The sequence below is a fragment of the Pseudopodoces humilis genome, chromosome 2 (assembly GCF_049639895.1).
Source record: "Pseudopodoces humilis isolate 2021_Gansu_Grassland_sample_001 chromosome 2, ASM4963989v1, whole genome shotgun sequence".
NCBI classification, from domain to species: Eukaryota; Metazoa; Chordata; class Aves; order Passeriformes; family Paridae; genus Pseudopodoces; species Pseudopodoces humilis.
In genome coordinates this window covers 26,221,921-26,366,099 of record NC_142201.1, presented here as the reverse complement: position 1 = coordinate 26,366,099, position 144,179 = coordinate 26,221,921, and the positions used below count along the sequence as shown (strand labels likewise).

The 144,179-nt window shown below is 41.9% G+C and overlaps 1 protein-coding gene across 1 annotated transcript; it reads left to right on the top strand.

The window, feature by feature from the left end:
* Positions 1–47,424: 47,424 nt before the first annotated feature.
* Positions 47,425–139,873, top strand: SH3RF3 (SH3 domain containing ring finger 3). The gene is made up of 10 exons (XM_088051279.1): positions 47,425–47,451; positions 47,566–47,841; positions 54,547–54,642; positions 77,272–77,640; positions 92,433–92,533; positions 96,582–96,752; positions 99,958–100,208; positions 104,294–104,598; positions 126,605–126,942; positions 136,626–139,873. Exons 1-10 carry the CDS (start codon positions 47,425–47,427, stop codon positions 136,792–136,794), a joined length of 2,103 nt encoding a protein of 700 aa, XP_087907405.1. The 3' UTR covers positions 136,795–139,873.
* The last annotated feature ends 4,306 nt before the right edge of the window (positions 139,874–144,179 follow it).

Genomic DNA, 144,179 nt, shown 5'->3' with positions numbered 1-144,179 from the left:
TTGAAGTACTGAGTACGCCCTCCTAATACTGAAAACATTTTGTAGAACACTGAATGCTGAATATGAAAAATGCCCACTGAACAGAGGATGGAGAACAACAGGCATTTCTGTTTCAGAGGGTCTGTGAGGAAAAAAGGATGGTTTCATGTCAGAGTGAGAGTGAATTAGATGAAAATTTCAGTGAATTGAGAGCTAATAACCACTGTACCCCACAGACTCCAAAATGCTTTGAGTTGAGTGAAACATTTTGTTTGACGTGGAATGAAAGATTTTATTTTGGTTTCAAACAAATTCAAATATTCTATGAAATAAGGAAAATTTGTATATGGAAGTAACTACAAATGAGAAAATCAAAACCTTTCATTTTCAAAATGTCAAAATGAAGCCTTTCCATTTTTCACTGATTTCTTTTGTCTGAAGCTAACAATTCAGCAAATTTGATATGAATTCATGAAATATTTATGTGATGATGAGTCTTCATTTTATTTCAATAAGTAGCTTACAGTTAAAAACTATGTGCAGCTTAAGCATTGCATCATGTTGTCCAGCCAACCCTTTAATAACACCAGGTTCTTCTCTCAGATATTTTAAAACCTGAATAGAGTCTGTTACAGAAACTAATAAAAATGACAAATACGTATCTTTCTTCATAAAAATATAGATTTGCTGTTAAAACGTAGAGTAAGATACCTTAACTCATTGTAAAAGATTAAAATTACAAAACTGGGTGAAATAAATAATTGGAATGATGGGGCATGTCACATTTTACTGATAACTGAGTATTTTTAAAATCTGCTTCTGAGAGTATTTCTTTACAGCTTTTTCTGCAGTTTCACTGTGTATGTCCTTTGATTTGCTCCTGCTATGCTAGAGTTCTTCCACCACAGTTTCACCAAAGGAGCCGGGTAAACACTGAGCACATAAATTGCAAATATATATGCATGACTTGCCCTCAATTTGCATGATTATTGCAGCAAATATAAACCTGGCATAAGGCAAAACAACAACCTATTGATAAGTCTGGTTGAGGCAGGCTTGGCTGCCTAACTCTTTTTGGACAGTGTCTTGATTTATGCTATAAATAATCAGGGTAGGGTTTTATGTTGAAGCCTTTGTGTGGGAGTTAAATGGGATGTTCTAACCTTTGAACTATCTTTGGGCTCCAGTTCAGAGGGATGGCACTGTGTTCAATGTCACAGAAAACATGAAAGGGACTCTAAGGGATAGGAAGAGTGATGCAGTACGTCCTTGTTGCTTTTGATTTTTCCTTGGGGATCCTCCTCACGTTTCTTTTTGCTGATAGGCTTCAACTTTTTTTGTGAAGCATTTTCAGAAAATGAATGGGAGAACATACACACATACAAAATTTGTAAGTAGCAAAGAATATTTTCAGGAGGGGGAGAAGAGGCACTGTTAACATATTACATGCTGGTTTTGTTTCTACATGCACAGTCATACACAGAAAGAGGAAATATTGTTTGTTCATAGCAGAGGTGGAATACTTAATTATGTGGAAACTTTAGGTTATGGTTGGAGGGCAGATTTAATACCTAATGTAATTAAAGAAGTAGAATCTGTAGAGAGTGCAAGATAGTATTGAAGTAATTGGAGCACTTTTTTCTCCATGCTAAAATGATTACACAAGAAGAGTGTCTGTGCCAAATCTAACATGTTCTTCATGAATGTAATGCTACTTGGTTTTGGGGACAGTTTGAAGGAGTCCCTGTGTATATGTCTGCTACATCGTTCTGTGTACTGAGGAGTAAACCTCAGTATGAAGCACATGCTTCTGTGGTTTCTAACAAATTGCATTGCAGCCATGGCTTTGGTCTTTTTGTTTTCACTTCTGGCTGCTTTAATACCCTGGGAATTCTGGCTTTACAGTATTAAAAATAAGCACAATACAGAAAACAGCTACAAGTCTCAGAGCATATTGTTCTTGGACTTTACAAGTGGCATCAAAATGGAGTCAGAGTTCACTCATCCCATAATTGGAGCAAGGCACACAAGTAACTCCTCTCCACTGATGGACAAAGTCTGAGCTGGGGGGAGGGATAGAAAAGCATGGAAATACATGGAGCAATGCCTTCTGGACTTGGCATGACTTTTGGTCCTCCTGTGGACTGATGACGTCTCTAAGACGTGGATGCAAATTTCCCATGTCATACCTTGCTATCCAGTGCAAGTTGAGTCTTATGTGAGGGTGGCTAAAATAAAGGGTGAGTAGATGTATTAAACAGTTTTTGGGTTCCACATCACATCTGTGGAAGACAGGCATACAAATGCTTTCTCTGGAATTAAAGCACATGCAGCTGATAGTCTTCGAAGTTTCATTTGTGTGGCTTGCTTTTTCTTTTTCCCTTAGAAATGTAAAGCTATAATCAGCTGGAGTAGTAGGTCACAGGGTTTCATTTTCATGGAGGAGGAGAAGGGTGATAAAGACATTTTTTATTCACAGAGAATGTTATCATGCTGCATGAATGGGGACTGGAGCTCTCGTAGCCTTTCTCTGCAGCCTCTCAGAGCTGTGCTTTACAGAAGAACAGTTAGAATTTATGAAAGTTTCATTACTAGATTTGTCATGCAACATTTGTCTGTTGTGAAAAAGACATACCTGCTTAAATTCTGGAGATTAAAAGGCATGTCTCCTTACTCTCAGGTGACAGACCTTTGTGTCTACAGCCTGCCCAAGGTGACAGACTCAGGCCTCACTTCTGAAATGAGGTATGGATTTCCAGCTGGCAGTGGGGAAACTGGGCTGAGCTCTCCTACATAGGGATGTATTGCCTAATGCATATTCCCTGTGTGGAGCTGCCTACCACTGAGTGCAGAACCCTGAGTTTTAGCCTTTCTTGTCTTTTTTTCACACTACCAGAGACGTTCCCTGTTGCAACAGTGTAAGAAATGCAGCAACTTGAGGTCTCAGCCCTGTAGCAGATGCTTCTTGCTCCCCTGGCTTTGGAGATGCCTCACTAACTAAACCCAGAGTATTAATTCTAAGGTGGCAGCCTCACTAGAAGTTTTGGGGTCTCAGTCAGAGGGCCTGGTACAGCAAAAGTGTCCAAGGCTTAGCCCCAGTGCTCAAATCTTAGCCCTCAAAGGCAAAGTGTGCCTAAATGTCAGTGGTACTTCAGGATGCCCCAGAGGGTTGACGGAACTCCAGTGGCTGAGGAAATAGGTTCTGAAGGGTCACCTGGTAAAGGAAGAACTCACCAATTTTTACCTTGCTTGAAAAATAATGCATGTCAAAAATAAGATAAAATCTTGCCTTTGCTCAGCAGCTGACATTTTGAAATTAGGTGTTTCATTCCCTTGGGGAAAAAAAGAGAGGTTTGCAAGAGGAGTTGTGGAGAGTTCTGCCTCTAAGTGACGGCTGTGGCAGAGTGCTGAGGCTGCTTGAACTCCTGAAGAAATTTAGGAGGCTACACTCAATGCAGGAGATATGAACACAACTTCCAGTAATTCGGCTCCTGTTGTGTCCTCTCTAGAAGTGATACTGCATTGGGGGGGGTCAAAGCAGGAAGGTAGGACACACTGAAAGACTGAGGAACAGGAAAGAGGCGCACGTTTTCCCCAGTTTCCCACACATCTAGTTCCAGATGTTTGACAAATTCTATCATGGTCCCCATAAAATTATGCCTCTACTCTCTGTGAGACATACGGTGTAGGATCCACAAAGTATTTGGGAACCTTCCACTTGTGCATCCTCCTAACATGATCACTGGGTTTGTATGCTCAAGCCATCAGTTAAATTTAAATGTGTCAGGAAAACTCTAGGAGTGTAGGATACAAGTGATGGCAAGCTTTATTTAAAAACATGTATGTTGGCTGTGGTTAGATCACTGGGGAAGCCCGTGGCTTGTCCATATTTAATGTTAAGTCAGGCTTAAAATCACATTAGTTAAAACAAGTTAGCTAACACATTTGCAGATGGAAGCACTTCCTGTTCTGATGTGTCTAGAGGAAACAGTTTCTTGTCTGCAACAGTGAATAATGCTTTGCATTTATTTGCTCATGCTACTTATTCTTACAAGGAGAATAAGCACATGGGTTACCACATGCCTGTGAGGCACTTGCACTCAGACATCCCTGTGATGATCAGGTTAATCATTGCAACAAAACAAAACTGAAAGGGGAAAAAGGGTTATGTTTTCAGTCCACCTAAGCCCTCGAATGGACTGATTGCACTTGTGTCCCCATATGGGACATTCACTTAAGAGTTGGACTCGATGATCCTTGTGGGTCCATTCCAACTCACAATATTTTGTGTGTGTGTGTGTGTGTGTGTGTGTGTATGAAAGAGACAAGGCTGGAGGAAAGAAAGAGGGTCCATCAGGAACTGGGGCCATCTCCTCTGGGAGCAGCACAGACATAGATGGCTTTTGGCGAGCATGAACCTGGGCAGGTGCACCAGGTCTGCCCAGCTGGCACCAGCCTCCTGTGCCTGGTCCTCTGCTCAGCCTGTGGGACCATTCCCAGGAGGCAGCAGGTGTGCAAAAAGATGGCTGCAATCCTCTGCAGTTTTACGGTGCACTTCGAGATGGCTGTTTCCAGGTTTGATTTCTTGGGTGGTCAGTGCAGCTTGGCAGCTCTGCAAAACCTGGAGGGGCAGCAATTGACAATGCAAGGGGGCAAGGGTGGTTGTGGGTCAGCAGAGTGAGCTTCTGCAGCCAGCACTGCCCCAAAGGGGCAGTATTCTATATTCTCCAGTGGCTCCTATCCCTTCTTCTGTCTCAGTACAATAAACAGTACAGACATCAGGGTTTTCCAATCAATTAAGCAAAGCATGTGTTAAATGACTTATCTGGAGGATTGAATTGCCTTTCTTAGCCTTTCTTTTTTAAAGGATTTGATATATGTCTAGCACAAGAAAAAGAAATGGCCTAGCAATATAAAGCAAAAAGGTATTGGGAAGCTGGAAGCCAATGAACATATATAAAAACTGTCACCAGTTTTAATTACCTTTATGCCATACTGATGAGAAACTTGGAGAAGCTTTCAGATTTTACCATAAAGTCCTGTCTGTTTCTTAGTGCACTGGCTGCCCAGACAGGGGCACCATTTTCTCTACTCTGATTTACACAGGCAGTGATTACGAGTACCTTCAGGTGGTATACTGAAAATCTGACTTCCCAGAGAGTAGTAAGATCTTTTCTTGCTATCATCTTACTTATACCACTGGTTGCCTGGCTTTTGTTCTCAGGAATATATTTCATGTGTTTTCTATTTCTTTGTTTTCCCCTTCCCAACTGTTTGACTTGTGTGTTGGTAGCAAATGATTCTTATTTTCAGGTTACACGATTTATTAAGTGGGGAAGCTTTGTGGTTTCAGAAGGCTAAGATGACATTAAAAAACAAGTACTGGAAATAAAAATGCATGTCATACCAACTTATATATACAACATCCAAAGCTAGAAAAGTAAACCAGTGCATGCACAGAGCCAACATTTGGGTCAGCTGTTTCAGGGCTGATGTCTGCTGGAGCAAAACTGAGCTGTTCTTGCGATAGGCATTGTCTAACCACATCTCCTTGAGGCCTCTGCCCCTCCAGCCAAGCTGTGATGAGAATGTAGCAAGGGATTCAAAAAAGTCCAGGCTCCTCTGTAAGCAGGGAGGTGGGACAGGGCTGTGGTGCTGCTGGTGCTGCAGGCCAGGAGGGAGGCTCCGTGACTGACGTGTGCAGAGTCCCAAGATCCTGCAAGTTTTTTTGTGTGCGACCCTTTTGGGCACTTGGCAGGGCACCAATAAACAACTCTTTTGTTTTATTTAAATATAAGTTAAACTGAGCTGCCTCTGAAGGTTCCCTCTTAACTGCAGGCATAGATTGTATGGTTGGAAGATGCTGTGGTGACTGCTTCAACTTTTAGATGAGGCTGCTTATAAACCATTCATAATTTTTTTGGTATTTGTTAAAAGTAGTTTGCAGCATCTCTGTAGCTCAGGGCAGTTGTGTTCCCATCTGCTCTGCCTGCTATAAGTTGTCAGTTCTGGGTTTGGCACTGTGGAGGAAAACTGGCATACGACAAAGAGGAAGCAGGACCCACGTTGATTGACAGAATATTTTCTCAGTGGGAAAGTGCAGTGTACTCAGGCATAAAAAGGGATAATCCAAAAGATATTTCTCTCTAGGGATCTAAATTATATTAGAAAGTATACAAACAAATATCTGTTTTCTGTCTAGATGCCATGAGCTCTACATATTCTTATACTATCCTTTAAGATAGATCATTGCTAAAGGAAAGAATAAGAGAAAAAGTCTTTGTTGATAAATTCCCTGGGAATTCATTATAATTCTGTTTTGAGCCTTTGCATTGCATTCCTGGAAGCATCACGTTACCCTTATGTGTAGTTGTGAAAATGTGGAATTTAAACACAATTTGTCCAAGGTAATTTTTTAGGCTGTTGGAACTGTACCATTGAACCAGTATGTGCTGGAAGATGCCCAGTCTTTACTCAGGAAGTTTTGGGTTTTTTTCTTCTGGTCCATAGCTTAGGTAAACAGTATATAAGGTAGGTGGGTTGGTGGGTAGGTGGAGAAACCTTTGGGATGAAGAAGCAGATGGTACAACAAGGCCATAAGGAAGTTTAATGGCTTAGTGCTTTACTGGGCTTCTGGAAGCTGTAATGCCTGAACATGGCAAAACAGATGGTGGCACTGTAAAAGTGACTGGCACTTCTGAATGCAAAGCTTGGGGTATGGCATTTTTGCCTCTAATTGTTGTCTTTGGATACACCGATGAACTTGCCATGGACTTACCAGGAGCATAAAGAAAATTATTCTGACTGGCAAATGGTGGTGTTATTGCTTGTGTCAATGCCATCCTGGCTCATGGAAAGCTCATTGAATTCCTGTTAGATTGCTTTGCAGCAAAATAACTTTCATAAGGCTGTGGGGGATTTTCTGAACCATTGTAGAAAGTGTAAATGTGAAAACTAAAATTACTGAGTCCATTCAATATCACTGAGAGGCCATACCCAGCAAATGCACTCTGAGCCAACACAGATGGCACACTGCTCTCGTCATGTCTTCATACATTGAGAAAAGAACTTCCTAGAAACAATCATTGTCTCTCCTTTCCCCCCACCCTCAGTGTTAGTTTTCTTCTGGAGTGTTTCATTGCTGTCACTGCGAGCACACTGGGAGCTCAGCACTACCAGTCCTGCTTAGCACTGCATCAATGTAGCTTCTGAGGGATTTGGAGAGTGGACGCAATCAGCCTCTGTCCTGTGTGATAAACAAGAGGGACCCAATTGGGAGGATGAACAGAAAGTTATGATGTCCAGGCTTGTCCTAGCCTTATCCTTTTTTGTGGTCATCTGCCACTGGTCACCCTTAAGGGGTTTTTGACAAGGTGTCTGGGATTTTATTTGGTGTTTTAGTTGACTGGCAGACCTTTATTTACCTCGCCTGATGGTCTTACACTGAATGTTCTTTTCTTGTCCTCTATCATATGGAAATGCTCCTCTCTGCTTGGTCATGTTGTCCGGGCTAGCAGGTTTTCCCGTGGGAAGAAGACAGTAAACTTGGTGTTGTTCTTTCTGTCCATCATCTTTTTCCTGAATCTCCTGGTGCTCAGGAGCTGTCTTCCCCTGCTCCTAGGAAGGACACAGGGCTTTGCAGCACCACTGACCTGGAGGGCTATCACCTAAGAGTGCCACTCTCCCTCCAGCTGGACCTTTCACTCTGCTGACGCCAGACTTGGTTTGCTGCTCCCTTTTGGGCTGTGCATACATGACACAGCTGAGCTAGTGCACTCAGCTGGAACACTCACCCAAAGCAAAGACAGATTTCCACTGGGATTCAAGCTCCCAGTTCCATGCTAAGGTGGGTACAGAGGAAGCAAGGGTTAAAGGAGAGGTAGAGAAGAGGAGGAAGGGGTCTGTGCCTGGCCACAACAGTGAGACATAGCCTGACCAGCAGTTTGAGGGGGGTGATTCTCCCCCTCTACTCCACCCTCATGAGACCACACCTGGACTGTTGCATCCAGCTCTGGGAGCCCTGGCATAAGAAGGATGGGGGCATGGACCTGTTGAAGTGAGTTCAGAGGAGGGCCATGAAGGTGATCAGAAGGATGGAGCACCTCTCCTATCAGGACAGGTTGAGAGACTTGAGGGTGTTGAGCCTGGAGAAGGCTCCAGAGAGACCTTATAGCACCTTCCTGTACCTGAAGGGAGCCCACAGGAAAGCTTGAGAGGGGCTTTTGACAAGGGCATGTAGCGACAGGACAAAGGGGTAATGGCTTTAAATTGAAAGAGGGCAAGTTTAGATTAGATGTTAGGAAGAAATTCTTTACTGTGAGGGTGGTGAGGCACTGGAGCAGGGTGCCCAGAGAAGCTGTGGATTCCCCATCCCTGGAAGTGTTCAAAGCCAGGCTGGATGGGGCTCTGAGCAACCTGGTCTAGTGGAAGGTGTTTTTTTAAAGGTCTGGGAATTAATTTCAGGGAATGGAAATATCCATATTCATAAATAAAGCACTGGCCTGAATTTGTGCCCAAATTTAATCAGAACCAAACCCATGTTTCTAAGATGAAATACCTTTACAGCAGAGGAGGAAATACCATAATGTCCCAGTATTCACTGACTCATGACATTCTAGCTCAGCTTTGTATACTGAAAAAATTTAAAGTGTTTGACATAGACTTAAATAAACATTTACCCTTTTGGTGCTCCATCCAAGTAGAGCCCAAGGCAGTACTTGAGACTTAACCACTCATAACTGAGAGTGAGCATGTGGGACCTTCCTTCAGAGTCATTCCAATTTCATCAGCTGTGGTTTGTAGTGCTAGGAATAAAAAAGGCGCTTTTTTTTTTTTTTAAACTTGCTTTCAGGTTTTTACCTCCCAAAATGTTTCTATCATTCTGGCTTCTTTTTTATTTTTTTTTCTCTCCATTTACAGGGGTTTTAAGATTAGTAATGTGAAAACCAAACTAATGTCTCAGCTAGACATGAACTTGTGCACGAGTTTTTCTGTCACAACACAAAGTGCAGCTTGGTCTTGATGATTTCAGATTCCTGAAGTATGAGAAATTCAGATTGAGCTACATGCTTGCATATATGCACTCATATTTTGCCAAGAGGAAAGGAGATTTCCCTCAACAATGTATAGCTGAATATCTGGGTTTCTTAGGCTAAACCTCTGTAATTTCTAAATTAGAAACTTTGGTGAGTCGAAGGAATTGGAGAGTGCAAGGCATACAGTGTGCTCCAGGGAAAATATTAGTGTTTTATCATGAGCTTTTGCTGCACTCTTAGAGAACAAAGCTGGGGAAAGAAAGAGGCTTGTTTATGGTTGCGCTGAGGAACACAGTTATCAGGGAACACTGTGTTACCTACACAGAAAGTGTTGCTGTGTATATTTAGGTTCCCTCATAATATTTGTTGATGCTTTCAGACTTTAATAAAGTTGTGATTTATTTCTGGAAACAGATCTCCCGTGTTTCTCACAGTTGTGCTAATTTCTTTATCTAATGTTTAAGACATCTCCCCCATTGATTTTTAGGGTATATATTACCTTCTTAAAATACTTTCCATGCATATTTGTGCAGAGAGTACTCTATCAATTTTTAATCTGAAATGATCAGATCCCTATTCTTTTCAAATTTTAAGAGGTCTTTATTTCTGCTAAGAAGTTTGAAAATGTAAAGGACTGAAGTTAACTTCAGCAGAACCTTCACCAGAAGCATGGTTTGTCTGTGAACCATAGAACACAGAAAGGTTAGAGAAAATGAGCTGCTGGAGTATAGATTTCCCTTGGATAAAAAAAGATTTTTTAAACATAAATCAACATAATATCTTTAAAGTGAGCAATTCAAATCCAGTTCAGTTCACGTATCTCCTGCAATTGCCTGTAAATCAGTATTAGAAGCAGAACAGAAAATGTTTTATTTTTATTTTTAAGAAATCCTAAAGAGGCCTTTAACATTGTATTACAGAGCATTGGCATATAGAACCCCATAACTTAAACACTGAGACATTAAATTAAGTTTATAATAGTTGGTTTTTTTCAGAAATCAGATGGTATTTAGAGTCCTACAGAACAGAAAAAAACATGTTTTTGCATTGAAAAGAAAGGTGAAGATGCCTTTTTTTTTTCTTTTTTTTTTTTTTTTTCTTGGCAGAGTGAACTAGATGAGTTCAATTTTTGGCTTGTGAAGTCAACTCTTTCCACTATTGTTTCATTTCTGTTTTAATTGTGGAAAATACATACTAAATTTGTAGTGTTCTACTCATTATATTTGCTTCTCAGGTTACGCTTTCCTACTAACCCTAGGTGCCCCCATATTCTTTTTCAAGCTGGATTAATTTTTCCCTCAGCGTACCATCGAGAGAGGTGCTGTCTCAGCTAATAAGCAAATCGCTCCATGAGCAGCCAGACTAACAATGCCTGCTTTCCAATGGATGCCTGTCTCTTGGTTGATTGACTTTTAACTGAATTAAGCTGCAGCTGCAATCTGTGTGCATCCCGTAGTAGGCTCTCCAGCCAAAGTTGTTCCCCTGCGAGGTTGCTCTGTTGTTTAGAAATACGTGGTCCAGCTGAAGCTTTTCCACTCCTCAAGAACTCAGTAAGACTCTTGCTCTCTTTTCCTTCTTCTTTCCGGCTCTCCTGGCTGGTGTGGGTTCATCACCATCTCCCCTGCTTGGCCGTCGTGTTACCTTGGAACTCTGTTCTGCTGCCTCAGGTTTGGCTGAAAGTGCCCAGCAATCTCCAGGTCCCTAGGGCAGCTAGAGATGCACACAATTTGTAGCATCACATAATCTTAGAAAACCAGGCTAAAAACTGGGAAAAAAACCACCAAATTGGGTTGGGCAAATATTTGGAATAGTTCATATTTGGATTTTAATTCCTGAGAGTGGGTGCTTTATGGGACTTAAGGACTGTTTGCCAGCCCAGTGGAGAACCAAGAGCCATGATAGCAGGAACAGGGAGACATCCATGTCTGCTCAATTCAAGGCAAGTTTACACACCAACTAGGGCTATGCTTTAAGCAGCACCATGGTTGCTCTCATCCAATAGTCCTTAAGGTGTTTTTTATGAAGTCCTAAATATACTCACCAGAGCAGAAAGAGTATTCATCCTGCCAGTAGTAGAGCTGGGAAGGGAGCAATGTGGATTCCTGCTCCAGCAAGCATGTGCTTCATGGAAAAGTGGAACTGTTTCAGTACCTAAGCAAATAAATAAATAAATAGCATCCACCTCCTGTGTGCTCACAGCTATCCAGAGACAGGGGAGATGTGAACTTGGGTCATCTGATTTTCGAACACATGTTCTGCTCCGAAGCAATTTAACCCTCCATCTCTTTTCATTCTGGAAGTGATGCCCAATTTCCCCCCTGAATATGGCCTTTTGCTTAAGTATGCCACAAATAAAATTACAAGCTACATATTTGAACCTAAAATGGTACTTGTACTTGCTGGAATTTCTCCACAGCCTCACTCTTAAAGAAGAATATTTTTTATGCACAAATATAAGCAAGCCAAAAAAGCCTACTTGATTGTGGTGGGTTTTCCTTCTTTTAAAATCCTTTTGAACCAAGTTCTTACATAGTTATTATATACCATTTCAGGACACATTTTCCCCTGCTGTTTTGAGAAGAAAGAAATTTTTAAATGTTAGCATTAATGGCATTCAAGTTTTATAATGGTGCATGGTTAATACATTGCTGAACACGCCCTGGATTTCAGAAGTGATTCACACGAGACTTTCAAAATAGGCACTTCCTACAGTTGAAAAAAAATTGAATGTAGGGGTGCAGCAAATATGTGGCTATTAGGGATAGAATCACAGAATCAAACAATGATTTGAATTGGAAGGGACTTTAGAGACCATCTAACTCATTGCTCTGCCATGGGCAGGGAGACCTTCCACCAGATCAGGTTGCTCAGAGCCTCATCCATCTTGGCCTTAAACCCTGAGAGGGTTGAGGCATCCACAGCTTTTCTAGGCAACCTGTTCCAGTACCTCACCACCCTTACAGTAAAGCATTTCTTCTTGATATCTATTCTAAACCTGCCCTCTTTCAGTCTAAAGCCATTACTCCCTTGTCCTGTCACTACATGGCCTTGTGAGAAGTTCCTCTCCAGATTTCCTGTAGCCCCCTTGTAGCTACTGGAAGGTATTATAAGCTGCCTATGGAGTCTTTTTCCTCCAATTCTTTCAGCCTGTGTTCAATAGGATATTACCAGTTGTGGTCCTACCCTTTTTGTGACAGTTCCTAACAGCGCAGTTAATTTTCAGCTCACTTGTTTGAACAGCTGCTGAATTTAGAAAGGGTGTTGCTGTTCTTTTTAACGTGCACTGCACTGGCAGAACTTCTCCTAGCCCATAAACTGGAATAATACCTTTAAGATCAGCAAACTTCTTTAGATCTACAATCAGGTAACTGAGATAAAAGTCTGGCCCAAATACTCAGTCCCCCAGGACTTTCCAAACCAGATAGTAAACATGCAGTGAACTACTTTAGGAAGAGGGAAAACATTGAGCATAGTTTGTTTTGAACTAAGGACTGTATGAGCACTATATATCTTCTTTTGGGACTCCTTTTTACCTATTTTGGTACACTACCATTTAATTTACTGTTTTTACATGCTGAGATATTACTGAATGGGACTGCTAAGGAAATTGTTTAAATCCTGGTTTACAGACAAAATGCTGTAGGAGAAAATGACACTTTGTAAATGCCATAAATTTTTAGACTGCCATGATAAAATTGCTGTTAGTAGGTTTGCTAGATTTTTTAAATTACATATTTTAAAGGAAGCATTTTAAATTACCAGTATCTCATAATTTCTTTGTCTAGTGTATAATTTGAACAATATAAAGGAATTAAATTCCTCTGAGGTTACAGGCAGACAAGGATTTGAAATATTGCCTGGAGATAGGTTGGGCTTTCCTGTTAATGGGACTCATTTTTATGCAGGGAATTGCCACATTCAAACAGACACCCTTTCATTTTAATGTTCCTTTTTGTTCTTCAGTCTCTGAGTGACAACATCCTAAAAGAGCAATGTGTGGCAGATGATTAAAAAGGACAAATATTCCAGACAGCATCCTGAATTACCTCCTGAGCAGCACTGATGATTGCTTGAGCCCTCTCTGCGGCTGGAGAGAATTCAATAAGCTGTAATTGAAACAAATATGTGAAAAAGAAAAAATATGCTTTGTTGATTATCTGTACTTAGAGCTAGATCCAAAACCTGGTTTCCTCTGGGCATTTCTGAATATATGTACTCACTGATGGCAGTTTAGTAGAGGCATTTCCTTGTGCTGTCAGGAATCAGCAGACACATGCAGGCAGAGTGAGTGGGTGGCAGCAGTGGGGATGCACCAAGACACATTGATCTAATGTGTTTCATTATCTAGATCACATTTTGAATGGCCATTACAAAGTAATTCTGTATGGTCTGTGTATTGTGGATAACAAAAAATGTCTACTAGTGGGATTCATTAAGCAGCAACTAAATTTCTTCCTTTGTGAAAAGCAGTTAAGAACAATTTTTAATAAAATATTTCCCCTAAAAATCTGGAAGAGATCTGCAGTGATCAGGAAAAGAAGATATGTACAAGAAGGAACTATGTTGCTTACATCTATTTTTTAGTGCTTGTTTTTATCTCATTTTTTTTACTTGCTCAAAAAATAGTTGTCCCCCATGAATTTCAGTGGGATCACCCCTGGAAAAAATTATTATGATGAATGACATCCAGCAGAATTCAACTGTCTCAGCATGAAGCTTTATCAGGCCTGTTATGTCTATACATCTTTCTTTCATATTACAGAAGGCATCAGGAAGTTGACCTGTGGTGCAGGTGTGGGGGCACCTTGGCCTGTTTTGACCACTGAGAAAATCTGTCCTTGAGAGCAAACTCACAGAAGAACAGTAATTTTTCATATGGTGCAAGCCCTGTGCCACCATCACTGTTGGTTTCTGAAAGCTGATAGAGGGTTCTGTATCCCTCTCATCTAAATGGATTTGTTTCAATTATTAGGTCTTCAATGTCTGTGTTATGTGAAAGAAAGGACAAACTTGTTTTGGGAGTCAACCTTGGTGTTGCTGCTTGTTCCTGTGCATTCTACATGTGTACATAGAACCATACAGTCCCCTGGAATTTCCCAAGAGATGCTTGGCAGGCCAGAGTGTTGCAGTAAAGGCTCAGGAAGCACATTCAGGTGGCACAGCATGCCCTGGTAGAGATGTTTTACATGCAGGAGAACAACTGTGTTTGGATGGGGCAGCACTGATTCTCTGCAGGCTTTTACCCTGACTTTGATGGGAAAATGCTTTAACATGCAGACGTAACAGTAATTTTATCTAGGCACTTAAATTAAAAAGGCACATGTACCCTGAAGCCTTTTGCAAATATTTGAGGCACCTGGGATATAATCTGAAAATACCCCATCAAAAGTGGTACTTAGGCGATTGAAGCGTGGGAGTGACCTTTGCAATAACTCAGCAAACGAGACAAATAGAAAGCTAAAACTCCTGTCTTGCCAGCAACTCACCTCTCTTTCCACAAATAATCTATTCATAAAATGCTGCTGGGAGGGTACATTCTGTGGCACATATTTCATTTCCTCTGTCTTCAGTATATCTTACCAGATGCCCTGTAGTTTCAAATAGACACATTTTTTTTCAGATTAAGCACTTCCTAAAAGTAATGGTCCTTGATAGCAAAAGTGGAGAATGATTTGCTGCTTGATTAGAGACCAAGTCCATGAAAATAACCCTTTTGATAGATGTACTGTATTACAGTGAGTGATCCTTCCCTGCCTGGTCTTTGCATGACTTGATTTGGCAAATAACACTGATTGTGGGTGGACTATGACAGTCCAACAAGTGGCACATCACTAGAATAAATCATAGCCCAGAAGTATCAGTTTAGCTTAAACACCCCATTGACTAGTTCTGATATTTTCAATCTTTCTTACATTTCTTTACATTAATTGCCTTGCCTGAAAAAATCCTTTTATTTTGTGAGGGGCTATAAGTAGGAAATGTTGATGTAGTTCTTCTTGGGTTATGTAAACCCTTGCCTTCAGCCTTAGTAGATTTCTGGTCTCTTCCAGACATTCAGTATATTGCTGGTCGTTGGTGGCATTCAAATTAAATGAGGCCTTTGCCCTTGAGAATTCAAAATATGGGCAATTTCAATAAATCACTTTATTAAACTCTGTTTCACTTTGAACTTAAGATGTGCACACTTCAAAGGGTCAGGCTGGATGTACAACTAGTAGTTCAGCAACCTATGCAATATTCTTTAAGGTGCCAAAGGCAGCTGGAAATATTGTGAGATCAAGCTTTCTTTTATGTAATTTCTATATTTTCCTTTTTTTTACCTTGCAGTAAGCTAAAGAAATTTATGTATTGGGGAATGTACTGGGGGAAAAGAGAAGGAAATACTTCTTTCAAAATTTCTGAAACTCATCATAAATTCAGATCTACCTTGAATCTAGCAGTGGCTGAAGGAATCTTTTTTTTTCCTAACCTTTGTGTAACATCCTTATTTACATCTTTCAAGTTTCTGGATCTCAAAAAATCTGAGGGAACTTGCTGAAAGGCAAGGCTGAAGGACTTTCAGACACCAATCCAAGACAATGTTCTTGGTGTCTCTAGGCTTCTCCCAGCAGAACCGGGACTTGGCAATGGCCAGGCATTAGATGCTGATTGAAATAGATAAGTCACTCAGCAGAAAAAAACCCAACTCTGCTTCAGTTGATAAGTCCTGAAATGGAACATTTTCCTTTGGGGGATGAGAAAGATTTAGTCTTTTGTGGTGTGGAACAATTCATGTGGTCTGGCACAAATCTATTCCACTATTCCCATACACAAAACACACCTTCTTTTCTCTCCACCCCAACCAAAGAGCTTTGCTCAGCTCTATTAAACAATTCTATATAAATTGCCATATTGACACACTTCTCATTTATCTTAGCTGGAGCTTTTATTTGGGACATGTTTTTGGAAGAACTCAGGTCTTCTCAAAATTATTGGTCACCCAGATTGAGTGATTCTTTGAGCATGTCTGGTGAGCAGTATAGTGAGTTAATTTTCATGCTGTCGGCTCACAGTGTTTGATAACCTAACCTGTGACAATTTCAGAAGCTTAATAAATAGTGCTTCAGTTTTATTTACTGATATTTCACTCAAATATGAATGGAATCTGACCATGGAAATATTAAATTAGCTCTATCATGCCCTTCTCTGTCAGAAGGAGGTGAATTATGAACAATAAATAAGTGCTGAATGAAATACTCTTGGAGCACTTTGCACTATGTCTATGGTTTATTAGAAATGAAGCAATTCCACTTCATCTGTCCTGTCCAGGCTTTCCAGGTCCCTGAGACTTTATTAAGGGAAAAATGGTCTTCAGTATCTCAAATGAATAACACACAAAACATGAGGCTTTTAAAAAAATGTGGATTTTTAAAGCTCAAGATCCCTCTCTTAGTTCCTTAGGACACAAGAAGCACATAAATATTTATTATATAAAAGACACCGATAAAACCAAAACATAATATTGGCAAAACTGGAAGATATAGATCTACATGAACTGGAGCAGTTTTTTTGGGAGAGAATCTGAGCAGGAGGAGGAAGGGCTGATGAAAAAGCACTGCTTTGAGTGGACTGCAGTTAATAGGAGAATGCAACTCAAGCAGCTGAAGGATAAACAAGCTAGAGGGTTGTGTATTCATTCATTCATTCACTCAGGATTTTGGGGCAGAGAGGTTGTTATGCTGGAGGCTATATATACAGCTATTATGCTGGAGATGAGGAAGCACATGGGAGGAAGATACCTGGTCTGAACAGACTCTATTGCAGTGCTTCTCCTGTTGCCTAGGCAGGAGGTGCTTCAGGAATTGCTGTCCTCCCCATTTTGCAACAGCTCTGCCTCCCACTGCAGAAAAAATCAGCTTGGCTTGGGGCTTCCCCTGAAGTGACCAAATGTCCACAGCTCTCCAGAACGGATCAGGTTCCTCATCTCTGTTTTTGTCAAAGGCAGTCAGATGAGTCAGTCCTCTGGTTCTTCTCTACATTGTACTGCATCAGGGTAATTATAACATTTCATGGGGCAGTATAAATGGTGAGGAAAGCGTGGTGAACTGTTGCTCATGTTACAAGGGCTGTGGGGGTAGCAGAATGAGTGCTGGTGGGGGAAATGCTGGACTTGCTATGGGGCAACCCCAGCCAACTCCAGAAGATCTCTCTCATCAATGGGGCACTGCTGCTGCTTGGGCTGGAGGCTCAAACACACCTCTTTCACACTGTTCCAAATCTACCAGTCCTAAGATTAGATTACACCTAAGTCCAGTGCAAGTTACCAGAATTTAAAGAGTATCACAGAGTTTTTTGTGAGTGGCTAGTTCTTTCACATAGTGGACCCATACTGCCTCTTTTTAAGCCAACTGATACAGAAGGATGAACATCAGGGAAAGGTGTGACAGCCTCCTTCAGCTACACGAGGGTAGGAGGTTGCAATAGGGCTGAAGAGAGATGGCACTTTGTTCTGTCACATTTTCTGGGGCAGAAGGAGATGCCTCTCATTGGCTTTGTCTGGTCACTGTCCATGTGTCCCCGTGGGTATTGTTTGGACCAGGAGTGTGTGTTTCAAGTGTTTCATCCAAGCATCCTGCTTGACTGTGCTTTGGCTCTGTCACAGGGTGGTCTTGAAGCGCACAAATTTGGTCCTTTTCAGAGGAAAATGAGTGGGAAGATGCAGCCTACCACACATCATGCCCCCCAGCTGGTAATGGACATCTTGTGCATGGCTGCAGAGTGGAGACTTGTGTGAGGTAAAGCTCAGAAAGCTCCTACAGCATGGTCCTTAGGTCCTCAGCACCAGCTCTTCCACTCTGACAATCTGTGACTCCAAGCCACGTGCTGATGTAGGCAGACATTCCCTCTTCCAAAGTGCCCCCATGAACTTTCAGAGCATGCAGCAGAGTTGGCTGCATCTCGCTTTTCAAAATTCATTCCTTCCAACTTCTTGAAGAGTCAGGGAATTATAAACCCAGGGATGGGGAAGTTGATCTGCATTTTTGAAAACCCTTTGGTTTCTCCTGTTGTTTTTTTTTTAATCACCCAAATTTATACATGTAACATTTGAGACTACAAAGTAGAATTGATGGGTACATAGCCCTTGTCTGTTATCAAAAGCTTGAGCTATATAGTTCTTCTTAAAATAAAAATAGAAATGGTAAATTTTACACTAGCTGACAGAGACTATTTTTTTCTGTCCAAGTCAAGTCAAGAACATAAATGTTAATTGCATTCATGTATGTTTCCCTGCTATGACGTTAAGTGAGGGCGGAATAAGAAGGGCTTCTCTGGCAGAAAGAGAATTTTCAGCCTGTGATTAACATAAATCAGGAATTCAAATCTGGGTGGCTCCCAAGTGAACCAATTAAAGGATCACAGAGCCCTAGATCACCCTGTCTTTCAGACTTCCAAGTAGAAATGCAAATAAAACTGCAATGTGGTTGTATGGGTTAAGGCACAGCTTTTAGGAGAGGACTGAGCGAGAGAGATTGGCTTTTTTGTCCAGCTGAAGAGCTAATTCTTGTCACTCTCACACTGAGCTCCACCTCACTTCCTCAGTAAAGCTCCCTCCAAATGCCTTGGCCTACTTCCATGGATGAGGACAGCCAACTCAACCCTGCTGAGATGAGCAGGTCAACACCTCTTTGCCAGGGGATTGCCCATCACTCTGAAAGTCTCTTTACTGTTTTGATTTTCCCTACCTCTCTCTAACTTTTGTGATCAGCTTCAAAACTTAGGTTGGAAATCCATCCTGTCCAAATGACTGGCTTTCTAAACCAAGTCTCATTCAGCACAGAAAATTAAGTAGAGTGTACTCTCAAAGAAACATTTTTAATTCAGCTGTGTTGGAAATGGATCATTGTGGAGGTCATCACCTTAAGGAGATTTTAAACCTCAAATTGGTTGAAAATATGTAGTAAATGTTTCCTTAAAGTGGAGAGATCTACTGCAGTGTGAGTGAAAACAACACTTAGAACCCTCGAGTCAGATTTCAAAATTAGGACAAATGTGTTTGCTGTATACCCAAATTAATGCTGTGTGGAAGAAAGAAGTAACTTTGAAACTGAAACAGAGCCAAGGCTGGCTTTGGAGTAATTTTATTCCACAGCTAGCTATAGGCCTTCCAGTTATTGAAAAACGAATGTGGCATGCTTACCACCTTTTATGTGACGGGGAAAGTGACCACCAGGAGGAATCCTGGAAATATTGCTAAAGCTGGAAGCACTCCAAGATGTGGAAATAATTACTGAAATAAAAAAAGAAAGGTTGGAATACTTTCAAGGAATTAACATAATCTTTCTCAACTACAACAACAACCAAAAGAACCAGGAACGAGGAAAATTTGGATCCTTTGTATCAAGAGACAGCCAAAGTCCTCAAAGCACATTGGCTGCCCTGAAAGCATATTTATTCAGCTTTCAGCAGATGATTAGCAGAAATGAGACTTAACAGGGCAAAGATCCTCAACGTAGGATCTGCCAGGAGAGTTTGGAATTTGATGTTAAACTGAAATAAAAGGAACTGTGCTTAGTTTAGTATGTCATTGAACCATTCAGAAGTTCATTCTTTGAGATATCTTGAAATTTTTCAGATTCTGAATCTGAAAAACATTTGCTATTATTTTAATATGACTCATAAAAACAAGTTGGATAAAGAGAAGTTGATTTCATATTAGTGTGTTGGTTTTGTGCACAAGTGTATTCAGTAGATTAAATTCTTGGAATGGATACAGTAACTCCATACCCTTTTTGTTTCAGGCTTGTACTGTTATCTTCAGAAAAACAAGATAATTTTATTCCCTGGGAAAATGTCTCTACTATAATTTTAGACTGGTACAAACAATATTTCTAGGGAAGGAACAAGGACTTGAGTTTCCTTTTGCTTGACTGCAGAGCGCTCCTTTGTTCAGCTATTCGTATTTTTTCTGCTGCATTTGGGGTAGTTTTCTTGCTGCTCCTCATGGGATGTGCTGTGCCTATGGCAGTGCAGGGCTGGCAGGACTGGGGAGTACCTGCTGCAGCCAAAGCAGAAGCCAGCCTGTTGTCCTCCTTGGGATGATCCTACTCTTTCAGCTTGCATGTAGCGGTGGCAAAGGTAAGCCAGAAAATCTCCATAGAGCAAAGTACCAGTTAAAAGTACTTATTGATGGCTGCTTTATTTATAAGTGCCTTCAATGCATCAGGTTAAATATTAAAATTAATTTTAGGAGAGGGAAAAGTCTGGACAAACTGGAATTTTAAAATTCTTTACATTCTAAATTTAAAGAATTTTGATGAGAGTGTTGTTTGCTGTAGTCATCTTAACTATTTTTCAGACAGTTCTATGTAATTTAGGGGCTCTAAAGTGATTAATTTGGTTTTGTGACATTCTCCACTCCGTACAAATACCAAATTCTTAAATTGTTCCTGCTTGTATCTCACAGCTCTTCCTTTTTGTCACCACTGCTGGTCTTGTGTTCAGGAGAAGTGGTGATGTGCGCTACAGGAAGCACAGCATCGTTGCCAGTGTTGTTAAAAAGCTCCTCAGCCTCTCCATGTCACATCTGGCATCTCACAAGGCTCTGGCTGGGCATTAGCACGTCCCCTCAGGTGCATTCTTCTGAGAGCCCTTGCAATGGACAATTCCAACATGGCTGGCCTCAGTGCTTCCCAGACCATGTTCATGGATGAGCCTTCACACTTGAATTTCTTGTCAAAATTCTTGAATTTCTTGTCAAAATTCTTGAATTTCTTGTGAGTGGTACAGGCAAACTGTTTTCTTTTCAGAGCAAGGATGTGTGGCTCTGAAATTATTATCATCCCAGCAGAGCCAGCTGCCTTGCAGATATCAGTAATGTGAAGTAGAAATGAGAAGACCATGGTAAACAAACATAAAAAGGAGCAAAAAAATGTATTTCCATCTGAAAATGTAGAGTGTGCTGTGGATAATACAGCTAGAAAAGGTCTGTCACAATATTCATAGTCCCTGGGCATATTTCATTCATGTGAATGGTGCTTACACAGCAGATAATTTGAGCTGGTTTTACCTTCACAGCGTTGACAGAGAAATATTTTCATCCCCTAAAACAGGTCTTAAACAATAGCCCTATCACATTGCTTGCACAGGGTGATCTGCTCAGGGGTCTGCAGGGTTTCTCAGGTTTCTTGCTGCCATACATATTTGTTATCACAGCAGACAACAGAGTCTGTAATCTAATAGGTACATGACTCCATTTCGTCTACAGACACATTTTTGAATTTGTACATTTTTCCTTTCCATCTCCCTGCTGGTAAAACAACCACAGATGAATAGTAAAACAGGGCATTCAGGATGTGGAAGCAGAAGGTGGATAACATTTCTTCACTTGGTACAAAATCTTGTTTTACTTTCAAGGAAATGCAGAGCCAAAACTGATAATTTTAGACCATTTTTACAGAATGAAGAGGCTTCCTGAAAAGCACCACTGATAGGAGGTGTTGATCTGTAAACCACAGACCCTGCCCTCAGTGTTCTCTCTGTGAAGTGCTGAAGCTCTGGTATCAAGTGCTCCATACATCCACCACATTTTTGCTCACTGCTGTTGTACTTTAAGTATTCCTTAAAAAAAACCAAACCAAAACACACACACACCAAATTAAAAAAAACAAAACAAAACAAAACAAAAAAACCCAAAACCCACCCAAAACAAACAAAAACCCATCACCACACACTAGTTAGATCAAAGGGGGAAAACATCTAAATTTTAAATTCATGTTACTAGAAAAACAGATTACAGAAGTGCCCCAGTTATTATTATCATCTGTCTTACAATGTGCTTTCTTTTGGATGTATTCTAAACCTCTCTTCCCACATAAGGGCTCTCTTCCTCATCCTCCTCTTTTGGCATTTAATTTAATAAATCATTGGAGCAAATGTGCCATGTTAATTGAAATGTGCAGGAGAGTCATATAGGGTGAGAAATTATTGGGGATTTTCACAAGAGAAGGAAATTCTATAAGGAAATACTGACCTCTCTAATTCTGACTGGTTTCGGTGAGTTTTGAAAAATCAGATTGTGCTTTTTTCTTTCAGTAAAGAGAATCTCTTGGACTAGAAATGAAAATTGTTTACTTCGTGGGATGAGACTTATTAACACTTATAAATAGTAAACAGCAATATTTATCTCCCAGGCGATTGTATGTTCTTGATTAGAGCATAAGAAGAGTAGCTGGGTTTTTTAACTATTTCTGTTAAACAAATTTTTACAATTAATGCATGCACTGTGAGATAATTTGTTTTTCAGCAAAATTTGTCTTCTCCTTTTTAGACAGGAAATCACCTGGTGGCATTTCACCACTAAAGCAGACAAGCAGATGTGAGTTAAAACCTTCTTGATTTATAAAACTACGTTTGTATTTTAAAAAATACACTTGCAACACCAAATTTGATTAAAGAGGGAATTTGCTTTTGCCTGTCCCTGTGGAGAGGAAATGGCTGATGGACATGCCTATGTCGTGGCCTCCAGTGGATTTTCCTCTTCACCAGAAGGCTGCACTGGCCTCCAAGAGCTTAGTCTTTTATGGAAGTTGAAAACCTGGAGACTCCTGATGGATTTATGAGTCTCGGCACTAGCTGGGAGGAGGGCAGCATTTATGTGAGGAATGGCTTGCACTATCAATCTCATCATTTATTAATCTTTTCAGATGTTTCTGAGCAAAATGCACACTGTGCTAATCTGTTTCTAAGTGGATAAGGAGGCATGGGGGCTTGGCATGTGGTCAAATCACATCATCTCAGCAAGTGATTGCCCTTCCTTGAGATGTCAAGTGGAGCCTTAACCCCATGACTGGGTGGGCTGGGAGCTAGCAGGGAGGACCAGCCTGGGGAGGCTTCACCGACCCCAGTAAACTCTTCAGCACCAGCCCCCAGCAGCACCTGGTTCAGTCCTGTAGCTGTACCTCAAGGAGCCAAGAACAGGAAATTTTCTGAAGTCAGAAAACTGGTTTCTAACCAGTCATGAAAGATGAAGCAAAATAGTCCTTCTTCCTTGGGGTGACAACTTAAGGAAACAATGGGGGATTAAAAGCACTTGTCCTCTGTGCATCTTCCCTTTTAAATAAAACTTGTGCTCAATGGCACACCCAAGGCATAAACAAAAGATAAAAATTTATGACCAAATCTTACGAACATTATTAAAAAATTATTGCTAGATACCGTGTACAAAGAACACTGAAAAGGAAATCTATTTTTATTAAAGTTTGGAATTTGAAAGTGGGAGATATTGCCAATAATTTTTCTAAAGTCTGATTTATAAATGAAGTGCTAATGAATAATTCCACAAGTGGAACTACATGGAGTAAACCAAGGAGGCAGATTTTCGCTGCTGCTGGTACAAGAATAAATCTGTGTGAGTAAATCTGCTGTGTATTGCCAAGTTTTGTCATACTTGGATGTGGAAATACAATTTTGTGCAATATTTAAAGAATGTAAAAAACTCTGTACAAGAGAGCCAGTGCTCTCCCAGTTGTAGGAGCATCCTTGACAGTGCCAGCCCTCCAGGCAGAGTCTCACAGGGCATGCAATGGTCTACACTGTGCTGCTGGAGAACCTTATTAGCATTCAGTATTAGCAGGGCATAGGAAAACTGTCCCTAAATTCCCTTTCCCAGTCCTATGGAAGAGCTGTTGTTTGCACAAGTACCTCTCCTTCTGGCTTTGCTCCTGGAGAAGGTGGGAGCTGCCTGGCCCTTGAAGGTAGCAGGTATGGGCAGTGCTGGCTGCCACAAAGGAACCAGGGCTGGAGGACAGCACCTTTCTGACACACAGAGGGGCCAGAGGGTATCTCTTAATGCCAATTAGAGCTACACAGTGTTTGCTGAGGGAGGAGTTTATTAACATTGGTTGGATTGTTCACTTAATGAGATTAGACAAGATCTAATGGAAGAAGACAAGTAGAAGACGAGAGTTTGTAGTAGTTAAACTGCTCTGCTCTGGGGTTTTCTGGGGCTGTGACATGTCATGCTCTAATAGCCTGTCACATTGTCCCCTTCCCACAGGTGCCTGACTGACAGCTGTCATATTGTCATATTGTCAGCACTGGTATTTCCCCTTGTTCTGAGCTGGCAACGGGTTGTCAATCTGATTTAACTGGCAGTCCTACATGTACCTGATCGGATGATGTCATCCTTTAATAAACCATGAACTGTGCAGCCAGTGATTCATTCCTAACAAATGGGGGTCAGCACAGCCCCACTATCCAGTTTACCCAGCTCTGCTGCCTCCCAGGGCTGCTTAGCCATGGAAGGGGCAGCAGCAAAGTGACAACTGCCTGTCACACAGATAGCAGGGGAAAAGCTCAGTGGAAACCTGTACAGCTGATGATGGTAGAAATGCTGACTGGGAGGGGTAGGCAAAGTTCTGCAGCTGAGATGAGGGATTGGTTGGGGAGTCCAAGGAGCAGCAAACGCCTCCTGCATAACTGAGCATTGGCCACAAAAACTTGCTTGTCCTCAGCATCTCCAATGCACTTTTCAAATTATCTTCCAGACTTGGCTTCCTTGGACATTTAAAAAAGAGGGAAGGTGAAACTGTAACTATAGAGATTGGGAATAATTTAGTAGCCATCAGGAATCCAGAGTAGGTTACCCTGAGTTACTGAATTTTTAGGGAGTTTGGTGTCAGAGGCACCTCTGGTTTATGACTAGATGATGACAAAATCACAGAATCATTCAGGTGGGAAAAGTCCTCTAAGATCATGAAATCCAACCATTTTTGTAGTACTACCGTGTTCACCCCTAAACCATATTCCCCCAGTGCCACATCCATTTACTTTTGAACACTTCCAGGTGTAGTCTTTCCCTGGGCAGCTAATTCCAATATTTGACCAACCTTTCAGTGAAGAAATTTTTCCTAATATCTAATCTAAACCTCCCTTGGCACAACTTGAGACCATTTCCCCTCATTCTGGAGGAATTCACGATAAATTAAAAAGAAATGCAGAGGGGAGTTTTAACATCGTTATGTATTTATTTTTTTTTTAGGAGGAAAAAATCATTACTGTGTTGGGCCAGCCAAAGAATTATAATTATTTTGAACCTTTTTTTAAAAAGGCTGGGGAACTGATAGGTGCCCCATGTGCTTAAAATCCCCTTGGGGAACTGCATTAAAATGGAGACAAGACATTGCAAGAAGGTATTTTCTGCTATGTCAAAGGGTCACCACAGCTTAATTAATTAGAGTTTCTCATTTCTCAAACACAGAGTATCCAGCTGTCTCATGCCCTCCCCTCTGCAGATGTCATATGTGTCATGTACTCAGAATTTATATCAACATTTGCCATCTCATTGAGTTGCCTCCATCCTTTAGCCATGTGACAGGCCATTGTTATTTGCTGCCTCCTATTACCAGTCATTCCCATTAGCACTATTAACACCAGAGAGGGGGAGCTTTTGTTTTGCATAAACACCTTGTGCTGACCTTCCTTGGAGAATTTTCCCATCAAGGGAAGACTCTTTGCAAATGTCACACTGCTGTAAGGATGTATGTTGAGGAAGAGGAGAGAGGATGTGAATCATCTAGGAATGATCAAAATCTTTCATTTTTCTTCTTTTCAATGTGCAGTCCTTTCTCTTTTTTCCTTAATGGTATTTTTGCTGGAATACTTTTTTCAGAATAGAAGACTGGAACTCTTCAAAGCTGCAGTGCCAAGTGTCTCCTCTCCCTCCTATTTCAAAATAAATCATTCTCCTGGTGGTAATGAGCAATACAGAAAAATGCAGGCAGTGAGGATTTTGCCAGGGAAAGAGATTTGTAGTGCTGTGCTTTGGCTTCTATGCAAAGTTCTATTTAATGACACTGCCACAGAAGGAGTATTATATTATCTGTCCCACTGCTCAAGCCTTCAGTCTCGGCATTGTATAAGCACACTACTTTTTTACATTTATAAGCAGCAAGTGGTTCCAGAGAAATTCCTGTTCCAGCTACACAACTCAACAGACCACAACTGTGTCATTACCTCACCCTGCTGGGGCAAGTCCTGCTTCTGCAGCTGCAGTGGGTATCTGCCAGCTGCCCTGGGAGGCTCCAGCTGCCCTCCCTGGGAGCCTGCACAGCCCACAGGACGAGGGAGCTGTTACTCAAACAGCAGCAAAGTCAGGGTCATGGGGGCAGCAGCAGGGCTACAGCCACTCTTCAGCACCTGTGGAAACCCTAGAGGGAGGGGGAGCCCTGGGGACACAGCTGGTCCTTGGCTCTCAGTGGGTTCATGGGGGGACCTGGGCCCATTAACCTGTCACTGCTGATGCAGTGAGACAACCTGCACCCAAAGCAGCCTGCTGATCCCTAATGTTTGGTGTGTTTTCCTGATATTTTTTTCTTGATTTTGGACTGAAAGTTAGGGGATTGCCTTTGCTTTTTCTGTTGGATGAACCAGGTTATTTTGACATTTAGACAGTATAAACAGGCTTTTACCTTGGAAATCTGGAGCTTAGAAGAGCTAAAATGTTGTTTGAACAAAATTAATTTTACTGTCAGAAAAAGTATTTCTGAAGATTTTTCTTCCTCAAGAACTGCTTGAAAATGCCAGCTTTCATTTGGGTAGAATACGCTGAACAAGCAATATTCATAAATAACCTCTACAGCCTTGCCTAGTTAGAAGAACCCTATGCCTGTCCCACCAGTATTCCTTGACCTCATTCTGGGGTACAGATGAGACCATTTGACTGCATTCCCAACAGCTTCTCCCTGGTAGGATAGCTAAGCTGTGCTGGGCTTTGATTCCATGGTGCAGAGGCACATCTGCTGGGAGCACAAGGAGAGCACATCACTGTGTCCCACTCTTGGCACAGCCATTCGTTCACAAAGGTCAGTGCAAACCAGGGCTCAACTGCAGCCAGGAGTGGGGATGGAAGTGCCCATATCCTGTTACCAAGCTCCTGAGCTGCTTAATCCCTCCAGCTGAAAGCTGACGTGCAGCAGATGCTGTCTCAGCAGCTTCCAGGAGTCAGAGATATCCAGGCATGGCATATTCAACACAGAGGGACACTTTCTCTGCTGGTGTGAGTTGTCCCAGCTCTTGTGACACCACCAGCATTACACCAAATCACGCCATAAATAAGATCAGGCCCTAATTATCTGAATTTGCCATGGCTCATATTTCGCATGACACAGAGGCAGATTTTTGAGTCAAGAGGCCCTTTGTTAACACAGTCCTGCACTTCTCAGTATCTGATGTGCCAAAAGTAAAGTGGCTCTTGACACTTATTTCCTCTGAGCTGCCTTTTCAGCAATGGCTTAACCTGGATTTACAGTACTGTCAGTGGATCACAAGGCCCATCTACCTGGGACTCTCAGGGCACTGTTATTTTTGGAGACACTTGCCAGCTCTGTTCTTGGTCAAGTGTCTGTGGTCGACACTGTAGTGACCAACGTGCTTATTCTGGGAACACTTGCCTGAGGCTCTGGCATGGCTGAAGGATTCTTTCTGTGACACCTTACTCACAGAAGATACTGGCCAACGTGGCCCCCCCAGCTCAGATGAATATTCACATTTCTCCCATCATTATTGTTTTGGGCTTTTTAGCAGGAGATGAATGCACCTTAATGCTCTAATAAATGCAGATACTATCCTTAGGATCTGGCAGGAGGGAGGACAGCTTTATACATGAGGAAAGTGGTATTTATATTAATGGTCTTCCAATTAGCAAAAAGCAATTGTAGTTTTCCTTGATTTTTACAATTCTTCATTTGGGGTTAAAGGCACTTCATTTTCCCAGCAGGAGACCTGGAAAGTGTGGCTTGCTTTGGCATTTCAGCAGCACTTTCTGGCACATGTGGGATTTACGGCTGGTTTGATAAAGTTAGAGCTGGCACAGCTTTTCTGCAGGTGGAACATTTGAGCAGACAGGTTTATACAACTATGAAGAACTGCATCAGACTGGAGCAGAACTTGATTTAGAGGAAATCTGGGGAAGGTGGAGTGTTATGAGAGAAGAGAGAAAAATAAATATAAAATAAATTCAAGCACTGGATTAGATGCCATCCTCTCTTTGCTGCTTGCTCACACTTTGGGAGTCCCTGGAATCCCCTAAATAGAAGGCAGGCACTCTAAATCAAAGCAAATGTTTTATCTGTCGTTTCTGACACGACTCAATGCTTTCTTGGGTGGGCTGGAAAATCAGGTGGGCTGTAACCATCTTTCTCACCCACAGTGCTGTACTTGAGGTTCCTGCTAGTGTGGTGATTGCCCATGTTTCAGAGGCGCTGCCAGAAGGTGGGGGCGGCGTGGGGGAGCCCTGTGTTCTCACCAGCATGAGAAGAAACATCGCTCTCACATCCACCTTCCATGTTGTCACTGTCCAGACCTTTCCTGAAAGCTGGAACAGTGCCATTGCATTACTTCCAATGTAAATGGGAGCTCTTTAATTGTTGGCTGCATGTCCTGGGGGCATGGTGAACATAAGCTGACTGGCGTTTGTTTATGAGTAACATCACGCTCCATCATGGCTTCTCTTCAATGAAGTTTTTATTCATAACCATTTCTTGGTTGTGGCAGGGAGAGTTTTCTGGTTTTCTGTGATTCATAGCAAGTGAACTTTATCTTTTTATTCATAAAATTCCCAAATGATCACACAGAAATGCCTCACTTCTGCCACTATCCCCCCCAAGAGGCTTGTGTGCCAAAAAAAGACTTGGAATTGGCTGACAAGTAATTTCCTGATTTGCAGTCGTTCCAGATTTACTCAGCTACCAGTCACCCCTACGATGAGAATTGTTCCTGTTGGAATGGCAGCAGAGTCATTCCTTTTGTGATTTTTTTTTTCTTTTGTTCTACAGGTTTAAACCTGCCAGGTGCTGAGCCTTAATCCCTGCAAAAGCTATCAATGAATTCTGACTTTTGTCATACAACTGGGTGATGATGTGACATCTGGATTTCCTATTTTCTGGAAGTGTTAACCCCTTTTGAACCTTAATCTGTAGCAGATGGCTATGGCACATGAATCAGGTTTATTTCTACTGGAGTATGTCAAGGAAAGGATCCAGAATGCTTTCTATCCCTTACTTAAATTATGTAGATATCACAGACCACAAAATAATGAAGAACACCATTTGTCCTTAAGTATCTAGATCTCCTGATGCACCTCAGTGTTTCGCCCCAAAGTTTCCAAGATCCATAAGTGCAGGAGCACACAGACAATCCTGCCTGCCTGGGCTCTGGGTGTATACACAGCACCCACACATGTGCTATTCTAATGCAGAGACAAGGCAAAGTCTGCTTTTCTCTTCCCAAATCCTGGGATGAACATTATGTTCAGAGCTCACAGATGTATTAGATAGAGGCCCAGAGAAAATAGATTGCCAAACTTGTTAAAAATATTATAGTGATTAAATACCCACCCACAGGTATCATCCGTGAAAGACCCAATCTGCTCTCCGGGGGGTTGTGCCACCAGTCTAGAGGACATCTATAAAATCTTGCCTGTGTCTCCTGTTGAATCTGAGGCACAGTCAGCTAGACTAGGGTCAAAAGAAGATTGACTGGAAGTAGTCTTAGGATAAGTGACTATTTTTGCCAAATCTGCCCACTGCAAAGAAATTCAAGCCTGAAATTCATAGTCAGTGTGACATAGCAGTGTTAGTGGTACTTGCAATGGGAAACATACTTTTTTTAATGGAGTTTTGTGAACATACAAGTTTCAGTTCTCATTTTGTGTAAATGAACCTTTGTAAGCATTGTGTTTGCAGATAAAGACCTAGCAATGCCAGCCCCGCAGAGTTCCATGTCAATAGGTAAACAAAAATTACTACTATGTTAATTATTTTTTACATCCTTTTTTCCCCCAGCTTTAATTATTATTTCTTGCGTACAGCAAGTGCTGACAAAGTATGCATAACTGATTAAAGTAACCTTGAATTATGTGCTGGGTTTGATAGCAGGGACATTGGTTGTGTTTCTTGGTGTATCTGCAGGTTCAGATCGCACCTGCATGGCTGTGCACTGGGCTGTGTCGGTACAGACAGTAAAATGGACAGGCTGAAAAACCTTCACGGTTCTCCTGACCTCCAGCAGAACTGCAAAAAGGAGGGGCTTGGTGCAGTGATGTGCGGGAGGCTGCATTGTGTCAGTCATCTGAGCAATTGGCCCCTGGTCTTATCCTTAGCACATACTTAACACATCTTGCCAAATTATGCGGTTGCTTAGAAATGCGAACAAATATCCCCTGGAGATTCAATAACCAAACTCATTATCACTTGTCATGTAGGCCAGGAACCGAATCCAGATCTCCAGGAGTGAATGACTGGTGTGTTAACCTAGTCTCCTACTGCTAAAATAGCAGAATGAATATGTGCAAAGTCAGCTCCACACAGTAGGTTAAAATATGCCCATGGTAGGAACACAGAGAAGGTCTATTAAAAATGATTCTCATTATGTAGATTCCATTATCTGAAATAAGTAGGGGGGAATTAAGCGTTTGTTAATGTTCTGAAGAGAGACATAAACGAAGACTGATTTTTTTTAATTATTTACTTTTATTTTTGCAAACTAAGCTATAGCTGTTCTGGTTAAGTGTTGCAAAGGGAGAGGTTGTTGCATGTGGCATCTTCTGCAGCTCAAGAGGCCACTAAATCCCTTTGAAAACAAGATCTTCATCCAGTGTCACTTGTGGATGCTGTTAGGTGGGTCCACAACACTCACCTCAGCTATGTGCAGAGGCCCCTGACCTTGCTCCAGACAGGTTAGTTTGCAACAATACGGCCACACCATCAGGGCTCATCAGAATGCTGCTGACACTTCCCCAGGATCCACACTCAGATCCCAGTCAGAAATGTGCTCTGCTGCAGGGACATACCCGCTCATCTGGGACTAGCTGGATCACACTGCACTGTGCACACTCTAAATCCATGATCTGAAATTTTTGCAAGTACTCTACCTCTCTTCAGCAAGCTCCTTCTGGTTCATCAGGAAAATGCAGCGAGTCAGCCAGTTTGCTTAACAATGATTTTTGGCAGTGAATCCAGTATTTGTAGATCTGCATACTGAATACATATGCTGTTGGCTATAAAGATACCACATTTTTTCACTCATAAGCAATCCCAGCTGCATATATGGTTTTTGGACTTTAAAAAAAAATAATTTCTGGAGTAAATTTCAGACCAGCTGCTCAGCGTACAAATGCAAATTGGTTTAATTCATGTAGATAATGTATGCACATCAGACATTGAGGGAGTGTGTGCACTCATTATGATGGAGGTTCAGAGGAGATGCAGACTGATAATTTGCTTGAGCAAGGTCGATACTGGCAAACGTGGAAGGGAAAATCTTAAACTTTTGTCGTCCTTTCATGTAGTATCTACTCAAAGGTAAAATGGGTGTGATCTCCCTTAAGCAGCATTTTCTGTCACTTCTGCTGGACATCGTTAGTGCAGATGAATTATTTTCTAGAATTCAGTCTACAGGATCTTTCCACTGGCATCAGCACTTTTCAAGTTCTACTGAAATAGCCCTGTGGGACAGCAAGTTTGCAAAGTTTTGTGCAATTTTTTGTGTTAAAATAGCCAGCAATTATTATAATAGAGACCAAATTGTGGGGATGACAGCTTCTCAGTACAATATTTTGGAACTGGGTTTGATTTTCCCCCCCTTTTCATTCTACGGAGAAATTAGTGTCTTTGAACTATTGAACACATAATTTCTCATTTTGTACCTGTGTGAGAAGACATTGATCTAGTAGCTACAGGATCTCACTGGCTGAACAGTCCTTCTATATGTCTGGGGATTTTTACATTTATCAGGTTCTTGCAGAAGTAATGGCATGTTTAGTGTTCTAGAAGTATGAATCACTAGGTATTTGCTACACTGATATGCCCAAAGGGCTTTTAAAGCTACTGTCACACTGCATCATGCTTACATTGCCTTCATCTCATGCTGCAGAGCTTTTGCAGGTTGTGTGAAAAAGCTTAATTGGGGTTGGCCATATCTGGAGCCAGGACGCAGGTCAGGGAGCACTGGGGCACAGAGTCATACCAAGTGTCTGCTCAGGCCTGCATCATTCTTTTCATGTGTTGTCAGAAAGAAGCTTTCTCTTCCACTCAGCTCACAAGATACCTAGGTGACGTGTTTTTCAATTCTTCTTGGTACTTATCATCTCATGGGGAACCAGCCCTCTTACCAAAATTCACTGAGCTCCCTTCTTTATCAGGAGCACAACATCAACATTGTTCCTGCTGTCTCCTGCTCTTTGTTTACCACGTGAAAGTTGCAGGTTCTGGTCGTTCCTGCTTGGTGTTAAGTTCATGAGAGGGATTTGAAGGTGTTTCAGTGCCTGTGGTGAAGTGCAGCATGTAGAAAAAAATAGCTGAGAACCAGAGAAATAAATCTGCTGCAACATTTCTTGTTGATTGCAGAGGACTAGACTCAGAGGCCATGCGGGAGTCCAGCAGTCTCAAAGGGGTCTCTGTCCATTATTTCTTGACTTGCTTAGACTCTGGATTTGCTCATACTTGCTTTGTTTCAGCCTGCACTGGTAGGCAATTACAGATGAATTATTGTTGTGCTGTAATGGACTTATGCATAATTTCTGAGCACAGATGTAATCTTTCAAGTTCTAAATCCGTAGAAACATTCAAACAAGGATATGGACAACTCCTTAGTTGAGATTCTGGCAGGCAGGGGGATAAGGTGGTGAAAAGAAAGCACCAGCATGATATGGAAATTAAATTCCTATCCTTTGAAATACAGCACGGTAATTCCCATCTACTCAGGTGAAAGATCCAGTTCACTTTCTCAGACTTGGAGCTATCACTTACTGTCATACTGAAACTGTCTTTAGGGAAGTGGTGATCCTATGGATCCCATTTGGGGACTGCTGCTCTAAAAGAAGGTTCTGGTTCCCTTCTGAGCCCTCCCATTACATGAAGTCCCATTCATTCTTGTGGAGCACATTATCCTCATCCCACACCCCGAGGGGGCAGCTCGGGGAGCTAAACCCACAGACACATTAACCAGCAGAGATTTGCATGAAGATGTGCTCACATATCATAAAATTGCACCCTTGGCCACTTCCTTCTCAAAGTCTTTCTTCTAGGTCCCACTGCTGACAGAGCCCATGGAGTTGCAGCTTTCTCCAGCAGCTCAGAGAGAGATGACCACTCATTGCTATTTCAGAAAATGCACTTGCAGACCCTTGGTCTTCAGACTTGCTGAGGTCACAGATGAATAGTTTTTTGAAGGAATAATTAAGCATAACGAGCAGAGAAACAAAGCTGAATTGGTTTTGATGTCATGGAAATACAAGATGTAGTCTTTTTCAGAGTATCTTTATATTTATTCCAAGCAACACTGAACTCCGTACTTTACCTGTGATTTGCAGATGTCTTGCTTCCATACCAAAGTCACTGTCCTGAAATAGGGACCTAATCCCAGTGAGTGAGAAGAGGTAGGGCAGGCTGGGAGCCTGGGGTGCTAGCTGACGGAGGGGAGAGGTAAAGCTAGTTTGCTGATTTAGCTGCTAGGGAAGTGTTGAGGATTGTGTCTTACTTCTGCCCCTCTCAGGGGCCAAAGTCTCTTCTTCCTTTTGTGAGATATGTCCTAATCCTTTCCTAAAGCTGTGTCTAAAATCTGTCTTTGAAAAGCAAAATACTTTTCAATTTTGTAACATGGACAGAGAAAAAGCCTCTTTTACACAATATACCCATGATTGTAGCATTAACCCAAGGTAGAGGCACAAGGGTTCAATTCTATTCTGAAGGGATTTGAAACCATACAGAGATGAATAAGTAATGAAAATGTATACACCAGCACTATTTTGCTTTGTTGTTTAGTTAGTTAATTCTTTTTCTATTTCTAATATGCAGTGTGTTTAATTGAAAATCATTTCTTTATCAGCAGAGAAAACAATTTCAGTAAAAGCACTTTATTTCACCAAGCTAGACAGTTACCTTACACCTGAAAAAGAAATGCCCAGACATCCTGTTATTATAGTTTTAAATTATTTATAACCTGTAGTATTTCACAAGACATTGGAAAAGCAAATGGATCCCATATTTTAAGTATTACTTGGTGGTAAAAGATGCACGCAATGCAGTATAGGATTACTGTCATGGCATTTCCCCTGGTGTCATTTGCCACGGAACCTGAATGTGCTGCCACACAACAGTGACAATCAGGAATACTGTCATTATGGGCAGTGGGAGACCACTTGATTTATTTACATTCATGTAAGCAAAGTCACAAGTTAGCCTTGGAAAACGGTAAGGTCCTTGCATCTAGCAAGGTGTAGCTGCAGCTTTCAAAATGACTGCACTGCTTGGCAGGATAGGGTTTATGAGCTGACTTTGTATTAATATCACATCTATGTGAAATATTTTCCCTGCTGAGGTTTACAGCCCCATATTTTCTCACAGAAAAGCAGGGGTATTAGCTTTGTTGCGCAGCTCTGTTGATGTCAAATGCAGATGCTGATGATGCAGATGTCTAACTAACTGGGGTGAGATTTCAGTGCTAGGTGTTTTCCCCCCAGGCACTTGGGTCATGAGATTTTGTGTGGTAGGTAAAGGTGACCACCATCTCAAAAATTATACCTGAATTCAAGCATTTTTTTCCAGGAATCAAGTATTTATCACCAAGACACAGAGAGACCAGAAAACTGGGAGGGAGATGGTGGGCAGGGAAGTGTGAGAGTAGTGCTGACACTTACGTACCTGTGCCTTTTCCTCCAAAATCCCTGAGCTTCAGGCACCCCTGATTATGATGGGGGTTTTCTAGCTGGTTTTTCTTTTTTATTTATTGTACCTCATTAGCGCCAGTGCTTAACATTGGATACTATATACTCCAGGTTACCCAGAAATTCAAACGCTTCTGTCATTAATATCAATCTCTCTGCCAGAGGGCTGGTTACAGTACAAGCCTTTTCTTTTCCCTTTCCTGGAGACATTTTTCACCCAGATCAACGACTGGTGATTATCCAGTCTAAATCAGGATCCTATTATGTGAGGTAGAGGAGACTCTTTTGACTACTGCTGAAATGTATGTAATAATAATAGCCTTAGAGAGGAGTGAAATGTAGCACAAGCATCCTGTGTGTGTCTCTTTAATTAGAAACCATGCAGAGTTTGAAATCCAAGGTGCTTCCTAACATGTGCAGCATTCATTTTAATCATTCCACAGAGTGCAGGAGGAAGCATCAATTAAGTTCAGCATGAGAGAAACTCCTGGGAGTGGGTGCAGGAAATTAATATTTTTAGTAATATTATGAAATTGATGATGGTGATGATGCCCAGGGACAGCACTTTGAAAGCACTAACCTGAAAAGGCAGCGAAGAGCCCCATACTCTGTCAGCAAGCAGCCAAAGCACTGAAAGATCCTTAAGGCATAAATTTGACCCATATTCTGTAGATAATCAACTTTCCTCTCCCCAAAGGGGATTTGGGAGAATGATATAAAAGCATGATTTGCATTATGAAGCCTTGTATCTTCCTTGATGTTTTCCTTGTCTGCTCCAGCTACTATTGCTTCCGAACATCAAACCGCACGGAGGTTTGCTGCACGCAGGGAAGATGAACCATTCCTAACGGGAGCCCAGCACAGCCGTGGAGGGGCCTTTTCCACCCCAGAGGAGATGAGGACTGGCAGCACTGGAGTCCAAGATGCTCTCTGACCTCTTCAGCACAGTGGGGCACCCCTGTCCAGAGTGGCCAGCACACGTCAAAGTCAGAGTTGATTAAAGCCCTCCTGGCAGTCAGCTGACGTGCAGGAAGGTGCCAGCCTGTTCTGTCAGCGGGGCTGAGGCCTGAGAGCAATTCCTAATCACCTGCATGAAGAAAGCGTGTGTCAGTCAATTGCAGATAATGAATCATTTCGGGGCTCGGGATCTGGATAGGAGAACTAAGTGGAGGCAGGGTGTGGGATGACAGGGAGCCTGCAGTCCCACCAAGGAGTGGGCAGGGATTCTGAAAAATAAGGTCCTCTTTGAGGGAGAATAACAACCACAGGGATACTTCTGATAAACAGGGTTGAACTGCTGTGATTTAAAAAGCACAAACTTTTCATTTTTACTGGATAGCAGATATTTTAATGTTGCTAATCACAGCAAACAGAGGGGAAATAATCTCTCTAAATTCCTGGCAAGTGGGTCAGCACGTGCATTTTCTCAGACAGTGTGAGGATGGACACTCCAGATGGGCTCTCACTTGAGACAGTCTCCAACAGCAAAGGGACAAGGAGGCTGCTCACACAGCGATGATGTGGATGAGCTGGCCCCTCTCACACTGACATTTTGAGCCAAGAATATTTCAACATTAGCATCTCCTAGTGCAGTTACTTCTCACTGGCTGTAAAACCTGTCCTGGTACAAAAGAAACCTCTGTGATTTTCACGTAACTGAGAAAAGAGCCATAGCTGTTTTTGTATAACAGGATTTGTGTGGGCTGTTGGTAAGGGCACACTGCTGATAAATAAGGTTCAGTAGTAAATATTCTCTAGTGACATGGGAATTTATCCACCTATTGAAGTTTACAACTGAACTACCACGGAAACATGTTCTTTAGCTCCACTGTGTATGCAGTCCACGGTGCATTTATCAAACGCCCTGTCAGTTCAGGGAAGGCACAGTTCAGGCAATACAGTATTTATGAAACTGTGAATACCACCTCAGAAAGTCCTCTTAGAGTACATTTTTTAAAGCTGCCTTATGAAAACTTCGGAAAAGTGGAAAGCAAAGGATGTATCTGCAGTTTTATAGTGCAGGAATCTGCTCTGTGGTCACATGCAGTGAAAAAGATTCAACAGAAGCAGGTGCTTCCTAGGCACCACATTTCTTTCTCATAAAGCACAAAGTAAAAGCTGCATAAATAAATCAAATGTGATTTTTTTCAGAAGTTTGGGGTTTAAATAGGAATTTCAGATCCTCCCCTTCATCAGAAATAAAAATCAATGCTGGCTTCTCATCCTTCACCCATTTATCCATATCAATTTACAGGCCACCCTGACACCACAGGCAGGTTCTTTGGGTGGGCACATGTTCATCCCATTCCCATATCAAAGGGTTTTCATGATCCTTTGTCTTATACTGCCTCTGTCATACTCCTTGGAAGCCCTGGCAGTGACCCTGCTCAATCCCCCGTACAAAACATCCCTGTTTCACTCTTCAGACCTTGCAGTACTCAGCCTCAGAGACACCTCAGCTCCTCAGTAAATTCAGGCATCAGTATGGAGAAATGATTCCCACCTGTGTCACCTCAGAAAGACTAATTTTTAAAAATCCTTAATTTTTAAATTTTTCTAGATTGTTTTCTTTGGGTGCTGCAGTCTGTAAGCTGAGGCTGCCAAAGTTGCTTGTCTTGTTTCAGATGTCAATTTTCTTGATTCCCAATGATTGAAATGATGGAAGAAGCTTTTGTGTAACCTTTAAGATAACGTTTGTGTGAAGGGAGGGAGAAAGAGAGGAGAAAGATTTTCCTGGTGTGAATTTATTTATGTTAAAAAAAAAGAAAGGAAAAAAAATTAAAAGAAATAATGAAGTATCTTCTCTACTGGTAGCAATCCCAGCAAGATTCACCGGAGTGGAGCTCCCTCTGTTGAGCTCTATGGAGCTTTGCCAGATGGAAAATACAGCTGCCCACTCCATTTTTGGGGCAGCTTCATATCCAGGCCCTTCCTTACCCCCCTCCTCTCCCTATGGTCCAACTGAGAGAGAAAAAATGGCAATAGAAAAGTCAAAAAAAAGCAGGGTCTGGGAGTAGGACCTCTGAGCTGTGACCTGCTTGGTCTCTGTCAGGAGGAAACTGTGACAACAACAAACAACATCCAATGAGTTGTAGCAGGACTGGACCATAAAGTCCTTTCTGGGGTGGAATTGGGAGGGTTTCTGCTTAGGAAACACTTGAGTCACAAGGCAAGGAGCCAAAAAGAAAGATGTGGGAAGACTGGAAAGTAAACCAGAAGTATTGGGCTGGATAGCAGAGTTACAAAGACACTGCTGGAAAACGTAAGCTATCCCGTGCTTTGTCAGCTTCCACCAGGAAAGATCAAATGAAGCAGTCACAGCAGAGATTCATGTTATGGGCTTTTATACAATACTTTTGTATTTTCCCCAAAGTGTTCTTTTCTTTTCTTGCTGTGGCCTACAGCATAAGGAATTGTGGAAAATTCCAGAGCTGTAAATGCTGCCATTGTGGAAGTGAAGAAGCCTGAAAAAAGCTTAAGGCTCTCAAAATTGCACAGGGAACTGACTTTTAACTTATCCCTTTTAATAAAAGGCAAGCAAGGAGTGTTTCTGTCAGGTGTCTGGGAAAACTGGGTCATGGTTCTGACCAAAGTGGTGTCATCTGGGGAGTAATCAATGAGAGATTTCATGTTTATTTAAAGGTTTTAAGGCACTTTGAATTGAGAACACAAGGCAACCTTAAATATGTAATGTTATAGTGCCTTGAATATAAGGGGTTTTTTGTGTTTCTCTGCAGCTTCAAGGATGCTCCTATTTGATTTATCTCTATTGGTGGCTCTGGTAGGCTAAATTCAGCCAACTGTGCTGTCTTTCCACTTTGAACTGCTCAAATAGCACATGACCGTCACTTTGCTTAGTCGAGTTGCACTGGAAAATTTTTTTTCTGTTATTTGTGTTTTTTCCTGTGTTAACGCAACACCAGTTCCTGAAGCTCAGGAAGTGTTTGGTGGCTCTTGCCCTTGTGAGGCAGTCAGCTGAGGCACATTTTGTCTGATGGTTTCTCAGGAAGCCACACAGCATACTTGGGTTAGAAGTTGTCTCAGCTGTTGGTTGGGATGTTTCGTAGACCAGCTTCTGCTCTGAAGTGTCTGTGCACAGCAATCACTCCTTTCACTGAGATCCCTGCATAGGATTAGAAGACTCAAACTTGGTCCTTAGGATCCAGTGAGTGTTTTCTGCCTGAAAAGTGAAGGACAGATTCTTAGAATATACCTAGCTTTTGTAAAGGCTATGGCTAGCATAAGACATCACTAAATAGTCTCCTTGAGAGACTAAGAGGCTGCCAGACATCCAGCATTGTTTCAGAGAAGATAATTTGTAAGATAAAGCTTTATACCAGGTAGGAATTTTCTATACATCCACACCGCTTCATCAGGATCAATGGAATTAAAGTGGTTCAGCTGAAACCAGAAATTGACCTACAAGGCCAGTAGTGTGTTCACAGTACCACTTATTAAAGAGTAGAGAGTTTGGAAGCATTTGGGTTTAGCAGAATGTGAGGGACTTTGTGCTGACATGGTTAAACAGCTGGCTGGTGTTACCCACTGATTCTCTGGGCAGCCATAGCTGTGAATTCCGTGTTGGAAATCCAACCTGACCCTGAATATCATGTGTTGCTTAATAGGGGAGCATGTAGTTTGAAGATACTTCACTTAAACAATGGGTTACTAAGAAAGAGAGGTCTTTGAATGTGTGAATGTTGATAGGTAGTGAGTGAGGGCTGGAGGAATGTGAGATGTGCAGAGGATGTGAAGCTATTAGCAGCGATTATGAGATCAGATGCACTCTTGCATTCAAGTTGTGAATCTTTCTGAGCGAAATGGCGTTGGACTGTAAAACCAACTCAGCTCTGATATCAGTAAAGCAGAGAATCCTGGACAGACCTATGTGACAAGCTGTGCAGTCCAAAACCTGCTGGTTTTTTCTCAGATGTGCTGCATTCAGCAACTGCATTTGCTAAGAGAAATTTTGAAACATTCTTTAATCTTGCTGTGTACAAATATGGACCTTATAAGGTAAAATGCAAGTTGTGCCTGTTTGCCAGATAAACTACAAAATAACCTCGGCAGATGGTATTCTCTTTTTTGCTCCACTGGCCCATTTCTGAAGAGGATGAACACCATCCTGTGCTGTTCTGGGGTGGTGAGCACTGTTGTTCCCTGTTCACTGGAGAGCAATGTTGATGTGCTAGAATGATGCTGTACCTGCCGCCTTTGTGCTCCATCTGTTGAGATGATTCCCCTGGTATCTTCATGCTAATTGCAGAAGTCATTTCTGGAAATGGCAGATAGGCTCCTAATCTGTTTGGACACTTCCTCTCCATGTATAAAGTCTACCTCTTGCAAATGTGTAGAGATGTTCCCAAGACCTTTTAGTTTTGGAAAAGCATTTTACCTTCTACTCCAGGTGGGAGCTATGCACACCTCAAGCGTGTTGTCTGCAAGCATCTTCAGATGTCACAAGGACTGCAGCCCATCTGCAGCACCATCAGCAAGGTCCAGGGCCTAAATATTAGTTAACCACTTAGTCAAATAAAACACTAAGGCTTTAGTTAAGAAGTTTTATTTTTACTGTGATTAATTAATACCTATATGGCACTATCAATAAACATGCCCCTTTCCAGAGTATATAGACAATTACATTCCGTTTTCATTCTCCACGGTGCTGTTTCTGTTGTCATCGTAAATACTTTTGTTCTTAAAGTTGATTTCCAAAAGGTTGTGCATACAAAGTATGATTTTTCAGGCTTTTACTGATCTATCATGCAGAGCTGACTAATAGCATATAACCAGGTTTTGTCTTTGCTTTTTTGTGCAAATTTAGATTCTCTTTGATTAATTTTCCTGTAATTAGTTTTCTATGAAAGCAAATGCTGCAGTGTCACTGTTGAGATATGTTGGACAGGTGACCTGTGCTTCTGAATCACTGCACGTAAGAGAAACCATCTTACATGGAAGACAAAGCACTTTTGAGAGTTTTTGCTGTGAGATATGATGATGATGATGATTTATGATCTGTCATCCTGAAAGTTCCTTTTGAGGACAAAATCCACTAAAAACTCTGCAGGTCACAGATCTGCTGGTAGTATACATTTTTTGTTTTACCTGCACTGGCTAAAGTTTGCCTCAACCCCTTGTTTCTTCAGCTTGCTGCAGGTACAAGTGCTCTCTCCTGCTTCCTAGGGCTGACTGAGCGATGTGTTTTAATTTAGGTGAAAGGTGTTGCTCAGGAAAGGTGTTAAGCTGAGAGTGAGTGCAGCAGGCAGGATGGCGAGGAGCAAGAGGAGCCCTGCTGCCCCTGCCAAGTGCAGCAGACATGGCTGTCATTGCCACCACAACGCAGTTACTTGTTGTGCCAGGCTGCCTTCCACTTTTCTGTCCTAAAGGGAGCCATGCAGGCTCATGATTTAAATTGCTCTCAGCTGATTTGAATGGGGGTTTTGGATGCCAAGATCCCAGTAATAGGGTAGTTATAGGGAGTAGCCCGTCTCCTCCTCAGCAGTCCTGCTGATGGATGCTCCATCACACAACCGCTGTCCTCTCCAGTGCAGCTGCTGGGATTTCTGCAGAGCTCTTATGGGTGTCAGGAAACCATATGCTGAAGTGCTACCCAGCCTGCTTGTGGGGAGTTTCCTACCAGTTGGAAAATGTAAATTCAGTCAAACCGTCACCACTGAATCTTTGCTTGTGTAGACTGGGAAATTCAGAGTAATGTGTGATGCTTCAGAGTAATGGAGCAAAAAATTATCAGTGTGTAGTTTAATTATTATTTATGCTCTATAGTAACAACTCATGTTTAACTGTATTTTACTACTGAGATGTGCATGCGTTTAATTACTTTTCATTACATTTTTCTTTTCTTCTCTATCAACTTTTAATTTATTTTGGATGTTTACACTTGATAGTGATTGATGAAAGAAATAAATGTACGTACATTCATGCAGAGGAACAGACTCTTCAGAAATATATTTGGAATATGGATGATATGGAGATAGATATTGGAGAATTTTGAAGGACTGCAACAAGCAACATGCCAGTGTGTTTTGCTAAAGTGACTTATTACAGGCTTTAAAAAATAAAAAATGTTTGTCCCTAGCAGTGTTCTTATTAGGCTGTTCCAGCAGTGCATTTTGAGGTTGTTTGACTTTATCCCCTCCTGCTTCGTGTCTAGCTCAGATGATAATCAAAGGGAAAGAGAAGTTAAATACTTCCCCACCTTTTGCATTTCTCCAATTCTTTGATTCTTTCATCCTCTTGACATAGGGGTCAGGTGACACTGCTGCCCCATGGGGCAGGCAGCATCACACCTGCCTCTTGGGGATTCCCATGTGCAAGGGAAGGCCTTGGAACAGACAGGTTGAGGTTTCTATTCTTTAGAGAGCTTGAGCTGCACAAGGCAAGATCTTGGGCAAGAGAAATTACCCTTCAGCATTAACATGGCTTTCACACTACAGAAAAACAATCCTCTGCTTTGCTATTGTAGAGAGGAGTTGTCGCTGTAGTCTTAGTTTGAGAGAAGGGTTGGATCATAGCATTTCTGTCTGGATGTAGCTAGATGCCTTGCCCTATTTATTTTATTTTTGATTTCTCGTTTTGTAGGCACCTGCATGGTACTTTGGGCAAGCATTAGATTTTTTCTTTTAAGTAGTGACCTCCTCCATCAAGTCCTGCATGCAGAAGTTGACAGGCTCTGACCCCTGTTGGAGCCTGCGTTGCTTTTAAGCACATTGGGAAAGTGTTTATTTTCTGTTACTTTTGAAAAACTGAAGACCTACTCTATCTGTGCTGGTCACATTCTACTAAGCTTTCTCCTGGGAGAATTTATTGGAAGCAAGCATGTTTGGGTTTTTTCCCATTCCTTTTGTTCTTCAGGATACATAATGAAGAATGCTCCAGCTTTGCCAGTTAATTGCTTCATGGCTGTTGTTTGTCAATTTGCCAGCAGGTTTCTGCTTAACTGCTGCCATTTGACATTGCTGAAACACAAATGCAGAATGATTGAGTTGCCAACATATCATTGAGTCTTCTGCAAGGGGGATTTTCAGCATATTAACGCTTCAGGCTTTCATGTCAGTATTGATTGCTGAAATAGAAAAGAAACCTTTGGCAGTATTCAGCATTGTGCCAGCATGGATTTAGTGGCAGGAAAAAGAAACTGGCTGTTGCCATTGATTGTGACTTCATTCTTTCTTTCTTCCTTTCTTAATTTTTTTTATTTCTATACACACCCACACAGAGTTTTGAAAATTAATACACATCATAGCCAAATGCCAGCTACCCTCACAATAAACCAGCAGGGCAAATCAACTACTTGATGCAGTCAGATGTCAAGGCTGCTTAATTTTGCAGCCACCTGCATTATGCCCAACCAGATTTCGTGGCAGCTGGGGAGGGGGGTGATGACAGGGGCTCCTCACAGTGAAGCACAGGTCAAGAGCTGACTTGGAGGAAGGCAGTGGGGTGGTGTTTTCTGCTGAGCTCCTCACGGGACAGCCAGGTTGCCACCACATTGGTCCCTGGATGCAGGAGTGGCCACTGTGAAGCTAGGTGGCATGGGGAGAGGAGCAGCATGATGCTGCTGGGGCCAGGCTTGGAAAGGGAGTGCCCCTCCCTGGACATAGTGAGGCAGAAAAAGCCAAGATGGATGAGCAGGGGCTTGGGTGGTGGAGCAGGGGGTGAAGTGCATGGCGAGGGTGTAGAGCAGTGGCTCAGTGTTGTCCACCAGCAGTTGCTGTGGCAGTGCTCATGCATGGAATGGGCACAGGAAGAGTAAGAAAGTTTTGCCCTGATGAAGCAGGGAGCAAGAGGAAGGTGTGAGCCTCCTGCAGCTGCTGGAGGAACACCTCTGTATGCTTTGCCTGGCCTGAACCTTGCCTGTCTCTGCTTTGGTTTAGTCCAATCTCTTAGATGATACTTTATATCCTGTTTCAGATTGGAAGGTTTTGTAGGAAGGACCACCTGAGCATTCTGAAGGTGATGATTTCTGACTGAAATGCTGTTGCGTGGAACAAAGACCTGAGGGGAAGTAGGACAGGGCGTGGGCCAGAATTTTGAACATAAAATGGGAAGGACGTGCTTACCAGCAGGGCTGGGGGAGTTTGCACGTCAGTCAGAGATCAGTCCAGACCGACTGCTTTTCCCCTGAGTTGGGGAAGTCAAGTGAAGAAGGGGAGGGTGGATAGGCCAGATTGCCGATGAGGAAGATAAACAGGATCAGATGAAGTGTCCTAAGAACCACACTACAAGTAGCAAACAGCAGCAGAGATTGTTTTTATTCTATTTCTGAAAGATGCTTAAAGCTCCCTCCTTTCAGATGTAGTTCAGAGGAACTTTCTGAATCTGATCTGCTTCTCACTTATGAATTAACCAAAAATAGGAATAATAAAGGGAGATTTCCAAAAATGTGCTTCTTAGGAACCATTAAAATAATGTGACCATGAGAAGTCCACTGCAAGCTAGATCTTTTGGCCAGGATATATCATCAGAGAAGCTTCAAGAGTTTATTTTGGGTGTTTGGGGTTGGTCGGTTGGTTTGGGTTTTTTGGGGTTTTTTGTGGGCTTCTTTTTTTGTAATTGTGATATTAAATTTCTCTCTCTGGTTGGTTTGAGCAGATACTTAAAGCTTTAGAGCAGAACAAGTAGCTTTATTTGCAAAGGATTAAAGGACACTGGTACCTGGGCCACAGTAAATGCAAGGTTTATGTGGGATGCTCAAATCAAAATGGGTACATAGAGCCTTACAGAAAGGCTGGGAAATGTCTCAATTTTTCAGTAGGATGGTATCTTTTCCACTAAATAACATGTTCACCTTAAAAAGTGTCTCTACAGAGTTTTTAATTGAAAAGCTGTGATTCAGAATTAGAAAAGCTGTAGCTTATAATTGGAACAGTTTGTTTTGGAAGTCCTTCCCACTCTCATTTGTCCAGACCTTCTCTGTGTAGGACAGTTCCTAGATGACACGGTCCACAAATAAGCCCATGAAAGAGAAGAGGAACACAAGCAGCTAAATTGCAAATTCTCACATTAAGGGGAATAAATCTTTGAATAAAATAATGCCAGATTTCAAATTTATGTCTGGCAGTTGGTTTGTTTTTCTTAAATGTCTTCATTTGCATCAGGTGAAGGTAAAAACAGGGACCTGAATCATCTTCTAGCCAGATCTATTCATTATCAATGAAAGCCCAGCATGTGTTGCATAAGAATTTCATTGATGAAGTGTGCAATGGAGTAAAATCCACTTTCTTCTCTGTAGCACTGGGGGCTTGCCTTTTTACGTAGTAAAAATAAGGCTTGGGAAGAGAAAGCAGCTAAAATGTAAAGAGTGGTCTGACCTTGAATTGCTACAAAGCTCTTGGGAATAGGAAGGTCCTGTCTTGGGTAAGTGATACAGGGTGTGTTTGCCAGGCATGTGTCTGGATCAGCAGTGTGCACCTGGCAGAAGTCTCACTTTGATAAATTGTCTTCTCTCAGCATGAATAAAAGTAATGATTCTTTTATTTCTAAATTACTACAAGGCTCTGTAGTCTTTCAGCTTATTGTGGGGTTGTTTTTTTTTTTTTCTAGTTTTGAATGAGTAATGCAATCTATGCTTTACCTAAGGAGTTTGATGGTATTGTATGCTTAATCTTTAAAATGCTGTGTAGGGAGGAAGAGCTTTGCTTTCAAGGGAAATAACCATCCTGGCAGAGAGAAAAATATCAGTAGGATACTGCCACTGATTTGGCAGAGACTGTTTGATGCTTTGTTAGCTGGCTGTTGATTTTATGCTTTTTTTAGTTATGTTTGAAGGAGCTTCCAAAATAATTGGTCTTTAAATGGGTAGCTCCATTCAGATACAGCAAAATCCAGAAGAATACAGAGCAAACAGAGGAACTGCAAATTGCTAATGAGAAAAATTAGAACTGGGGACACATCTGAATGAAATTAAATCCCCCTCCAGGCAACATGGTTAGTGCTCTGAAGAGCTGTGCCTGTTTGCCTCTCTCCTTCACTGCTGGCTGTAGGTAAAAAGATCTGTCAAACAGCTTTCCAAGACCTGCACTGGTAGTAAAGCCTTTCCTAATGAAAACGAGTAAGTTAGCGCCTGTGTGTGAAGGTGCATTGAAGAAAGTTACTCTTTGATCAGTGTGGTGTCCGCCGGCCGTAGTGGCCATCTGGCGCCCAGCAGCGGGCGAGGCGCTGGCCGGCAGCGCAGGCAGCGGGCTGTGCTTCTCCTCCTCCTGATGAAAGATACAGGTGTAAGAGCATAAAACCCACCCCACCAAAGCAGGTCTGTTTAATGCACCCATCGGAATTGAAAAATGCCTCTGCTTGTGGCTTTAACAAATACAGTGAAAAGTCATCCCAGCATCTCATTTTCTGGAAATGCAGTGTTTCTGTCAGGCCACTCCACCTTCCCCCTGGGGAAAGCATCTGAGTGTTATTTTAGGCACAGGAATTCATCCAGAAGTACAGGCATAAGAGACACTTAGGGGAATACCAGGGTGTTTTATTAAATATAGCTTTACTTTTTCATTGTCCCTATAGGACACCCCATTGACAAGCATGATGCACAGCAGGGAACAGAGTACTCAATTGCATGTGTATGCAAAGAAAACAGTGTCATTTTTGTAAATACAACTCTGAAAAAAATAGATGCTTACAGAAGGTTGATTTTACAGGACCCCTCTAACATCCCTTGTGTTCTGTGCTGCTATATATTTGCAAGCTGACTCATAGTTCAAATTAAATAAAATGAAAAATGGTACAGAATAATACAGAAATTCACCTTTTCTTCTCCAGTATGGGTTAAAGAACTGCTGTAGGGCCAAAGCAACAGGAAGCTGTATCCAGCACTGTTACCCCCTGCTAGGTGGGGCTCAGCAAGAAGAGGAGCAAGTAGACAGGGAGGACAGGGGCTTCATAAACTGGTACTTCCACCAAAATGTTGTCCATGCAGTCACAACCTGGGTGAAATAATCTATCTTTCACTGGGACAAGATGAGCTCTGGGAAGAATTCTTCACACTCAAGTGGCTTCCATCAAATAGGTTTCACTCTTTCATCATACCAAACAATGAACTTTTTAGGTTGTTTTTTTTTTAACGGGCCATGATTTTTTAGTAAGTTTGTTTAATTCTTTTAATGACAGTGAAAGCTTCAGAGCTCTTTTTAGTTCTAAAAGAAAGATTTGAGGCATTCTGCCTATTCCACTTTTCCACAAGGACATTAATTCATAAGCAACAAAGAATATTATAACTGTTTACAGTAGCCCTCAGTGAGTAGCAAGAGACTTGGGGATTTTGAAAGAAATAAGAGTATTTGGTTACAGAATCGAAAGCTAAACAAAAAGCTTCAGATTCAAAAATGTTTAGAGTTGCTCAAACAAATGCAATGAAAAATTACCAATTTGCCAGCTTTTGTAACCCTGTGAATCATCAAGCTTGTATTGTTTTGTTTCTCTTCTGAGCTTCAGAAACCAAAGCAACCCTGAAGGTCAAAGTGTCTAATATTTTACCTTTAGACATATCCAAGTTTAGTTGTTTAAACACATAGTTCTGCTTACATAGCATATTTTGCAAATTAAGGGATGCTGCTTGGTGGGGTAAGAGGTACTGCAATTTTCAGCTGAGCTACACGAGATGGACAGTGTCTTTTCTGATGTAACACACCTACCTTCTCAGGCTTACCATCATACACATCCTAGTTTTCCTGAGATCCAGAGTACAGCATTATGGGGCAGTCTGCTGCAGTCATTGGGGTAATTTGGTAAATGATCATGGCTGATCAGTTTGCTTCTAGCTAAATAATGACTTTAAGAAAGATATTGGTGCTGGCTGGAGATTGCTTAAAGGTGTTTGTTTTTTTTCCCCAGAGTGTTTCTCAGCTTCCCTATGGCAAAGCCCTTTACACATATGAGGGAAAAGAGCCTGGTGACCTCAGGTTTAACAAGGGGGACATCATCATCCTGCGGCGCAAGGTGGACGAGAATTGGTACCACGGGGAGCTCAATGGGAACCATGGCTTCTTCCCCGCCAGCTACATCCAGTGCATCAAGCCTCTCCCACAAGCTCCACCTCAGGGCAAAGCACTTTATGACTTTGAAATAAAGGATAAAGATCAAGACAAGGATTGTCTGACCTTCACCAAGGTAGGGGAATAGATTTTTAAAAATCGTTCAGAAGTCTGCTTTGGTAGGGAGTGATGGGGCACATGTGGTGCTGGCAGCTGGGTCGGGAGCACAGGGGTGCTGAGGTGGGTGGGACACCTTCCTGGTCTTCCTGGCCTCCCTGACCTACCCTGCACTCTGTGAGATAGCCTGTGCCATGAATAGCAAGGCTGATATAAAGCCAGGGAAGCTCAACAAGTAGAACTGGCTACACACTTTCTGAGAACATTTTTTTCCCTCTAAAGAGCATGCATTTCATCTGCATTGAAATGTTCCCCAAAAATAACTCAAATTTCAGGAAAAAAAAAATCTACTGGAAGTGTGTCTTTTAATATTCCTTATTGGATCAGATGTTCCAGTGTTTTAAAATTGCATTCAGCTTCAAAATGTATATTGCATCATACCATATACCAATTAGCAGTTGAAATACACTAGCATCATAATAGTATTTCCTATTTTAAGAATGTAAAAACAGTAAAAAGCAGACATTTAAAAAACATTCTTTGGGTTTTTTTAAACCAAAATGTTTAATAAATTCCCATTGGAATGAGAGAAAACTGAGATATTGTAATTTCCTTTGGATTTAAAATGTCACGTTTTCCCTTTCACTCCCACCTCCCCACCTGCTTTTTGCCTCCCACTCCCCTCCCTAGCAATTTGTGTTGACCTTAGATGGGTTTCATGGATATCAAGAAACCCACTGTAAAATAAATCATATCCCCTATTGTTAATTTATGGCAGTGAATGCCATGAAGAACCTGTTCATTGTCATTTTCTGTTTTATTTCAGCTGTCTGCGGCTGTTATAGTATCACATAAAGTAATAACAGTTATGCTGAAAATGAATATGAAATAGATGGTAAAAATATCCTTCACCAGGATTTTACTGACCTCCTCTTTTGAAGCTACTTATTATAGCTGAATGAATTATTTGCAGCATATAATTTTCTCACCGAATGTAACATCTTTTTCACTCATGCAGTGCTTCTCAGCAGAATGCAATTTCCTAGACTGTATACTTTCTCATATTTATTTAACAAAGGATTTGTAAGCACTTTTGTTCCATAGCAAGTGAAGTGTTTGATTGCAAACACTGCAAACCCTGCGACTAACCAGCCTCCCTGGAGCTGTGAATCTCTGTGAGAAAGTGGGCTGCTTAGTGAGAAGTAACAGCCATGCACTAACAGAAAGTTAGCCAGAAGTTACCTCTGAGACCTTATCAGTAAATATATATTTTCTGGTGTGTTGTTTTTCTCACTGCCTGCCCAGAGGTACACTGGTGACTTCTCTGAGATGCAGTCTTTCTTGTCTGCTTAAAGTATTCCTTGCTTTCCCTTACAGTCTTAAGAAATTTAATAGGTATGCCAGGCAGTTGTGGTCTTTTTTGTTAGAGCAGGTCCCTTCCTAGACACTTTTGTATTTGATATATTTGGTGCCATATATTAGAAAACCTCCTTTACAATAACTGCCTTTGTATAGTGATAGTTCTCATTTTCTCGGCTGTCCAATGTCATTCTCACATGGAGCATTTCTTCCTGCTGTATAGCTCTACTCTCAGTCTCTCAGTTCTCCTTGTTTTCACCCCTCGTGTTACTGTCGGCATCCTTTTATCCCTGATGACTGTGTTTTCCCCAGGGGGGTTTGGTTTCTTTTCTACTGCTGTTTTCTTCTTTAGCTCCTTCCACTACACACACTGTCACCTTGTAACAGTTTTTATGTCCTGCCTATTGTTCTCCCTGACAGTGAATAATCTATTTTTCATCTTGGGACTTCACCATCATGTTTTCATCAATTTTCTCAATGCTAATTTTAGCTGTCACCTGTGCTGATGAAGGTTCCTGTTTAGCCCAGATTATAGATCATCTGCTGATGCAGTCAGTTTCTTTGCACAGAGTCCTGAGCACTGCAGTGCTGTAGATGTGATTTGTCACTTTGAGCAACATGCATCACTTGAATGTCTCAGTTTGTATCTGAAGATGCTGGACCACATCTCAGTTTCATCTGCACTATTTTTCCTTCCTCTGGTGGAGGGGTTACATTGGCATAACAATTATACAAGTAATATAACCTATTTGTGTACTGCAACTCATTCAAAGCTACCAGACACTTGTGACTGGATTTTACTTATAAACACGTAATAAAGAAGAGTTCTCCTCTAAAGAGAAGCTATAAGAAGGAAACACAAACATAGGGATCTTCTATATCATGTTGTTTTGTTGTTCTTTTGCTGGACTTTGCTTTTTCCCATCCCCCTTGTTGCTACGCACTCAGAATATCTACTGGTACAGTAAAAGAAAACAAAGAAAGGATATTTGGTGTTTCCTCTTACTAATATGTTTTGCTACAGTTTTCAAAATGAAAATGTTCTATTGTTCCAGAGGTGTGTTGCAAGTAAATGAAGTCTACTTTACACAGATCTTCATGAAGAGTGCTGCAGGGTGCTTCTGCCATTTGCCTGTTTTCATCTCCTGTAGATAAAACACTCTCCAAATAAAAGGCCAAAGATGTAAATTTCAAAATTTTTATGTGTAAGAATAAAATCAGGAGCAGCAGACAAATAACTGTCATGAGTATCCAGTGCAAAAAAAAAAAGCTCCCACATGTCATTATTTTATACCATTTGGACTTCTCCCTCAAGTTCTCTTCCCAGAGAAGCCATACATACAGGCATAGGGCCTCACCTCTGTTCTCTCCTCTGCCCTGTCTGTAAGATGATAGAACAGCCTAGATTTCCTACTTAATATGTTTTCTCTCACTGTTTGGCAGTGGTTAGCCAAGCCAGGCAATTATTTTTCCTGTGTAACAACTGGTTCCAGCCTTGTGTCAACTTTGCACCAATTTAATGCCAGTAGTTTCAGAAGGTTTACTCCTGATGTTCCCTAGTGCAGTTGTGATCATGCTGTGGCCTACAGAGCCTAATTGCATGCTCTTGGGATATACTTCTTAGCTCAGCTTTCTAATCTCTCCGAACGTGGTACCACAGTATGGACATGGGATCCTGCTGTCTCTGTTTTAAAAAATAATCTGTCCTCCTCTGGGCTGTGGACACTGGTACAAACCATGTACAGGAGGATTCTGCTCTCAGGTATAGCAGTGCAAATCTGAAGTAGTTCCATGACTGTCCATGTAGTTGCTCCAGCCTTACACAGAATCCAGTTTCAGCCCACACATTTGTTTTGGTGTTCAACCACCCTTTACATGCATGGCCTTCACATGGCCATCAGAAGGCTGAGCAACGCTGGTAGATGAGTCTCAAACCTGTCATGGTAGCATCAACTGTTCGCCATGCTTCATTGCTCATCACATTTTTAATAACATCAACTGTTTCCGTCATTTTCCAACACTTTCATTCCCAGCCCGCAGTGGTATCTAACAAGAGCCATGCCAATCTTAGAACCATCACATCCCATACTTGTTCCTGGCTCTGGAGCAGCCCCTTAGCATTCAGTTCCAGCAGCATTTGCTGTTCACAGAGGGACCATCCCAGCAATAGCTGGTGACAGGGTTTCTCGTGCCAGCTGGCAAGCGCTGTCACTGGCCTCACCAAGTGCCACGTGGTGCCATCCTGCCACTGCTGAGATCTCCCCAGTGCTCTAGATGGAGTAGTTATCTCTGTAGAATAGCAGGCACAGCTGCTCTGTATTGCTTCATTAATGGCCATTAATGACTAGAATAAAATCAGGCTGTGAATCATGACTGTTATTGGACACAATTTTGTGCTGTTTTCTCAGCAAAAGGATTCATTTCTCTGTCAATCAGATTGCTTTTTAAGTGATTTATCTTTGACTTTTTTTCTGATAATGATTATAAACTGTAACTGCAGGTCCCACATGCCTGTCACAAGGCTGATCCAGCCCTGATGAATAGAGGGAAACTCGAGCAAGAAGGAGAGAGCAAATAATTAAAGGCTCTAGCAACAAGCATAAAAGGAGCACGACATATCTTTGTCCAAACTACAGTGGATACCATTGGCTTTTGAAATAAGATTTGAGGCTTGGATTCCTTTATGCTGCCTGGAAATCAATTTAGTCAATGTGAAATAGTGAAGTTCAGAAAGCTGAAGTGGTATGCCAAGAGATCTGTGGCGTTTTGCTATTCATGATCCTTTTGGGAACCTTTCTAGGAATTTAGCTATCCAACTAATGTAAGGTTCTAAAATAGTTCATGCTGAAGCTTTCACCAGGTCACTGTATAGAATGATGTCGTTGGCTGCAAATTCAAAGAAACTTTCTAGAAATAAAAAAAAATCAAAATATTTTTTGGGATTTGCTGTAATTCTGGAGATTTTCAACACCCTTCTTAAAACTAATTATGTAATGGAATTCTCAAGAATTTTCACTTTGCTTTCCCACAAAGATGCTCATTTTGAATGTCAGCATATCTCAGGATGCATTTCTCATATATGATCATATTCAGCAGCCAGACTTGGCTGAACCAGTGTGTTCAGTGTGTGAAAATGCTTCCAGATTTCATGCATCCATGGGAGGTAAAGCTGAAAGGGATCTTCAAAGGTCAGCCATTCCCCACCCCATCCCTGAGCAAAGTCAACACAGGATAAATCTTTCCTGCCAGGTGTCTGTACAGCCTGCTCCAGGGAGGGGATTACACAGTGCCTCTAGCAAAATCTGGTAGAAAGCTTCTGGGGTTCTACAGTTTAAATTCTTTTTTTTTTAAGTTTCTTACATGTGCAAATAGATGCAAATATATATACATTTTTATGCAGCGCTGGGTTAATGGTTGGACTCGATGATCCTTTGTAACCTGAAGAGGTCCTTTGTAACCTGAACAATCTATGATTCTGTTCATACCCAAATGTATGCACTTACACACACGTAAGATTATATACGGGCATGTAGAGTAGACTTCATCACAGTTTGTGTTTTTAAAAAACTCCTTTAAGGAAACAGCTGAGCAAATATAAAAGGTAGGAACACTCATAGCAGGTCCCTGAAGTGATGCAATTGTTTCTTTTTCTCGTTTACACCCTTTACCTAGATTCTAAATTTATGCTGATCGGTCTTTTGTAAGAACATGTGGAAGCTTTGCAGAGATGCATTACTGTCAGTTCTTTAAACAGATCAAAAATGGTCTGTGCAGACAGGGCTTTGGAAGGGAATGCTATCTGTTTCTTCAGGAAATTAAATGCACAAATTCTTTTTGCATCCTTCCAGCTGTAATAAATAGCTGAAGGACTCAGTTTGTAGCCATTTCCATGAGCTTTCCCCTAATGGATCATTCAGATGAATAATTCAAAGGAAACATTTAAACTATTTCAGAGTGCACGTGTTCAAAATGCACATGTTCAAAAACTACAAAGTACATCACATCACATCCTTGTTCTGGTCATTTTTTTATCAATGCAAATCCGTAGTCTGAACATCCTGGATCAGGAATTTGTGGGGTTTTTTTCTATGTGAGAAGTATCTGCAAAAAAAGCAGCTGCCCTTGCCTGGCCATTTGACATCAGTATCTTGTTACAAGGAGCGTGGTAGACCATATGTAAGCTCTTATTTTCACAGAGTAGTGGGGAAAAAGTGAGATCGGCAGGGAACTCTGCCTCAGCTTTCTGGAGGAAGAGATTTTTTTTTTTTTTTTTTTTTTTTGTAAATTTTTGCACAGGAGCAGAGAAATATTGGATGCCATGAGGGAACAAAGCTGACTTCCCAGCTTCTCTCAGCCTACTCCTTCCTTTTCTAGTAGGAGATTTGAGCATCCAGGCAGAGCCCCATTGAGAGGGCTGCCTTCCACAGCTGTTGTAGAAAACGGTGCTGGTTTATGTCTGGGTTTAGTATGATGACCCCAGAAGACAGGGATGGTAGCAGAAATCCATTGACAAACTGAGTAGTTCAAACTGGGAAAAGTCAGGGTTTTGTTCTAGTCATTTGAGTTTTCCTAATGACTTGTACGTTCTGGGTTTGAATTATTTGGTTTGTACTTTGTTTTATCTCTTGTTTTATAATCACAAAGAAGTTCATAATCTGCTAAAATTCTTAGAAGGTTCCCTAGATTAAATATAATATTAAAATGCCATTGGTTTTAGGAATTTAACTTTTATTTAAACTGAAGGTGATCCAACAGGTGAATGCAATTTGGTTTTTTTGCTGTGTTATCTTTGGCTTTTTATCTGCTTTGCAATTTTACCTTATAATTTTATTTTAAAGAAAAACTGATATTCAGTGTGTCAGAAGTGTAGGCTTGTTGCTGAGCACCTTATACTATTCCTCATTGTGTTTTCAGGACTACCTGTGCTGTACTGGTGCTTCCCTTTGAATTTTGTTCCAGAGCAGATAAGGACCACAACAGACCCTTGGGTGCATGGGGGCAACTTCATGCTGAGGAGTTTTCATCTATAATTTACAGGTGACCTCTTGGGTCAGACATTCTTCTTTACCCGTAATGAAGCCAGGAGTTTTCTATTTTCACCTGCTGTGCCCAGACCCTTGGGGCCACTGACAGCCAGCATGAGCTGCACTGGTCTGCAGGGTGCTTCAGTGCACTTTGAGTGGGATGCCTGGGATAAGATGCTGGGCCAGGGATGCCGCTAGACCAGGATTCAGGAAACGCTTTTACCTGGCTTAGGACCTCCTCTGTGTACTCACTCTCTAAGCTATAATGTGGGTAACTAAAAATTGGCATCTTTCTACTGAAAATATCTGATTATGTATTTTGTATATATCTCTGATTTTAGGATGAAATTTTGACAGTCATCAGGAGGGTGGATGACAACTGGGCAGAAGGAATGCTGGGTGACAAGATTGGCATTTTCCCTATCCTCTATGTTGAGGTAAGTTTAAAACACATGGTGGTGGATGCTGGTCTTGAAATCTTGTGGGAGTTTTGTGCCTACAAGGGCAGGATAACTTCAAATATATGAGAAGGATAAACTAAAACAGAATTACTGAAAAGGGAATTTTTGATTGCTGTTTGCTAAGGCACTATGGGGTACACCCAATTCAATTCAAAGCATTCAGCAAAATATGTTCCATTAACTCCTTCTAAAGGCTTCTCCTTTGGTGTAATCTCCACAGTGCACAGGGAAAATAGGGCAGGATGTCTGCAGTCGGGATACCTTGCACACATTTGAGGAGAGATGTGAGTTTTGGGCTGGTGGAGAGCAGCAGGTTCAGCCGTGGTCTGAATGCACAGACCTTCAGAGGGGTGCTGAGGGTGTCCTCTGCCTCAGCAGGGGCTCAGGCACCTCCACCCATGTGCCCAAGGGCTCTCATTCCATGTGTGCCAGACCCATCTTTAACCTGAGCTCTTTCCTGTTGTAATTTTCACAGGATTCTTACTTCAGAGTAAATGCTGAGACTTCACTTCCTCTGTGCAGGCCTGTGGTTCCACCTATTCCCACTGCTGCCTGTCCTCCTGCTGGTGGTGCCCGTCCAGCCAGATACTTGGGACCAGGGCTGCAGCCAGCAGTGGTTGCCCTGCCAGTGCAGCTCTGTTGTCCAGGTGCCAGGTGGTGTCTTTGAGGAGCTTTCCTCCCTCGTGGGTCAACCAGGGGTGCAAAGACCAGAAGGGCACCACATGCAAGTGTACTTTTCTGAGCTGCTGCCACTCTGCACCCAGTACTCAGAGCAGTTTCACCCTGACTCTGCTTGCAGACATTGTCTGGTGCCTCTCTGTAGTGAAGAATCTCTAGTGCCCACAGCAGAGCCTGCTGTACTGTGTGTGGCTCTGGTGCCTGCCTCTGAAATTATTTCTCCAGATTTCTTAGTTAGTGATTGGAGACAAAATAGAGATAATTAGTATCTGACTACCTAATTATTAACTCCGACAATGACCAATTTGGAATAAACCATCATTAATATACATTGCATTCCCACAGTTGACAAGAACAAAAATATTAAAACCAGAATGTGTAGTAACTGTTATTGGGAAACCAGCTGCCTTGCATAAGTTAATGACTAGTTTTCTTCTATTCTGAATGTTTAAGACATGTTAAGTTTGTTGTGATTAAATTAGAAAGCTGGGTTTCTCCCAGATTTCATCCTTTTCCCCTTGTTTTTCTCATCCTGGGAAAGTACAGTGTTACTGTCCTGAATTCTGCTGGAGAAGAAGTGAACTGGGGATCTCTGCACGGCCAGCCACCATTGCACCTCACCACCTTTCCCCAGCTCTAGTTTCATCTGTAGGCTGGTACTGCCTATGCACTGTGCAGCATCCTCCCACTCCTAGGTATCTGTTCTCCATAATTGCTGCTCTTGAAGGGTGAAGGGCTCATAACCTCAGAACAGCCTGTAGGGAACATGTGCAATGTCTTGCTGAAGTTCTCCAAGCACTAGCACATCCTGGGTGGCCATGGAGGAGCAGGAGTTGTGCAGAGTCAGAACACTGATGCTTGCAGATTCTGAAGAGCTGCAAACAGGCAGGCAGCCAGCACCAGGGGCCAAGAACACATGTAGGAATGTCTGCATGCATATACATTCATACCAGACAAACAAACATATTATATGTATATATATGTGTGTATGTATGTATATATGTATATATATATATGTATATATATGTGTATATATATATATGTATATATATAGTGTATGCAATTGTATACACTTATATGTATATTCATGTATATACACACACATGTATTTTATCTGTATAAATTTGAAATCTGGATACTCGAAAGGCCTATTCAAATGAGATACTTGGGTGCCACGGCCATAATATTTGTGCAGTGCTTTGTAAAACCAAAGGGAAGTGATCCTCCAGGCCACCTATTTCATCCACATAGTGGATGAAGGCTTTGTTCTGAATATGAGCTTATGCAAGTATTCAAGTTATACAATTATGTTTCTGTTGTCAGCTTCAGATGTTATTTTGCATTAAAAATTAAAAGGAATCAGCAGGTCAAGTCCCAAAGAAGTTTTGAAAATCTCAGTGCTGATATTTATAAAAGAAATCCATTAAACAAGTAGTACTTGAATGTAAAAACACTCCTCAAGTCTTTCCAAGTCCATTAAGTGGTTTTCAAAATCTTGGCAAAATGTGTAGAATAAGCAAAGTTTAATTCTCACAGTAGCCTTCTACTTGTGTCAGTTGATTGGCTGAAGTGTGTGGGATTTCACATGGCATCCTAAGCCCTGCACTCCGGATAGAGTGAATTCCAGCTTGGCAGCCTCTGATGTCCCCGGTTGCTCCCACGGCCCAGACAAGAGCTCTTACCCTTGCTGTGCAAGCCAGAGCATTAGAAAACAAGCCGGTCACTTTGAGAATCTCAGGGTTTAGCATGCCAAGGCTACAAACAGTGGATATAATCCTTGTTGTGGCCCCCTGTGGTAACACTTTGTCCTGGCAATGTGCTGCCATATCCTTCACACAGGTGTTTGCACAAAAGGCTTTTGCAGTTGCTTACAAAGCTTTTGCAATGGGTGGTGAGGAGGGGTGGTTAGCAAATTCCTCACCAGGATCACCATTTCTGTAAAGGAAGCCCAGAAAGACAGCTTTTAGAGCAAGACCGTGGTGGCAGAAAGAGGCACAAAAAGCCAGCAGACATTGAAATATACCTTGCCCCTGCAGAGTTTTAGAAAGTCTTTATCTCAGCATTATATTTGGTTATCTTTACAGCCACATGAGTGTAACATGGCATGGATCTTATTCTTTATTCCTTACAAGTGTTTAACAAGCGTGCTTGCATGTCTGCAGAGAGGGTTTTTCCTGCCTCTGTAGTATCATCTCTGTCCCAAATTCAGAGAAGCTACAAGTGGATAAGGAACAAATACTCACAGCTCACAATGATTACTTTTACAACATGAGTCACAAACAATATGTTCTGTCAAGGAGAGTTTGGGCTATTGTTTCTTCTTACTTTATTGCTGTCCCTAATAAAAGTCATTTAGTCTTTTTTAAACAAAGATAATTTGTTTTAATTTGTCTACAGAAAAAAAACCCACAACATAATGAAATTGATCCTCAGTGTGGCTTCTGTCCTGAAATAAGCATATCTGTATGGTTTGAAGTCATGCTCTTGCTAAGAGGACTTTTGGACCTGCCAGGAATTCAAAGCCCTGAAAAAATTGATTTTATTTTATTTATTTTTATTTATTATTTATTTTATTATTTATTTATTTTTATTTATTTATTTTTATTTATTATTTTTATTTATTATTTATTATTTTATTTAAATTTTTTCTTTTATTTCAAGCTAGCTCCTTCATTCTTAATAACTGCTGTTATTATCTCTGTTTGAAAGTTTTGTTCTGCTGCTATGTGTAAAATTGAGAATAATGAAGAATAAAATGTGTCATAATAGATTTAAGTATCTTGAAGTGAAATTTGAGGGCAATGGTATTGCCAAGTATTTGGAGGGACGCATCCTGCTCAGATGGGCAGGAACTGGAAATTCAAAAATCTGACCTGTTAGAGCAGAGTTTCTGCCTGCAACCCCCAGAGCAAAGAAGATTGACCAAGATCAAGAAGCCTTATGAGTCAGTGGTAGAGCAAGGCAATTATATTGGGCACTGTGACTGTAATATCAGCAAATTACAATTGATGAAGTGCCAACCCATTGTTATAATGTTTTATGGCAGCACGAGCACTGAAAGCTGTGATTAAGTAATATTAGGAGCTTTAAAATTCTTTTTACAGAGCAGCCAAGCAGAGTAATGAGGATCTTCTCCTGTTCTTCACAGTCAAAAAAGAAAGAAAAAAGTAGAAAGGAGGTCTAGGAGAAAGAGGGAGGAGGAGAATGGGCAGAGCCGATGGTCTCAGTGCCCTGCAGCATAGGTCCAGAAGACTTCCCAGGGAAAACAATTCTTGCAAGTCAGTGTTTAAAAAGAGTTCAACCAGAAGTGAAAATAAAACAAAATCCAAAGGCAAATGTACTTCTTAAAGAAAATAATGATTTTTCATTCCAAAATTATCTTTGCAGAGCAGACCATCCATTTAAGTTTTGTGCTGTACTACAGGATCTAGCAGTCATCCTAAAACAGCTTAACCCACACAGGGGAATGTGAGCACATTTACCAGGATCCCAGCTGAGGTTGTTGAGTAGTGTCACGGAGATCCATCTTCCCAGCAGCAGAAGGTCCTTAGCTGTATAACTTTGCTGAGGGTAGCCTTTAGTTAGCTTGCAAATGAATGCAGATGGTTTACACTTTCAGGCTGGATGGCAGATTTTCTCCCTTTTTTCTCTATATGCAGATTCTCATCAGCCATCTCCCACTATGCTGGTGTCCCCAGTGGCAGTCATCACAGCTATATTATTGAAAACTCAGATGTGTCCGCATCTGTATTTCTAGTTCTAATAGCTATTTTAACCATTTTCAACAAATCATTGTTGCCCTGTCCACTTCTTTTCTATGTTTTTTCTCTCCTCAGTCTGTTTGGTTTCTCCTTTCAGCTGCAGGACAGATGGGTCCCTATGGGACTCTCATAATAATTAATTTAACCTTGATGTCTGACCCATCATTTATTTTTGTGTGGTCTTGGTGGTAGCACACTCTGAAATCTTTCCAAGTATCTTTCATAAAAGCCTTCCAAAAAACCTGCAGCATTAGATGTTCATTAAATAGTAACATTTGTTTGGTGCCTTTTTCAAAAAGAACGTGCAATCTCTGTTTTTGAGGACTGACAAAATGGTTCATTTTAGCCTCGCAAGTATCATTTGATGTGAATAAAAATGGAAGCTTTTGAAAGGTGGGTAGATGGGAGCTAATGTAGATGATTTTAGAAAAGCTGACTTACTAAATCTCAGAGGAGCAAATTAATCCCAGTAGTAAGTAGGTGTAACACTAATGAGTTAAGAATTATACCCATTAACATCACAATTGATTTTTTTCTGTTCTCTCTCCTTTTGTATGTCAGATAAAAATGGAATAAGAACCTTGTTAAGCTGACAATAACGTAAGCTCGAAGAGATGTTCAGCCAATTTCTGCTGAAAAGCTTTATTGATATGCATTTTCAAGTTTTGTACGTATTCTTGTTCTAAGAATTTCATTCCTGCACCTTCATAGCTTCTAAAAAATTGCCCCCACTTGTTTTTATCCTATATAGAATACTATAGAATATTCCAAGATACTTTATGGTATCAGATTCCTGTGTGAATGGAGTGCAAAATACAGTTCTCATGTTTCACATTCAAACTAAAACGTGCAGAATTTGTGTTGTAGGCTGAAAGAGGGATCTCTATTTTCACATCAATCCATTAATAAAACTCATTGATTTAAAGTAACCTTACATGCTTACAAAGTAAAATAACTTATGGAAGTTCAAATAAAGATTTTGTTAGTCAGGAAAACTAAAAATATTAGCTGTAAGAGGTGAAAAGAAGATTAAGTATACAACATATTACAATATATAAATATATATTTGTCTATTATGTATATATTATATATTTACATTATTTTTAATCTGTGGCCTATCTTTTCTGCATAACAGCTTGATTTCTTATGTACCCTTTTGCTTCTATAAATAAAGAACCTTGTGCTCTTTGATTTAATTTCCTATGTAAAATGTAAATTAGCATGACTTTGGGCAGAAAATTTTGAGTTTTTTTAATTTTACTAGTTTCTTTTAAGTTCTGTGTTGGTTTCTAGCACCCTTCATAAAGTGATCGTTCATACAGATTCTCTAACACTTTCCTCCATCTTCAGGATACAAAACTGAGCTGCACTGTCACCTTTTGACTTAAATGTCAGGTTTCCCCTGGACTATCTGAGCACCTCAGCTCTATAGACCTTTTTGAGTTACTCAGTCCTCTCAGGCTGTGTCTGGACAAGTCAAAGCAGGGCTGCTTTCTGGTTTCTTTGTCAGGGAACACCATGTTTACACTGAAAGTTCATCTCAGGTGGGTGCCACAGAGGGGAAGCCTGCATACAAGGATAGGTTGGAGTACTGTCATACTTGAGTCATCCTCCAGCCCTGACAATGATGAGATCTATGTGAGCCATGGTGAGAGCCAGCATGTATATTTAGACACAGCTGTAGGTTGTGAAAATTTGCCTTTTGAGAACTGACAGTTTTAGTTACAGGTCTTCTCTTGATTTTACTCTTGCCTACTTTCATTTGAATGAACTCAAAATTATTCAGATTTATATGTTATGACCAATATTTCTGTTCATCAAAACCAGATCCAAGTTGTTATCACCTCTTATTGTTTCAGGGCCTGTTAAACCAGAAACTTGCCAGCTGTCATATCCAAAAATATCTTTCCCACCCACCCCTGCTAATTATGAGTAACATGTGAATTTCCTAGACTGTGTTTTGTAAAAATAACTCTCTGGAGCAATTTATAGCAAAAAAGGTTTCCAGCACAACCAGCTTAAGCACACAACCTTTGCAAATAGGCCCATTTCCTGAGTCTTTCAAAGTTATATCTATCAATTCTGTGTCTGTACAGGGCATTTTTGAAGTGCTGCTTCCTAGATGCCAAAAATTAGGTTCCTAGGTATCTAAGCTGATCTGATAACAAGACTTCGATCTATAGGCACAATCTACTGAAGGATTTCCAGCACTTCCCCTGCAAAATCCAGTCTGTCATCTGCTTGGTGCAAAACTGACCTACAACTGCTGCCATTTCCCTGTGCTCTCAGCATATCAGCCCTTCCCCTCACCTCCAGATCACCTCAACCATGCTTGTTTTCTGGTCCTGGGTGCAATTCTGTCTCATTTCTGTTATTTCTACACTGAGTTTTGGGTTCTGCCCCAAAGATTTTGTTCTTCTGTTATGGTAGCAGTGTTGCTTGTTTTGCAAAACAAGTACCAGTGATGACCTCAGAAGGAACAAGTAAATAGCACAGCTCTTTGAGATAACTTCTGCCTGTGCAACAAATGTGTTGGATTTGCCAGTGCTGCTCAGAAGCCTCTGAGAAGATGGAGTCTCTGCACACAACCATTGCAGTGACAAACTCCAGCAATGCAGTTGCCAAGCACTAGAAAATAGCATTCCCAATTGAGCATACCCACTATCCCAGGGCTCTGAGTGGAGTCTAGAGGATATCATCAATAGTCCATGCTCTCTAGAGAAGCTACTGAAGAGATCTTTGATCTTTTCCAGCCATTGATCACCTCTGACAGCTTCTAAACATTGTTTCAGCACTGATGACTTCCTGGGATCTTTTTCCTTTTGAAAAGAAAGTATATTTCAGTCTCACTTACCTAGAGCTAATGCATGAATGTATATTAAGAAGCTATATGTCAACAGATACACTGTCTAACAGCTAATTAAACATAAAATCCTAGAGGATTTCATTATTTCTCACACCAGCATTCTTCATCTTGTTTCCTAGTGTCCTTGTTAGTGCATGTTGCACATCTTAATTAACTTCCTTCTTGGGGAGCTTTCCTGATGTCTTAAAACTCTGAGTGGGGATCTTAAATCCAAGTGTAGACATGGGAGGTTGGCAGGAGGGTTTGGGGAGATAACCCTGGCAAACGGGCTGCCTTCTCTGCCCCTTTTTCGGTGGCCACAGCCCCATGAGCAAAGAGCAAAATGTTTCCATGTGTCTGCCACAGCACTGATGCTGAAAATGAAGAAAAGTGAGTCCAGTATTAAACCCCAGACTGTGAAAGGACCTGGCAGAGGTGGAAGCATATGTTATCCTTTGCTGTGCCAGTGGTGGATAAGATGGTCTCCACCAGAGGGACAGGAGGGACAGTTGATGAGAGTGACACCAAAAAGGAATTGCCAAGGAGTATCTGTTAGAGCCCCCTTGGATCTCTGTTTTCAGAAGAGAGCATGTTGCATAAGTGTGATGAAGAGACATGGATTTGACAGATTCAGTGGATAAGGAATGGTCTGGGTGGCATTCAAAGAGTGGCATTCAAAGAGTGGCAGTCAACATCTTGATGTCCAAGTGGAGAGCAGTGATGAGTGGCATTCCTTAGGGGTCAGTATTGGGACCAGTGCTGTTTTAAACTTTTGTTGGTGACATGGAAAGTAGGATCAAGTGTACCCTCAGTACACTTGAGGTTTTCTGATGACACCAAGCTCTGTGGTTTGGTCAACACACTGGAGGGAAGGGATGGCATCCAGAGAGACCTGGGCAGGCCTGAGAGGTGGGATCATGTTAACCTCACGAAGTTCAACAAGGCCAAGTACAAGATCCTACACCTGGGTCAGGGCAATCCCAAGCACAAGAACAGATTGCATGGAGAATGGATTGATAGCAGCCCTTAAAATAACATCTTGGAGGTGCTGGTGGGTGAGAAACTCAAAATTACTCTGGAGTGTACAGTCACAGCCCAGAAATCCAGCCACATCCTAGGCTGCATCCAAAGCAGCATTGCCAGTGGGGCAAGGAAGATGATTCTCTGCTCTCATGAGACCCCACCTGCAGTGCTGCGTCCAGCTCTAGGGACCCCAACATAACGAAGATGTCAATGTGTCAGAAGAAGTCCAGAGAAGGGCCACAAAGTTGATCAGAAGGCTAGAGCACTCCCCTGTGACGGGGCTGGAACTAGATGATCTTTAAGGTCCTCTCTAACCCAAACCATTCCATGATTTTATGCTTATTCTACCATGGTAAATTGTCACAAACGTCTCTGAGCTTGACCTTTTGAACTTTTAAAGAATGACAAGTTTCCTGATAGGATGTAGCAATGAATCGGGTTTTTACCTCTTTCTTTACTTCTTATTGTCGCAGATGCTGAAATGGTCATACTGTTTTTATTCTAGGCACAAAGAGATCTGGGAGCGTGTGTGTATGCTGAATGCATGCTTCAAATAATAAAAGTAACAGATGAAGTTGGTTTTTTGCCTAAAAATGTTATTAGCTGTGCCAAAACCAGATGTTTAAGTCTGAAATCCTCTGACATTTTGTTAGGTGTTAGAGCTGAACATTGAAAAAAACAAATTCAAAAGACTAGAGGAAGAATCTGCAAATTAAAAACAAAAATCAGAAACAGGGGAAGATAGTTGGAATTAATTTAGGAATCTCTATCTTTTCCAGATTTTCTCTAGAACACACAGGACTCCTGAGGGCTGACCCTTTCGTGTTTAGTCTATCCTGTAGAAGAAATTGCATTGGTTTTGCTTACTTTATTCCTTTACAAAGTAGACCAGCCATTGTTTATTTTATCTCCTGTTGCATTGTTTTTGAATGTAATACTGGCATTCTTTTAATCTGACAAAAGCAAGGGTGCTGCCAAAGGGACTGTCCTGCTTTTACGTCATGTGTGACAATTCTTTCCTTCTGCCCTCCATGTTCCAGGACCACCAGATATATCTGTGTGCTGAGATGAATCAGGGAAGACGCCCTGTTGAAAGCTATTCATTTAAGTTGGAGCTGTTGTTTTAGTTTCCAGTCATACCTGTTTCATCATCCCATTTACTGCATAGTAATGAACATCCATGCTGATGCAGGGCAGAAGGAGGGAGGATAGGAAAGGAGGCCATGTGGTATTTCACACTGCAGAAAAGGACGTCTGTGAGGGCAGCAGCTCCCACCCACAGTTATCCTGCAGCAATTGCTGCCGTTGCACCGTGCTCTAAGCCATCATGCCAAAACGGTGAAGTGAGGAATGTGGGACTTTGTGCAAGCAACCTCTTCCACCTCCTAGTTGTCCCTTGACTTACCTAATTATTTTATTAAGTTATAATTTTATGACAAAGTATACTAGATACTCCATAAACCAGGTTAATAATATTAGTCTTTGCTTAAGTGAGGCTGGAGGGAGTGTCCTGCTCTAAATCTTGCTTTGAAGTCTTCCGATCTGTTTAGACACAATTGAGTCAAATTGACAGGAAATTTCATGAGAAAGCTTTCTATAATAGTATTTTTCTGTAACAGAATTTTTCTGGAAACCTTGGGACAAAGCAGGAGAGGTGCCAGAGCATTCAGACAGTGATAGACTCATGCTGGAGATATTTTCCTCTTACCACATGGCTAAAGGGATGGCACTGAGCGAAGAGGCAGCTCTGTTTCTCAAGAAAACAACCATGCAGAAGGAGGGAGAGCACTCCCTGATGGTCATCTCCCTTACCCCTTTTCTCTGATCTGCTTCAGTCTCAACAACATAGTAAGGAATTTACAGTCATAACTTCCTCTTGTATCCTTTTTCTTTTCTTAGTCCAGGAGGAAGGACTATGACTTTAACCTTTGATAAATAATTTCCTCAGCATCTTCCCTCCTTGCTCCAGTCTATTGCTTAGACTTGCCTGTTCCCAGCCAAAGCCTTTCACTTCCATAGGTGCATCGCTTAGGATAGAGATGTGTGTGGTTATATTGATTTGGTGGATGCAAGGTTTTACTGTCCCTCAATATATGAATTATGGGAGTGGAAGAAGAACTATAGAAATGATTAATACTGAATTCTTGGAAATGTCCCAGGCCAGATGAGATCTGGGAGCTCTTGATACTGGCACTGAGCTTCTCTGCCTTACAGCACCTGGGGGGCTATCATTGTTTAACCCTGGCTGGTTACTGCTTAGGGTCATGCTCTGTCTCAAGCACAAGGTTTTGTCATATGGTGGTCCTTGAAGGCACAAAAGCACTCTTGAGGCTGAGTTTAAGGTCAAAGGCAGCTCCACACCATTCCAGTGACATATAGGTCTGCCTTTGCAAGGAGAACTCTCACTAAGCACATACCTGAATTTTCCGTGCAGTACACAGTTAAGTGTGTTACTTTGGCCACTGGTTAAAGAGGGGAAATGTACTTTCATGGCAAGTAATAAAGACATTACCAGTGAGAATCATATCCTCATGAATGGTTTCATTCATTCATGTGGCTGGCAGTTCTACCAGTCTTTGTCCAACCTGATTGCTGAGCTTTTGCAAAGATCAAACTCTTATCAGGTCATACCCTGATTATGGCTACATCCTTTTTGCATCCTTAGCAAATACAGATGTGCCTCATTATTGACAGTCTGATGTGATCATCTGCTGCTACTCCTTTCTTTCTTTCTCTCTGGAGCCTTTTCCTGTTCTCTAGAGCCCATAAAACTTGCCCTTACTTGCAAGCCTTTGCTTACTCATTACTCTCTCTGCCTATTGTCTTTTATTTATTACTGAATTTCAGCTATGGCAATCTGTCAGTTTTTTTTAATCCAAATTTTCTTCCATGGTGCTCTGTTTTTCACTGTTGTGATGAATGCTCCAAACATCTGCATGAGCATCGCTCCTCTGGATTCTTCTCTAAAATTGTTCTTGGCTGTGATGGCTAGAAAAGATGTATGTTGTGCAAAATCCTCTGTTTGTCTTCCTGATAAGACTGTTGCATTATATATTTTGTCTATAACTATACATTGTCTCTTGTCCCCATCCTAAATCGTGCTTTCTTCGGGCCAAGAGCTGTCTTGTTCTGTGTTTACATAATGCTTCTCACAATGGAATTCTGATGCGTGGTGGGAGCTTTTCAGCATTTAATGGCAAAAATAATAAAAATATGAATAAATGTCTCTGTGTGACTGCATCACATGATTTGGTCACAGTTTGCAGAATTTCAGTTTCCTTGGGACAACTTGTCTCTCTGCCTACAGAATGCAGGTGCAATTCAGGGCAGTCTGTTTTCAGAAAGGAATGTGTTAGGAAAATATTTGAGCTTGAGTAATTCCACAGACATGAAAAATACCCCCAGTGTTCTGCAGTTTCAGAAAGATTTCCTACTGTGCAGATTTTTTGCTAGCCCATTCCTTTTGCCATCTCAGAGTTCAAACAGCATGGCCTAGAGCAGTGGTTTTCCAAATTCCTTCCACTTGTAGCATACTAGCATAAACAGCATTTGCATATGGATGTCATAAAAATGACTAATGCTGGCAATCATCGCACTTTATTGCAGTAATGTGACACATGTGCTTGAGCATCCTAAATGATCTGCTCCAAGCTCATTGGGGCTGAAGAAATGGCACACCTCTTATCTAGCAGTGACACCTGTGGCAGTGCAGGCTTGGACAGAAAACAGAACATTGATCCAGTTCCAGATGAGTGTACAAGAGGCAAGGGCACTAGCTGATTCACTGCACTGGGTATGTGTCCTTTACCCTAAACCAGAAATTAAACTCAAAAAGTTTAATTAAGAACAAGTAACATTTCTAGTTTGATAGCCAGGGTGTTCAATGTACTTTTGACTGCAGCTGTTTCAAGTCAATGAAGAGACCTCTCACTCTGAACTCAACCTTGCCCCCAATCATATTTTAACATCTTGGATTCTCCAGAGAGGTCTATAAATGGTTCTTTGAGGTGAGGGGCAGTGATTCATGCCATGAGTGTGACGCTGAGTGCTGCCATTTTCAGTCAAGAATTTTCAGAATTTCAGAATTTAGGGAATTTATCACAGTTCACCCTTGTCAGATTTTTCTTCCACAAGGTGAGGGGGGAGGGTTGTGAACCCAATTGCATCATTGTATAGCACAGAAAGCTTATTTTCATATCTTGCAGACTGGCTTTCAGTTACTGGTCAAGGTTCCAAAAAAACTGAGAAGTGTCTGTTATGCAGTGTGAAATAGCCACAGCCCAAGCCCCATAATGCCATCCCAATCTATTGTCTGCCTTTTAGCAGTATGACAGAAGTATAGAGGTCTCCAAGGTAAGACAGGGTTATGTAAAAATCGTTTTAAAATAACTGGTCACTTCATGGAGCAAAAAAGGATGCAAATTAATGCTCCCACTGAGGAAAAAGAGCCATGCTGCTGTACCAGGCGTCAGCACATCTATGTGGGAAGAAGATGCTTTAAATGTGCAGGCAATTCAAAGTAGAGTTTGCTCTGTAATAACCACAGGAGACACACACTCAAGCTGTCAAGCCATGTTTCTCCCAGCACAATTGCTTTTTTCATCTGTTTGCATAGTTAAGAAGACCAGTCCTCCTATCACACAAACAATTCATGTATCCTGGTACATTTGCCCATTTCAAACACACATAGTTCATCTCCCATTTCAGAGAAACATCTCAGAACTCTCCCTCCAGGGAGTCATCTGATGGTTTGGTGAAACAGCAGCACAGTATGTCCTGACTCATACTTTCACCCCAACTGGCAAACAGTAAACCCAAAGACTGGATGCATCTCTCCGAAGACACAGCAGTTTTGTGACAGACAGCTGACATCCATTTGTGTTGGCTGCTTCCAGAGAAACATGCAGTGTGACCCTGGAGCTGATGCAGGAACCCTCCACCACAACCAGCAACCCTGCTTTATAGCCAGCTGTAGCAGAAGCTCCATGCACACAGAATCTAACTATATAGCCCCATGGGATGTCACACTACTGTAAATACCCTGTACCACATCCAGCAGTCCTTTTCTGTCTTGTATTTGAGAAGCAGAAGCCAGAAGCCTATGTAGTAAAAAATGTCTCTAAATATAGTACACACAGAGCAAAGGCTGTTTATCACAACCTTTTAATACTAATATCTGCTTGAGTTGTATATACCTTGGCTCCTTTTACAATTAATTGAACCAAAACATTTTCTTGGCATTTGCTTTCATTCTTCATTTCTGCTTTACCAGAGATAGAGAGTACAGTGCATTTATTTGTATGCGATCCCCCACAGGTAATCTTCAGTTACAGGGCATAAAACTTAATTTTCCCCAAATGCACAAGATTTCTTATTCTATACAAAGTTGTAAATCTTTGCAACAAAGACTCCTTGCTTGCTCAGTGTAGGCAAAGCCTTGCATTACTTGAAAAATTACTTTGGCTTTGCCATGTGCTCCTTGTGTTGCAATTCCAAGAGCCTCCAAGACCTCCAAAGATTTATCCAACTTCATGCTTTCTGCAGGTAACATTGATGGTGTGAGGTGATGGTGTAGGTCTTCTTCTCATTACCCACCAGAACACTTTTCTTACCAAATTTATAAAGGACTTCAGCAAAAATATGGTTTTTTTCTTTCATCCTTTATGTTTTGTCTCATTAAGCTGGAAGCAAGTGTTTTCCTTAAAAAAAATGATGTATTGTTGCTTCTTTCACACAACCCTGATAATTCCAAAACCAGCATTTTCAAGAACTATTTCCAGGAACAAATATGAGAGTATGAGCAAAAGGGCACAATGTCATGTCTGGTAGCATGTGTGCACAGTGCAACTATCAGGAAGAGAAAGGTCTCTGCAACAACATAAGCATGATGTTCCTCATTCACAATCCCATTTATAATTACTTGGGGTCACACAACATAATTTGGAAGCCATTTGCTTCAAGACTCCCAGGCCTGGTGTATGTATTATCTCTGAAGACATCCTCTGCCCTTAGTTTGTGATACTTAACTCCCTTAGCTGATGGTATTTATTGAACCTGTTAATTTTCTGTTAATTCATAATTTTAAGGGTATTGTTGATCACTTGAGGAAGCAATAGCACCAGGAACCTTGTGAAACATTAAGGAAGGAAGGAGGTAGAAAGTTGCCTGCAAACTCTGAAAACACAAAACTTGGCTCTTTCTAAAGATATTGCACAGAGTTTACATGTGATCCTTACAGCTCTGCTCCAGGATCTAAACAATCTTTCCTAGCCTGTGCTGAAGTTTTAGGTACAGTTGGCTACTAGTGAAAGTTTTCACAAGTGAAGGGCTTTCTAGATGCAGCACAAGGTTGCTTCAGAGGGCTCCCATCCTTGCACTAACTGGCTGTAATGATACAGGGCTCATACAGCTGCCAGGTTTTGGTGAGGCATGAGGACATGATCAGAACTGCTTCTGAAAGCCTCCTGATTCATCCGGGTCCCCAGCCAAGGTTGCTGCCCAGTGTAAGACTACTCACACTTCTGCTAGCACCAACCTCTTCCCTCATGGTGCAGGTGGACACCTGGACTCAGGAGGGGAGTCACAAAGATTTTCCAATATACAAGAACAAGAGTGAAGGATACTCAGCATAGTCAGAAAGCTGGTGGCTTTCTGTTCGGAAAGTGTTAGTGTTGTTTAAGGTCTCCCATGGCCATTCCCCACACAGGAACTTTCAGCCAGGAGTCCAAGTACCCTGTTGAACTCCTAAACCACTTTGGCTTTGGTAATTTCTTGTCTTAGCTGAGAAGCATCATCTGTGAAACAGTTTCCTGATTGACATCTTGTCAAAACAAGCAAGTTCCTGGGAAGTACTTAAGTTCCAATGAGTTTCATTTTTTGATGAAAAAATAGTTTGTCAGTAAAATCTACACAAGCTTCAACAGGGACTCTTCTGGTACTGAAATTGGTGCCAGATGGGCACCAGTCCTTCCACTGTTGAAGGCAGCTGGAGTTTTGCCACTGACTTCAAAGGAATTAGGATCAAGCCCATGAATTCATGACTGCACTTTTTACTTAGCTTTCTGAATAATTTATAAGTAAAAATAGGCTGTATTCTCCCACTCTTTCTGATGTTGAGTAAAGCTGTGTTTGGTTATATTTTTTGCTTTCAAAGGAGCTTTGGTGTAGTCATGAGTGTCTCATTATGGAAAAGGGTGTCCATAGGGGACAGATAGAAAGAAAAAGGAAATCCTTAGGCATATCGAAGGCACACAGCAGATCAGAGATTCAGAGATGACAGATGAGAGCAAGAGAGTCCTCATACTTGGAGCTGAAGGCTAAATAGCTAGCATTGTTTCAGGAAGTGGAGGGGGATCTAGAAATCATACTTCTTTTTGGTGAGTTCATCTATTTTTAATGATGTTGCATTTAGTTTTATTTTCTTTCTTCTCAGTTCTTTAGACATTAGTTTCCATAAGGTTTGTTGCCATGCTTAACTCCTGAACAGACTTTGCAGCAGACTACACATTTCTCTGGGATACACCAAACTTGTTCTCCAGCACTACAAACCATTTTCCTTCTTAAAACTAAGGAGAAAGAAAAAAAATTCCCAGTTCACCACCCAGGGCTTAGTGTTTACTTCTGTTGCATGCATCATTTATTTTGATTCTGCAAGATCATGATGACACGCTCTTCCAAGCACATGCTGTTCTAATATGCTACATTCCTTCAGCCCCTCAGTGCGTTAGAAGTGACATCGCTGCTAAATGAGAAAGATCTTGTGTTACAGGCAAATAGATTGCTAAGTACTGCTGCCTTTCAAAGACCCATGTTGTAGACAAAAATTATTGGCTTGCTTTTTCCTGACTATACATTGTTGTGTATGTGGATGACCCTGGTTAGGAAGGCTATCTGCTGTAGGGTTTTAGGAACTTCATTCCTTGAGAACATGCTGACAATATCTAGCAGGCTTTTGGAAAAGAGAATGAGACATATGCCTTAACCTATGAGTGGAGGAACAGAACACTTGAAGTTTAAGATGTGTCATAGGAAAGTATTTCTGCAGCTATCATTTTGTCTGAATCTGCTCAAGCAAGCGCATGTACTGCGCTTCTTATATTTTCTGTGTGCATGGAATAACTCTGCTCTCAATCACTGTGTGGGTTTCAGAAATCTATCTTCCATGATGGATAAACCACTTGCAGAAAGTCTGTTCCACATTTTCTTGTTCCTCCCTGGCAATAAATTAGAAAAGGCAATAGTGGATTGTTAGAGATTAATACAAAACCATTAAATAATGTTTTGGTTTAGCTATAGTATTTTCTCTTTAACTGTGCTTTACTAATTACTCTTTATAAAATGGCATCTAAATGAATAATTGAGGCAAGATTTTGTAGGTTTTGCCAAATGAATTTAAATTGTCCATGGAGTACTTTGGAGGCTTTCTCTAGACACTGTTTAATCTGAATTACCAAAACATGTAAAAAATTAAAATTATAGATACATTCAATATGACTTGGTTGAAGAACCTTTAGCACAAATTTGTCTGCTAATATCCCACTGGTAAACTCTTGGAATTGCTGTGTGTCCTCTGCACTAACTTACCAAAGAACATGTAAAATATTAGGTAAAGAAAGTATTATGTACTTCCTCCTAATGTCCATTTGAATCAAAGGCTGTTTTGTTATTTGGCTACAGCAGAAGAAAGATTGTAATCCTGCATTTATTGGTAGGGATAATAGTAAGGAAAAGCTGTTTTAGCTTTCTGAAAGACTACTTTTTAGGTCTGAAAATGCTTTTACAGACACAGTCCTCTCAGGAACCCAGCAGAGACAGAAGAATCCTGTATAGTTATGCCCTTAGTTACTTAATAATCTCACTGTGCTTCAGAACATAAATTATAATACTAGCAAACTAGTTTAATGAGGGCATATGAACTTAATATTTCCTGAAAATACCTGCTTTGAAGTGAAAATGCAGTAATAAATTCAGACTGTTTATTTTAATCACAAAATCGGATATGGAACTGCAAGTTGCCAAAGTCTCCGCAAGGCATAAAGTAGGGATGTACATGATCTTCTCAATATTTATGAACTGTAAAGTATAAAAATCAGCAGTCCCTAGGTGAAAATATTTTCAGTCTTTCAGGGGGACATTGTGAAGATGTTTTATTAATAATTTTAATTTTGTTTTCTGCTCTGCTCAGTGGTTCCTTTCTAAAAACTTGAGCATGTTATTTTTCCTTTCCAATTTGTTCTTTTGTATTAGGTATGTAGAGATTTGAGGGGATTTGTAACTTTTTTCTTTTAAAATAGGTTTGAGTCTTATACCTGTATTTCTTTTCTATATGTTCTGATCTTATACCTGTATTTGAGCAGCACCATTCTTTAGCTAATAGTTTCCATACAGACAGAAAAAAAGATTTTGTAGCAAATGGAAGTCTTAATAAAGTGTACTTTTTGGTCCAAATTGGCTCCAATTTATCAAAATACTGAATCACATGTGTAAAACTGAGAATTTAAGCAATCTTTTCTTATTTAGAAAAGAATGACATTTTAGTCATACATTAGTAACACTTTGGTCTGCACAGTATCAAGTGCATGCTGAAGTAAATTTGTAAGTCACACAGTGAAGTCCTCTCTTTGGTAGGGCATATGTCAGTCAAAAATTAATCCCTTACCCAGGGATTCAATGACTAGAAAGTAAGAGTATTCAATAAAAAAAATTGTCCTTCTTACAGAAGACAGCACTATCAGTGAAACGCCACAACCCAGGAGCTGCTGTTGTGACCACAGTGTATCAAAGTGTCCCTTGGAAGTATAACCTGGGATAGAATAATTTTGCCACTAACATGGATTAGTAAATGCACTGGCTTATTTGTCAAGGGAGATGTAGTAAGGATTAATTATTTAAATCTGATCTGAATTTCCCATGTTTCTTTCTTGTTCCATAATAATAAAAAAAATAAATTCCAAAGTAATAATTTTCTATTTGAACTAAACCTAGAGTTAATTGTCACCCACACTGGACAAGAAGTAGATTTTCCTTACTCTTCATTCCATCTGCGTTATGTAAATAGGTGCATAATATTGCCTATTGAAACTGTAGTTCATTAAGTCATATCAGGATATAAAGAACATATTTGATCCCACATGGGGCCATCAGTATAGATGACAGTTTCTCTCCTGTATCTGCTCATCCTTTTAAAGAGAAATATGTTGAAACCATTTACAAGTGGTCCCTTTTAAAACAACATGTATTAGAAATTAGAAGTGTGCGTGCATATCTGTGTGTGCAAGCCCATGCAACAGAGACTGAGAGAAACTGACCATAATAAATTCTGCAGAAAAAAAAAGAGAGATTTATGTGGAGACTAATAAAAAATAATTTTGGCAGTGAAGAAGTCCTGAGTGATGTAGCTTAATATTTGGCACCTATGTGGTAAAGTCACAAGTATCTAAGACAGTCATATCTAAAAGCCAGAAGAAGGAAAAAAACCTCTCCCTTAGTTCATATCGCATGGGCTTTCTGCCTGGATGCTAAAGTCATGACAGCTTGCATTGTGGCAGGGTGGAGGGTATGGCTTCCTGATCAAGGCCACCAAATTTTTCATGAACAGCACTTGTCTACTGCTCCCATTGTACGAAAAGGTTGTTTGGCAGTGAACGAGGCTCTGTGCACAGAGGTATCCACTCCCACCCTTCTTCACTCCCAAAACCAGATGAGCTGGAGCTGTCTCTGGTACGATTACTCACAGCTGGGGAAGGTCTTCCTGAGAAATAGGCACAGTAGTTCCATGAACTGAAACTGGTGCATCCTTATCTCAGCATGCAGGACTCAGAGCCAGTAATTACTGAGACCCTGTGAAAAGTTTTACTGCACCATCTCATCATGTCTCCTGCATGATAAAGTCCCTCAGATAATAGAAGGCTTGCTGTTGCAAGATTTTGCATTTCTAGACAGGATTGCAGGGCTGCTGGGAATGTTTGACTGGTTTGGCACTCAAATCCAAGCCTTATCCCTCTAAATCGTATGTCAAGTTTTCTAGGACATCCCCTCTATAAAGAATGGATTTGGGGTAAAATCAGTCTTGCTGTAGTCTCAAGGGCATAAGTCTCAAGCCACTTTGGGCTTAGCAGGACCAGAAATTCAAATATAGGATCTTTCTAGAGAAGGGATCAAAACTGAGTGAGAAAGTTGAGTTCTGGTATTAGAGATTGTCATAAGAGCTACAGGCTTCCAGAAATGTCAAATTCCTGACACTGACTGTGGGTCAGAACTTTCCATTAAGTTTCTCATCTGGAAGCAAATATGCCTGAAGTTAGATGACAGACACCAGAAAGCAATGTTTGTTTACATATTCAGAGTTCAAAATAAGAAAATTGCAATCATGTTTATGTTTAAAAAGGTTTCTAAAAGTTTTTTGTGAAGAGGAAGAACTGTTTGCTTTTACAAAGTAGTAAGCAGACTTTGCTCTGGTATTCATAGCCTATTTGGGAAGTACTTTCGAGCATTTGTGGGCAAAGCTGTTTAAAAACAGTCCTCTACAAAAATAAAGTCATAAAGCTATAAAGCATTTTTTATCTTAGCAGACCAAAATAATTTTTTCCCAGTTATTTCAGGAAGCCTCTGACATTCTTAGAAGTACATTAGCTTGACTGTTTGGGGAGGAGTCTTCTTTCTGTCTTTAATCTTCTACCAATACTGAGATTTACTTTTGTTTATATTTTTTATCACTTCATGTTTAGATGCTTGCTCTGTTATTGACATTTCAACTAGATGCTGCTTTGAACAAAAAAGTAAGGGATTTTGTTGTTTTAAAAAGAACAGATTCAGTGTTAAATTGGATTCCAGACAGTGGAATTTATAATCTAATTCTTACAAGAGATTCAGAGCTTGATATCAAGAGCTGGAGCACTTTATTGTACACATGTAACACGTTGTAAAAAAAGAAGTTTTAAATTCTTTTTTTTAAAACTCTGCTTTTTCCTATCTCAAAGAGTTAAAATATATTCTTTTTCCTCTTACTGTTGATTAGCAAAAATTTCCTCACTCTCTGCTGTCAAAAACTCATGCATATTTGATAGCTTTATCCTTTTCTCCTTAATATTTCAAGTAATTCAGCTAGACTATCTTCATCAATGGGGTAAGCGGAGCTGTAACACCTACTTAAGGGAGGGGAGCCATCTGGTTTCCTTGCAACTTGGAGCCTGCTGGCAAATATTAGGTTGTACCAATTTAGAGCATGATGAAGTGGGAAATAATGGACATTTCTGAAGAATCTGAAATAGGATCAGCTGTTATCGGCAAAAATTGGCAGGTGCAGTGCACTATGCTGGCTGTAAGCGTGGTCTCAAGTTGGAGAGTGCAGCTGGGAAAATGACTTGTTAATTGAATGGTTGCAGGACTCCCAGCAGCCATGAAAGTAGTGGAGCATCATTAATTGGAGGCTCTTGGTTGACTTAGTGGAAGCTGTCACAGAAAGAAGGATCCTGCAAGTTGAGGTTTACTTTCTAGGTGTTAGTGTGGTTTTTGCCTGTTACACTGAATGAGTCCTCATGGAGTCAGAAGTGCTTTCAAACTCAGAATGACTGGCCTAAGGCTAGCAACACCTATTCTTTTATTTACAGTGTGGTAACAGTGGTTGGGAGTTATAAAAGATATGCAATTACATATTTGTTTAACTGCACATTTCTTCTGTTATCTTTCCCTTCCCTCTCTTTTTCCCTTTTATTTTCACTTGTGTTAGGGTTCAAAATTGGCTTGGAGCAGAATTTTTTTTTTTTTTTTTTTTTTCATTTAAAGCCTTGGAAGACCTTGTCCTCAACTGTTTTTTGGATGCTGCCATAATTCATAAAAGTAGTTATAGAAAAAAAATGGCCTAGTTTTGGTTCAGAATAGTATTACATACACCTTTGGTTTATGTGGGTCTCAGAATAGCAGTGAATGCAAAAGCATGTGTGCATTAGCTGTGGCTCCCTTTTTCATATGTTGTTTTTATTCATTAAATGCTAACATATTGTGGTGCATCCTAGTTTAATATAAAGGTCTGTTGGTAAAACATGGCATTTTCCATCAGCTGTTAACATCCCTTGAGGGAAGATGTATTGGCAATGAGTGCTGTGCAGAAAGCACTGCTGACTTCAGAGTGCACTTCTTGTGTCATTAGTGACGGTAGCACCCCTGTGCACCTAAAATCTCTCCAGGCGTGTACAGTGTAGCTTCCCTGGATGAGTTATGAAGGATGGGAGGTACGAGACTTCAGTGACAGTGAAGGAGATGACATGCCTCTGGCCTGCATAGACACGAGGTCATCTGTGAGTGTGGATTGGATGAGGAACAGTGGGCTGAAGGCTGTCCTGAGCCTCCTAGTGCGGTGTTCGTGAGCTGTAGGTCAAGTGTTGAACCCTTCAAGAGAACTGATGAGACCCCTTTTTCAAGCTGAACCTGAGCAAGTCTTCTAGTGGCCACCAAGCTCTTCCAAAGTTAGGTAATACAGTTAGGGAAAATGCCATCAGTTTGCATCTGCATTTGGATAACCTATGTTAGGTGGGAGGCAGGGAGATGAAACTGGGAAGATTTGGTAGCTGTACTCTTGACCAAAATGATGTGTGGCAAACACCAAGCACAGGCTTGTGATGGAACTGCGAATAGCAAACCTTGATCAAGAGGCTCCTGACTCCTTCCCTGGGCTCTGACTCAGCAGCCTGGGACAAGCTGTTTTGGGGAATGGCATTTTTTTAAATGGTGTAGCTTGATATGGACAAATTCATGGTGCCTGATTCTAGCTTAACTCTTCTGGATGCTTACTTTGCCTCTTTTGATCTTTCTGGCATTAACAAGTGGATGGATATAATTCACCTGGCCCCATGAATCAAATAAATTAATAGACTCATAGAATCATCTAGGTTGGAAAAGACCTCTAAGGCCATCCAGTCTAACCGTTAATTCAGCAGTGCCAAGCCTACCCCTAAACCTTGGTTTTGAAGTGTCATGTCTTTTAAGTCTTTGAAATACCTTCAGGGACAGTGATTCTACCACTTTCCTGGGCAGCCTGTTCCAGTGCTTGCCAGCCCTTTCAATGAAGAAATTTTTCCTGATATCCTATTCTAAACCTCCCCTGGCACAAAACGAGGCCATTTCCTCTTGTCCTGTCAGTTGTTACCTGGGGAAAGAGGCCAGCCCTCACCATGCTACAACCTCCTTTCAGGTGTTTGTAGAGAAAGATAAGGTCCCCCTGAGCCTCCTTTCCTGCAGTGGAGGGAACCTTATCACTCTCTACAACTCCTTTTTTATCTTTCCCTTTTCATCCCCACACAGCTGAATGAATCTGCCAAGCAGCTCATGGAGATGGACAAGACATGCTCGGCTGCCGCCTCGGGCTGTGACGTGCCGCTGGCGACGGAGACAGTGGCAGTGGCAGCGGCAGCAGCGGTGGGTCTGGCACCGTGCTCCACGCTGGCCGGCGCGGGGGCTGCCGGAGCGGCCCAGCGGCAGGTGGAAGGCAAGAAGAACGCCAAGAAACGCCACTCCTTCACGGCCCTCAGCATGACGCACAAGTCCTCCCAGGCTGCCAGCAACCGGCACTCCATGGAGATCAGTGCCCCTGTCCTCATCAGCTCCAGCGACCCACGGGCAGCTGCCAGGATTGGGGACCTGACCCACCTCTCCTCCAGTGCCCCAGCCCAGGTAAGGTGGGGTGCAGGTGGGATTTGGGCATCCTTAGCAGGTGGCACACCCTTACGTCACCTCTTCCAAAGTGGCTCACCCTCACATGAACCTGTCACACGGTGCTGTCATCCTGGTGTGCCAGTACTTGGCATCTGCCGTTCCTATCCTTGCAGTAATCAGTGGGCAGTCATGGGGAGCCAGAGGATAAGGCCAAATTGGATTCACAATAGTGCAACACTTTAAAAAACAAAAAGCAATCCTACAATTTGTTAGAAGTAATGCAACTGTTGCACCAGGTTCTGTTGTAGAAAGGAGTAATTTTGAGTGATCCCGTTACCCTGAACGTATCTGTTACTCTGCAGGGTAGCAATGTCAGTATGAAATTCACAGGCTGGAGATAAAAAAAGCTTTTTGGAATAATTATTTCTGTACAGATCACTGGAGGATGAGCAAATGTGCTGTACTTTGACAAGTGTTGTACCCAGCAAGTAACTGCTGTTCAGAAAAACCGAAGGGGTTTTTAAACCATTACACATGCTGAGAGTGCAGCCCTCTCCATCCTTCCCTCTCTCAAAGGAGGATGCAGAAGAGCATCCTCCCAGACATCCCCACAGGTCCCAAAAGGAGCTTCCAAGAGGCTGCTTCTGGGGTCCTTGCAAAAACAGGATCTAAACTCACCAGGAGTGCACTGAAACCCATTGCAATTGCCTGCTGTTACTATGGATAAGGAAATCCAACTGGCGACTTGCAGCTTGAAGGTGTAGAAGAGAAGGGAGGATAGTCACAGTCCCAAAGCTTCTCTGCCTCAGTCTTCCTGCCCAGTCATCTACACAGTGTGTGTACAGATTAGCCCCCACAGGTGGTTTATAGTTTCTCATAGTCTGTGCTGCTTCTAGTGCCAAGATAACCTCAGCATGACAGGGTCTTCCCACACATCATGCCTCTACTGAAAAAAGCCATCCTTGCCCTTTTCTTCTCCCTGGACATCCATGTTCTCATGCAGGGACAAACATGGGTCACTTGCCAGCCCTGTGGTGGCCCATAGTAGGAAGCAATCCATGTCACAGCCACTGTCCATGCTGGTATGCCTGTAGATGGCTGGGAGAGGGACAAGCAGCAAATTGTAGGAGCTGCTTTGGGCAGAAATGCCTGTTTATGTCCATCTCTAGTGCTGGTGGGTCTCCCCTGTGAGGCCAGTGTGGTGCACCAGACCATGGGGTCACTTCTGATAGCTGTGCCCTGCTGTGACCCATGACATGAGCCCCAGGCCCCTGCAGCACAGGTTTGCAAGAACACTGGGGGAGGCAGGGTGCCTGCATGCACACCACCAACAGCCAAAACTATACTGAGAGGACACTGCCACAGTGAAGCAATACTCTGCTTCTGCCTCAGCTGCTCATCTCCCTCCACTGCCCATCCACACGTAGGAGCCAGAGAGACAGCTTTGTCCAACTGTAATAGCACTCATTTTCTTCCACATGCCTTTTCCAGGAAGGGTTTCTTTGGTGTGAGGTCTTCCCCGACTTTCAGCCCCCAGAAGGAGGGTGAAGGTGAGGATATAGCCCCCATACAGGCGGCATCAGTGTCAAGATGTACTGGGACATCTGTCAAGGAGCACAAGCACTACACATGAGGGAGTGTCCCAAACTTGTCAGTTAAATGGCACCCAGGTTTTTGGCACCAAGAGTGACACATTTGGACTTTATAGAGACAGTGGCTTTTCTGTTCCTGAGCTAGTCAAGAGAAACACAACACACGCCCTTTTTTTGTTAGAGTTATGCTGAAGACTCATTCTGAACTAGTAAACCACAAAAGTTATACCATGAAACAAAAAGTGCCTTGATTATTCTCCCATGTTTTAACAGAACAACTGGTTTGTGAAACCCCAGTCATTTCTCAAATAATTTTGTCACTTGCACACATGTGATAGAGGACAAGAAGGGCCTGATGTTCCTGGTGACAAGCTATGATTATCAAAATCCAGCCCACAGGAAGCTTGGTTGGGTTCTTTGCAGCAGATGGGAAGACATATAATCATTGCCATGGTCAAAAGTTCATCTAAGGCTGGGGTGTAATGAAGCCCATGGTGGGAGCAGGTTTGGGGAGTGGTTCTGCCTCAGGATGTAGAGCCAGTTTGCAGACAAGGCAGCTGAGCACATGCCTCTATCACTGTTGGTCAAAACTGTCTTGGCCAAAATCCAGGCAGGGAAGAAGAGTCTTGGTGGCTCAGATCAACCTTAGTGAAAAGAAGCTTCCTTCTGTCAAAATGTGTCACCCCAAGTGACACCCCAAGTGTGGCATTTACATATATCTCTGCTTTTGGGAACCTTGCTTTCTAATTTGAGAGATTTAAACTTTTTCCTTTGAAAACTTTGCAATGAATGTGGATCTATAGGGGGAAAAAGTGGGGCTGAAGTTTTTACTATGTTCTCTTGATTGTAGGAGCAGCCTTCAGAAAAATGATTGTAAGATTAGCAATAAAATCACAAGAGCTACAAACATGAATTTACCTGCTTTTTAAGCCTTCTTAGTTAGGTCTACAAAAAATACAGAATTTAGCTCTTACCAAATGTACATTACAATTACATAAGCTATACTTATGTAACTATTAATCCCATAATAATAGGGGTTACATTTTAATTTAAAACGTCAGAAGTTCAGTCTCTTCTCTGCCATTTGCTAAGACTTGACATAGCTCTGAAGTAATTAATGATGCTTCAGCCTTAGACAGAATATCAGTTCAGCACTTTTCTTTTATTCACAAGGCTGAACGCCAGCCAGAGTAGCATAAACAATGGGCCCCGTGAGCTCTTACATCAAGGTATTCAGGGCAGTGAGAATCTTGTCTTCAGATTTTTTGCTCTAAAATGCATTTGCCATTTCTAAGGTAAATGCCCTGTATGTCTTGTTTAGGGTTTGACATCTTGACAAATCTGCAAACTGATTCTACTACTGCTTCATAAGTGTTCAGGGGCATTGCTGAGAGCATGGGCAGGTTAGGAAGGCTGTGCATGTAGCTGCCAAACTCACCAGTGAGCTCTGCTGCAGTAAAATGTCTCACCTTTTCTTTCCTCACTTGTAGATGAACCTCTCTGTCCTGCATGTCATTGTCACAGCCGTTGAGTGGTTCTCTCTGTAACCATCTCATGCCCTTGCTGGTTTGCAACAGCAAATTCAGCTGAAGCTTATTTCTTATAATGGGAAACAACAAATTTACAGGTTCAGTATCTAGCAAATTTTTGTTTTTTTTTTTTAACTAGAATGTAAATTTGTTTTATTGTGTTGTTATATCCTATCCTTGAAATTTCCAGGCACTTTTTCATTGCTTATTTAATAGATCTCTTCATAAAAAGAAGTAAAGGAATTTTTTTCAGTTTAGTATGTATGAATTTCTCTGGAATGTATCAGGATTAGCATTTAGCTTGCAGGAGGATTCTACATTTTGAAAAAGTTCAACAGAGTCTTATAGCCTGTCCTTTGAACAAGCAGAATTCAATTACAGGAGTTCTTGAATGGCATCCAGTCCTCTACCTCAAGGCAACCGGCTGGTGCCCAGTGAAACAGCCTCCTCAAAACAATCATCAGTTTTCCCTGTAGACCTGAGGCACCTGCATCTGGAGCACCTGCTTTCTCTCTGCTGACATGAGAAGAAACAGAGACACCTAGGGCTTACTGCCTAAGTTATTGCAGGAACTTAAAATTTAGGTGCTAATTTTACATGTTTCAGTAAATGTAGCACATATTCCACCCCTTAGAACTTATTTCATGTGTAGTGCTTTATTCTTGTGGCTTTTGTCAATTCTTGTGAATTGAAACCAGACTTCCACACTGAGCTGACATGTTTTTTTGTTTTTATGAGTCGTTAGACTATTATAAGCCTCCAGGAGGGCACAAATTTCTGCATATTGTGCACTGACATGCAGACCAGACTATGAAATCATGTTTTGAAAGCAGTTCTGCATATCATTAATTTAATAATGGAAGACTGCTGGCCTTCCATAATGTGTTCATTGTTCTTTAAGCAGAACCAACTCAGCTGTTTTCCAAAAGCCAAGATGTATTTTGAAATGAATGATGGTCTTAGAAACATCTTCACTGACTACAAACTTTGGGATGCTTGAAAGGTAGAAGAATCAACTTGAAGTCACCCCAGCTGGATAAAATAGTGACTGGAATTCCACAACAGCCCAGATATAAAGCATTTAATTTAAAAGAGGCAATGCTGGAATCCTAATTTTACCTGCAACTAAATTTGCTTGTATGCTTTCTGCTGCATGCTGAGCATCACTCATTAAATGTAAGATGTCCAGCTGAAAGGTAATAGTGTCTGTCCATCATGCAGAATGTCCTATCATACTGGCAAAAGGAATTTTTATTGAAGATGTAAGTAGTGCTGCAGGTCTGTGACGGAGTTGAAGCTGAATTAGGTTGCGGGTGCAGAGGAGTGGTTCGTAACTGAGATTCCTTGGGGAGTGGGGAAGGTCCCCTTGGACAGTAATCATGCCCAGGCCTCAGATGGCTTGTCTTGCTTCCATTTTCACCCCTTATGAATTATTCGTCCCTGCCAGTTGAAAAGGTCATGGGTCAGTACTGCTCCAAATCCCCTGGATTTTGACAGAAAAAGCATCTCATGAATAATGAAGCATGGCTTTGTGCACACCAGGGTAACAGCTGAATGAGGGAGAAAGGATCCTCCCTGTGAACTTCTGTGTGTGTTTTGAACAACTCATCACCATGCACAAGAAGTCAATCTGTATCTGCAAGTATTAGTACAAGCTCCTAACCAGAGGACACATGTTCAGGAAAAGCTGAGAACAATGTCTTGCACGCTCCCAATCCCAAAGAGTGACAGTATTTGAAATGAAAAATGTTCCTTGAGGTGTCTTGCTATATAAATCATTTGGAAGTGTGTCCTTATCAGTTATTTAGAAGTGCTGAATTTTAGCTGAGAAAATGTAATAGCAGAACTCTGGTTGAGCCTTGGCTGATAACCTAAATGTGCTGACCATGAGAGGCATACAGATTATACCTAAAATACAGACACTAAAATTGAACCTTGAATTGTGAAGTGCACAACAAGCTCCGAGAAAATAAGTCAAATTCAGGTATTTTTCAGCTTTGGCTTGGAGTCCAAATTTTATCCAATTTGCTCTGCTGCTGACTGTGAATGACAACTGACTGAATACAAGAGCAAGACAGGTGAAACCAAGGGCAGCTATTTCAGGAGGCAGCACCAGTCAAAATGGCAAAAGAGAAGAAATATTGGTCCAATCTGTCTTTTTGTAATTTAGATCAAAATATGTAATGAAAAATGCATAAGAGCTTTTGCTAAGGTCTAACATAACCTAATTATTTTTCTTTGTACATTTCCAGTTCTATTTATAGCTATTTATAATTGATTCCAGACATTGCCTATTCTAAGTAAGTGTATCTTTTGGGGCGGGAGGGCAGGTTTTAGGTGGGAAGGAGTTAACTCCTCTTAAACAGAAAGTTGGGGGGTTTTTGCTTTTTTTTTTTATTTTTATTTTTTTGCTACCAATAGGTCTCTGAATATACTCTGTGCATATTGGGATATATTACATTATTTGTCAAAACTGTTGCAAATGAAGCTCATGAGCTGACTCAGTCTATGGACTGATTACATAAGGTACCAGGAATCCAGGTCAAAACAAAATTGTCTTTAGGGAACTACCAGGTTAGAGACCATGTCTTCTCTTTATCCTGTCACAAATATATTTTGAAAGATTTTTCAAGAACCACACAAAACCTAATTTTTTACAAGAGCTAGGAAGAGAAAGTTGTGCTTTAGAAGGGATATTGAACTCTGCATGAAATCCCATTGCCTGTAAAAGAAAAACGGTATTTTTTTTCCAGATGCTTCTCAGGGTAGTAACCTGAAAACATTTTGCCACTGAAATAATATTTGCACATAGCTAAACTTGAGGCTTTACAGTACCTGCCAGTCAATTACTGGTTTGGAAGTCTCAAGAGCAAGTGAGACACTGTCTTGGTATTTACCCCATACTGTAAACTCCTGTTCATCTGGCACATGCTATGTTTACATGTATGACATTTGAGCAGAAATTACTAAAGTGTATATTTTCCTCTTTTTTTTCACTTGGAGGGTTTGTTTATTTGTTTACCGTTATTTTCTCCCTGGAGGGGGACTTCCTACAGGAGGCATTGCACAGGATCCTGATGAGTATGTTGTAGTTATCAGAAGGACAATTATGAGTGTGGGATTAAATTAACATCTTTTACAGGTCAAGCTTTCACTTGAAGCCTTCCTGTGTCTCTGATTTTTTGTGTTCTTTGATCCCAGAATTTCAAGACACTATTTACTACAAACCTATTTAAAACCTTGTGGTGGAGAGCTATACCCTGAGTATAGTCTGAGAGAAACAGGCTGAACAAAATGTAATTCTCATGATGCTCATCACATGATACTTAATTAGTCCTCATTTGGGGGAGCTGAGAAGCTGTGAGCCAGAATAATCAGTGCTTTTATGGATGGTAATGCCAGACGAATCTTCAGAAGAAAATGACAAAAATGTTTTTTTTTTTTTTCCTTTTAACTTTCAGGCATCATTAGATTGCAGGATAGGGGAAATGGAAGCTCAGGAAATTAGTTTACTTGACTTACCCAGCTCTCTGCATAGCTCTATGAGCTACCGAGAGAAGACATGGTCCAGAGTTTTTGGTCTATCACAAACCAAAATTAACCAGGGCCAACCTGGTCCTAGAACAAGCTGGCATAATACTCTGCCTCACCTTCATCCACAGCCACAGATACTTGCAGGTTTTAAGAACCCCTCAGTAAATCATATAAATTTAGTTCCAGTTTTTGCAGGAAGGAACTCGGTATTTATGCAGCTATTTATGCAGCTGCAGCTGTTATCCTGCACATTTGTTTGTTTTTCACACACACCATTATAGAAAAAAAAAAATCTTCCTGTAGAATTGATAAGTCCATTTCAGCCCCCACTTTGATAATTAGCATTTGATGAGGCTACTTGATCTTGCATGTAACACTTTTCATCAATACTTGGTGTCACTATCATGCATTAAGTGCTAATACATTATTTCTAGGAACATTAAGGTTCAGAATGATCGCCACAGTCATTGTTTTATGGAGTCAGCAAATTAGAGAAACGAGTCACAGGAATCTTAAAGACCATTAGCCTGTTTTTATGATATTTCCAGAGGATGGTAGGTCAACTTATGTGAGTTGAATGGGTGTTTTTCTCTTATTTTAAAGTAATATTAAAGAGAAATATAAAGTAAGCTGTAAATATGCATTCAAGACATTAAAAGAATTTTTCCTGAGACTTAATGAATGTGGTAAGTGCCCTGTGGTGAGAGTACTGGATTTTCTTTGAAGTCAAACTGAGAATTCTGGTTGGTGATTTTCTAGATGATAAGAACATTCATCTGATAGCAACAATTACTTTTCAGTGAAGGCTACTGCAACCTGCAATATCACTGTTCCTAGCTTTATCACTGTCTTTTTGACTTCTATTCCGATCGAAGACTGAGTCCCTTGCTTCTGCAAGGCACTTCACTAATCCCTACAGGCACCATGTCTTTTCAAATTAAACCACAAATGTGGTCTTAAAGTACTGGTGAAAATCTAAAGTAAATCTTCAAGGGAAAGAAAAATATCATTTATGCTGGAAGTCCAAACCAGTAATTCTTATGCTCCCATAAAAGTGTGGATGGGAAAAGAGAAAGTGAATGAATTTGAGATGTTTCAGCCCAGATGAGTAGTTTGTCAGTTATATTTGGGGTGAAGTTGTGTTTCAGTGGTCACAAGGAAGCTGTTGTGTTTACCGAAGAAAAAGCAAAAAGTCCTTTTAATATTACTCTCCAGCCCATGAGTACATAATCACCTACTACAGCAGAGTAGCTGGTGATGAAAACAGAGGGCACAGCATGAGCTGGGAGTGAAATACTTGTCATGCAGCACTGTTGTGCCTGTGTGTATAGTTTGGGGGTTTTACTGAAGATTTTGCCTTGCACAGTACAGGTGGTGCTGCTGTGCTACCAATGGGCACAAAGAAGGAGAAGTTAGTGCAGAAGGATCTGGAGGTGGTTTTGAGCACACATTTGTGCAGCTGCTTTTCCCTGCTGGCTGACATCTGGGTCTGTAGTGTCCAGAGGAAAAGAGATGGTGCTGTTGAGCTGAAACAGTGGTAAGTGGTGCTTGGAGGATGCCAGATTGGAGTGGGAGCATGAAGAAGTCAGATTTGGCTATTCATTGGCCTAAGTAAATGGGATGAGAGTTGCCAGTGTCTGGTTCAGAAAACTGCATGCCACCATGAGAGTAAACAGCCTCCTAATCAAGAGGTGTGCACATGTGATCACCCAGGTCACCTCTGGAAATTCAATGGTCAAATGTTTAAAGACATTAAAGGCTTATAAGGATAGAGAGGAGCACCAAATGGTATTTTCAGAAGTGACTCCTATTACTTATATTGCAGTAAAATCTTTGGGAATCAGGCAGTGAAGTACTTAATGCCACCCTGAGAAAACTCTGCAAGGTGCCTGTTTTTATCAGTAAGTGCCTACGTGCCTCTTAAAATCCTGGCTGTCAGAGACATCTCTTACCCGTAAGGCTTTAGCAGTGTCGAGTAGCAGAGACTGAAGAAGGATTAAGACACAAATGCTGCATTGTTTGAGCCCTCCCTGTGTAATATCTGTGCATGTCTCTATTTGTGTGTCTGGTGCCACACAAGGTGGATCACATAGAGACATGCCATCAGAAAGCTAAGATGTGACACACAGACTTCCTAAAAGGTATCAAAGCAGAGAACAAGAAAATCAGAGCATTGTCTTGGATTCCCATTCCCCTGAGCAGATGAAGAGGAAAGGAGGACATGTTTAGTACCTTGTTCCTTAGATCACAGTAGCAAAAGTACAACCTGGCTCCAGGGCTAAATAAAGAAGGAAAACAAACTAAGTCCTACTACCAGCTGTGATGGAGAAAGGCCTGCTGTGTTCTCCAGGAGGATTATTGGTATTACTGGTAACCAGAGAGATGCACATAAAATTGTATGAAGAGTAGAAAGATAAACTTCCAACACAGGTAATCAGAAATATAAAGAAATAGGAGATTATTCTTTTGCAAAAATCAGTCTCTTCAAAATCTAATTGTAAATACTATCTTGCAAAATAATCTAGCAATATTGTATTTTATAATATGAGCTAATTAGGGATACGTACAGGAGACAACAGGACCTTGAAAGAGTCAGTTTAGAAAGCCTTCACCAACTGTGTCAGGGACTGCAGTTTAAATGCAAAGCTGGTGAACATTCACATGCATACTAGCAATTAAGCAGCCACCAAGAGAATATAGCAAGAGAAGGAGCACAGAGACACATGAAGCTGCAGAGCAGAATATTTCTGTGACAGTAAACATCAGGATGTGAACAGAGGAGCTGAATTCAATGTGTGGAAGGCCAGTAGGTCCTGTGGAGTAAAACTTGATGATGAAAAGCAGGGTCATAGACAGACTGTAAAGTACACAATCATGTCAAAGCCTGTAGGGAAAGCAGCTAAAGAAAAACCAGAGCACAATCAGGAAGCAGGCACTGATTTAGAGTTTGGATGTATAGGATAGTAGGCTGTACAAAGTGGCAAATATGAATGGTTTATAGGTGCCAGGTTGGCACCAGATGCAGTAATATTGGAGAAACCAGATATAGGCAAGAAACTGAATGTCAGGTTGATAGATATATATAGAACTGTGGAAACTTCTTTGGGATTATTCAAGGGAAGAAAGCAAAATTGTCATTCATCAACAGTGAATGGCAGTTACATGATTTCTTAATCCCTTGGACTATATGTTAGGAAGAATATAATAGAAAGGACTTGAAATCATGCTCTCAGTAATATAGAAGACACAGAAGGCCCCACTGTGAGTGCAAACAGGCAAATAGATGATGCTTTGAATGCTGCTCTGTTCTCTTGGCCTGAACTCATCACTCTGCAGAGTCAGTCAGGCTCAGCCCAGGGCGCCTGCAGTGGCCAGTCCAGGCTGGCTGGCTGGCTGTACCTCTGCAAACTGACTTTGCTGCAGTGTGCAGAGGGAGGACCATAGGAGCTAAAGAAGGGTTAGCATGTGAAAGATGAAGCATTGGTCAGCTCCCAGAGCTGGATATCATCACTACTAGTGGAATGAGTCCTGTGATTGGAGTGCTGGCACCGAGGGCTACAGGCTTCAGGAGTAGGCAGGACAAGTGAGAGGGACATGTGGCACTGTAAGTAAGGGAGAGGTTTGATTGCACAGCCCTTAGAGTTAGTGATGATGTGGTGAAGAGCCTCTGAGTGAAGACTGGGGGGAAGGAAAACAAAGCAGATGTTGTAGAGGGTGTTTACTACTAATTGCCCAGTCGAGATGTATTCTATAGGCAATTAGGAGAACTCTCTGGATCAGTAGCCCTTGTCCTTATGGGAGATTTCAACTTCCCAGACATCAACTGGAAATATCATACTTCTGTGACAAGTCTTGGAAATTCTTGAGGCTTAGAGGAGAAAACTGCTTGTCATTCATACTTAGTGAGCCAACCAGGAAAGATGCCCTCCTGGACTTGCTATTTGGGAATAGAGAATGACTTATGAGGGATGTGACAGTAGGTGGCTGTCTTGGCTACAGTGTTCATGAAATGGCTGAGTTTAGAATTTTTACTGTAAAGACAAAAAAGAATGGCAGAGTTGCTTCTCTGGACTTTGTCAGAGCAAACTTAATACTATTCAGGGCATTACTTAGCAGAGTGCCCTGGGAATCTGCTTTTAAAGGACTTTGGAGTCCACATGTGCTGGTCAGTCTTTAAGATTCACCATTGAAAAGCACATGAGCAGCCAACTTCACCATGCTGTGAGTCAAGCAAGCAGAGCAGAAGACCAACTTGTCTGAACAAGGAACTCCTTGTGTAGGTCAGGAGGAAAATAAACTGTATGGCCTCTGGAAACAAGGTTAGGCTTCTCAGGAACCTGAGTACAGAGCTGTGGTTCATTTACACAGGCAGAAGACATGAAAGGCTGAAGTTCAATTAGAGTTGAAACTGGCCAGTGTTGTTTCAAACAACACTTTCTTCAGATGAGGTCTAAAGAAAATATTGGGCTGATACTTGGTGAAGGTGGTGAATATTTGATAATACTTGGTCAATCTGACTAACAGGAAGGAAGAAAAAGCAGATGCATTCTATGCACTTTTTGTCTCAGTCTTCAGTAGACCTTCAGCTTCCCAGTCCCCTGAGTTGGAGGACCACAAATATGGGAACAGTGACTTTCTATTTGTGGGCACTGGAATTGTAAGGGACCAGCTGTATCAGTTGAATGTCCATGGGGCCTCATGGCTTCATCCAAGTGTTCTGAAAGAGCCAGTGAATATTACGGCAGGACCCCTCTCAGTCATCTGTCAAAGATCTTGGAGGTTTAGGGAGATCCGGCTGACTGGAAGCTTGACAGTGTTACTCTAGTCTGAAAAAAAAGGCATGAGAGAAGACCTGTTAAGTTAGACTCAGTTTCTGGAAAAATTATGGAGATAATTATACTGAATCCTACTGAAAGGCATTTAAAGTATGATACAGTCATAAGGAACAGTCAATATGGGTACACAAAAGGGAAGTTCCATTTAACTGGTTTGATAGTCTTCTGTAATAGGGTCACCTGCCTAGTGGATGAAGGGAAAGCAATAGACACAGTTTTTTCTGGATTTTAGTAGGGTTTTGATACTGTACCTCAGCATCTTTCTGGAAAAGTTGCTCATCCATGGAAAGAGTGGACTTGTGATGCACTGGGTGAGAGCTGGCCTTTGGCCAGGATTGCAGTGAATGGGGCTACAGCTGGCTGTTGACATATATAGGTGAGATATATATGTATATGTATATGTATATATATATGTATATGTATATGTATATGTATATGTATATGTATATGTATATGTATATATCAGTGATCAGGATGCAGGAGTTGAATGCACCACTAGCAAGTTTGCTGATGATACCAAAGTGGGAGGTGCTTTTGACTTTCTTGAGGAACAAGATGCCTTGCAGAGGGATGTAGATACACATTGGAGCATTAGGCGATGATTAATGGGAGGAAATTATTTAACCATTCAAAATGCTGGATTCTGATCCACCTAGGATGGGGTAATGCCAGCCACAAGTATGGACTAGAGAGGAGTGGCTCAAGAGCAGCCCTGCAGAAGGGGATCTGGGGGTGCTGGTGGGCAGCAGGCTCAGTGTGAGTCAGCAGAGAGCGCTGGCAGCCCAGAGGGCAAAGCCTGTCCTGGGGGGCATCAAAGAGAGCATCACCAGCCACTCAAAATTATCCTGCCGTATTCAGTGTTGAATGGTCTCAGGCCTCACAGGCCTCACCTGGAGCACTGTGCAGTTCTGGGCCCTACTGTGGAAGGAAGATATAAAGGTTCTTGAATGCATCCAAGGGAGGACAACAAATCTTGTGAAAGAACTGCAAGGAACAGCCTAAGAGGAGCAACTGAGGACACTGTGCTCGTCTAGTCTGGAGAGAAGGAGACTGAGGGGTGACCTCATCATTTTCTACAGCTTCCTGAGGAGGGGAAATGGAGAGGGAAGTGCTCAGCTCTTCTCTGTGGTGTTCACTGACAGGATGCATGGGAGTGGTCCTGTGGGAATGCCCCACAGGACAGTCAGACTGGACAGTAGGAAGCATTTCTTTACTGAGAGGGTGGTCAAACTCTGGAACAGGCTTCCTAGAAAAAAGGCTGATGCCCCAAACCTGTCAGTGTTTAAGAGGCATTTGGACAATGTCCTTAACTGGTCAATCCTGAAGTGGTCAGGCAGTTAGACAGTTGTTGCAGGTCACTTCCAATATAAATATTCTATTCTGCTGTATTCCATTCTGTCCTATTATATCCTTTCCTTCTGTGATCTTCTCTGCCTTTACAGTTGCACCCTGAGGCTGTTCATTCAGATCTGTTTTTTTCATGGGGTAAAATCTAATTTTTTTTTTCTCTAGCAAGGAAGGGTGGGGACTGATGCATTTTCTGTTTTCTTAAGAGACAGTTTCTCTAGTCCAGAGCAGGCATATACAGTGGTAGAACAATATGAAGTGTGAACTTCTTACTTTCTCACTTACCTCTTGGAAGAGGCAGCTGCCAGGTGTCTCAGCCCAACATGTTCTGCAATCCCTAACCCAATTAACCAGCTCAGCATAACAAATGAGGGATCATTCTCCAGCTATCCCTAAATTTCTTAGTGGGGTGGTGTGTTTTTTCTGTAAGTTGATACTAGCTCACTGACGTGACAGGCAGTGCTAATAAAGTCTCAGTCACAGCGCTGGAAAGAATGGTTTTTACACATAGGACCAAGAGCTGCCTGGATCCTTTTTTGTTTGAGCAAGCAGCCAGATAGTTAGATGAAATAATGAGAAAAAGGAGATGTACTTGTCAATACAATTTCATGATTAAGTGTAGATGTTGGTGAGAGATGAGACATCTTGCTGCTTTTTGCCAAAAGCTATGGAATCACAGTGCAGTGTTTCCATGTTTTGCTGCACGATTTCCTGATGATACTGTGTTCATACACAGCAAAGCAATATAGATCAGCAATGCACTGTCAAGACAGAACACTAATAATTATGTGGTTTCTTTGGAATGAGGTAACCTTGAAATCCAGTAATTAAGTAGAAATGTGTGTCTTGGTTTAACTATGTCTTGGTTTAATTCAGCGTCATTTTTAAGTGCAAAAATTGTCCCTGTGTTTGTCTTCCAAAAACCAATATTTACTGTTTGTTAGATAGAGTTTGAAACAGAAGAGCTGTAGTGGAGGCCTGGGAACTTCTCAGAATCTTTTCTCTGTATAACACACTCTGCCTGACCTTGCAGTTTGTGGGTATTGGTTCCCATTTTGTAGAGCCATTCTGCATATGGACGTGCGTACAACATATGGTTAGGCTTACTAAATAAACTTTTTAATCAAGTAAACCACTACAAGTCCCATCAGCCCAGCTCTGCCCTGTCTGCAATGAAGATCTGTTGCTACAGGCCTTGGAATTAGTTCAGGAGACGTTTCCAGTCAGGATTCATTTTTGACATAGATGAATGAGGACTTTGGTGAGACAACTCAAAAAGAGATTGCCCTGCATAATTCGGATAAGCATTAGGCTTTGAGAAATGAATTATTACATTTAGAATTGCCTTTCACATTAATAGCTGGAGAAGATCTGTCCAGCTGTCTATATGAGAGTGGAGATTTATTTTCTGGGGTAAAAGTGGAGCAAACTACTTTCTCCATTCAGAGGAAGCTTTGGGTTGGGCAGTCACCTTTTTTTTGAAGGATAGGAATATTCCTGATGATAAAAAGACTGTATAGAAATGAGACTGTATTTTGGCAATTGAATAGTATCTTCTTTTCCAGAGATCCATAACCATTAACCAAAAGAGTACCAATTTAAAAACAAGTTTTTGAGGGGAAAAGGTTACTTTTATCAGACACCATTACCACTGCAGAGATGCACATGCTGAGCTGACTTTACAAAGCAGTTAAGTAGTTTTACATTGTAAAACTTTTAAGATGTGCATACACCATACAACTAAAATTTCTCTGACACGTACTTGGAAATCCTGCTAATCCTTTGTGTCAGAAATGTATTTTTTGAAATTGTAAGGCTAGAATATGCGTTTTTAATGCACTATCATGAAGTTAGAAAAATCTAGGAATTAATAAAATATGTGATTTATTCTTCTATGCCTTCACCCCATGGCAATTTAGGAAATGATGGGCTTCATCTTAAATCCTTATATGTTCTTCTTTGTGTATTTTCAGGATTCCTCTTTGATTGGAACAGCTACAGTGGCTGGTCCCAGGACAAGTGCAATAATTGGAGATCAGGGAACACCACCGAAAGTCCAGCTCCCCCTCAATATGTAAGCGTATGTGTGTGTGCATGTGTGTGCTTGAAACCTGAATGCCCAAATCTCACCTCAGTTGCATTCTGGGAAGAGAGAGATTGCAATTTCAAAATTGAGGCAGCCCCTGCTGAAATTGAAAAATTAATAGTGAAGGGCAAGACTTCCCCCTTTCTGTGTGAGCCCTTTTAGACTTTAATTATTATAGCTGTATGGATCACTGTGAAGCAAACTGAGTACCTCTGAGCAACAGAAAATCTTCTTTCATTTAAAAATGAAAGACTCTTAAAAAGGTGTAGTCCCACACAATCAAACACCTGATATATTCATGATTAACCAGAAAAAATGGCCCAGTGGCACTTTTTTGGTGCCATCAACAATGAATGAATAAAAGCAGTGAAGGAATTTCATATTTTTGGCATATGATCTTGTTGAATAGTGCAAAGGATAACAGAAAGTTCACAGAACAAAAAGAGTAGACTTCATAACAGCCAGTCCCTTCTAGCCTGGTTGGTTTATCTGATACTTGTCTAATTAACTACTGAATCCTTTCCTCTCAACACATATACCTCATAAAAGCAGGACAACTACACGCATACACACACACACACATATGCACATCCATAATTTTGGATTTTATGATATGGCTAAAACAAGGTCTGAATTCACAAAATCCTAAAAATAATAGAGGAGATCTTATTTAAGAACAATAGGGGTGTTGGATCAGAACCAAACAACAGCTATCTTCTTAGCTATTTATTTGAGATCTTTATACCTGAGGGATGCCACACATGGAATGCCCCAGTGAGGTCTCATCATCACCTTGCGTGGCCTGTGTGGCACACAGTAGGGCACATGTTTATTTCAAGCTTTGCCCTGACTAGGAAGTGGTAACTGGCAATATTTGAAGTACCTAGTTGCTGAATCAGGACATTTTCCAGTTCTCTGGCAATGTCCCTGACTCCATGCCTCAGCAAGCCTCCCCTTCTCCCTCCCATGCTTCTCCTGTCATCTCCCTTGTGAAGCAGCCTTGTAATCCATTCTGTCATTCTGCACTTGTGAGCCAAGTTCCAGTCAAAGAGGATGCATTATTTGAAAGCTCAAGCAGTAGGGAGGTGCAACTCTAGACAAAGCCCTGGGGCTTCTGTGTTATAAGTGGAGTCACAGGCAACTACCCAAGGCCAAGAACACTTCTCACTTACACCTTTTTTTAGGGAACTTCTAATAAACATTTTGGGTTCTTCTAGGTCCCACTCCTGACCCTTACCCTCACTGTTTCACATAGCCCAGAATAATCTGATACTACATTTTGCAAGATTTCAGATTGTTGTTTTAACACTTTCTTCTAGGCTGTACAGAGTTAGCTGATGAAATTTCACACCTAAAATCTAAAGAACAGTGAAATGTGTCCAAATCCAAAGACTTTGGCTTAAGGCAAAATCATCCTCAGCAAACTGAACCACTAGACCCGATTTCCTACCAGAGGAAAAACCTGGAAACAAATTCTGGGGATGGAATCTGCCTGCAATCAAATTGTTTTCAGCCATGGATGAGAGCAGGCATCCCCCCAGCTCTCCCACAGCTGCCTCCCTGCCAGGAATGGAGTTTATGTGGACCCAGAGGGTGGGCTGCAGACCCAGGCTGGGCCTGTCACTGGGTTCGGAGTACCCTGTGCCTCTGCAACTGGAGACACCCCCCCCCCCCACCAGGGATGGGCATCCTCACTACCCCCCCCCCCCCCCCCCCACAGGAGGTGGGATTGCTGGTCCACAGAGAAAGTGCTGATCACTTGTGTTGTCCCAGGGTCACCCTATATGGTTGCCACATACAAGCTTTCATCATTTAGACATACAGAGATTGGTCTGTTTTGGTGTGGTGTCTGTGCTGGGCTGCTGTATACCTTCTTTTAAGTCTCTGCAAGGATTTCAATACTCTATCCAGAGGATGTTTAGGCTCATTGTGATATTGGATATTCAGACTTATTGGTAGCTGATTTGAGGGAATCTGCTGGGTGAAGCTAGTAGGAGAGAACAAAAACTAATAGGAGATCTGGAGATAGCTGCAAGGCACAACAGCCTATGATCCACTTTAAGGTTATTTTCCTTGCACCTTCTTCCAGAATCTTCACCTGTAAATTACATTATTACATGTAGTCCCTTGGGGGAAAAGGCTATCTAAAATGCTGTATCCCTGACCCCCTGCTTTACCCATAGCTTCTGAATCTGAGCCCTATGTAAGCAGCAATTTCAAAAGGGACAGTCAAAGCCACACTTTCTGCTCACTTGAGTGAGTGCAGTCTGGCACTTCCTGTTATGTCCTTGCAGAGCACAGTGCTGAAGGATTAGCATTGAAGTATGCAACCTTATTTCTTGTCAGGGTGATGCATTTTAATGTTCTTCAGATCATATGTAGCCTCATGTTTTCCATCAGGTGAACAGCAACAGATCTTCTCAATACCACCTGATTATATAGGCTAAAAAAAGGATGCGCAGGGTGGTTTCTCCCATCTGTTGACTAATGAAATACAGTTTCTGATTAGGTCTTTGTACTCCATGCACGTGGTAAACAGAGCCAGGCACATCAGCCTAAGATTCCCCAAGGAGGTTTTACCAAATATTTCATATTCTGCTCATTACCACTGTTTATTTACTACCTTCAGAACAAAAATAAGTAAATCTATGGTACAATAAAGAAGTAGAATCAAGAAAAATAACAGGATTTATTCCTCAATTATAGTTCCTGGAGAGCAGAAGTAAAAAGTCATCTATCATTTTTATTAGCTGAAAATCTACAATCACAACTGTTATACTTTTTATTTTTTCTCTGGTTCACTCCTACAAGGTGAGCAGCAAGCCTCTTCTCACCCACCCGAGCCTAAGAGCATTCTGCTGCACTTTGTAGTGTAAATGCACTTTCTCTGTTTTCCCATTTCTCTTAATCTATCTTTACTGCCTGTAAATCACAAATAAATAAAAAAAATCTCAAGAAGGCACAACCTTGATCAAGAATTACCAGAAATCCCTTTTTGCATCTGTAGAAAAGCGACAGTACAAAAAAATCTGGTATTTACAAAGAAAGTGTCATTCTGTGTGTGCACTCTTGCTATTCTATCCTGACTTTCCATTATTTCCCAAAGTGCAAGCAATCATTCTTAATTTTTAACAAGAATCTCTCTAAACAGAGAGAGAGTATCTGTAGGGATTTTGAGCTGTAGTCATTTCACAGCACTAGACACATCCTGAAGTAGTAACAGAAGAACAAAAGAGATAAATAGAAAGATTCCAAACAAAGGGGGTAAATAAAAGCTGTAATTAAATAAATAAAAAGTTCTACATACTGGATCCTATATTAAAGATTAACAGAATACTTGCATACAAAACACCCAAAGTCAAATTCTACCACTTCACTTAAGTAAAAAAACCCTTGCAGAATGTGACACTCCCTCATGTCTTGTTTTACCAACATAATACAAGAATTACCGTACCAGATTAGAACAGTTTGGTGTGTTGCTTCTAAACTTGGCCAGTATAAACAGCACCGAGAAAGCTGCAAGAAAAGCTTTTGAAATAGCCTACCTGTATGAAAATTTTCTTCTTAAACTCCACAACAGAGGTGGATCCCACTCTGAAGCACATGAATGCATACTTCTTCCAGATGTCAGGATTTGCAAAGGCCTCTTACTTGAGTCCTTTTTACTCAGGCTGTCACTGTAATTGTGTTTTTCTGAAATTGTTGCTAAGTCCTTAACTTCCGTGCTGCCTTGTGGCGCTGTTTTGTTTTGGTTGTGCCCTGAGTGAGAAGTATGTCTCATCAACTTCTAAATTACCTTTTACTCTGATTAGTTATTCCCTTATTTTCTTAGAATCCAGTCTCTGCCCTTCCTTGTTTGAATCCAGTCTCTGTCCTTCCTTGTTTGTGAAGCAGCCTGTAACGATATCCCTTTTTAACTACAACTTCTAAACAGTGCATCTGGTCACTTTCTGCTCTGTGGGGCTGGAGTTGAAGCAGGACAGGTGGTGGTTGATGTCATCTGTGTTCCTTCTCCCTGTGTGACCTCTCCCCACAGCTACCTAGCCCTGTATGCCTACAAGCCTCAGAAGAACGACGAGCTGGAACTGCGCAAAGGGGAGATGTACCGGGTCATTGAGAAGTGCCAAGACGGCTGGTTCAAGGGCACATCTCTGAGGAGTGGCATGTCCGGTGTCTTCCCAGGCAACTACGTGACACCTGTTTCAAGGTGAGGACCACTGGCCTCTACTGGGGCTGAGAGGGATTCTGGATGGCACTGAAAACAATGTAGCGCTGCTTTTAAATCACATTCCCCTTCCAGAAATTCTCTGCTGGCACTGTGGACCTCAGTAATGAGACTTGCTGGTTGTAGCATTTGAATTATCCATGTCCTCACGAGATTGCACTAGGTGTATTAGATGATGGCATTTACAACTGCTGATAGGCAGTTGATACTGTAAAAATCTTTAGCTAATGATTTTGTTGTTATAAAACTATTGGATATGTAACAAAATAGTAAATGCTTTTTAGTAGCTCATGTCGATTTTGTTCTTCTTAAAGCAAAGATCTGGGATGGTTTGGATCAGACTAAAGTTTAACAGTTAAAATTCCAAAGTGGCAGAAGAGTTAAGTAAATTGTCTGATTTTACCTCCCCCCGCCTCAGTTGCAGCAGATGAGAAAAGGAAAGAATGGCATTTTGGGGGGAGGAATGCCATTTGTCAGAGTTCAGTATTGGACAATACCAAATCAAGGCTGAAAGGCTGAGAAAAAAGTCCATCTCTGTGTCCCAGACTGTTTGTCCTACATGTTCCTTGCATGTGAATGCTGGCATATGTATGCCCCTGTCTCCTTTAGAGCAACTGTGGATTTGCAAACGGAACTCATTGCTTTTCACGTGCTCTCAGTCCCTCCTCCCACATGCACACTCTCTCTTTGTCAATCTTTTACCCCTCTCCAGAGAAGGCACCTCACAACTCAGACACTGTTGATCTTGAAAAGTTGATCCAGCTTCGTTTTCCATCTAAAGTTTAAGTCAAGTCTGTAGCGTGTGCTCTGAGTAACACTGAAAGTTACGAACAGATCAGAAGGCAATAACTGAGCTGATGACAGTCCTAATAATTGCATTTCAATAAGGAAACCCCAAATATTAATTCACTGGTTCTTCACTGTTCATCAACCTAAATGTATTTACCTTATTTTACAGAGCCCCTTGGTTGCCTTCACTCCTTACCTCTTCAGCTCTTAATTAGTAAGGAAGTTTGTGCTGAAGGGTCGGTTATCTGAATCAGAAAGACTTTATTAAATGCAGCATGTCACAGCTAGAACAAGACAGAAAAGTGCTAAAGGGCAAAAGTGCTTTCCACAAAACCTGAAAGCAGCATTATGATTATATTTATGATCCTGTGGGCTAATTAAGTTCTTGTATAAATCACCCTCAGTGAGAACAGCAATAAAAATCTGATAGCAACAAAATCTCCTATTTGCACTACTTTCAACATACTTTGTTCCCCTTTGACAGAAAAGCAGAGGATTAGATTCATGCATGTTTTTCTGCCACTCCCTACAAAACCCAAGGAAAAGAAGTTGTGAATTTAATAACATTAAACTAGATTTATATGCTGCCAAAACATGTGTGAGTGGAGCATTACAGAAAAAGAACAAAACTCTTTAGATGGACAGACAGGCACAGGGCAGCAGAGAAAATTTGCCACATCCAACATCTATCCATCTCTGTTGGAGTCACAGATAGTTTCTGTACTTGTTGGTGTGCATGTTTGCCTGAACACAGCTCTCAGTGGACTGTTAGATGTGCTTTCCTGGCAAACTCAGTCTAGTGCAGATGGCCAAGCCAGCTCCAGCTGAACCTTCCTTCCACCCTGCCAGCTCTTCACAGCAGATGACAGACAGTCAAGATTTCCATCTGGTGGGATTCCCAGCTTTTCCCAGCTTTTTTACTGGAGACTTATCAAAAAAAAAAATTGAAGAAAATAAAAAATCAGATTTAGTTAGCAAAATGTAATCCAGGCAAACCTTGCACCATGAGATGAGTCAAGTCAATGACACCACAGTGTTGTCTTTCCTCTTGTGACTTTAGGGGGAGTGAGGATTGGGCAGAAGGCATAGCTATCTTTTGCCCTTTTGGACCATATCCTCCAGCCTGTGCCTTGGTCTTTTTCCACCAGAATTCCACTCTTTTGGCTTTCAACTTTCTTATGGTTATTTCTTTTGTCACCCATGTCCTCTGAACCACACCAGACTGCTCAACATACTCCTTTCTGCTCTTCTCCTCTCTGTCTTCCCATGAAATCTTGGGGACCCAGAGTTTCTCCCAATTCCATACCCCATAGTTGACTTAAACTTTATCTATTATTCTCTCCTCTCTCGCAAAACCCTTGCACTGACTCATTTCCGTTTCCTCCACCTTACTTTGTTCTGCCTTGTATCCCTTGTGCTGTCCTTTCCCGTTAGAGGACCTTGGCACAAGAAGCAGCCCAGAACAAAATGATCCATCTGTTTCATGGCATCTACAGCTAGGGAAGGAAATTATTCAGGAACTTGCATAAGAAACACAGGGAAAGAGCTGGTCAGCAGCTGCTGAGTTGGTCCATTGGTGTCCTTCTGTCTTCATTGTGGCCTTCTGTCCTAGTCAGAGTTTTTACCTCAGTGGTAGGAGGATCAAGACATGCTGTGGTCTGAACTCAATTCATAGCAAGGAAAAGCCTTGTCCCTTCCCTCTGAGGTCTACTTGGCCACTCAGGTGAAATACAAATTATGCATGCAGTTGAAAGTGAGGAATGAGAGACATGTCAATGACTGCTTGGACTTCTTTTTCATTCAGGTCAGCTGCATTCTTGTCCCTGTTGCATTCCCTTAGCAAGTATAAGCTAGGGCTGGTCACACCAATTGGGTGAATGTTCAGCCAAGCCAAGCCCAGTCAAGTCTGCAGCTTCTCAGTCCCCTTCCATAGCCACACACAGATTTGGTGTCATCCATCTTTGCTTCTCCCTGTAGGGCTGTATGCAGGTTTGGTCCAAAGGAAAGATCTCTGAGTCTAATTATCACTCCATGTGAAATAGCCTCTGGCACACAAAATGACATCTGGGAGATATCCATTTCCTCTGAATTAAGATTTCTGATTTTACTAGAAACTATTCAGAGAGAAATGAAGGGTAATAAAAGACATTATGAGAAAAATTATCTTTTCTATTTTTACCCTGCACTTCTTCCTGTAGAATAAAGGGGTAAAAATATCCCTCAGCATGCTTATAAATGGGTCCTATAAAGATAAGTATATATCAATACCTCAGTTTACTTTAACAATTGATGGGGTATCATGCTAAATCCCCTAAGTAACTGGGGGTATTTATCAGCACTGTGGTTGGGTATTGGGGTCTCTGCAGCATTCTTACACTGTGCACTTGTCTCTGTGCAGGGTGCCAGTGGGAGCTGGGCAGCCCAGGAACAGCGGAGCTGGAGGAGTTCCAACAACAAAAGTAGCCCCAGGAGCCATCCACCCCATTGTGGCTGGTCACAGCAATGCCACCACGGCTGTCAGACCAGTTGTTCCCATCACTGCTCCCCAGACACATCCCCAGCTGCAGGCGGCCTCTCCGCAGCTAAATAACTGCCTGAGGTACTCGGCTCAGCAGCCAGCCAGCCAGCCCCGCAGCGCCATGCAGATGGGTAAGTGCTCTCCCCATGCCTCCTGCACTGGCAGGATTGATGTGGTACCCCTCGAGGACAAGCCTCTAGAATGTGCTCATCCCCACAGCTTTTCTTCTTGCTTTAGCTCAGTCAATGTGGAGTTTGTCCATTGGTGATGTTTTCTTTGAGTACGTTTTCTTTGCTTGTAATATTTATGGGTTTCTATTGATCTCTGGGAACCACTTTGTGTTTATCAGATTGTTCTGTTGCTACAGCTGAAATAGATTGTAGTGTTTACAAATATTTATACAATTTATCTGAGTGAAAGCAAGCACTCTATACTGAGGAGATTAACAGTTCTGAGTCCGGTTGGCTTGCTGATAAAAAAAATACTGCCCTTATTGCAGAGCAAGTAGTACATGCCTTAAAATTAAGAAGTGTTTCATTGGGCTTCAGGGATGAAAGGTATTTATTAGGCAGAACAGGACCCCACGTTAGTGGTAAAGCAAAAGATCTAAAAAATGCTGCCACCTTTTTGAAGTGAAAATAAGAGCTTCTTGCACCAGGGGGTCTCTGTTCTTTCTAGGTTCCCTTTCTGATGTACAGCACAATTTTCTAGAGTACAATTTATTCCCCTTTCCCTGATGTTAAACAGCTTCTGATGTTGAATAAAGTAAAAGTAAATCCTGTGGTGGAACTTTATAGCAAAATTTAAAACATTTTGTTTCTGATATTTTATAGAGATGTGAGCCATTGTATTTACAAAAGCAGATCAGTAATGACTGTGACTGCTGAAAACTGAGGTCTTAGATACAAAATAGAGCAAACACAAATGAGAAATACCCTGCAGAGTAAGTCATGAATTCATACCTTTTGAAGCCAGAAGGCACGTTTATGACCATCTAATCTCAGCTCCTACACAGTCCAGAGCAAAGGGAAGAAAACATAATCAAATACCTGAGAATCTCAGTCTTGAACAGTGGAGACTCCTCTGTTCAACAAACAGTGGAGGGCTTTACATGGTATCCATATCACACTGGGGACTAATTGATTTTATCCTCTTTTTGTCTACTTCAGAAAGTGCTGCTTTCCTCTCAAGTCACACCCTTCTAAAAGGTCTCCTGCTCCCACAGTGCAATGGCAAAAATGCCCCCTTTTGGGCTCAGGAAGTGTTCAGGAGCTCCTGGTGCCTCCTGTGCCCATGTCAACAGACAGGTGACTCCCCTGAAACCAAAGTGACAGATTGCTCTGCCCCACAGGCCTGGCATGCTCCACACCTTTCCACATCTCCAGCAGCTTCCTGGTTTAAGACTGCTCCTCTAGGTCACTCTGACATCTCTAAAGTGCCAAAGCGTTGGCAGGCAGAGTGATCCAGGGACCACAGAGCTGTTCCAAAACCTCCTAAGCAGAGAGTCTTCCAGCCTTTCCAGAAGCTTCATGAGATTGTTGTTATAATTAAATAAACCTTTGCCAGGATAAATAAAGTTTTCATGATTATCAGTAATTGTGTCCATAATGGCTGTCCTCACCAGCATCCTGTAGACCAGAGCCCTTGCAGGACAGGTCAATGCACTGACTTTTGGAAAAGCTTTCCAAGAGAAGCAAGCTGGCACAGTATTTAAATCACGTTTCTGTTGGCTTGCAATATACATGAGTAACAAATCAATTTTCTACAAGGCCACTAATGTAGGAATACAACCAAAACAAAATATGAGTGGTGTAGAACAAAAATAGCCTTCAGTGAGCATTGCTAATTAATAGCATGTTTGATGCAGCACAGTCCAGATCCAGAGATCCCAGAGCAAAAGCATACATTGTAACAGTAAGCAGAGGAAACTGCAGAATAAAATGTGAGAGCTCTGCCCAGAGTGGATTTTTCTCAGGCCATTTCTTTTACTGTTTCTCATGTTTTATGTTTCCTTTGTGTCTGGAAACACCAAGTCCTACATGAAAGAGGTGATGTACCTAATATGATTATCAAATCAATGTTCTGCATCCAGGTACATGCAGAGAAATTCCATTAGTATGCTTTCTCTCTAAATTTGGGAAAGCCATTGCTCCCTACACACAGTAGTTCAAAACCTAGATCCTACAGGCTTAACCATCCAAAAAAATTAGATTTCTCATAGCAACGTTGTTCATCACTCGGGTTTCAAATGGAAAAATCAGGTTCCAGATAACTAGTGGATATATTGCCTGGAAGTGAACTGCACTTTCAGTGCATGTTTTTGGTAGTCCTGGGAGGGGACGATGATAACCAATAGTAAAAATAGTTTTGAAGGTGTCTGTAATAAAAACATTTTGGGCCTTCCTCCTGCTACATGGTAAAGTGGTATCAAGTTACAGACTGGCTAAAGATAGTCTAGATGATTTGCTATAAACATTAGTAAAAAAAGATGTCTTAAACTCAAGGAACTACTGTGAGGGAGAATCATATAAACTTGGGAGGTGCTAATCTGATGATGACTGGCCCATCATGTTCAGTATTACATCAGATAATAGGGCGGAAGGCTGGGAGATGAAATTCCCTCCTGGCAGAAGTGCTCAGCTGGTGTAGTGAGTATGATTAATGGCACTCTCAATCTAATCCCTGCTAATGGGGGCCACTGATAATCACAGGAATATAAACTAGTGGTTTGAGTTGTTCTAGCATTGTTGTTCAGTTATAGATTGAGTGAATTCCAGCTTCATAAAAGTTTGTCCTTCAGATGAATTTGTCAGAAAATGACAGATCAAAGGGGTCAGAAATTTTCCAGTAAAATGTATCTTGGTCAAAGAAAAGCTGTTTTGCTGGATTCAAAGTTTTTTGTCAGGAATGGATGTAGTTCAACCAGACCAACCATGAAGCTGTACTGGCTCATGTTGCTAAGGGAATTGATGGTTTTCCAGAGCTGTTCTCCACATAAGAGAACAGTGCAATGATCACATTCTATGTTTTCACATCCCAGGTGAATAACCTGACCAAAATAGAGGCCATTGTGGGGTAAGTGAGCATGTTGTGCTCAGAAAAATGTCCAGACGTTCAAATTTTGCACTGAGACAGAACTAAACAAGATTATGAAACCTTGAAATCATTTATGAAATAGGCACTTTCCAGCCAGTCCTATTATTGAATCATTTATGTGAGGGAATGTCTGAGTATGGACTCGGCTTCTAGGATGCACGTACTTGAAGTGGAGCTGTATTTAGGTAACACCTAAACAATCAGCCAAGCTGGAAGTCATAGACAACATCATTGTGGAAATGGACCCAGAGCTTTGTCACATTTTTTGCATCCTGAAGCATGCAACACTCTCTGGAATCCCTGAGGAGCTGACCTCATCAGTGTGTCACAGTCACCGTTAAATGGGCAAGCTCTAATTCCTCGTTCCCAGTGCTTGCAGGCAGGGTTTGCTTAGCAGGAGCAGCCAGACTAAAAGGCACTGCGTAGTCCCTTAGGGACTTTGCTGGCAGAGAGGAGGCTGAGCTTAGAAATCCTCCGGTGGATTTCTGCTTAATTTATCCCATGCAGCACAGTGATGTGATGTTGATCATTTTTTTAGGGCTGAAACAAGAGGCCTCCTTTTGTAATTGCTGTCTGCAGGGTCAGTGTGGATCATCTGGCCTAACCCCTTAGGTTCCGTGTTGCGTTGCTCCAAAACCGATCACTTTAGGAGGGGGGCTTGGGGGGGTGCAAAAAACAGCTCAGCTGGAACAAGATAATGTATTTTTAAAAGGGAGAAGGTTAGGTATTTATTTCCAGGCATGGGCAAGGATAGTGAATGCCATTCCCCAGTGGCATCACTGGGGGGAACAAGCCAATTTTGGTGACTTTGGACAGGGCTTTGCAGCCAGAAGGGGAATTAGCCAAAAACACTTTGCAGGGTGAGATATCCTGGGCAAAGGCCCAGAGCTTATGTCCCCCATTGGGCCCTTGGCACCTTCACAGAGAGCATCACAGTACATTATGAGTTGGAAGGGACCCACAAGGATCATCGACACCAACTCTTCAAGTGAATGGTCTCTGAGGGGATCGCATCCACGGTGTTGTTGACACTGTGTTCTGACCAAGCGAGCGATGGCCACGGAAGGCCCGTCAAGGCAGTGCGAGGGGAATTTAACCGCGCTCTGTGCTCCTCCCGCAGCGCACCCGGCAGTGCCGGCCCCGGAGCGACCCACGGCCACGGTCTCGCCTCTGCGGACGCCCAGCTCGCCCTCCCGCCTGCCCGCCGCGGCCATTCGGCCTCACCCCGCCGTGTCCCCGCAGCACGGCCACCAGCCGCCCGCCCCAGGGGCCCGGCCCCTCATCCCGCTCACCTCCGCCGCCGCCGCCATCACCCCGCCCAACGTCAGCGCCGCGCACCTCAACGGGGACGTGGGCGGCGGGCCCCTGGGCGGCCCCGCCGCGCCCGGGCCTGCCGGCAAAGCCGAGGAGAGGAAAAATGAGAAGGTAAGGGCCGCCATGCCTCTGCCGTGCCTCGTGCTCCTGCCTCATAGCCCTCCCACACGGCTGCTGAGGAGGCACCTTGCGAAAGCTGATTTCCATCGCCAGACAGCTTGGGCATCGTCATCTCACACCATTCCCACACCTCATCTTTCCCCCCACCGCCATCCTCAACACTGCTCTCGCGTCACCTGCTCGCGGATGGGAAACAAGGCTGAATTGGTGCGTTTCTCCCAATGATCAGCCCCGAGAGCTGCAAATTTGCAGCGGTGCAGCGAGATGTTGCAGCGGGCTCTTGGCCATCAGAACCGCATGGCTAAGTCAGAATCCGCCTGCCTCCCTTCGTTGGTGGTGGCACCAGCCACCCAACAGGTGCCTCAGGCACAATAAAACATTGGTACGTAAGTGCTAGGAGCTGTTTTGCTCTTCCAGAAGCATCTCGATTTCTTCAAGAAATTTTCATTGCAGAAATCAATTCATGGCACAGCCCAAAAAGAAGGTAATCGGATACTGCTCGATGGGATGTAGGTACAGTGTACTGTTGGGTCAATCTCTTAGGAGCCAGCAGTGGGACCGATAGCTGGGTACATGTTCCCTGGCACACCTTGCTAAGGAAAGCCAGTGAGGAGAGCCTCTTTAAGCAGCCTTTTAGGTTGTTGGCAAATATTTTGCTTTTACCAAATGTTTACATTGTGTCAGCAGTTCCCATATATCAATGCTGAAGATTATCTCTCTGCTGGCTAGCAGAGCAAGATCCTGGTTTTTATCTGAGTAGGAGGAAGAGATGTGGGGGCCTGCTTTTCCTTTGAACCTGAAAAAAATTCTTTCCATATGTTCCCTGAGCTTTCCCATGGTGATAGACACATACAGAGTAAACAGTTTCTTTGAACGTGGTAGTACTGATGTGGCAGGTCTCATGTCCTCAGAGAGGCAGATAACCTCTAGCTGCACAAAATTAGGAATAAAAGTTTTAATATGCTTTCCTTTATCCTGCCTTGAATTTTCTCTGAATGCATATTGGTGAAAGAAGAAGGGTGTAGAAATTCTACCCTGAATGTGACATTTAGGTACTTGCTTTCAAAGAGCAACTCTCAGGTGTCTGTCAAGGACTGCATGTGGTGGATGCAGAACAACTCTTCTGCATCCAAGGAAGGGAATAGCATTTGGCAGGAGGTGGTAGAGCTGCACGTTGCCTCAGAGCATTGTGTACTGGCTTATTTATTACTTTCTAAAACGTGTTAAGTGATAGGTCCATATATTTTAATTCATGTGATACTGCACACTGAAAGTCTGTCGGCACAATTATTTTGAGAAGTCCTAAAATACTGGTTAATCTCTCCCAAGCTGCTACAGCTTAAAGTTACTGAATTGGGATGCAGAAAAGTAAAGTTAAGAGGTTTTTGAACTCCATGCATGAAGGGGAGAAGGAAATAATATACAACATCATTGCAATGGGTGTTGCCAAAGACCAGTTCACTATCTGGGAAGTATCAGAGAGAAGTGACAGTAAAAATTGTAATTTCTGACTCAATTGGGTAATACATAACTGCCCTGGCTGGACAGCATATTCCTGAATCTTGTCCATGTTACAGTTCACTTTCATTTTAGAAAGATCTGAATTAGCAATGTTTCCTTTCCTTTTAGAAATAGTGACTGATGTTTGGCCAGGTAAGTTGTGTTATTGCTCTTTGCTAAGCCCAAATATTTCTTTGAAGCAATTGAGAGCTTGGATAATGCCAGAATGAAAGCCATACAACTATTCAGAAAAGCATCTGTGAGTCAGAACTGGAACCATATCTATAACAGCACTTGATATTTTCAAAGTGAAGGCTGATTGGGCAGGTTTTTTGGTAAATAGGAAAGTGTCACAACACTCAGAGGGAATATCAGTGGAGAAAGACAGTATCTGTTATCAGTACACGTAATAGGAAAAAATCAGACAAGATTGAGGAGCAAAAAACAGGAGGGACATAGCTAGCAAGCTGCCAGATAAGCAAAGATCAGAAGCAATTTTTCTGTGTTCAGTTTCATTATATTAATCAGTCAGGTATTTTGAGATGAAAAGAACAGGGGAAGTTAGTAAGAGGAGAGGTAATAAGGTCTTCAGCTCTATTGAACACAGGATGGAAGAAATGCACAGGTAATTATCTCCTGAGAAACTGAGATTAGCAAGTCATATGTGATGTAAATTGTAATGTGCCATAAAATTAGCGTTGTTGTTAGAATCAACAATTTTTGGTGTGCTCTGAAGTTGTTAACTTCAATCCTGTCTTAGTCTTTCCAGTGTGTTTTGTAGGATACCATCAAGGAAAAAGGCTGAATGATCAGAGAATAACTGGTTTAGGAGACATTTTCTTGTTATTAACCATGGTTTTCTTTTATGTAGGAATTGTCAGTGTGAGTTCACTGTGGTACAGAGGGCACATAGTACAGAAGAAGTAGCTTGCATTCAGGAATGGACATGACAAGGATCCATTGTTTTTCATGGTTCTTTTGAGGGCTGTGGAGATAAATTGCAATTTTTGCATTTATCACTCTAGTATGATGAGATATATTGGTCCTTGGGGAATTTTCTTCAGATTATAACTTTAGTAATGTTGATTGTCTGCTTGAAAGCTGGGCTGGGAGATAGTGAGGAAAAGTGTTTTAAGATAGGATCTTCTAAAAATTTATGTTTTATGATTTCCCACAGCAATTCCACTCAGAGATACTAAAAGTGACACCAAGGGGCAGCTTCTGCAGTGAGTCCATGTATGCTGCTTGTGTTGCGTGTTCCAAGATGGAATCAACTTCCCCTCGGGAATAGCCTTGTTTGAGTGTATGGTGCAGTCATCACTGTTAATGCTTTCTTCGGTGCACATGTTTATACGCCAATATCACGGGTTCCTGTTGGTGTGCAGCAGTCACATATAGGCAAATTCCAAGATTTCTCTAAAATTGAGGGACTCCGATTCCAATTTTTACTCATTTCCTTATGATTTAAAGGCAACTGGCAGAAATAATCCTAAGGATTACAGTTTTCAGATCAGCATGAATGATTTCTTTGCTCGTTTTCTATTAATGTAGTAAATAAATCCTTAGGTCTATTTTTTGACATCTCTAGTTCTCTGCTTCAGCCTATTTCTTGGAGATCTTGATCCAAATTTTCAAAGCTGCAGGTGAACCTTGGTACTTACATTTATTTAGGTACCCTAGTAATAGTGTCTTACTGTCATATTCCTGCTACTTAACCAGGAGGTAAAATTCTGCCTCCATACCACTCTTCACTTGTTGGTATGCATCTAATCCTGGAGGATCCCATCTGCAACTGGGTTTGTGCTCCACATCTCAGCTCCTTGACCAGCCTCCTGTCTGCTTAGGGAACAGTTTTGAGCCTGGTCTCCTTTACCAGCTGCTGATGTTAGTTGACGAAAAACTGTGCCATAGACAGTGCTTAAGTCCACTGTGCAACAGTACTTGGAAAGTACTCTGCCAACCAAGCAGACTGAGAAGTAGAGCACTTGAAAATCAAAGAAGTTTCAGTGCTGTATGGGCACAGTGGGAAGCAGCAGGAAAGGCAGCTCCCGCAGGGGCGGCACAGACACTGCAGGAATAACAAGTGGCCTGAGTGGAGGTGAGGGAGCACAGCAGAAGTTGAAGAGGTAACGGTGGTCAAGGCAGCATAGAAGGGAGAAGAGCATTGGCAGCTGCTGAGAGACAGAGCAGGGAGCACCAGAGAAGGGGTGCCAGTGCAGGGTCCAGGTGAAGGGTGCTGTGCAAAGCCCACAGGAAGGGGTCCTGAAACAGGGAAGTTGAAATATAGGGTGTGAAATATATCTAAAGGCAGTGGAAGAGAGGAAAGTGTGAAGGAGACTCTTTCTTCTTTTTCTCAAATACTTCCCACTTGAGGTTTGTTTTTTTTTCTTTTTCCAAAAAGGAGGTTTATTTCCCCGGAAGTAAAATACTAATTTTTCCCCAGACTCTATGCCAGATTAGGGATAGCATCCCTAAGACATCACAGGGCCAGAAGACAAAACAAAGAGCAAATGGACAGCATCCATTTCCTTTAAGGGTGTGGAGTGGTAGCAGGGTTCCTTTGAGCTCTTTGTCATTTGCTACTAGTATCTGCATGTGTAGCCATATGAAAGTCAAAAAATTCAGTCCCAGTTCCCAAATCTTCTGAACATCTGAAAGAAAGAGGCGGAGATCCTAGCTGTGGAATTGGAGGAAAACTGTATGGTTTAGGGGCTTTTAAAATTAGGGATCCTGCTTTTTCAGCAGGGTCAATACTACCCAAGTTCAACTTGTAGATTACAGCTGAGAGCTTGTGATTATGGTATGACTACTGCTTTGACCTTGCTCAATTTTTGCTATAATAGTTTCTGCTGTACCTAATCTGGGTTGATGCTTAATACCACTGATAAAACCACTTGTTTGAATGAATTAATGCATTTCTCATTAAATGAGCTCCTCATTATTTAATCAAATCAAGCAAATCATGCTGGGTGGTTTGACCACTGTAATTAAACTTTCTTTAAAATCCACTCATTTGGCTTTTGATGAGGGTTTTGATTAAACTCTTCCAAAATGTCTGGCCCAAGAGCTGACAGAGAGAAAAATAAGAGCTTGCACGATCAAGCAAGTCATTAATTCATCACTGTTTTACAGCAATTCCTTACTGTTTTACCTAGCCAGAGTATATTGAAATATTTGAAAATTGGCAATGTAAAATTAAACATTTCTTACAAGTATGCTGAGAGAACAAGTCTGTTTGCAGCTTTAAATTTAGGAACTCTGTCTCTGGAATATATAGAGGATCTAGATTAACAAGTCGCAAAAATGGGAAGGTAAACTAGGCTGCTGTTTCCTGATGTTAAGATAGGAAGAGACACATCTTCAGAAAATTACTTTGAACACATACCAACAGTTTTGCATGTGAAGGCTGAATCAGTAAACATCTGTCTGTTTTCACCAGTGTCACTCACTTTTTCAAGTATCAGTCCTGCTCAAAAAAAATGCATTCCTCAAATGATAGCGTATGTTTGGCATGATGCTGGTGTAAGAACTACATTGCAAAGCAGGATAAGCCAAGGCCTGTTTTCTGGCCTTGCAAATGTCCCTGCATGACTTGTATCCATGCTTCTAAGCTTTTTTCCCTGCCCACAATAGGGTGGCTACATCCCGGCTGCTCATCCAGAACAGTCCTGGTAAGTGGTGTGGCACAGACCATACTCCTGTGTTGTCCTGGGAGAATGCTTGTTCACAGAATCATAAAATATCCTGAGCTGGAAGGGACCACAGACCCACAAGGATTATCAAGTTCAGCTCCTGGCCCTGCACAGGACAACCCCAGGAAGCACACCCTGTACTCAGGAACATTGTCCAAATGCTTCTTGAACTCTATCAGGCTTGGTGCCATGACCACATCCCTGGGGAGCCTGTTCCAGTGCCCAGCCACCCCTCTGGGTGAAGAACCTTTTCCTGATATCCAACCTAGACCTCTCCTGTCACAGCTTCAGGCCATTGCCTGGGGTCCTGTCACTGGGCACCAGAGAGGAGAGATCAGTGCCTGCCCTGGCACTGCCCCTCATGAGGAAGTTGTAGGTTTCTGTAGGTTTCCTCTCATTCTCCAGGATGAGATAAGTTACCCCAGAAGCTCCTCACGTGACTTGCCCTCAAGGCTCTTCACCATCTCCATAGCTCTACTTTGGATGTTCTCTCATAGCTTTATATTTTATATTGTGGACCCAAAACTGCACACAGGACTTGAGGTGAGGCTGCACCAGTGCAGGGTAGAGCAGGAAGCTGATATAAGCCAAACCCACAAAAGTTAATGGGTGCAGACATAGGTTTGTTGCTAAATCCTGATCTTGTCTTTTATGCCAGAATAGACATGACCAGAGAGACTTCCCTCTTCACCACTCCACCTTCCTGTGCCTTTCTCTTCCTTCTACTAAAATGCAGCCCAGTGCCCAGTTCGACCTGGCAGCATCCCTCAGTGCTGGCCTCCTGCCTGCACACATAGTCTCCCACACTGGCCTTATGTAGAGTTGGAGACTAGATCAAAGGGCCTTTAGAAATTTGGCTTCATAAACTCTTCAGATGGTCTTTGACCTTAATTATTAAAGCTGTCCAGTTAAGCTATCAGATGGTCAGCCTGAAACTGCCTGAAGAACTAGGTCCTACACAGTTATGCACTTTCAGTTTTTACTTAGTGTTAGCCTCTGCATTGCAACTTCTTCTCATATTAACTTGTCCCTGAGTGAAAGGGATTTATTATCACTTCATATCCCCAAAGAAATTTTCATTCCTTATCCAGAAAATGAAAGATCAGTCTCAAAAATGAAGTATTGAGCACTTGCAAGGACTTTGTAGATACAAAATGATGTGACAAAAATAGTGGTCACGTGTGATGAGTAGAGGAAGCTAAGGACAGAGTTGATGCAAGCAGGTTTTTCAGATAAGTCAATAAGGCTGACCCCGAGTTTCTGGAGGAGGAATTCAGTCTTCCTAGCAGATATGAAATTATGTAACATTTTTCAATTTGGGAAAAATATTTCCCTTATATTCAACTAAGAAAGCTCACTAAGTTGCACAGGTGTGAAATGGAACAATAACAACCAAGTCATTAAATGAGCAGTGCAAGACATAACAATAAAAAAGTTGCACAAGACCAGAAGAGCCTGGCTTGAATTATTAGAATAAGTGGTAGGTTGCATTAAGAGGGAGAAATGTTGGAATAGTAATCTAAAGGTTTGCATCAAAAAGAATAAATTCTGTGACACTAATTTTCCTGTGTACTCTGTAAGACATCAGAGTTGATCCAGGAGCCACCAACACTAACATTTCACTGATCATTTTCAGAACCAGCTATAACTTTTCAGTGTAATGTGTTCCAGTTTGTTTCTTGGTAAGGATGCTTTATTCTGGAATATTTTAGTTCAGTTCTCTCAAGATTTGTGCACAGAATACATACTGTTAATCCATTTCCTCTCAACAAAGGCAAGGGGGCTGTCTTTGTCAGAAATGAGCCACTGCTTCCCATGCTCCAGAAAGTGAATCTTGGCTCAGTGACCAGCAAGTGATTCACCAGAAACTTGGCCATGGAGTGGAAACCTCTTTTTCTGGTCATGTGAACTCAGGCCACAAAGTTCTGTTTTAGGGCAGAAAATTCATGCTTAAAATCTCTCCAGCACCTTCTCCTTCATCGTTAGAGCTCAGTTTGAAAGGACATAAACCTGGCAACTCAGTGATGAATATTTTAAGGCTGGCAAATTACCCAGCCAAAAGCATGAGCCCCAGCTGTCAAAACATAGAAAACTTAAGCTTTACAATAAAACAGATTTCTGTTATTTCTTACTGGCTGGGATTCTTTTGCTTAGATCAAGGGCAATAAGTCATTGATCAAAATTTCTTTTTCTTCTTCACATTTTTGATGTTAGGAAATGCTTTCAGACTCCTCACAGATATTTCAAGCGCTGACTTTGCTGCCAAGCAGTCTCCGAAAGCTATTCCTTTTTTCTCTTCTCTCCCCCCGCCTCTGCTTATCTGCCTCACAGTGCTGTCACAGGATTTCTCAAGTGTCCACAGTGGATTTCTCTAACACTCTTTTGAGTGGTTCTGTGCTGCGTTCTATGGCCTTAAGGGGAAGCAGATCCCAGGGAAGAGAAGATGGAGAGTGCTTTAACTTCAAGAGGAAATTCAGTTTATCTACTAACTGGAGATGAAGCTGTTTGGATGCCAAGGCACAGAATTCTCCTGGCACCTGTAGAGACCTAATTTTATAGCACAGAGGACCCACGAGCTTTTTCTAAATCCTGAGCACAGCTTGAGGAAGAAAGTAGAACTGACAAAAGAAAGAGCATGCAAGGGAGCACTGGAAGCAGAAGGCTGGAGGCGTATGTGTGCTCGAGTGTGTGTCTGCGTGTGAGCATCCCAGCACTGGCGTTCCCATGGCATTCCCCTGCCTGCAGAAGAAATCATGCAGGACCAGATGGCTGGATGGGGCCAGGCTGTGGGTGGGGATGGCAAGTACGTCCTTGGATTAGTCGGGAGAACTGTAAGTGCTCTTGTGCTATCAGTGGAAGACATTGACACATTTCGCCTGTTGCGGGATCGTAGGGGCCAGTCCCCACCCCAGACCACACAGCTCTGCAGCTGAACATCCCCTCATGGCTTCTGCCCTCTCCCTGCCCTGTTCCCAAAGAACATGTCTTGATCTCTCATTCCCTCATGACATCAAACATCCAGTCCCCATGCATGGATTGAAAAACCCAGGGTGTGACTGCTCTCCCTGTCCCTGTGGTTCTCCTTTCTGCCTGAAGCAGTAATACACAGAGCTGGCATGAACTGACACTACCCCACCACTCCCAGGAAGGAAGATATGCAGGATGAAACCATTCCAGCAGAAAAACAGAGTAGGAAGCTGCATGCCTTGAAAATAATTAAACAACTTGCAGTGTGTCAGAGTTGGTGGCATCTTGGCATCCCACACATTCAGGACTCATTTGTTTTCTTCAGTGGTTTTCCAACTGTGAATTCACAAACCAGTAAGTCTTAAACTACCAAGAGGTAACAGAGATTAGTCACTGAGCTACAAGAATTTAAAGTGCCAATGCAGTTTTTTTATGGAGACAAAGCCTGAACTTTCCTGTGAAAATTGTCTCTAATCAACTTTTCAGTCCCCATGTTTCTTTTTCCTAGGTCGATTAAAATATCTACAATCAATGCAGAAATCTTTCAGCAAGCTCTGCTAGAAGAATTATATAAACTGAAAGAAATTGCAGTTTCTGACAAAAACATCAATACTGTAGGAATAGCATGTTAAAACAGTCAACAAATATCTGTGGCATGTTTCTATTTTTGTTATGTAACTTGAGGGCATAACCAAGTTATAGCAAAGGCATATTTATCTTATTTTGTACACTTTTGTTTATTATTCATATTGCAGAAGCAGCATAAAAACTTAAAAGCCCTTGGCCTTTCTTTGCCAAATGGTAAAGCAACTTTAGAGTCAGTCTGGGTTGTTATTTTTTTTCAACTGAATGTCTCAAGCATCTAGTAATTCTCTTCAGACCAAGTGAAGACATGGAGTCAGTGCTCACCTCTGAAGGACTGAAAAAAATGTTACTGTTCTTCCCTCTGGAGAAAAAATCAGTCTCAGGAATTCAAAAAGTACACCATGCAAAAGTAACATTTCTGACACTACATCTGCAGGCTGCCTGTAATCAATTAATATAGTGTGTCAAGCAGTCAACCTTTATTTATTATAAAGGCAAAACTCAACCTGTTGCTTTGCCTTTTTTTGCATATATTTTGTTCAGTTCATATTCACTGACATGCTTCTCTAAGTTAAAGACTACAGAAGCTGTAATACTAACCTTCAGTCCTTGACCACTATATTCAGCACAGCAGAAGCAGACTGGCTTTGGGCTTCGTCACCAGATACCTCAGGGAGGGAAGAAGTAATTTAATGTGAGTCCATGAACAACTTATTTTGCAGTAAAGTAGATTTCCAGTGTTGTAGTTTTTTGTCCCAATTCATGATCAGTCCAGAACTAGTATATTTTATAATGGAAGTAGGTGGCTTGCTTTTTTTTTTTTTTTTTTTTTTTTTTAACCTCAGAGATCTCTATTACCTCCTGCACAGCATCATGTTATTTTTCATATCCTAAGTTTCAAGACAGAAAAGGGAGGAGGTCAGGCAACCAGATTCTATCAGCACAATGGTGCCTGCTGAGGCAAGGGAAATGTATAAGCTAGGCTTTGACCAGGACATAAAAGAAGGAGCTGATTTTCCAACTTTTAAAATTTTTCTGGGCAGGTTTTATATCTAAGCCATCTTAGATATCTGATTGTTGCCAATCTATCACACAGGCTTAGAGTGAACCTGGCCAAATACAACTGGCCAGCAGAAACAGTGGCATAGGGGAGGTAGTAAGGATGGTGTCCCCAAAGCCTGGAATGGATTTCCATTCATCTGCTGTGAGAAAGTCAGGTGGATGCCAACTACCCACCACAGATAGTCTAGCTTTTCTTGAAATTGTTCCATTGAGACAATTCCACAACTTCCCTGAAGAATCCATTCCCATCCTTTCTTATTCCTTAAGTCAGAAACTTCCCTATTATCCCTCACAAATCTTTTATGGTTATAACTCAATCTTCCTTGTTCATGTCTTGCTCTAGATGGAACTGCTGATCAGCTTTCTCTTGACAGCCTTTCACATGTTAGAGAACTAATAATGTGTTTAGTCCTTGAGAATTCTCTTCTTTCAACCTCACTGAGCCCTCTTCCTAACCTTTCTTCACAGTAATATCTTCTAGACCTCTGATTACACTGTCATTTCTCCTCTGGGCAGTCTTCAGCTTGCTGAAGTCTTAAAGAGTGGTGTCCCAGAGTGGAGTTGTGCTGACATCTTGTTAGTGCAAATTAGGGTGGTATAAGCACTTTCCATTACTTATATATATACTGTTTACAGATAAAGCTTCTTTTTTTCACAACAGCATTTTGATTCACTCCCAGTTTGTGACCCAGTGTAACTTCTATGTTCCTTTGCAGAGCTGCTGGCTGGCCAGTCAGCTCCTCATATTGCAGCTGTGCATTATTTCTCATTCCTAACAGTTGCATATCATGCTTATCTTTGCAGATTTCATTATGGTGATTTGGGATAATTTCTCCATTTTAGGAAAACTGTTTTGAATTCTTACCCTGTTAATCCTACTGTTGTGGATTAATCCTGGCAGGCAGCTTAGATTTACACAGCCACTCACTCCCTGCCACAGTGGGAAGGGGGAAAGAGTAAAAGTGAGAAAACTCACAGAATGAGATAAAGACACTTTAATAGGTAAAGCAAAAACTGTGCACACAAGCAAAGCAAAGCAAGGAATTCACTCACCATTTCCCACCGACAAGCAGATCTGCAGCTCTGTTACAGTAATGGTGACTTGGGATGACAAGCCCCTGAATGTGCTCCACTTCCTACCTCTTCCCCAGGCTTTCAATTGCTGAGCGTGACACCTTATGGTCTGGTATATCCCTTTGGTCACTTAGGGTCAGCTCTGTGTGCTGTGTCCCTTCCCAACTCCTTGTGCCCTTACACACCCTACCCCCAGCCCCCTTCTTGGTGGGGTGGGTGGTGAGAGGCAGAAAAGGCCTTAACAATGTGCAAAGGCTGCTTGCTAACTGAAACAGGGTGTGTTATTAGCATTGTGTGGTCACAAATGCAAAATATAGCACCATACAAGCTACTATGAGGAAAATTAACTCTGTTCCAGGTAAAACCAGGACACTGCTTGTGGACTCAATCAGCTCAGTAGCCACTGCTGGTTTTGGAAGTACACTCAGCAGCTCACACAGCAAGTAATTAATGGAAAGATTGACTAGGACTGGGACTGAGAGAAGCCCTGATGGTACATACTTGAAATGTCCTCATGATTTGACAGAAAATCATTAACTGGAAAACACTGCAAATCAACTGGTAGCATCTGGTTATCTGTGTAGTTGGAATTCTTGCATGAATACTGCTGGGTTAAAAAGAGGGAGACTTGAAGGGGCTTCTCAAAAAAGCACATTGCTGTTCTGTCAGGAAGAAGTTGAAAGAAAAAACCTGTGCAAGATATTCATCATATTTCCTACTCTGCTCTGAGAAGCTTGTCAGATATGGCAAAGTAATCATAGTACAGGACCTTGAATAGAAGTTGTAATTACTTAACTAATGGGCTACTAATTCTGTTATCTTTATAGGCAGAGACGTTCTAATCAACCAGGATCAAACTGAGGATGGGACAATTCTAAGTTAATGTTTGCCCACTCTGTTTTGCTAAAATGAAAATAAGAAAGCCTACCAGTCTGTTGATCAACCCCTTCAGTTTTGCACCATTATCTGACTTGTGTAAAGGGTTTTTCATCTTCATCTGTGGTAGACAGGCTCAGAGATGGAATGACAAAGTTGTCATTTCTGCTCCAGTGCAGCAGTGATTTTATCTTTATATAGTTTCCATCTTTTTCAGATGTGAGATATATTTGCCCAACATCTTCACAGAACCATTTTTAAGTTATGTGTTAAAATTGACTGTTTCCTTCTGTTGGTTGGCAGGATTCACCATTTATTTCAGGTCACACTGGCCTCTTCTGCATCAGTCAGCTAGCTGGCAGAATGAAGAGGAATATGCTGTATATGTGCTGTCATCGGTAATTATTTCTGCAGTAGTTGCAAATGAAAACACCAACCAGATGTCACTACCTGATTGCATAGCACAATGCAGACATGCACCAAATTTGTGTTCAGAGAGCACTTGAGGTTACAGATGTGAGTCTGTGTGTAGCCTATGTGAGATGCTTCTCACTGGCTGCATCACTGATATTACCCTACTGTCAGCACTGGCATAAAGCATATCCTCACACATCTTGAGTTACCCAAATCACTTGAAGCCTGACGTGTTTTGTCTCACAGCTGGGACAGAATGAGGCAATGGAGAACATTGGCTTGGGTAGCACACATGACAAGCAGTAATTAGGTAAATCAGTGTAACTCAGTTGCATTTCATTACATGGTCTTATCTGCAGGTCATGTGGCAGTGAAAAAGAAGAGGACTAAACAGACAAATGAAGGAAAGGTAGAATGGAATGACAGGATAGCAAAGTAAAACCAGGGTTAGTACAAAAGTGAAAAAAAAGTCACAGTGCTGTTGGCTCCCCTTCTTAAGCTTACTGCTTATGCCCTAGTTTTTCCCTTTGGCTAGCTCTGTTTCTCACTGTTGATCCCTTTTGCTCTGCACTTTAATTTAATAAAGAGGAATTTTATATTCCTAAAGACGTGTCTTTAGTATAGGGTATTTTAAGCAAATTTTTTTAAGAAGAAAAAAGATGAAACTAGGAAAAAAAGATTAGTTTTTGCTGAAGAGAGGATGCTCTTTTGACATGTGCTGCCAAGACTTGAGAAAGCAAGCTTTTTGCTATGGCAAAGCTCTGTAGTAATTACAATCCCAGTGTTGTGGCATTTGGAAAGTGACAGTTCCTTGGTGACTTTACCAAAAAAATGTCATTTACATGCTTGGTCATTCCTCTGACACTGACAGCCACTTTCTTTGCAATACTTCAAAATTATTCTGGGTTTCTTTCTTCTTTTCTTTGAAGAGTATACTTGATCAATTGATCTTCTTGAGAGAAAACTACTTCAGCTATCTAGTGTGTCTTAGGAGTAATTCACAGGACTGCTAGGAAATACAGGAGGACTGCAAATGCCTGTAGCACAGCTGACAGGGGAGGTTACAGAAACCTCAGCTGCTTTGCCTGCAAAGCTTATGCACTTCAGTAATTGATCACACATCAGTATGCAGGACAACAGTTCTGTCCCTGTGCAAGAGACATCCCACATCCACATCCACATCCTGTGATGCCCATGGAAAAATAGCACCTGTGACTCCCTGCACACCGCTGTGTGCTCAGAGGCTGAGCTTCTCTTACACCCAGAAAAGAAACCATCAGCTTGAGCATGTTAGTGGTGTCACATGGTTTGTTTGAGGTACACTGTCATGATGGTAGGAGGGAGTAAGGACAAGCCTGATGTTTTTAATGCATTAAATAAATCAGAAATTTTTTGGGGAACGCTCAGATTTGATACTGTGATAGCTGCCAAAACTGGAAGTCAGCCTTCAGAGAGAGCAAAATTTTCATGCTGATAGTGATGGTGTCAGGAACCTGCTTCTAAAATGTCACACCATGTGAGGACCATCAGGGCCCCTCTCATTCCAGTCCCTCACTCAGTCCTGACTGCCCCAGCAGCAGTGGAAAGCCCAGATAATTTTCAGAAATACAAGTAAGTAAGCTCCTCTCTTTCAAAACACAAGGTTCTGCTTTGATCCCCTCTGGGCCACAGTCCATGCAAGTGTGATGTATTCTGTCAGTCTCAGCTGACTCCTCTGTCTCCAGCTAAATGCATCTTTTAGGAGCTGTTTAATCCTTGGAAGGAATTATTTCACTGTAATGAGTATACACACAAATTCTGGCAATTTTGAACTGTGCACTGGCAGACCTTTTTTTTCTTCCATGGGGAATTGATTTTGAGAGGACAGTATACTTCCTACGATACCTGATTTTTTGACAAGCAATCTTCCCTTGAAGTGCAGGCCAGCCCAATATCGTGTAGTTTGTTGGAAGTGCTGAAATTACAGCCTGAGGTGGCACAGCTGCTAGAACAAGATCAGCCAAGCGGGAATAGATACATCAGGGATAAAGCACAAGATGGCCTCCACTAATCCAAACCACTTACCTTCATGTTTCTGCTTTCCATAAAAGTGTAAGTGTCACTTGCCTGTCATTTAACAAGATTACAAAGGAAGGCCAAGGAATTTTAACTGTTTGCTTCTGAAACAAAATCTATCCCTCATGAATGGGTAGAGCCAGAGCCAACTACGTGTACGACTAAAGTAAGTCAAAAGCACATTGTGACTTCTGTCATTGATTCTCTTTCATTCAGGTGTTCAGTGAGTGAGGTTGCTCTGGCTTTCTGCAAAATGTGAGTGTTGCTCCCAGTGCTTCCCAGGACCAATAAATTGTTTTCACTTCCTTATGAGAGACAAGGAGCAGCAAGCTAAGCAGTCAGTCTAAATCATCTTATTTAGAAACATTAATTTTAAGTAGTTCATCTAGCAGTTAGTTTATTTGTACATCTTTTTCTCATTTCAGAATCCTATGGTGTCAGTCAAGCTGTGATAGATTATCCTCTAGTTTGAAGAAATGAACCTAAAGCTTTACAAGAATGCTCATGGTCTGTCCAGCTGTTTTGCTTCAATTCTCTAGGAAGTACAGTTAGCCTGCCATATTTACTGAAATGATTTAGGCACCTTGATTTGTATTAAAACAAAGGTGTAACGTTTCTAGGCTTCAGATTAGGATAGGTCCTCAAGACACAGTTGTATCATGGTGTAGGAGACCTCCATGGTAGCTGCAAGGAAGCCCTTGCACAGAGGCAGGGCAATGTCAGGTTAGGAAGCAAACTGGTATCCAGGAAGGAATAGGGTCTTCTCAGCCCTGTTACCTGTATTTTTGTGGCTCCTTGGCGCAGTGTGAGTGCAGCAGCCCTTGATCTGTGATTTGCACAGCAGAGATGGAGCTGAGGAATCCAAATAGCAGTTGCAGGGCTGTGAAAGCTCTCTGGGGTTGTGGTTCCCAACCCTTTGTGTCTCTTCCTTGGCTGACACTACATCCTGATGGCTGCCTTTTGCCCTCTCTCAGACCCTTTTGCAGCTGAGAAAGTCTCTGAACAACTGATTTCCCAAAGCTGAGAGGGCACAGGGGAGGGCTCAGTCCTGGTTTTGTCCTGTTTCCTAAGCTTTTGCCAAAATACCTAATTTTTTTACCATAGCAATAATTCTGAGAATGTTATTGTTTTTACGATCTCTTTATGGCGAGGTGGAGTTACCCTGTGTATGCTCTAAGTACTGTTTCATTTACCTGTTGGGATTTACTGAAGCAGAATTTGGATTCATACCACTGTTTTAATAGCCCTTGCTAGGTCTGTTCTCCATTAATTTGTCCAATCCCCTTTGAACCTCTTCATACTTTTGGCTTCCACAATACTATGTGCATGAAGTCTCCATTTAATTATGTGTTGTGTGAAAAAGTGCTTCCTATTTTTTAGTTTCAACCTATTGCCTGATAATCTCATTTAGGTTCCCCCTAATTCCTGTACTGTGGGAAAAACCCAATCCATTTCCCAAGTACCATCTCCACAGGAAGGGATTTTGTAGGTCAGTATTTCCTGTCAGTTTTCTGCTTTCCAAGCATGCCCAAAGTGTATATACTTTATGCCTCTCTATGTTGGCAGTGTGGTGGGCAGGAAACTGGAGCAGAGAGGGGAGGTTTCAGTGCTTTCAGTTGAACTTCCCTTACTTGTTGTAGGATAATTGAAATCCAGTGGATTGCTGAGCAAAGAAAGAAGCTGAATGTCAAATGTACAAGGATATCAGGCCTATTCCCTTCTTTTGTTTACCAAAGAGATTGCTCGCGCTTCAAAGGAAGAGGTAGACTAAAATTAGGACTAAAACACATCCATCTGACCTTAGTTCTGGAGAGGGTGGCTGCTTGGAAGTAAGTGGAAATGTCAGTCTTCTTGAGAACCATGGTTTCATTACTTCTTTGGTGGTGTTCTTGCATTTCACTTTATCTGTACAATTTTGAGTTACTTCATTGCAGTAGTAATTTTCCACTCCCTGTGCCATGTTTGAGCTGTTCCCTCGAAAAAGGAGCATTAAAACTGCTACGTACCAGTGGAGCAGGTCATCTGTCCCTCCTTCACCATTAACCCTGTTAGAGTCTCTTTTACCTTCTACCTCTTCTGAATTCAGCAGCCTCCAGGAAGCTTAATGATAGCTGAGACTCTCTGCTTCCTCTTCAGTTGGTTTTTGTTTTGTTTTTTTTCCCCTTTAAGTTATCCTTTAACTTTGCTCCAGTGCTTGAAAGATCTAATATTCCCTCTAAATTGAATATTGAAATATATTTTTAGATTCCCTCTTTATCTCTGTCTGTAGTCTCTAGAGTCTTGCATCCGCCTCAGTTCAACAAAAGCACATGATGAAGTGCCTATGTGCTTTGCTGTATGGGGACCTGAACACTGATTTCTTATTCTCAGTTTTGTTTTCAAAACATTTAAAATTCCCAGTCAGGTCTAGCAAGACATTTTACTTATTTTCCCCTATTTTTAATAGTATCTTTCTTCAAATTAATAATAAATAAATATAATATTTTGTGCACATGTGTATGCACGTTACTGTCACTGGAATTTAAAAGCTAAAGATATTATGAAAAGCTAAAATCCTTTATGTTTCTTGGCATGTAACACGCATACTGAGATTATAATAATAGACTTGTGGCCAGGAGCAGCTGTCTCCATTAAAAACTAAAAATCTTTGGCAAAGTATTTCCATACAATTCCATACTGATACCAGACTAGTCTTTCCTTAAAATCAGAAGAAGCTGTGTAGTAAGTAATTGCCGTTGTCTTGTTCAGTATGTTATCAGTGCCTCATGTGAAATAGTGGCAAATTGCACATGATAAATACATATCCAGAGATATCAGACCTGAAGCTTCCCTTTGAGATTATATTGGTTTGGGGGTCTTGGCAGAGCTTTTAGAATGATTATCAAAATCTCAGATCAAATAATTTTACAGATTTGAAAAACTCAGATAGCTATTTTCCTCACAGACATAATTCAAAATATGACCTACTGTTTCAATGCAAGCATCAATCACCAGAAGCCATGTTGGAATCAGAGTAAAAATGCACTGTTCTCCAGCCACTAACTTACATTTACTCAAACAGGCACTGACCAACTTAAACAAGCAATAAAAGTGGTATTTTGGGGGTACTGACTGATAGATGAGTTCCTGATTTGTGAGGGCATTTGAGCCCTCATAGGGCTCAGGGAAACATTTAAGCGCTTGTTTCTTTTTTCTTTGTTTTTAAATGAAACCTCTTCTCCCTCTAGCTCTCTTATCTATTGTTGTAACTGGTGTTGCATGAGAAATTACCTCATTTCAGTGACTGGAGGCAGCTTTTCTATCAGCTGCAGTAAGGTTTCCTCATTTGTTTAATGAACCTGGATAGGTAGAAAATTAAGTATTAGGAGCTGCAGAGGAAGAAAACTAAACCAGAATGTTCTGTGTATTTGGGTAGTTTAAAAAAATATATCTGTATTAATATAGTCAGGACATGTAATTGGTATTTAGATTATGGCATGATTATTGCTTTGCAGACAAGGGACTCTGTTATCACTCAGTCATCAATGAAGTAGCTGCATTCTGTGCTCATCTCATCTCTGAAGCTGAAAGAAGAGCTAGTTATTATCTTCAAGTGAGTTATTAATGAGGGGAAAAATCATCCCCAATTACTGTGAAGCAAAATATTTCAACATTTACATATCTCAGACTTTAATTTTGATCTAATCCTTCATGAGTTTTTAACCTCAGACAGTATTCACTTTTCCAGACATTCTCACAGTGGGATATTGAGAGGAACTTCCGCCTGTCCAAGTGCTGGCTTCCCTCAGGGTATGCTGCAGGGTCACAGAAGTGCTGCCCATCCCATCCTTGTTCTGCTAGAGACTGATTTCCTCTGAGATTCCTTCATGCTGCACCATAGGAACAGAGCCTCCACTGTCAGCTGTGCCAGAGAAAAAAATTCTGAGTTGTCTATACAGTCTGTGTTCCTAGACTGTTTCGGGTTTTTTTTTCTTAACTAGAAACAGCCTGAAATTTATTTGTAAGGGCTAATTTTGTTCTTTTGCTTTCCTTTGAATTCTTTTGAAATTAATGGTATGGAAGTTTTGACTCTCAACAGCCTAGAATATAACCTGTGCAACACAAAGGTGATGATTTAAATTCATATAAACATGCAGGCAGTAACCAGGAGATGGGAGAAGTGCTGGCCACACTGTGAATCCATCCATCAACACAGATGTGAAGGTCTGACCTTGGCAGATTCAGGGGGTAGGGATGTCAAACACAGTTTGCAGTCAATTGGAAATGTAGCTACTAGACAAAGAAAACTCAATAATTACACAGCTGTTTCAGAAAATTACAGATTTCCTAGAAAACAATAAAACAACCATCTGTGAATGGAAAAAAAAGTAAACTGTCTTTTTTAATTCAAAAACAATTCTGAAAGTCATTAGATATGTCCCCTGTAAACTTCTTATCTGTTTTGAAAAGTGACAGAGTCTGTAACCAATCGGTGTAGATTTCTCTACAGCATTTATGCCCATTCATGCTTCATTGATATACAGTGAAACTGCTGAAGGACTGTCTTGAATAGACATATAATTACTTATGAAAGATGGCTGCTATTAAACTAAATATTAAATGAATTCATAGTACTTGGACATTTGCAATAAATCACTACTGGGACTGCATACTAACATCCCATTCCTTTTTTTTTTTTTTTTTTAATATAAAAGCCATGGAAAAGAGCTGGTTGCTCCCAAAGAAAGCTTTGTAACACTAGAATCTTTAACGAATTCCCACAGCACAAGGAGGAGTTTCAGCTTAGTCACATTTTACAGATAGAGGGAGGCAGGTAGTGGTTTAGGTTGAACTGCTGATCACAGAAGGCTCAGACCCAGTCTGTTTCTCATGAGAGATATCACAGTAAATTATCGGTTCCTGACAGTCCTTCTTTTGCTTGAAATGCTCTGAGCAGCGTCAGCAGAGGATCTGGCCATGTGATACCAAAAGGCTGAGAGCCAGGCTCAAAGGGAGAAAGAGCTGGACATACTGTCTAATCTCCATGCACACAAAGTGGTTGGTATCAGGTCACCTTTAAATACCTTGCCAAAGGCCACAGCTTGAAGGATGGTACTGCTCAGGTTTTGACTAGGCTTAGCAATTGAATTAAGTCATCTTCTCTCTTCCAAGACCACAGATCTTAGTTTCAAAAGTTTACTAAAATGCTCAGCAGGGGCTAAAACTCAATTCTTTATTTTTCCTTTTATTAAAGTAGAACAAAGGATAGATCAGTAAGGTCATTATTGCTTTCTGTTTTCTAAGGGATAGTAGCTTAAGAGTATAAATTTATGCCAGGGCTAACAAGGAAGCTGTTCTTGTAAACAAAACTGAATGACTATCAGACTCATCTGCTTTTTAATGTGTAGATGGGTATGAGTATATGCACCTCCTTCATTCCAAATATTTTTGCTTCTGTGCCTTAAATGGTTTAAGTTGTGCACGGTTTTTCTAATGAAAATTTGCCAAGGTATTTAAATTAGAAGCAAAAATTAGAGAAGCTGCTACCACACAGGAATATTAATTGTTCATTATACAGGGCTTTAGTTCACATAGTTACTTTGCATTTGCAAGACTGCCAATTAGAGAGGCTCGAAGTGCTCACTGCTGCACAATAGCCATTTCTCCAGAGCCCCACAATGTCTATTGTATTCTGCCACTGACCTTTGGACACCTTCAAATGCTTATTGACACAGGATGCTGGGATCATTAGAGCTATTGTTTCAGTGTGCCACAGGAAGAGTTTTGCAACTTCATGAAGAGTTTTAAAATTTTATATAATGATCACAGCAACAGTATTTTTTAATTAGACAGCGAGAGAAAAATTGAATCATTTTTTCTGGTGTTTCAGGTGAATTCCAGAATGCCCACTTTCCATACAGTCCCTTCCCATCAGGGAAAGAAGATATTTATCTGGGACATTTTGTCCACTTTCCTATTGTTTGCAGAGGAATTGATTTCATTTTTTTGACCCGGTGGTGCCATATGGCCAGCCTTCCTTAGCTTCCATGGATTCTGCCTGGGTGAACATCTTGACAGGACGGATCCTTTCATCCTGTAAGTGCAAAACATTCTTTTAAGACATAACCAGTGGTATGCAGGAGACCAGGATCTGGGTACACAGTTCAGACTCTGCTCTTCAAAAATCAGTGGACTTTGGCTCTGTGACAACAACTGTGCTTTATATCTTCTGTATTTTGACATCTAAGGTATTTCTGTTTTCTTACCAGTCCATGACGGTTAAAGAGTGCAAACAAGAACTTTGGAAGCAGAGATACCAGATACTCCAAGTACATTTACTGTAGTAAATCCAAGCATCTTCTAAAAGCTTGTATTTATTTTACTGTAACTTTTCTATTCTTTAAAGCTGCTTTGAGAAAATACTAAAGCAGTCAGAATATAAAAGAGCATAATTCTAAACCTTGCATGGGACATTTTGTCTACAAAGAATAAATAAATTGCTGCCTCGTACTTCCAGCAAGTGTTCTTACTTGAATATATAGAGAGAATTTCTGTTCCATAAGTCTTGCCGTTTCTGGGTTTGATTTTATCCCCTGGGATCCTATTATTGAACCAATTATCAAATACAGCTAAACTTCACAGCCCTGAGCCTCTGAAGATAGTTTTGGTAATGGCTTGCACTTCTGAAAAAAGAGGAAGAAATCTAATAGACCTTTTCAAAACTTCATGTATCGTTTTTTAAAAATGGAAAAATTTACTGCACAGCATTGCTGGTTGCAACTCTAACCTACCATTATGGAGTATGTAGCGGAGGATGTCCAGTTTCTACATACAAACCTCTAGCCAAAAATCTTTCAAGATGAAGGACATGGTATTTGTGTGTGTTTAAGGTAAATGTGCAGCAGGATTTCTCGCGCTGTTACAAAATCCGAAAGGTCAGATGTGTTTCCTCAGGAATGCGGGCTAGACTTTTTTTTTCCCATTAATTGAAAGGGTGCTCTTATCATCTGTTCATTTCTCTGTGTCAGAAACCCTTGTAGAACTTTGAAACCTCCCATGCACTGCCACTGCAATTGCCAATTGTGAATTTTGTGGTCTATCTTCAAACATCAAGGTGATACCTTTACCTTAACACGAGGGGAAGTGACCCACTTCTGGGAGGGAGACACGAATAGTTATTGCTGTATGTTGCAGGATGTGCAGGGGAGCATGTTCTGGAGAGAGCTGTTGAACCAGATTCTCATGCCGCCATTCTCCCTACTGTAAATCTGCATCAGATAGTAAAAGAGGCAGTAATGATGAATGCTTCTCTTGCAGTGAGCTGGGATCCCAAATCTCTCCTCAGCCCATTGTGCTTCCCAGACGAGTTTTTAGCCATGGGTCCTGATTTCTTACTTGTGGGATGTATCTCTATTGAGGGACAAGATTCTCCTTGAAGAGAGAGGGCAGCACTCTGCTTGCTGTCTTCTCTGCATGGGAAATTTGTATTTTTGCTGTACCAGTGTAGTTGCACTTCGTTTCAAAAGGCACATGATCACTGCCTGGATAGATTTGAAAATGGGATAACCTTTGCAGTATGTTTGGTCCTTACTCTACTGAGTTATTTGAAGCCCTTTTCAATGGGGAAGGATTTTCATAGGATCTTTATTATAGAATGTTCAATTTCTGCATGGATCCACCTTTATGGCAGTTTTGAGAAGTTTCCTGCAGCACACATTGAGGTTTTCCAAAAGAAAAGCAAAGGGAGTTGGTATGTCTGCTCACTGCTCATGTTTTGTTTGGTTCCTTTGCAGAAGGAGAAGAAGAGTGGGCTGTTGAAACTTCTAGCAGGAGCATCAACAAAAAAGAAGTCACGCTCCCCACCATCTGTGTCCCCCACGCATGACCCCCAGACTGCCATTGAAGGAGTTCTGCAAGGGGCAGTGGGGCCTGAGCTGTCCTCCCTCTCCAGTCACGGCAGAGCCGGCTCATGCCCTATTGAGAGTGAAATGCAAGGAGCCATGGGGCTGGAGCCTCTGCACAGGAAAACAGGCTCCTTGGATTTGAATTTTTCCATCCCTTCACCTGTCAGACCACCCCTCTCTTCCATGGCAGCTATTCGGCCAGAGCCCAAGCCTTTGCCCCGGGAAAGGTAAGTTGTGCTTCTCCCAAGGTTGCCTGCATCCACAGGGAGCAATTGGAGGAGGGATGGAAGTTTAACTTGCTCAAGAGTTGTTGCAGTTCTGGTGTTCTGTTGATTGACTGTACGTGGTTCAGCTGTCTTTTAGGAAGACAGGGCTTACATGCATCTGTCCACTGAAAATCATTTGGTACACTGTTCAGGTTTAAAGAAGTGTTTAAGAGCACCTGTCCATGACACTCCACAGCCCTCGTCTAAATGTGGAGGACAGCAGTGCTTTCTCAGCCCAAATGGTGTAAATGCTGTTGGCAAATGCCACATTTTAAATGGGATTCCAGTATTTTAACTTAAGGACTTGACATACTATGTCCCATTTAGACATGTCCCATTCTGAGTACCAAAGGCTGTTTCAAATTCTTCTTGTTTAGAATACTTACAGATACAGACATCTTCAGTGACCTGTTACCAAAAATATAGCTTGTTTCTAGACAGGGATGTACCAGTGATTCTGGAGTTCATTTCAGCAGCCTGCTTTCCACCTCGGTACCTCAGAGTAAATGACTTCACAAACTGGAAAAAAAAAAAAAAAGAATAGGAATACCAAAATACAAAAGCAGGTGGAGAGAGAGATAACTGACCAGAAAGGAGCTAGGGGGTTGCAGAAAAGAGATAGGTTTCCATGTGACACTGGCTTCAGGTAAATGTTTTCTATAAGACTGCAGCTTGAGGACTGGAAAGGTAATAGATAATTCACAGCTACAGTGCTATTGAAATGCTTTCCACTCAAAAGGTGGTTGAGGAAAGCATGCTTTTTACAAAAGCATTGAAGAATTTTCAGAAAGCTGTTCAGGGAACACTCTTGAATTGGTATTTAAAACAATTTTGAAATAACATTAAAATTACAGAAATTGGAAAGAAACTAATTTTGTTGGAGTGTATGGAAAAGGCTGAAGGGAATGGACTGGGCAAGGCACCTGACCCTGAATCCTGTTGGGATCATGAAGCAGATGATGCATAATAAGGGACATTACAGGACCATCCATACCTTATGCAGTATTTTACAAATCAGAATTTGGTTGAGAAGGTGATAGTGACACCATAACAAACTTTTCTAAGGCAACTGGTTTGTTACCATAAAACTTCCTGCTGAGTAAACTGTACACAACCAACCCAGCAGATACTAAGTGGATTGAAAATTGAGTCACTGGCATCAAATCTAACTCTACATCAGAAATCACTAGAACATGGTTATTAATGGATGTAGTGCAGCCCAACAAGAGTGAGGTCCTGAACATGAACTGTCAACATAAAACTTTTGCTGTTGCAGAATGAGGGCTGAAGTGTGAGGTGGGTGATAGGTAGGGCTGATCTGTTGGTACAGAGCTAATTCAGCTCCTGCTCAGGTGAACACAGAGTAACAGTATATTTCAGAAGAGGAAAATCTGATGCAAAGTGAAGTGGACTCAGAGAAGTATCATAAGAAAAATGGAATATTTAAAAATATATACTTGCAATGAGAGACACGGGGAGCTCTGGCTTGGTACAGAGTGATACACTTGGTAAAGAGTGTAGGGATGGCATGGTAACATAACAGTCTGTAAGAGACTGCAGTCATGACAGACATGGGAATATTTTTACACTAGATTTGGCATTTTTTCTGAAAGAGATGCTTTTGTTCAGGTACAGCTGTTAGACTTGAAGCAGAAATAAATACAGTCAAGTCCTTCAGCATTGTAATGAAGGCAGGGAGAAAAGACTATTGCAGTAGTCTCTTGTCCTTAAAATCCATGAAAAAGTGATTTAGTAAAAGGAGTGAAAAACCAATCCCTATTTAGGCACACTTAATTTGGTCTACATCAGTTCAGATTAATGCTATAAGAAAAGTTAAATCAATATAAACCAGGTTTAGCACAAATGTAACTAAATCAGTGGGCTGCTGCACCTTTAGTTAAATGTAGCCATGAAGAGAAGCTGGGGAGTACAGTCCCTGATGTCTCCAGAGCTGCTGTTCTCAAAGCTTTACTATAGAGATCTCCAGACACATTATTTAATATTCCAGGGGTAGTCCCATACCCTACAAATTTCTCAGTCCACCTCAGAGTGGTCCAGGTAGGGAAACATTTAACTGATAACTATTTTAAGTGGCAGAATAGAACCAGAGAGACAAAGGCTACCTGCATTCTCTTAGCTGTGCTAGAATCAGGAGCAAATAGATTTAGAGTGCTAAAACTGAGTAAATGTTTCCAGCTGCAGTATATGGTGATAAGGAACTTACTCTGATTTTACGTATTTTGATTCCTGAGTCTTAAATCTGAAAATAAGCTATAATTGAAGTAACCATAATTATACACAGCAGGCAAGATTCTTTAATTGATTTATGAATTAACTTCCATATCATTGGTGTATCTGCATTCCTTAACTGATCATATGGGTTTTTTCATGTCCATAATGGGAAATATTAATTACCTTCATGCACTAGGAAGGATAATGCTTAGTCCTGGAATAATATGAGCAGATACATTAAACACTTGTCTGCTAGAAATTCATCCCACATCCATCTGTGCTCATTAAATCATCAAATTTCTCAGAAGTACCAAATTATATTTTTTTTAAAACAAATTATGATTTTCAAACCACTTGTTCTTTTCACATCTGGCAGTGGAGCAACTTGCATTAAACATCACTCAGCTCCATATTTTGCTTGTTTGCATTTTGGTGCATTTCATCCGCACAGTAGGAGCAATTCTCTGAGAAAGAAAAGGGAGGAGAGGGAAAAAAAGGTTAGATAAACAGATTCAGATGCTGGAAGAAATTTTAAAAAGCTGCAAAGCATTTCAGTACACTTAGCTGTACTTGGCTTTCTGTCTCCCAACGCCCATCTGTGCACACAGAAACAGAGCACTGAAAGGTTGGAAGAAGTAGCACATTCCTTAATATTTACGGCATTCAAAATGAGGCTCATGCAGGCAGCAGAGCACTGCTACTTTTTCTATAGAGGTTGGCTTGCAGCTCCAGCACTCGCCACATCCAGGTTACTGATCAAACCCAGTGCACCAAGAGGTGCATTAAAGGGCTCTGACTGCTTGCAGCTCACTCACTATTTAAGGGATGAATTGCCTATTCTGCTGCCTGACAGTGCAGACCTTTCTGAGAGTTGCAGCCAGGTAGACAGAAAGATGAAGCAAGCTTCACCCTCTTGGAGATGCTGTAAATGTTTATACTCTCAGTCTTTTTTTTTTTTTTTTGTTTTTTGCACATAGAGAGGAAAACAATTTTCGTCTTCTTTTTCTTGATATTCCAAAGCATGGCTGTGGATGACTGGATTAGGAAGAAAATTGCTCCTAGCTCTCCTGTCATTTAGCTTTCATATTTGTCTGGTTTGCTGGGGTAGTCAGAGCCCATCTCTGCCTTCTGGGTGTAGTTTCCACTACCAGTTTATAAAACCACATTCCTTCACATGCTCTCTGCCATAAAGCATCCAAGCAATCTAAGCAGCAGAGCAGAGAAATTTCCCAGGTGGTGCCCTTGTCACTTCATGTGGCAGTGATTGACTGCCAAGTGAATACCCCATCAGGCTGTATGTGCCCCACACACTCTTTTCCACCTACTGCTCCATCCAGTTTCTGCTGGTGCGAGGAACAGGACCCGGTACAGGGAAGCACTCTGGTGAGGCAGGCACTGTGCCAGAGCCTTGCCCACATCCCACCGATGCTGTCAGCTCACAGGAGGGGTGTGCTGTGTGCCTGGCAGCACCAAAACAAAATACTTCCCTTGCCACCCCCTTCAAGAAAATGTGACTGTACATTAAGCGAAACAGGAGAGTTGAGTCTGTGCGTGAGTCATGTTTCCCTCGCTGTCTGGCACTGTTCCCAGAGGCCAACCTGAGTAAAACATGTCACGCATTGTTGACTCTTTTATAGTAACTGGCACTAACTCTGCCGTGTTATATTGTGATAAAGCAGCTGTGGCCAGACTTATTGTCACGACTGGCATATCTGTGCTGCATTTCTATGGTTTTCCTGCAGCCTTCAACCAAGTTATAGCCACAACATGCTGCACAATAAGATGGGAGCAGAAAGTTTGACCTTTAAAATAGATCCCTCCATGTTTCTGTGTATCTTTCCACAAATCACTGCCACATTAGAAATTGAGTTCCCAATTCAAGGAAGCATTCAAGCATGTGCTTAACACCCATTGACTTCAGTTTTGCTGTGCTCATGTGTCCTCTTTGCCAAAAAGGAAAGCAGAAGAATGGTTCTTTTAATTCCTGGAAAGTGATACTAGAGAAATGACCCAAGGAGTAATTTCTGACTGAACAGTGACATGTATTCACATGGTTAAGTGCTTCTCTGAGTAGGGATACTTGCCTTAGGACTGGGAACGAACCATCAACCATCTCAGAAATTGAATCCTGAGTTATTTCCAGCAGAAAGGTAAAAGACCCAACTGAGACTTTTTCTTCTAAGGCTACTGATTCAGTCACCATACTTCGGAGGAGCAGGTTTTGGCTTGTAGTCTACAGAGCTGCCTTGAAGGTCTCTGCAATTTGCCAGTGAAAGGATAAAAAAACAGAGCTCCTCTGGTAAACAAGAGCAATGGTTAACTGGGCTAGATGCTTCATTTGCACTGATTATCCATTGCCTCCAAAACTAACTGTGTATCCCTAATGTATAAGAGACCTGTTGGAGTCACAGGACTGCACTCATGCAACCTGTCCTTAGTGCATGATACTTTGAGAAACAGGAACTTGCATCAAGCATCCAAATTCAAGCACACTAAATGGGATCAGACTGGAGGTTAGCCCTACAGACCTAATTTGCCTCATTTTTTTAAGTTGCTCTTGTTCATCAGTGTCCTGGATACACATATTTACTCAGTGAGTATTTTAGGGTTGTTTTAGAGTGTCCATGGCTGAGTTCAGCCATTTATTACTGATCAGTTCTGATCAATACTGTTCAGTGCTTGCCTGCACACTGACAGAGGGCCTGTATGAATCATTCAGACCAGACAGGACTCCTACACAGCCAGTGTGCATGAGATGAGTCTCTCTCTGTGGAAAGTGTGGCACGAGGTTTTACAGCTGAAGGAGTCAGAGAAGCCACTTTCCCCACATCTTCACTCAGTGCACTTCATCATGGTCACTTGCTAGAGATATTCCAACCTCTGCAGAAGGTGGGGTGGCTCCCATGTCAGAGCCTTGACTCACATCCAGAGCAGCATCTTGTGCACTAAATGAAGCAGGCATCCTAACGGAAAAATAGTATGCAATCTTACAATGAAAGATTATATTGCAAGGCAGCAAAAATAAAGTCATGGACAATTTTATTTGCCTTTTTCTTCCTCTCAGATGCATGGGTGTGAAACACTCGTGTTCTTTTAAGGTTGTAGATGTCTTTATGTATCAACACACATAATATTTTTAATAATTTTGCTTCTTTAAAAGAAACAAAGCCATAACTTCCATCATGTGACATCTGTTTGAGGTTAGGAGTCTTATTTGCACCTTCCAGATTTCAGTAGGAGTAGTAAAGGGAGGGCTGGGTAGGAGAGGTGTTTCTTTTGGCTGTGAAAACAAGTGCTGTGAAGACAGGGGACAGGGGGATTGCAAGGTCTTTGCTGACAGCAGAGGATAGACCTATTCCCAGCTCAGTGAGATAACTGCTGCCAGGGTGCCCATCCCACCCTCAGCTCCAGTGCCAGCCTCTATTGATGCAGTCTCCTGCTTCTTGGGATGCCATGTCCCTGCCCCAGGCTCCCTCCCACCAAGGCTTGTTGTTCTCTGAGACTCAGCTCTGCAGAGCTTCCCCCCTCAGCAGCCATACCCACACCTTTTATCAGGGCTTCCAGTTTTCATCACAGTCACGCTTCTTCCTCTGCTCCCAGTTTTTCTCCCATCAGCCTCCCTCTTCCTCCACCTCATCCCTTGCTTTACCCCAGTCTCCATCTCCAGGGGTTTCCCTGCCCAGGCAAAACCCATCCCCAGTCCTTGCTGATACTACTTGCAGCCTCTCCTCATGTATTATCTCTTGTGCACCAAGGACCCTTCCCAGGCCACTGCCTGTCCATCCGGGACAGTAGCCTCCAGGGATGAAGTGCCCAATCCAAGGATGCCACAGCAGCCAGCAGTGAGGATGTCCAACATCAAGTCTGTCCCCTAAGAGAAAAATACAAGAGGGATCCAGTGCTAAGAAAGGAAGAGAAATGCAGCTTCTGAGGTCCCACAGAGCTAGGACAGCTTAGAGCATGAATCAACAGAGATTTTACTTTCAGTGCTCATACAAGCCTAAACATGTGCCATTTTGGAGTGGTTTGAATGTTTTTAACCTGGCTGAGAGTGGGTGATTTTCTGAAGGAACACCATCCCTGACAGACCAGTGGGACCACAGGACAGGTTTTTGCTTCCAAATACAGGACCTGAGAGCAGTTTGTGGAAGTGCTCATATGGGTCCTGCTGGTGCTGCAAAACCCCTCATATTATTCTTGGAAATGATGTGGCCATTGGGCTGCATGTTGCCTGATACAGACAACTGCTGTGGAGAATTTGGGCCAAAATTATTAACATTTGGCAGAATTGTAACTATATAAGACAGATTTACACAATTTACAACAGAAAATATGAAAAATGGTTAATTGTAGTCAGAGGTGGTTGCCACATTTGTCATCGTAATTATTGCTCATAATTAGCATTTTTGAAAGTTGGTAATTTAGAGGTGGAATGTGACACAGATAAAATTTAGAGCACTGAGATCCATCTAAAATGCCGAGCGACAGTTTAGTATAGGAAAACCTACAATTTTGTAGCATCTTCTCAAAGGACAAAAGGGGAAATAAAAAGGGGAGATATAAATAGAAGTATCCCGGACTGCCTTTTTGGGAGTGAGGGAGGATGTCTGGAAGAAGAGACCTTTTCTGCCAAAAAAATTATGGCTAATAGCTGTCCTTGCAATTCCGTTCCAGAGGATAAGCGGGGCTGAGGTGCCACCTGGAGGTGTGGAGGGGCGGCACAGCTCCCTGTGCCAGCGCAGTGCCGGGATGCTGCCCCTGCAGCCCCCACCGGGCTGCCTTTCCCAGGCTCTGCTTCAAACCTCTCATGGGAAAAGGCATCGCATCTTTTCCATCTCTCACAGAAGAGTTCTTAACTGATTTGCAAGGTCTTTCCTAGCTAGTATTGTTATTGTGTCAAAAGCATCTTTGGTACTATATTGAGAGGTACTGTAGTCAATTAAATTTAACCATAGCATTTAGGGTCTCCCAAATAAGAAAAAGTACCTCATTTTATAATGCAGTGAGAGATTTATTTCTCTAAGTTGCTAAGAAGATGCTGTTTAGAACCCTTTTTATGACAATGGGTGCATTCTGGTTGAGTGTGGTCACCTGCCTCCTCATGTGAACCATCAGGGACTAGCAGCTCATCACTCTGAGGACGTAGTTTTGCTTTAACAGGATGTCTCTGTGCCTTTGGTATAACATCTGGGTCTTCAGAGTGACCCTGCCCAAGACACCACCTTTTTCTGAGTTTCTGTTTCCTGACTTGCCAGAATGGTCTGTGAGTACCTCCCTAGCACTCAACTAATGTTGAGGTCCCACCTTTTTTCTTTCTCAAGGCCTCCTGAGTTCCTGATGCAGAGCTCTGATGTGCTGTGATTGTGCGTAAGAGTAGTGAGATCTGAAACTTGGCATCATCTTAGCTGAAATTGTTCCACTCTGATAATTTAATTAATCAACACTGCAGCAGAGTGTTTGAAATAATGTGTGCATTCATTTGCATAATGAGTGTAATTGGCAAAGCTTCATATTATAAGTGTAGCAGTTCCACAGATTATAGCTTGATAGACCATTTTCCTGCTCACGTTTCAACCCCTGTTATTTGCTTTTCCACAGAGGAAGGAAGTGACAACTAGATTTATTAACCAAAGTACAGAGAGGATCGGCAAATTTTGATGGCACTTGAACACATACAATTTCCACGACTGTTGCTCTGTCAAGATAAAAAAGCCATAATCATGTATTAGGACGGAAGCCCTGCTCCAAATGGAGTTTAATAGGTTGTTTGGCTGTGGAGATGTCCAGACAGAGTCAAAGCTGGTATTTCCTGTGTCATTCCAAAGTGGAAGTCACCTGAGCAAAGTCTGCAAAAGGAAGTGTGTGACTGCCACTGGAGAGCACCTTGCTTTGGTACTGTCTCATTGGGGATGGCCTTGGGGCACGGTCCACAGCCTCCAGGGAATGTTAAAGTCCCCAGGGACAGTCTATTATCTTAATTAAGTACTTATCTTGTTACAAACAGGACTCAGGCATTGGTGGCCAGGCAGCAGTTGTGAAGATATTAATTCTCAGGAGATGGGCTTTAGGTAATCAATTGGCAACTTTTAACAATCTTACTATATTCATTACTTTGCAATTAGTAAGACAGTTATTGACTGTTAACCAAATGCCAGATGACTGCAGAAGTGGTGTAGGAAAAAAAAACCAACCGTGCAGTAGATAAATATTCCCTGCTCTGCACACAAGTGCATTGATATAAAATGGCCTGGTCTGTGCTCTCAGAAAGACGCCTGCTGATAAGCTCTGAGTGCAGAATAGCTGTATCAGGCTCAGACACATCATTACTTCATTGAAATGAAGTGACACTTGAAAACGAAGTTCCCAGAGAGAGCTCTGAATGGTTCAAGACTGGGGCTCCCTGTTGGTTTGGAGAGTGCTTTGAAAGTCACTTGATACCTCTCCATTTTAGTTTCCCTTCCAGGTTTGCGGCACCCAAAGTACATTCTCAAGAAACATTATAAGAAGAAAAATGTGAACTGCTTTAGCTAGCATCTGCTGGTGTCACAGGCAGTGGGAGCATTGCAAACCCCATTTTTCATCATCAGTGGACAAGGAAGAGAGCGTATCGTGTATCTGGACTTCTGTAAGGTCTTTGACATGGTCCCTCACAACATGTCTCTCTAAACTAGAGAAGGATTGATTTCTAAGGGGGACTGCTTGGTGGCTCAGGAATTGGTTGGACGGTCACATCCAGAGGGTTGTGGTCAATGGCTTGATGTTTTAAGGGACACTGGTGATGAGTGGTGTCCCTCAGGGGTCCACACTGGGAGCAGTGCTGTTCAATATCTTCATCAGTAACAGAGAAGGTGGAATTGAGGGCACCCTGAGGAAGTTGGCAGATGACGCCAAGCTGATTTATGCAGTTGACGTGGGCTCTGAGCAACCTGCTTGAGTTGAAAATGTCCCTGCCTCTGGCAGAGGGGTTGAACTAGATGACCTTTAAAGTCCCTTCCAGCCCAAATTGTTCTATCATTCTATGATGCAATCAGTTTTGGATGGAGCAAATGCAGAGCTGAGTAAGACATGTTACAGCAGAGATGCAGCACTAGGATTAGGCAGCCAAGTCCTGGCACAGGCTCAGCACACAGCTGGAGACAGGGACACCATGAGTGCTCCATCCATTTGACAACATGTTCCCGCTTTCATGGACTGGCTCCAGTGTATGTCCTGGTCAGTTGTCCAGCCAAGCTGGCCAGAAATTTCCATCTTGCTCAGTTTTAGTAGAAAATTGTATTGCATACAGCTAGTGTGTGAAAATGTAACTTGCTGATATTTCCAGAAGTTTTTTCCCCAAGATCTCTGGTACTGGTGCCCAGCTGCTCCCATCAAGTGCAGATTAACCAAGTCTTTGCGCATTTTTTTCTCCAAAGGTACCGCGTTGTGGTCCCATACCCACCGCAGAGCGAGGCAGAGATCGAACTGAAGGAAGGTGACATTGTGTTTGTGCACAAGAAACGGGAGGACGGCTGGTACAAAGGGACATTGCAGAGGAACGGCAGGACGGGCCTCTTCCCCGGGAGCTTTGTCGAGAGCTTCTGAGGACGAATCGCCGCTCTCTCAACTGAGGAGCTTTCAGGGGAATCTGCATAGCACAAGAAGAGACAGCAAAGAGAAACTGGACTGATAACCACTGCCATTTTTATTTCCAAAGACTTCCCCCAGGCCCTTCAGTCTGCAGCTCTGGAGACACAGTGCCCCGCTGTGCTCCCGAGACCGTGTGCAGTGCATACAGTGGTATGTTGAAGTAGTGCCTTCCACCTGGAATCACAGACTGAATGGACGCCCATCTGGACTGTAGTAACCTAAACTCTGGCTGTTAACCTTTTGTGTAAATTATAGAGAAGATATCTTTAAAAAAAATTAAGAGGAAAGCTGTTATATTGCTGTAACTTATTTGTCAGAGCTGCAGTGTTCTTATTACTGGCCTATGCAAGATGGATTTGAGTTCAAGAAGGTGTGCTAGGAAGCTCTTAAAGAGGGATTTTGTTTTTACCAAGGGAAGAAGAGGGGAGGGTGGAGAAAACCCCAGCTAAAGATCAGTGCATCATTGTGCAAGTAAGAATGAGGAGTCAAAAATGTTAATGTCATGCTTTCTATATACCTCAAAGATATGCTGCGCAGGTTTGTCAGTGCGTGTCGGTGTTAAGTGCTCAGAGTGCTACACCACCCCTTGTCCTGGCACTGCTGCCAGGGAGGTCCTGGAGGAAGTACAGCTCCACCATTAAACCGTGGTTATTTGAGCAGAATCCCTTTTGCCTGTCTTCTGCCCGTATTATATGCAGCATGGATTTTTGTCCTTCGGTATCACTTACCATTGCTTTTTTGTACGACGTACCTTTTTACTGTAAGAATTGCTCTACTTTATATATATTCCTACTAGATCAGACATTTCCTCTTTTTCATACATCTGGTGCTATTTTTTTTAATTGTTAAAAGATTTGGTTAAACAGAGAGGCTGCAACAAGATTTGCATTCAACATATGAAATTAGAAACGTACCTGAAGATTGAGATCAGACTGCTTGTTCTTGCATCATAGAGGAAAAGAGAAAAAGCTGCATGGTCACCGATAAATGTACCGGGGGGAGCTGCCTGTGCAACATACACATGCTTGCTCTCTCCTACATATTTAGAGTGGCTGAAGACCCATGCTGAAGCACAGCGTTCTGTCTGGAGGGTGATAATGACTCCAGAATTGGAAGTAATTCCCAGAGGAGTCATTTTAATTGACTTTTTCATGGCAATAAGAAGAACACTGCAGGTTCTAGCACGCGCAGGGACCGTGGAGTTTTCCTCTGTCGTTGCATGACGGAGATGAGAGCTGATCTGCGACACCAGTAATTAGTGTTATGGAAATGTGATTTCTTACTGTAGAAATGTACAGTTCTGGAGACTGTTGGATTTCTTAACGTTGTCAAGCTACAATACAAACTGTATCAGGCAATATAAGCTTCCATCTACCAGGGACTTAAAGGTGCAATAAATGTAAGGTGAGTTTAGCCAGTAATTTGTGTGAAAAAGAATGAGAAAAAAAGTCATAATGCAATTGTTGAGAGTATTTAAAAAGACATCAGCTCTTGAGGAGCGAATTGTGTTGAAAGGCCTTTCGTAGCTGTATCCATACCTTGCCTCTGACAGCAGCTGGCTGTTTGCCAAAGCCCACATGTGGTGGGTGTTTAAAAGCATGTCAGAGGCACTGTAACCTGGAGATGATCTTATTAAAACAAAGAGGCCCTGTGGGTGAGCATCATCACTGCGTTACCAGTATTTCATATGCGAAGGTGTAAGTTTTGTTTTCATTCAAGCCGTGTGTACTAGTACATATCAAAACCCATGTAAGTGAGCATTCCTGTTTAAGTTCAGCTCTGTGACTTTGTTCTCTGTAAAATAAGTTCTTCTTGCTGTCACATGTTAACAAACCAATTCCAGAAACACAGTTCATGGCCAAGTATAGCACCTTCAAACCGGGAGGCATCACTTTCAGGGTGTTTCTTTTTATAGTTGATGTTGCCGCATTTGTTGATATTCCAGATTGTAATGAGTCAGTCACTAAAAATTTAGTTACTGTTCAGAGGAAATTGCCTTTTTATAAACAATAAGAGACTGAAGAAACGTCTTCTGGAAAGACTTGCTTGAGATTAGAGCCATATCTGTTCCACTTATTTGGTCCAGGTCAGAGCTGGTGTCACAGCACCTCAAACAGTAAACTGCACAGTTAGGCAGTCAGCAATGCCAAAATGTGTGTTATTGATTCCAATAAAAATTCTGGGTTAGATCTGTCAGAGATGAGATTTTTTCTGACAACTTACAATGGTTAAAACACTCTTAAAATTCTGTTCCCTGGTGTATTTACTACAGTCAGAAAAACTAAACAGGATGACAGCTTGCATGCTGCCTATTCTGTTTAGCCAGATCTAAAATAGTTCCAGATTTCCACCGTTTTATGCTTAACTCTAAGAGGACAAAAGTTGGTGTGTGAGAGGATCAAGGAAAACATGCAGATGTCATATCATTAAATCAGTGCTTTAAAATATATTTTGCAAGGAGGATGATGGTTTTTTGAATGGTCGACAACTCTTCCAGTCATACCTTCTTCTAGGAAAAATATAGGGGGGAGGGGGGAGGAGGTGTTCTATTTTGATAGCATCTGTTTCTGGGCCCTCTTTATTGCTTATCACAGTTCAGGTTAGTGAGTAATCTTCTTGGACAAATCACTTCCATGCCAGGAGCACAAGTGTTAAGGTGAACTTAATACAGCCCAGTGATACAAAAACATGACCCAGTGCCATTCAGAAAGTCCTGGACTGAGAGAAGTTTGACTCATACTGTGGTCTAGTTTTTACCTGTCACGCCAGGAAAAGAGGGAGGAGGGGGCATCACCATCTCCTGCAAAACAGGGCGAGGACAAGAAAAGATTCCTTCTGGTGGCCTCAGTTTGTAAAATGCCAGGTTTGTTCTTCTAGAAATGGGTTCAAGTAATTGAACAATTCCTTTGAACTTTGCACAGCTCAGAAAAGGTTTTTGTTATACATGAATGTTAACGTGGTTTAGGAAATGTTGGCAGATATGAGTACAAATGAACTACAATGACTGTGTTTCTGATTCTTTAAATAAAATAAGTATTAAGGCAACTTGACTGAAGTTTCTCTCTCTATTAGACAACATGGTGAACAAGCAGTGTAAGTGACTCTGAGGTTTGCAAAGAAAATAGGGAAGACTCATTTGCAAACCCTGTAGTAATTCCCACATAAATAAAAACCTGTTAGGAGTAAGAGATGCCTGAACAGAATTCAGAATCTGTGGTTCTTCTTTTGGCACATCTGGGATTTCTTCAAAATCTTGAGAAGTTAACAGCTTACCTGTGGAGAAGAGGTGTGTAGGTCCAGAGAAAGAGAGTGTGTACAGGCCAGGAAGAGACAGCAAGATGGCACGGGTAAGGCTGTGGCAGAGAGGCTAGGAGGGGATGTGGAAGCAAAAAATTGACAAGGAAAAGAGCAGCCTTTAAGAGTGTTAATGGTGCTCTGAGGTCACCTGGTGGGTTGAACAGGTTTGTAGGCAGAGGAAGACCCCTTTCCTCGTGCCCTGGATAGGCTTGGGCATGGTGTCAGCAGTGTCCTCTAGGCAATGTACAGCCAAGGAACTGGAAGAGAGGGAAGGAGCAGGTTGCACCCTGGGCAACTGAATGCCCCTTAACTCGGGTGAGGGGTGTAAGCCCATTTTGGACAAGGCATGAGATTCCCATTCAGCAGCACAGTGCAGATCATCTGGAAGGGGAACATGAGTCCATGAGTGGGTCTGGATGTGTTTACCTTGATTTGGCTGGGAGATGCCTCTGGAAGAGGCACCCACAGGTGGTGATTCTTTGCACAGTTAGGAAGCAAAGATAGGGCAGGGACAAACGAGGCACAGCTAACTCACCAGGTTATCTGCATGGGAGGTGACATGAGTCTCTTTTTGCCCCAGCTGGATCCCGAGTCAAAATTCTGAAATGTGGGAATCACTAGAATTTAAATATGGGCAGGCAATACCTCTCCCTCTGCTAGGCCTTGCTGGCTGTCTGACAAGCAGTGTGGTGCAAAACGCTGCACAGAGGAGCCTGCCAGCTACTTCCAAGCTGGTCTGACGTGCCAGTCCTCTCCACGCTTTGCCAGGTCCTGTTCCTCTGGCATTCCTCTGTCCCCTGCTGCCAGCACATACCACACACCTCACCCAGCCTTCATACTGCATGTCACCCTGTGCTTCTGCTGCAGTGCCTGATAGAAATTTACGTCATTTTGAAAGAAAAATAATCATTCTAAAATTGTTACACGGTTTGACTGTTCCTAAATGCTTATGGAGAGTAGAACCACCTGGACAACATCTGCAGGGCTTTCCTGCAGCCAAAAGCTCTTCCTGACATCAACAGCTCCTCATACATGGTGAACCTGGCAGCTACACAGATTGGTTAGTTGGTGCCAAACCAAATAAATGAGCTGTACTGGAAGGAAAGCCAAGAGGTGCTACAGTCTGTAGAAGGCCTTGTTTTCACGCCCCAGCCTTTCATGTAGCAAAAATAACTTTCTAAGGGGTCACAGATGTATTTCCAATTACTGGGGCATGGGTGTCTACCCTCCCTTCAGAGAACCTCTTAATTTTTCTCAGTCACCAAGCAGCACCACCTGCCCCACAGTGCCGCAAAAAGGCCACGAGCCAGAACACCGAAGGGCTCATACCAAGGTGGTCCCCTTGCAGCACGTGCCAGACAGCCTGTGTGAGCCCCACAGGCTCACAGCACAGCTCAGCTGCAGATGAGCCTACCTCTACTTGGGTCTCTTCTTTGCTCCCTAAGGAGACCCCAGCAGCCCCAGGGAAGGACAGCCAGTATCCTGCTGACTTGGCCAGGGAGTCACAGAAAGCTGTTTCCAACACAAATGGCTCTTTTGCACCAGCCAAGATGTAATGCTGTGTTTTTGCAAAGGCAACAGGAGCGGTCTTGCACACAGGATTATGAGCTTTGTGATGTCCTGTGTGACACACACGTGTGCGTGCAGAAAAGCCCACGAGCAAGGAGTGCTGCTGGGGAGTGGGGCTGCACCAGTGCCACCTGCCCACCCCTCTCAGAGAGGGCACTGGAAAGGACAGGACTGGCTTCTTCATTAAGGGCAAACATCCTTGGGGAAAATGCCTTGCCTGGGGAAACCTTGGGTTGGTCAATGCCATCAGTGCTGCACTCCAGCAAACAACAGGGGTGAGCGATGGGGGAGCTGCCTTTGGTGGAGGGGTTGCTGTCATGCATGGAATCCTTGTGGGGAGCACAGGAGTGATGGGGGCACAGATAAGTAAGAGGGCAGAGGAAAAATTAAGTCATTAAGACAGGAGGGAAGGGGGAAGAGTCTTTAACTTACTGTCAGAGAAGGAAAGTGTATTATACTTGTGTTCTGTATCTGCACAAGGGCATGGTAGAGCTGCAGTCAGTCATGTCAGTGTGTGCAACCCCCCATAGACCCCAGGAGTGCAGCTGTGGGGTGTGTGTGGCAGGAATGGAGGGCAATCCCATCACCAGGAGGCCATGCCCTCTGCTATCCCACCTGGTGAAGGAGGACCACAATCAGTGCTTAAGGGCCAGGGACCCTAGGGATAGCACTGGCACAGCCCAGGTGACTCTGTGTCTGACAGCACATCTCCAGCTGCTGAGTGGATTTATGCCCAGTGAAACCCACTGGGATCCCTGGCTGTGCCACTGAATCAGGCTGGGAGTCGAAGTCTGACACATCCCTGGCCCAGGGTTGGTGACCCTGCCCCACATCGCTGCTGCCTCCATGAGGCACTGGGCTCTCATGTGTGATGCTGCACAGCCAAGGGGTCTGGGAGCTGCCCCCACACCTTTCTCCCCAGCAAGAGCAGAAAGGCATTCCCTTTCTCCTCCTCATGGGTATGTCAAATGTGCCCTACAGCTGCCCACTGGAAAATCAGCCTTGAAGACAGAAGGGCAATTTGTTAAGGTTTTTCCCTCTCCCCTCCCCAGATAATTGTCTGGGATCTGCATTAATGGAAACATAAATTGACTGCCACTCTGCTAAATGACAATCAGGTTTTGTTTGACAGAGCTAGGAAGTATCTTATCCTGAACATTGGCACCAAACAATCTAAATGCAAATTGCAAAGTGTTTGGGGGTAAGGAGGCTGTTTATCTTCTGATGAGGTTATATAATAATGCAGAGGGGGAGAGAATTGCCTTTCAATTCCTAAAGGCTATCAAAAAGTGTGATGGTTAAACTGTGAGGCCAGTGTTTACATTTTATTTTAATGGAGCAGATTCAGTTACTCGGCGTGGATTTTCTTTTAACAAATCACTTTTTTAAACAAGATGCATCACGGCAGCATTTCAACCATATTTCAGCAATTCACAGGCACCCAGGTTAGCGTGGAAAATGACAGAGCAGCCATCACTTTAATCCTGTTATGTCTATTGCTCCCAGCTTGTTCTCCTCTGATGAAACACACTGCTGTGCCTCGAAGAGGCAGGAAAACATTTGTTGCACCCGTGGCCTATTTCTCTTGTTAGATCACCAGGTTTATACACACCAGCACTGCTCAGGTATCCCCAGCACTCTTACACAGGAATGGTTACAGGACAAGTTGAAAATGTGAAAGGCAACTGCGACCAGCTGCTTCCTGAGACATCACCATGTGCTAGGGTTACTTCTCATGCTGGATGCCCCATGCTGGATGTGCAGTAGCTTTAGTGCCAGTCACTGCAAAAGTCAGAACTTCCAGACCTGCTCAGCACAGCGCTCCTGCACAACGCTCCGCACTTACCTGGGCACCGCATCACGCGTGCCGCACGCCGGGCCAGCATCTGCAGCAGTGCCCGTGCTGCCATCTGTGCCCTGTGGCATTTTCCACAGGGAAATAGTTTTCTTTAGTCTTGTCCTGGGAAGGAAGAGGCAGCTTGGGGCATGGCAGCTTGGGGCATTCAGTAACTCGAAGCTTTCAGCACCTTGCAGAACTGGTTTCCTTGAAGTTTTTCCACTCCAAATTTGTAATCTAATCTCAGAGCTTGATTTAGACTTCTGCATTTCTCCATAAATTAAGAAGCAAGCTTGAGTTTACTCCAAGAGTTTTGCTCATCTGGGAGGCAAAGGAAGGAAAGGATTAATGTGTCATTTTTATTTTCCCATTTAAATATGTCTCATACAGAAAAATGAGCATGAATCTTTGCAAGGCAGGAAAAAAGCAACAGATCTGTAAAAGCTGTGTGTGTCTATAAATTGTTGGGCCTGTAGACCACTTGGTGTAGACCAGCCAAATAACTCACACAAATCTACAAATAGAAGGACATTTGAATGTAAGTGGATACAACAAGAAGGACCATGATAGTCTGGATTTGTAGAGAAGGAAATCAGTGAGTAGTGATTGTAGCCCTGTTTAGGAAGGGGTAGCCAGG

What these genes read in the sequence shown, in the direction of transcription:
- SH3RF3 (XM_088051279.1), top strand. Translation starts at nt 47,425, where the DNA reads ATGGGGCAGTCTGCTGCAGTCATTGGG. An exon ending in TCCCTATCCTCTATGTTGAG is followed by an intron (nt 54,643 to 77,271) that starts GTAAGTTTAAAA and finishes ATCCCCACACAG; the next exon opens with CTGAATGAATCTGCCAAGCA. An exon ending in AAGCCTTTGCCCCGGGAAAG is followed by an intron (nt 126,943 to 136,625) that starts GTAAGTTGTGCT and finishes TTTTCTCCAAAG; the next exon opens with GTACCGCGTTGTGGTCCCAT.